Source organism: Mesocricetus auratus, unplaced genomic scaffold (genome assembly GCF_017639785.1).
Source record: "Mesocricetus auratus isolate SY011 unplaced genomic scaffold, BCM_Maur_2.0 Super-Scaffold_100006, whole genome shotgun sequence".
In the NCBI taxonomy this organism is placed as follows: Eukaryota; Metazoa; Chordata; class Mammalia; order Rodentia; family Cricetidae; genus Mesocricetus; species Mesocricetus auratus.
In genome coordinates, this window is record NW_024429190.1 from 10,943,998 (window position 1) to 11,045,175 (window position 101,178).

General features: G+C 49.9%; 3 protein-coding genes across 23 annotated transcripts; 2 read left to right on the plus strand and 1 right to left on the minus strand.

Moving 5' to 3' along the window:
• The first annotated feature begins 11,832 nt into the window (after window positions 1–11,832).
• Window positions 11,833–64,676, plus strand: Emid1 (EMI domain containing 1). 5 transcript variants are annotated; one of them, XR_005877670.1, is made up of 16 exons: window positions 11,833–11,968; window positions 19,777–19,890; window positions 20,648–20,751; window positions 32,557–32,637; window positions 33,623–33,684; window positions 36,429–36,546; window positions 36,913–37,002; window positions 37,722–37,868; window positions 39,028–39,126; window positions 39,264–39,316; window positions 39,685–39,747; window positions 39,851–39,895; window positions 54,425–54,469; window positions 60,068–60,152; window positions 61,256–61,346; window positions 63,997–64,041. XR_005877670.1 is itself a non-coding variant. In XM_040746780.1 (15 exons), exons 1-15 carry the CDS (start codon window positions 11,868–11,870, stop codon window positions 64,122–64,124), a joined length of 1,335 nt encoding a protein of 444 aa, XP_040602714.1. In that variant the 5' UTR covers window positions 11,833–11,867; the 3' UTR covers window positions 64,125–64,676. The 5 variants fall into 5 exon arrangements, 4 of the variants coding, with proteins under 4 accessions (XP_040602714.1, XP_040602713.1, XP_040602715.1 ...); XM_040746780.1 differs by lacking the exon at window positions 61,256–61,346 and having other exon boundaries at window positions 63,997–64,676; XM_040746779.1 differs by lacking the exon at window positions 60,068–60,152 and having other exon boundaries at window positions 63,997–64,676.
• Window positions 64,677–64,875: 199 nt separating this feature from the next.
• Window positions 64,876–71,424, minus strand: Rhbdd3 (rhomboid domain containing 3). 6 transcript variants are annotated; one of them, XM_040746783.1, is made up of 9 exons: window positions 71,407–71,424; window positions 70,490–70,639; window positions 69,841–70,047; window positions 68,114–68,151; window positions 67,616–67,805; window positions 66,544–66,927; window positions 65,650–65,812; window positions 65,278–65,562; window positions 64,876–65,196 (listed from the first exon to the last, which is right to left on the minus strand). In XM_040746783.1, the coding sequence occupies exons 5-9, from the start codon at window positions 67,761–67,763 to the stop codon at window positions 65,019–65,021; spliced, it is 1,158 nt and encodes a 385-aa protein (XP_040602717.1). In that variant the 5' UTR covers window positions 67,764–67,805; window positions 68,114–68,151; window positions 69,841–70,047; window positions 70,490–70,639; window positions 71,407–71,424; the 3' UTR covers window positions 64,876–65,018. The 6 variants fall into 6 exon arrangements, with proteins under 6 accessions (XP_040602717.1, XP_012967942.1, XP_012967944.1 ...); XM_013112488.3 differs by lacking the exon at window positions 71,407–71,424 and adding an exon at window positions 70,899–71,035; XM_013112490.3 differs by lacking the exon at window positions 71,407–71,424 and adding an exon at window positions 70,745–70,846.
• Window positions 71,187–99,862, plus strand: Ewsr1 (EWS RNA binding protein 1). 12 transcript variants are annotated; one of them, XM_040746766.1, is made up of 18 exons: window positions 71,215–71,361; window positions 76,403–76,439; window positions 76,578–76,629; window positions 78,579–78,702; window positions 79,192–79,209; window positions 83,091–83,277; window positions 85,507–85,674; window positions 87,575–87,786; window positions 88,818–88,998; window positions 91,696–91,733; window positions 92,266–92,298; window positions 92,665–92,783; window positions 96,628–96,757; window positions 97,907–98,029; window positions 98,389–98,551; window positions 98,881–98,978; window positions 99,129–99,381; window positions 99,463–99,862. In XM_040746766.1, exons 1-18 carry the CDS (start codon window positions 71,349–71,351, stop codon window positions 99,518–99,520), a joined length of 2,007 nt encoding a protein of 668 aa, XP_040602700.1. In that variant the 5' UTR covers window positions 71,215–71,348; the 3' UTR covers window positions 99,521–99,862. The 12 variants fall into 12 exon arrangements, with proteins under 12 accessions (XP_040602712.1, XP_040602711.1, XP_040602700.1 ...); XM_040746767.1 differs by having other exon boundaries at window positions 91,699–91,733; XM_040746769.1 differs by having other exon boundaries at window positions 79,195–79,209.
• Window positions 99,863–101,178: the final 1,316 nt, after the last annotated feature.

A 101,178-nucleotide genomic window follows, 5' to 3' on the forward strand; every position in this document is an offset into this window, starting at 1 on the left:
CAGACAGTGGCAGGGCCAGGACCAACTGGAAGCCATTGACAGAGGGCTGGCTGTCTCAGGGCATCCTTCCTGAAACCCTGCTCAGAGCTGCTGCCAGGGACAGCAGACAGGCTCCAGATGGCCGCTGGACCTGAACCCCCCAGCCAGCTTCTAAACGAGTCCCAGTGCTGCTCTGGGAACGTCTGGGGCTCCCCGGTGGGGGCGGCAGGGACAAGGGAGGCCCTGGCCACAAAGGCTGGGACAATCATATACGACTGCAGTTGTTGGGGCCAATTCTGGCTTCATCTCTCCTGAGGCCGGGCGTGCTCCTGGGGCCCCAGGGTCTGAACCCCTCACATGAGGCTGTCTATTCCCTCCCACAACACAGATGGGGGCTTAAGAACAGCAACGTCGTAACATTTTTTAAAATTTGTTTTTGGTTATTTTTATTTGGTGTATGAGCCTTTTCTGCATGTTTGTCTGTGCGCACGCAGTGGCCAGAGAGGCCGTCAGATCCTCTAGGACCGGAGTTATCGACGGTTGTGAGCCACCACGTGGATGCTGGGAGTCCAACCCAGGTCCTCTGGAAGAGCAGCCAAGGCTTTTAAAGGCTGAGCCATCTCTCCATCCCCCTTAGATTATCTTTTCATTTGGATGGGTGGGTATTTTTGTTTGTTTAGTTGGTTGGTTGGTTTCTCTGTGTAGGCTTGGCTGTCCTGGAACTCAGGTTGTAAACCAGGCTTGAACTAAGATCCCCTGCCTCTGCCTCCTGAGTGCTGGCATTAAAGGCATGCGCCACCAACGCCCGGCTTACTTCACTCAGCGTGCCGATCCCTGGTCCCACGCGTTTCCTGCGAATGATGCAGCTTTGTTCTTTGTCTATGAGTAGACCTGTGTGCTCTCCCCACTTCACCTACCCACAGACGACTTCCGGCTGCTCAGAATAAGCGTGGACAGACGCAGGTGTGTAGACCCCACCAAGTGTGTAACTGGAGTTGATCTCTGGGTCATAGGACAGCTCCATCTTTAGTTTTCTGAGGACCCTCCACACTGATTTCTGTATTAGGAGTTAGGAGGGGCGAAAGGAGGAGCAGGAGCGCGGGTTCGGGAACCGCACGAGTCATGGAGAGCACATTAACTGTAGTTTATTAAGCAAGACCTGTCCTCTCAAGGGGTCCTTCACACCTGTGTGCAGACTAGTTCTCATGGAACCCTGGGCTGGCCAGAGAACTGCCTGAGTGCGTTCTGCCAGGTAACGGGCAGGCCAGCTGATGCCTGAACCTTCCATTTCCATGCTAGTTCATGTTCCCTCCAGCACTGTGCAGGGGTCCCCAGCCACACCCATGCCCAGCAGCACTTACCGTTCTGGGCCGTTCTCAGTCACAGCTTTGGTGGCTGACTGAAGGATGGGTAGGCTTGCTTCTTGAGTGCCAGAGAGCGACGGGCCTTTTGCCCTCTGGCTTCTGCGGGTCTTGATCATCTTCTCCCCGTCTTCATATCCTATCCAGGCTTGTGTCCCATGTTTACAAACAATCATAAGGGATCAAGGTTCCCTAACACACACACACACACACACACACACACACACACACACACACACACACACACACACACGGAGTTGTCAGTTTAGCCGCATAGGCTCTGGAACGAGCCACTTGCCCAGTCTCACAGCAAATCAATCCAGATGAGTCTGAACTACCCCCACCCAAACCTGTCACCGCCTCTCAGAACACAGTCCCAGGTTTCCTGAAAACCCTGCACACAGGGGCTGACCCTGCAGGGCACTTCCTTTGGTCTCATCAGCTCCACAGCTGACGTGAGCTAAAGGGCAGGCCTGTGGAGTGTGTGTGTGTGTGTGTGTGTGTGTGTGTGTGTGTGTGTGTTGGGGGAGGGCATTCTTACCTTCTCTGCTCCAGCCCACAGTGCCATCTGATAGCTGACCATCATTTAGTATGGTAGCTTACAAGAGCAAGGACAGAGCCAGAGCCAACTTAGTCAGGACTAATCCCAGCACTTGTGAGGGTGAGCAAAGAGGATCAGGAGTTCAAAGTTAGCCTCAGCTATGTAGGAAATTCCAGGCCAATCTGGGCTATGCAAGACGGTGTGTCAGACACAGACAGAGCTGGAAGTCCTGGAGACTGAAGGTGTGAAATCAGACTGCTCTCCCTCTGACTCCTGGTGGGGGGAGGTGTCTTCCATCCTCCAATCCTGACGGCCCCAAGTGTTCCCGCTCTGTGGCTCCATTACTTAAATTCCTGCTTCCCGCCTCCCATGCCCCCCAACTCTCATCTAGGTCCTGCTGTGCACCCCACACGACACAGGAACTCCAGATCCCCCGCCTCAGCCTCCTTCGTGCTGGTTTGCAGATGGGCACCATCAGGTCTGGTTTCTGTGTCTCTATACAACCCTGTCCCAAAACGTGAACCCTTAGTCATATCTGCTAAGACCCTTTTCAGAATAAAATCACTGCACGGCGTCTTGGGAATACCACCTCCCCCGAATCTTAGGGGGCACCACCTCCCCCAGCACATCTCCCCGCCCCAAGCGCCGTCATCTGCTGGGTGGCTGGGTGGGTATCCCTTCCCTGGTCTCCAGCTTCCAACCCTGACAGAGGAAAACTGACCCACATGCCCTGCCACAGTCTCACGGTGGCTCCCAGGACCTCAAGAAGCAGCTCGGACCCCTCCCCAAGTCCTCTTGGCCCAGTCTTTCGTGCCCGGTCTCTTTCACTTCGCGCTTTCGCTACGCGATGTCCGTGTTGTATCCGGTGTCAGCACAATTCCTTTGCGTGGCTGAAGTGTGCGAAAAGCCCTGCTTTGTCTCCTCACACATTTTTGGAGTGTCTGAGCAGTTTCCCTTTTCGTGAGTCTATGTGTTGGACATGCACCTGAAAGTGATAATCTTATTTTCAACTAAAAAGAAAAATCTTTCTTTTTGTATCGATGCAGGGAATCTAATCCCTGGGTTTCTGCATGAAACCACTGATCTACACCCTCAGTATAAACTTAAATTTTAATTACAATGTAGTAATGTCACAAGTAAGAAATTGGAAATAAGAAAACATTGGCACAGACATAATGTCCACAGGGACATCTGGGGTCCCTCCAGGTCAGATGTTCCTTCATTTTAACTGACGGAATGTGGGCAGCCAAGGCAGAGAAATTGCGGCCGCCCCTGCCCTGCGCAGAGGGGTGCACTCCGATTGCACTGTGACTATGAAGGAAGTCATTCAGCACAGATTAGAAGTAGAGTCAGCTTTGACTTCAAAGCACAAACAGAGGCTGGAGAAAGGAAGCTTTCCACTGCTTTGGGCAAAAGTCCTCAAGCCAAGCCCCAGGGCAGTTTCATGGAGGGAAGAATGGATTGTGGGAGATTCACTCTATTGTGTTTGTAAAAACCAATTCAGTGATAGTATGTCTTCCCGCTGGGAGGGTCTAATTAGCCGCTGAAGGGTGACTGCAAAAAAGAATGATTTCGTGAAGGTTGTGGAGCCCAATCAAGAAGGCATCTTACTCCTGAGGACCTCTCAGAGCATGGTATTGGGGTGGGGCATGGGGTGTGGTTAGGGTGGGGGCTGAGCTGATTGGAGCAGGGGCCTCGGTCCTGAGGGGAGGGACAGGAGGGAGCAGAGAGCAACACTCCGAGGGGCAGCCCTGGTCCTAGCATGCAGAGGCCCTGGGCTCAAGCCACAGCACCTCACAGGTGTCTCTCTGACATTGTGCAGGTGTGGCTGGCAGGCGCTGGTCTCAGCTGTCTGGAAGGCCAGGCCTACATAGTGAGTTCCTGGCCAGTTAGGGCTGCATAGTGAAACCCTGTCTTAAAAAAAAAAACAAAAAACAAAAATTAGAATTAAAACCAGCCAAATTGAAAAACCTGGAGTCCTGCACCATTCCTGATTAAGTCTCCTGATGCCTAAACACCCACCAAGCTGTGTTCTCCATTCCCAAAGCAACGCTTTTTTAAAATTTACTTTTATGTACATGGGGCTTTTTCTTTTGCTTTGTTTTTGCCTGCATATGTCTATGCACCACATGCATGCAGTGCCCCCACGGCCAGAAGAGGGCAGCAGATCCCCTGGAACCCGGGTTGGAGGCGGTTGTGCAGCTCCCATGTAAGAGCTGGGAACCAAGTCTTCCTCCCTAGCTGCACTAAACAGCGACTATCCTTCCAACACCGATTCTCAAGCAATGAGAGTTCTGCCCATTCTAGAAAGTCCTATTAGATAGAAAGTCCATCTGTGTATGGGAAGCACTCCTATGTGCTCCCTGGCACGCAGGAGGCCCCATCCCACTCTGCCACCCAGAGCAGACGTTGCCGACTAGTCATAAAGCTTCCGACTTTCTAGAGATTGCTTCTCTTTCTGTTCCCAAAGGCATTTTCTAGGAATGGATCAGGGTTTGAGCAGAGGAGGGGATGGCGGACGATCATTCCCACACAGGAACAAGCCAGCGCTCCACCTAGTGGCTGTGCTTGCTAATTGCAGGCAGAGAGTCTGCTTCCTGGAGTCAGGTTTGCCATGGTGGTTTGTGCCTCTGGTTCACAGCAAAGGAAACACAGGTGCCTTCTCTTTGACCCGGCAGGTCCTGCGCTGTCATCTACACAGGGCTCCTCCTTGGTCACCTTTCTTGGTGGAGTAGTCCAAGGCAGGTCAGCGGAGTCTTGGGAACAGCCCCGGGACTAGCTACAGCAGTTCAGCTAACTGGCAGCTATTTCTCATGGGGGAAATGAACAGATTGCAGGGTCCTGAGGCTAAGTCCAGGCTGAGGCTGGCTCAGCTGTCAGCTAGGCTGTGGTCCACGACTCCCTGGCCTCCCTCTCGAGCGTCAAGTCCTCCTCACAGGGCTGTGATCACGAAGACCAGGTAAGGGCTCCAGCCCGCAACACGGGAAGCAGACCTGGCTGGCCCTGCTTCTGTCCCCCCCCCATTGCGTGCCCCCTTGGTCTTGATGCTGGGGCTCCATCTCTCTCTCTCTCTCCTACGTCCTTCATCTCTGTCCTCTGTCTCTGTCTCTCTCGTCTCTAGCTCCATATCCCATGTGGTCTGTCTCCTGCCCCTCCCCTTCTGCCATGGCCCTCCGCTCCCTCTCTCTCCCTTTCCCTCCCTCCTTGGAGCCGGGGGCACCAGTTCCTGCCACAGCCCCCCACTCTCGGGTGTCTCCGAGGCGCCTCTGCTCAGATGAGCCCTGAGCCCTGGGAGACCTTGTCGAGGCCTGCTGAGGACAGAATCCTGGGAGCTGCTCCTGGGCTCAGGGTCACTCTCGGAGGGACGGAGTCAGCCCAGGGAGGGTGATGCCCTGCCTGCTCCATCTGTCCCAGGTGCCACCCGAGCCCAGGATAGTAACAGGTCATCCTCCTTCCCTCTCCCTCCATGTACATGGCCGCATCACAAGAACAACAACAAAAGAAATAATGAAAAACAAACATGTTGGGTACACTGGTGGGTTGAGAAGAGACAGGGCCAGGGCCGGAAGCCTCCCAGGTCTTGAGTATTTGATGAGAAGGAGCATTCTCCATCATGTTGTTAGGTGGTGTCCCTGTGAGCAGTCAGCCACTCCCCTGCTTACGGAGGCTGCTGCCAACACAAGCCACCTGCCTGTGACAGTAACAGTGTTTTTGTCTGTAGAGCATGTTCGTTCACTAAATGATAAGAACACAGCAGGAGTGATCCGCAGGGAGGCCGTTTGCTCTGCCTCACTGAGGCAGACTCCTGGCAGCCCTAAACCAGGCCCACCAGACAGGTCCCATCATGCCCACTGTGGCATTGCCCTGATGCCATCACAGGGGACAGGAGGTTTCCAGTCCTTTGATCACAAGACCAGTGTCACATGCTCACTTGTGGCTAATCACACGTGTTCGAGTTTGTGTAGCCGTGGGTTTCACATCCTCTGTACCATCCGGCATGGTAAGTGAGAGGCGCTAGAATGGAGGTCTCAGGGGTAACGCTATGTCACGGCCACACAATTCCCAGTGTTTCATCCCCAAAGAGACATCTGGTAGACCTCGCCGGGCCTGCCTCCACGACTGGATGGTTCCTGCCTGTGCCTCGACATCTTCTGCATTCTGCATTCATCCCCTTGTGACCAAATTCTCCCCTCAGCAGTGTGCAAGTTGGCCTGTCCTGTCCTGGGCCATGGTCTCCCAGAGTGCTAGGATTAAAGGCGTGCACCACCACCCATCCTAGAAGCAGCCTCTATGATCTGACTACAGGTTGTACATGAATATTCCATTGTGTTTTCCCGTGCAGTAGTTTATTTGTGACTGAGGATATCTTACATGGTTTGTATGTTTTCTAGAACTCTTAGAAAGACTGCCAGGGGCGCCCAAGATCTCTACCTGTTTGTGACCCCGCAGGGGAAGCAGACAGACAGACAGACAGAAATGCAGGTAGCTTGGGGGGGGTGCTGGGCTGGGGAAGCCAGTGGATGCCTTTGAAGTTTGGGACAGCTTCAGGGGATGGTGTCTGAGCTGAGATGGAAGGGAGAGGTAACCCTTGCAGGCCAGGAGAGGGATGGAAGAGCCTTCTGTCAGCTGGAGAACGCTCAGTAGACTGGGCACTGGGAGACGTTTAGTGGCTTCCATGTGTGGAAACAGAGGGAAAACATATGCTGTTCTGTCCCCTGGGAGAGCAAAGCTCCCCTCACATGGGTCCTCTGCCTTCAGAAGGTACCCAAGACCTGGACGGTCAGAGACACGGTGAGAGGCCATGGAAACCAGGGCCTTGTCCACAGAGGACAATCGAGATAGAACCCAGAGCCGCCCCACAGGCTGCAGGGGGAGAGAGCCTGAAGCAAAGGTCTGGACCCCACCCACCCAGCTGTTCATCTGCCTCAGCGTCCCTGAGCCAAGCCCTGGACTAGGGTCCATGTCTCTGACTTGACTACCTAAGGGGCCCCTTGAGATGACACAGATCATCCCAGGCAGCCAGAGCCACTGCCACTCAGGGGCAGATTCCCACCCCTGGGAGGGGTCAGAGGAGGCCAAAGCCTTCGTGCTGCTGACAGATGGGTGAACGCCCCAGCTCTGGCCCAGGCTCCCATGGGACTGACACCAACAACCTGGGCTCCTCTTTTCCAAGCGCCCCTCTTTCTGCACGCCGTCTCTTCCTGTCCCCGCGTTCCCTTTTCTGCATGCTCCTGGCTCCCTCCATCACCATCTCTGTTTTGTGGCTCTTTTCCTTTTCTTCTTTCTTCCCCAGTGTGTGTATAGGGATTGAGATGGGGTCTCATGTAGTCCAGGCTGGCCTTGAACCCCTGTCCTCTGCCTCCATCTCCCAAGTGCCAGAGATACAGGTGTGTGCCACCCCACGCGGCTGCTCTCTCCTCTGAGTCTCCGCCTCACTTTCTGCTATTTCCACATTCCTCCAAAGCTGCCTCCACTGATGAGAATCATACACACACACACACACACACACACACACACACACACACACACCCCGGAAGGTCAGGTGGAGAAGGCTCTCAGGGCCACCCAGTGCCACCTGGGACAGACATGGCTCGAGCGTTGCCTCTGGCCTGCCCTTCCATACCCGGCTAACTTCCGGGAGCATGAAAACAGCAGGAGCAGTCTTGACCTCTTTAGAGCTGGGACGTGGACACCTTCCCACGCAGCAGAACACATTTCTGGGCCCCTGGTCAGCAAACGGCCTTCTGACCAACCTTATTACTAATGATTTAGAATTTCAGTCAGGTGTGATCTCAGTTAATGACCAGGCTGGCCTCGAACTCACAGAGATCCGCCTGCCTCTGCCTCCCGAGTGCTGGGATTAAAGGCGTGCGCCACCAACGCCTGGCCTCATCCCAACTTTAAATGACATTAAATACATCAGCCACTCATGCTGGGATGTGGGTACCCAAAAAGCTCTTCTCCACTCCTGTATAGGATGCTCCATAATGAGCTCTCATGAGCCCGCAATGCAGAGTGGTTTAAAAAGAGAAGCAGTGTAAGGAACCCCAGAGAGGGCAGAGAGGGTGTGGGGGGTTTGGGCCAGAGGGAAAGACGGAGGGAGAAGGGAAAACAGATGCCGTCCCTCCACAGTTAAATTATTTTATTGCTGTTTTGCTTGCATTTATATCTGTGTGAGAGTCTCGGGTCCCCAGGAGCTAGAGTTACAGACCGTTGTGAGCTGCCATGTGGGTGCTGGGAACTGAACCCAGGTCCTCCGGAAGAGCAGCCAGAGCTCTTAACCGCCGAGTCAGCTCTCCAGTCCCCTCCATAGTTAAAAAGGCACGTTCCAAGTCCTCCTGTTACCCTCGTCTTCCTGGTGGAGAAACTGAGGCCGGAGAGGACACTGTAGATGTCTGGGACCCCTCATTGTGGGTGTGCTGTCCCACCAGGCTTTCTGGTGATTTGTGCTTTCTCTGCCACCCTTAAAGCCCAGGCTTCTCCCCCGGAGGGTTCCAGAAAAGGACAGGAAGCCCCTCAGTTCTAATTTATGATTTCCTGACAGTTTCCTTCCCCTGCCTGCCAGCCCCAGCTGGTTGAGAAGAGCGGCTCACTGAGCACTAGTAACTGCAGAGCCGCGGCAGCCTGTGGCCTGAGTTCACCCAGCCAGCCAGAGTGCCTCCTTTGCCCCACCTGGGACACGGCCAGTCCTCCCTGACCAAAGGTGCGAGCTGCCGTTTTCCCAGCCTGGAAGGATCTAGAGGCCCTGCCTTCTATCTGAGGAGCCTCTGATGGCAGATACATGGGGTCTGAACACCTGGGGCTGTGGGCATGGGTCAGAGCTGCGAGTCCTGCCCTGTTTCAGAGGACAGGACTTCAGGGCACCCTTCGCTGGGAGGCTGTCTCATGGGACAAAACGGGGTCAGGGGCAGTCCCAAGCTGATGGAGTTCCCAGGGGAAAGGGGCCATGGCCAAGGTTTGTTTGGGACAAAAGCATTTCCTGTTTGGACAAGACTGGTGGATGGGGCTCCCCACACCCACGACCAGCTCTAGGTCTATGTTTGTGTCCCCCGTGGCTCCCTCAGTGTGTGGATCCAGGTCTCTGCACATCTACATGTGCTCTTCAGACGGGAGCCCAAGTTTGTGCCACGTTCCCTCACCCCAAAGAAGCCCCCTCCTGCAGGGCTTGGCTGGAGGAGGGAACACGGGTACCACAGGCCCCTACCCCCCCCCCCCCCCACTGTTCAGCAGCCCTGAGATCCACACCTGGGGACAAAGCTTGGGTAGGAGACAGAGCCAGCAAACTGCTTAGCACAGCCTGGCCTGGGGACAGCTGGAGGGACAGGGACAAGGCAGGAGCTGCTGTCACTGCTGGCAATTATAATATGGGATTGGCAGACAAGGGGACCCGGTCCCTGGCGGGAGCATTCAGCCACATGGGCAGGCCCTAAGACTTCAAGCCAGCAGCAACCCCCCCCCCCCCAGGGAACATGGACGCCTCCACTAAACCAAAAGCCCCTCCCTGAAGACACACCCTGCTTTTCTGCACCTCTGGAGAGAGAACCAGAGAGCCCGCTGCTCACCAGACAGCAGCTTCCAAGCCACCTCAGCGAAGTGGGGAAGGGACTTGTCTTGGGTCACATGGCTCTCAGTGGGCACAGTGCAGTCTGGTTGTGTGACAAATCAATATTCCAGCCTACAGGGGCTGGGGAGATGGCCCAGTGGTTAAGAGCACTGACTGTTCTTCCATAGGTCCTGAGTTCAATTCCCCAGCAACCACATGGCAGCGCACAACTGTCTGATGCCTTCTTCTGGTGTGCAGATGTACATGCAGAAAAAGTGCCCATATACATAAAATACATGAATAAATAAATTGTTCAAAGATTCTGTAAAAGAATAAAATTCCAGCCTACGGGGTCCCAGCCTCAGTGTGCCAGGCCCTTCCGTGGTGTGAAGTTCAATAACAGCTCTTAGAAGTCTCCTGCTGGGAAGGGCTTTCTAGAGGTCCAGGGCGGGTCCGAGGATTTGGTGGGTCAGTTAAGGAATTTACAGGAGTGTCTCAGTTGTACTGCTAACAGCCGTTGGGGCCCCCTGGCCTTCTGCCGGGTTGGAAGCTGCAGTGTTCTCCGCAGTGCCCCTGGGGTGATGGCATTCCACCCTGGCCACTTGAACGGCCTCAGACAGACCTGGCCCTGCAGTGGAATCAAGTTGCTAAAGTGCCTGTGGAAACTAAGGTTGGGGATATAGGCAAGGTTATAGGTTCAATTCCCAATACTGTACCAAACAAGACCAGCAAAACCCCCAAGGCCTAGCCAATGAGGCGGAACTGACTGGTTTAGTGTCAGAGGACGGCACGCACCAAGTGCCAATAGCTTCAGTGAAGGAGACAGACGACACCTCTATGGGACCATGGTCACACCCTTGGAGGAAGTTGGGAGGGCACGTGAAGTGGAGACATCATAATCCTGCCCAAAGACCTATAAGGGCCAAATTAGAAACTGAAGTTCAGACATAGCGAGGACTTGTATAAGCCAGCATGGCCAGAACTGTCAAGAGACAGGATCTGAACTCAGTACCTACTATCTGGCTCCTTGGGATGGGGTTCTGTCTTCCTCTACTCGGGACTTGGGTTATGTCTGGGTCCTGACTCCGGCCCAGGACCAGCTCCTGCACACGGGTCCGGGAGAGGCAAGCCCCAGGAACCAGACTGCTTTTGTTTCCCGCAGAGATGGGCAAGCAGTCACAGGAGCACAGTTTTGCACAGCTGACCTGGGCCCCACGCAAGGCTGAGCTGGGCAGGGGTTCCCTGCCCAGGCTGCTCACTCCCCTCGCCCCACCCAGGAGCGGGGTAGACATCAAGTTCCCTTGATGATAACTCTGTTCTCATCAGGTAGCACACACTGCTCTCAAAAATACATACTAAAGTTGGGCATAGCATTGAACAACTTTTAATTCCAGTGCTCAAGCAGGCAGACCTGGTCTACATAATGAGTTCCAGACCAAGCCAGAACTTTATGGAGAGACCCCAATTCAAAAAAACAAAATGAAACAAACAAAATGTACTGCTCATACCCACATACATCATACATGCACATTCGTACACAAACATGACATGCATGCATACGAGCATCCCACATGTACACAGACATACATACACATGCCCATCACACTAACACATACATTGTACATTCAAATATGGTAAGCAACACAAACACGTCGTGCACACACAGATCTGGCACACACATGTCCATAGCACCATGCATGCACACAGCATCATGCATAAACACAAACATCCTATCATGTCTGCACAGGATACTGCTTCCACAAACAGACCCCTGCGACGCCTCATGGAACAGGCTGAGTCCCACCTGGACCCTCCACTCCCAGCCAGTCCTTGCTGTACAGAGCTGAGGCCCTTGCTGTGCTTGTGCTTGAGAGGCTCCAGCTGAGATGCGGTGACCGGGGCTCTGAGACTGACTGACAGTCACCGGCAGAGTGCTCGTTCTGGGCTTTAGGGACAAGAGTGGACACTGCACTTAGGGGCCGCCCAGAGAGTGCCTGGGCCCTGGGGTTCTTATCCGTAACTTGGGCAACTTTGTTGGCCCAGAACAAAGTGATGAAAAGCTTCAGCTAGGGCAGTTTACGCGGAGTGAGATGCCCGGGACAGTGGCACAGCTCAGGAAGCCTTTGTTGGGTCAATGGGCGGATCCTGCATGCTTCAGGAACCCGGTTCCTCAGAGATGTCAGAGGGGTGCCTCCCGGCGTGATCGCTCAGGAGAGGTGGGTTCGGGTCCCGGCAGCGTCAGGGGGCTGCGACCTGGGCCTTAGTTTCCCGGTCCATGGCGCAGGTGGGCACCTGGAGGGCGTCCTGGCGGGGGCGCGGGCGGCTTCCGGGTTGGCGGGGGCGGGGGCGGGGGGCTAGGGGCGGGCGAAGCCGAGCGCCCCCGCCCTGCTCCGCCCGGAACCGGCTCTGCGCCACCGCGGCTGCGGCGGGGACGACAGACAGCATGGGCGGCCCGCGGGCCTGGACGCTGCTCTGCCTCGGACTCTTGCTCCCGGGAGGCGGCGCCGCGTGGAGCGTCCCGGGAGCCCGGTTCTCGGGGAGCAGGTAAGTCTCTCCTAGGTTTGTGCAATTCCGGGACTGGGGCATGGAACCGGACCCCGGCTCCGTACAATCCCGGGACTGGGGCAGGGACCCGACCCCAGCTCTGTGCAACCCCGGGACTGGGACACGGACCCGACCCCCAGCTCCATGCAGTCCCGGGACTGGAACAGAGAACAGGACCCCCAGCTCCGTGCAGTCCCGGGACTGGGACAGGGAACAGGACCCCAGCTCCGTGCAGTCCCGGGACTGGGACAGGGAACAGGACCCCAGCTCCGTGCAGTCCCGGGACTGGGACAGGGACCTGTCTCCCACATCGGTGGCAGTCCAAGACTGGAGCAAGGGTCCCATCTCTCATCTCCATACCATACCGGTGGGGGCAGAGACCTGACCACCCCGTGCTCTGGAGAGCCCGCTCGCCTACCCATGTGTGAAAGGACAGCCACCCCTATTCCTCCGCGAGATCTCAGGGCTCCCAGAAGGTGAGCCCCTGGCATTGTAACAAAGCCCCCCAGGACTAATGCGGGCCTGGATCTAGGACCCTTCCTGCGCGTGTGAAATGCCAGGTTCATCCTTTCAGCAGCCCTTCAGGGATTCCCCTCCCCTTTTCCCTGTTGCTGGCTTTTTTTTTAAGTGCCCCAACTATTTATTTCGCTTGGAGGAAGGATTGGGGTGGAGTCTGCACAGTGGGTCAGTGTCACAGATCCCCCTGGGACCTGGCATTTGGCTGGAACTCCCAACCGCCTGTGACTCTCTGCTGGCCTTTGTGGAGTTTTTCCCAGGACAGGGTCCCGTGGGGCCTTTTCTGACAGTGTCTTTTAGGACTGAAGAATGTAGGAAAACCTGCCCCCATTCAATAGAGGAGCAAACTGAGGTCAGTGACGGCCAAGATTAGTGGAAGAGCTGGCATTCAGGTCTCCCCTCTGGTCTTGATGGCAGAGTGGGAGCCTGCCCTGGCCCCCGCCCCGTCTTCAGGACAGACAATGTGGACGGGCCAGGCCTCAGGCCTTCCAGCCCATTCAGAGGCCTCCGAGGGCCCCCACCCCCTGTGGTCTGGTCCTTTCATTCTTTTCAGAAGTTTCCCTTCTCAGTGGTCAGCGGCCAGCAGGCCCTGGGGAGCTTGCAGAAGCAGGTGACGTGAGCAGGCCCAGAGGCCAGAAGAGCAGTTAGTCGGCTGAGATAGAGACAGCAGGTGTCACAGCACCACCTACAGTGTGCCAACCACGTCTGGCTCCGGCTGACGCTTTTCCAGCATCGGTTGTCTCTAGAGCCTTCCCAGCTGCTGTCCAAGGCTCCCTCTCTCATGGTCTGCTTTATGAGAAACGAAGGTTCAGAGGAGGAGATTACCTGTCCGGGTCCCCAGAGGGAGCCGCCAGAGTCCCAGATGCTGGCATGAGAGGGGTTGGAAATTTGGGCATTTACAGAACGCTGTCACAGCGGTCATCTGTGTCACAGTGCTCTCACTCCCATTTTGTACCACAGGCTCGTGGCCAGGAGCCTCCGTTTCCTCTTTTGCCTGTTTGTGTTTGAAGGTCTGTTCCTAGTGTGGAGACTGGTGCACGCCATGCACATGGACTCCTCCGTGGCCAACTTTAAGTAGGATAGGAACCTCAAACTGGAGTTAACTGTGGCCCTTGGCTGCCAGGACCTCCCCCCATGGCCCTGTCCCAGCATCTTGGAGACAGCATGGGGATGTCGTGCCCCACAGCCCTCCCTCCATCCCCAGCCAGGCGCCCCAGGCACCCCCTTGGCAGCTGAGGAACTGAAGGCAGAAAAGAGGCTTTGTGCCTGAGGAGGGGGTGGCCTGGGAAGGCATCCAAGAGGCCACCCCCAGCCCCAGGAATGTGGTGAGACTTTGAGCCCCCTGCAGCCAGGGTGCCCAGGGGCTGTGCAGAGCCACCTTGGACCTTGTCGTTGCTGACAATCCTCATTCCTAGCAGGATTGCTTCCTGCCTCTGTCCCTCTCAGCCTGAGCCTTGTTTCTCTGGCTGCAGCATCCCATGCCTGCATGGCTAACCCCAGGCAGGTGCCTCCTCTCGGACCCTCAGTTTCCCTCTGTGTAAAGCCTGTGCAACCTTGTAAAGGCAGCATGACGCTGGTGTCCTGCCCCTACGGAAGCCCCTGCTCCCTCCTTCTAGGCTGTCATCAGCCATGGCTGACTGTGACACCTCAGACCAGGAAGAACTGACCCCCGAGGCAGAGCTTGCTGAGCACTTTGCGTGGAAGCGGTTCTGCTCTCCCCATTTGCAGACAGGCACAGCAAGGTCAGAGCCAGTCAGGGCCATGTCCAGGGTCACTGACAACTGTGGGGAATGGCATCGCCGTGCTGCGGCCGTACCCCGGTGACTCTCGGGTCCCGGCTCTTGCCGCCCCACCCCCACTGGCCTGTCTCGGTTCTTCCCTCTCCTTTTCATAAGGGCCCTTGGCCCCTGGCCCGCTTGGCTGCCTCCGGCAATTAGTCCCTATCTCTGTTCCGGATCACAGCCCTGGGCCCTGTGGAGACAAAGTCCCCTGGGCCCCTCGAGGCATCGAGTGGAGGGCTGGTGTGCAGGTCCATGGAGAGGACCACGGGTGCCAGGCTGAGCTGGTCTGGCCTGTTTTTACTCCCCTCCGAGTGGCCTCTGCAGGCTCTGGGGTGCTGAGTAGGCAGAGGTGGGGGACCAGCAAGGGGTGTGTTGTCTCCTCCCAGCCCTGCTTATGACCCAACTCCCAGCCCAGCCTCATCTGGCTGCTGGGCCCCTGCATCACTGGCCATGCCTCAGGGAAGGAAGTCCTCAGGGATGGCAGGAAGTCTGGGTATTGTATCTGTCTCTGAAAACATTGGGTCTTCACTGCTCTGCCCAGGCTGCCGTGTTCCTAGTCATGCAGTCGTTCAACAGGCGCCTCTGAACAGCCTTGAGTTGAATTCTGTACGGACTTGGTCCTTGCCTGTGCCTCATCCGAGCACTCACGGGAATATAGCTCAGGGCTGTTGTGCCTCATCCGAGCACTCACGGGAATATAGCTCAGGGTTGTTGTGCATGGCTCAGGACCCATCAGTCCTGCCTGGACCTTGGGGTTAAGGCTCAAAGGATAAATAGGAATTGCCAGAATAAGGAAACGAGTCTCTGCAAATAAACCTAAGCATCAGAGGTGGGAAAGAGGCAGCATGGCCAGTCAGTGCTCGGTAGGTGTGAGCAGGGCTGGTGGGACAATGGGGAGTCGTGGCAGACTTTGAGTTCCATGGAAAGCAGTGACCATATTTGGTACATGCTTTGCAAAAAGCTTCTTACAGGGAACGCAGAGATTGCTCAGCAGGTAAAGGTGCTTGCCACCAAGCCTGATGACCAGAGTTCAATTCCCAGGACCTACATTAGAAAAAACAGACTGGGGGCTGGAGAGATGGCTCAGAGGTTAAGAGCACTGGCTGCTCTCCCAGAGGTCCTGAGTTCAATTCCCAGCAACCACATGGTAGCTCACAACCATCTCTAATGAGATCTGGTGCCCTCTTCTGGCTTGCAGACATACGTGCAGGCAGAATACTGAATGCATAATAAGTCTTTTTTAAAAAGTTAAAAAAAAAAAAAAAAGAACTCCACCTGGTTTGAATGTCCCTTCCTGTATAAAATGTCTGGTTAGCTACTGGCCCCAAATGCCCTACACGGGGGATTCAGGCAAATAACTGGGAACACATGAGATTGTTAACTAAGGAAGAAGAAAAAGACTCCCTTTAGGGGAAGGGACACCTGATGAGCTCAGCATTTCCAGGACTGCCCCCAGTCCAGAGCTGGGGGCCGGGGGAGGATGTTCCCGTGCATGTGAAGTCTGGCCACGTGTGCCCGTATCACACAAGCTCTAAGGCGTGTGAGCCCTGCTGGGCCTGCCTCTGCCAGTCTGTGTGTGAGTGCTCATGTGTGCGTGCTGAGACTGTATGGCCCTGTGTGTTTGTTGGAAACATGCAGAAGACATGACCTTTGTCTGTCCGCAGGGAGGGTGTGTGGGACACATTTGCATGCCGGGCGGCCTTGTCTTCAGGAACATATAAGAATGTAAAAAATGTTTGTTAAAATAATAAATAAATACAACGAGGCAGCAGCCTTCGTGATCTTGCCCTGTCCCATCTTGCCCCTGCATCTCGTTCCCCGAAGCCTCCCGGGAGCCCCTGGCATGGCCACCACATCCCGGGCCCTTGGGGTTACCCTTGAGCTGCAGGCTCTGTAGAGACGCCACTTCCTGTGTGGGCCCTGATCTTCGTGTACAAGTCCATGTGCTTTGTGGGGCATGTGCTGACCAGTACGTTTCCAAGCATTTGCAGGCACACACGCCTCGAAACTATTTCCGCCTGTGTGCATGAAAACTGTTTCCGCCTGTGTGCACACCACAGACAGTGTTCATCCAGCACTTGGGGTCCCTGCGCCTCAGGCTTCCCCTCTCTACCCAAGGGCTCCTCGTGCCTTTCCTCCACCCGGCCTGAGCGTTGAGAGAGCCTGTACCCCAACTGGACACTAAGTTTTGCACACTTTGGAGGGAGGTGCTTATGTCCCTACCATCCCACACAACCCAGCAGCCTCCAGGGAGAGCAGCTCTGGGGATAGGAGTCTCTACTGGGTGGGGATACTTTTTCTTTTCTTTTTCATTTTTTAAATCTCTAAAATTATTGTGTGTGACTGGGTGTGGTGACTCATACCTCTAATCCTGGCATTTGAAAGGCAGAGTCAGGCAGATCTCTGAGTTCAAGGTCAGACTGATCTACATCTACATATCCAGTTCCCAGGACAGCCAGAGCTACTTAGAGAGATTCTGTCTCAAAAAAACAAATAAATCAGTGTGTGTCTGTTGGTGTGTGTGTGTTGGTATGTCTTGGTATGTGTATCTGTGGGTGTTGGTATGTGTTGATGTGTGTTGGTATGGGTATGTGTTTGTGTGTTGATATGTGTTTATGTGTGTGTTGGTATATGTTGGTGTGTGTTGGTATGTGTTTATGTGTTGGTATGTGTTTATGTGTGTGTTGGTATGTGTTGGTGTGTGTGTTGCTGTGTGTATCTGTGTGTGTTGGTATGTATTGGTGTGTGTCTCTGTGTGTGTTGGTGTGTGTTGGTATGTGTATCTGTGTGTGTTGGTGTGTGTATGTGTTGGTATGTGTATCTGTGTGTGTTGGTATGTGTGGGGTGTGTGTTGGTGTGTGTGTGTTGGTATGTGTATCTGTGTGTGTTGGTATGTGTTGGTGTGTGTGTGTTGGTATGTGTATCTGTGTGTGTTGGTATGTGTTGGTGTGTGTGTGTTGATGTGTGTATTTATGTGTGTTGGTGTGTGTATCTGTGTGTGTTGGTATGTATGTGTTGGGGTGTGTGTGTGTTGGTGTGTGTATCTGTGTGTGTTGGTATGTATGTGTTGGGGTGTGTGTGTGTTGGTGTGTGTATCTGTGTGTGTTGGTATGTATGTGTTGGGGTGTGTGTGTGTTGGTGTGTGTATCTGTGTGTGTTGGTATGTATGTGTTGGGGTGTGTGTGTGTTGGTGTGTGTATCTGTGTGTGTTGGTATGTATGTGTTGGGGTGTGTGTGTGTTGGTGTGTGTATCTGTGTGTGTTGGTATGTGTTGGTGTGTGTGTGTTGATGTGTGTATTTATGTGTGTTGGTATGTGTATCTGTGTGTGTTGGTGTGTGTGTTGGTGTGTGTTGTTATGTGTATCTGTGTGTGTTGGTGTGTGTATGTGTTGGTATGTGTATCTGTGTGTGTTGGTGTGTGTATGTGTTGGTATGTGTATCTGTGTGTGTTGGTATGTGTATCTGTGTGTGTTGGTGTGTGTGTGTTGGTGTGTGCATCTGTGTGTGTTGGTGTGTGTTGGGGTGTGATGTGTCACACACATGTGGAGGTCAGAGGATAACTTTGGGGAATTGGTTTTCTCCTTCCATCCTTCCGTGGGTCCCAAGGACTTAACTTAGGTCATCAAGCATCTGCAGCTGAACCATTTGCCATTCTAGTTTATTCTTCTGAGGTGGGAGTCCTGCTTTGTCACCTGGACCAGGCCAAGCGATCCTCAACCTCAGCCCCACGTCCAGGTCAGGCCACCGCGCCTGACTAGAGCGTCATGAATGGAACAGTCATGTTTCTCCCTTGCTTCCTCTCATTCCCTGACGCCCAGGGCCCGCTGTGGCTAACCCTCCACTTCCTACCCCTTATCATGTAGGACCAGGCTGCTGGTGTGCTCCTTCCCATCTGCGGATGGGTCAGGTACTGCCTCACTCATCCTGATGGGATAACTGGGATGCGGTCTTCTAAGCACAGACGAGTGACCCATCAGGATGCCGCATTGCACACATTGGGCACTTACTGTATGCCAGGGGTATTTAAATGGAAAGAAATTCCTCCATTTTAGAGAGGAAACCGAGTCCCTGGGGAGAGAAGACATGTCACCAAGCTGGGGGCACAGAGCCGGAGTTGAGCCCAAGAATATGCCTGGCCAAGCCTGGCCTCTGACTCTATCCCAGAGGCCTTGTTCTCATGTGTTGGTTGAGACATGGTTCCTGACTCTGTGAGGGCCCCAGTCTGGGAACCTACTGACCTTGGGCTTAAGGCCAGGAAGAGTTGTCTGCAGGGGAAGACAGCCCGGGCTGAGAAAGGCCACCTGACACCATCTCCTCCTTCCTGAGCCCCAACAAATTACCCTGGGTTCCTGACCTCAGGCCAGGCTAAGGGCTGCTGAGCACCTGGAATGTCCCTTTCCCTCCCTGCACCAGTCCAGCAGCCACCACCCTCACCCAGCTGCCCTAGCTCTACCCCACCCGCAAGGCACAGAAAGCCTCCATCTGTGAGGCTGAGGAAGTTCCTCCATCCCTCTGGGCCTTGCTGGAACCCGCCAAGGGGAGGGAAGTCCATGGAAGGGCTAGCTGATGAGCAGACGGTCAAGTTTGGCGGGAACAGGAAAGGTAAATATTGTCACAGTTCTGGGAAGGGTACAAACCTGGGCCTAGCCTGAGCAGCTGCAAGACCTCCGCAGGCTGTCAGACCTGGGAACCGGCTGTCACACGTAGCCCAAAGCCACAGGGTAAGTGCCCTTTCAGAAAGGGCAAGAGCTTGTAAAATGCACATGCCTGCGGCCCCAGAGTCAGGGATTGCTGAGACCAGCCTGAGATACTTCATGAGATCCTGTCTTAAATAAACAAAGAAAAGTAACACGGAGGGAAGAGGGAACGGGCCAAGTCAGGGCTTTGCCCCCACCTGTGTGCAGAGATAAACTGACTTGTTAGACCACCCTCTGGAGCTGAGGACTGTCGCTCTCAGACGCTGATGGGAGCCTGCGTGTGACCCCTGCTGTGCAGGAGCTGTTCCTCCATTTAAGTCCTGGCTCCCTGATGTGCCACTCCCCACGTGGGAAGACTGAGGCTCCGAGTCTCCAGGGTTCTCTGTCGGGGGGGTTGTTGGTCACAGCCTCAGTGCCCGCTGACCCCCAAGCTTGCCTCTTCATCCCTGACTGGAAATGATTTTCCTAAGACTCAATAACTCTGAAAAGGTGGTGTTTCTAAAAGGCTTCAACTGGCGGTGGGGAGTGGGGGGGCAGTAGCTCCCGGTTAGAGACCAGAATCGAGGAGGTGGAGCCCCAGTGATCCCGCCCCGTCCATCTTGCCCCTGCAGCTTATTCCCTGAGGCCTCCTGGGAGTCCCTAGCATGGCCACACCCATCCAGGGCCATTGATGTCACCTGTGAGCTGTAGAGACAGAGAGCCCAGTGGTCTCCCTGCCCGGAGACTGGGGCCTCAGAGAACACATGGTCCCCTTCACCGGTCCTCTTGAGTCCTGGCCTGACACTTGAGCTTCCTCTCTGTGGGTTTGTCTCAGGAACTGGTGCTCCTACGTGGTGACCCGTACCGTCTCTTGCCACGTGCAGAACGGCACCTACCTCCAGCGAGTGCTGCGGAACTGCCCGTGGCCCATGGGCTGCCCTGGGAGCAGGTGAGTGGCACTGTGGCGGGCAAGGAAGTGGCTCTTCGGGTTGGGGCGCAGCAGGAGCCAAGGCCTGGGTGATTATGTGGAGGCCCAGGAAGTCTGGGGGCCTCAGGACAGGTGAGACAAAGGCAGCATTGTGTGTAGGGAGGAAGCACCAGGGCCTCTGCATGGAGGGCTCATACTAGAGCCCTGAGCGGCACCATAGGGGGCAGGCTAGTCCAGCCACGATAGGGGGCAGGCTAGTCCAGCCACGATAGGGGGCAGGCTAGTCCAGCCACGATAGGGGGCAGGCTAGTCCAGCCACGATAGGGGGCAGGCTAGTCCAGCCACGATAGGGGGCAGGCTAGTCCAGCCACGATAGGGGGCAGGCTAGTCCAGCCACGATAGGGGGCAGGCTAGTCCAGCCACGATAGGGGGCAGGCTAGTCCAGCCACGATAGGGGGCAGGCTAGTCCAGCCACGATAGGGGGCAGGCTAGTCCAGCCACGATAGGGGGCAGGCTAGTCCAGCCACGATAGGGGACAGGCTAGTCCAGCCACGATAGGGCGCAGGCTAGTCCAGCCACGATAGGGGGCAGGCTAGTCCAGCCACGATAGGGGACAGGCTAGTCCAGCCGGTGGTTGAAATCCGGACCCCGTGGCCATGGCGGCTAGTAATGAGCTAAACCCAAGAACAGAAGTGAAGACGATGTCACCAGGGCACCCAGGGCAGCGGGACAGCTGGTGGAAGACTGTCTGAGCCAGGACACCTGGCTTTTCTTTCAGCTACAGAACTGTGGTGAGACCCACGTACAGAGTGATGTACAAGACAGTGACCACCCGTGAATGGAGGTGCTGCCCTGGACATTCAGGGGTGACCTGTGAGGAAGGTAGGAAAGCCTGTTACCCGGGACCTGGGACAGTTTGTGAAGTGTTTCCCATTCAAACGATGCCTTCTGTCCCCTTCATGGTGACAGCTTGCCTCTTTTTTTTTTTTAATCTCTCTCTCTCTTTTTAATTTAAATCAGAAACAAGCTTGCTTCACATGTCAATCCCAGCTCCCTCACCCTCCCCTCCTCCCCTGGCCCCCACCAACTCCCCATCCAATCCCCACTCTGCTCCCCAGGGGGGATCTCCAAAGTTTGTCATATCATCCAGGGCAGGACCTAGGCCCTCGCTCATGTGTCCAGGCTGAGAGAGCATCCCTCCATGTGGAATGGGTTCCCAAAGTCCATTTGTGTGCCAGGGATAACTACTAATTTCCTACCCCAGACCCCATAGATTGCCGAGGCCTCCTCACTGACGCCCAAATTTAGGGGGTCTGGATCAGTCCCATGCTGACCTCCCAGCCATCCGTCTGGGGTCCATGAGCTCCCCCTTGCTCAGGTCAGCTGTCTCTGTGGTTTTCACCAGCCTGATCTTGACCCCTTTACTCATCACTCCTCCATCTCTGTCACTGGGTTCCAGGAGTTCAGTTCAGAGTTTAGCTATGGGTGTCTGCCTCACTTCCATCAGCCACTGGATGAAGGCTCTACGATGGCATATAGGGTAGTCCTCAATCTCATTATCCGGGAAGGGCGTTTAAGGTAGCCTCTTCACTATTGCTTAGTTTGCCAGCTGGTGTCAACTTTATAGATCTCTGGAAATCTCACTAGTGCCAGATCTCTCCTCAAACCTATAATGGATCCCTCTATTATGGCATCTCTCATCCTGCTCTCCTCTATTCTTCCCCTGACTCAACCTTCCTGCTCCCCCATGTCCTCCTCTTCTCCCCCTCTCTTTTCCCCAGCTCCCTCTCCCCTCCCCCCATGCTCCCAGTCCACTTAGGAGATCCTGTCACATTCCCTTCTCTGGGGTTCCAAGCATATCTCTCTTAGGGTCCTCCCTGTTTCCCAGATTCTCTAGCAGTGGGATTGTAGGCTGGCACTCCCCTACTTCATGTCTAAAATCCATATATGAGTGAGTACATACCATGTTTGTCTTTTTGTGACTGGGTTACCTCACTCAGGATGGTTTCTTCTAGTGCCATCCATTTGCCTGCAAATTTCAAGATTCCATTGTTTTTCTCTGCTGAGTAGTGTTCCATTGTGTAAATGTACCACATTTTCTCTATCCACTCTTCAGTTGAGGGGCATCTAGGTTGCTTCCAGGTTCTGGCTATTATAAATAATGCAGCTATGAACATAGTGGAACAGGCATCCTTGTTGTGTGAATGGGCATCTTTTGGGTATATGCCTAAGAGTGGAATTGGACAGCTTGCCTCTTCAGGGCCTGGGAAATTTCCATGCCTGTGTGTCATGCTCCTTTTATAAGCCCTTCCATCCCAAGGCTTTTCTTCTAACTCGTGTTAACCAGCTTCACACAATGCATTTACATAGCAAAAGGGTTTATTTGGTTCATGTTTAGAGCTTCTGGTCCAAGACTGGTTGGTGAGCAAGGCAACTCATCATGGCAGGGGTACATCTCATGGCTAATGCAGAAAAGGAGTGGGTGTGGTGGGTTTGGGTACCAGTCCCCGTACGAGCACATTCTAAGTGGCCCCCACCTCCTTTTAAAAATAGAGTTTCTTGTAGCCCAAGTTAGTCCTGAACTTTGTCTGTTTTGCTTTCTGGGACAGGGTTTCTTGTGTAGTTATGGCTGTCGTGGAGTTAGCTCTGCAGACCAGGCTGGCCTGGAACTCAGAAATCCACCTGCCTCTGCCTCCCGAGTACTGTGATTAGAGATGTGGGCCACTTTCTGCGTAGCCAAGGATAACCTCGAACTTCCGTTCCTCCTGTCTCCCCTCTCAAGTTCAGGGACTATAGGCATGTGCCACTATGTCCGGAGCTTCATGTATGTGGGGCAAACATTCTACCAACAGAGCAACATCCCCAGCCCGTAGACCCCGCCTTTCAAAGGGTTCACCAAAAGTGCTCCCTGAGGACCACAGCTACAACATCTCAGCCTGTGGGGATTTTCAGCATCCAAGCTCTACTCTGGGGAAAGCCATCCAGATGTCCCCACAGGATACCAAAGTCCAGGCCATTGAACCAGCTAGGAAAGGGGGACAATGCTCCCCACTCTGCAGCAGAAGACACTAAGACCCCACAAGGCCATGGGTACCCAGAGCTACATGGCAGGGTTGGAACTCAAATGCTGTCTGCCTGCTTCTGTTGTCTTGGGTCTTTGGGGTGCACTCCTCTGTGTACCCCATGTGCAGAATGTGTCCCATCCGGGGACCCTTTCACACACTGCCCATCTACATGTTCAGCTTGGGGTGGCTCAGTACCGGCGCCTGGAGCCCTCCCTGGGCCTTCCTGCCTCTTGTGCTCTGGCCTGCTTCGCTGCCTGGCAAAGGAGCAAGACCCTCATTCCCAGGTGTGGCCCTTTCAGAGATAAGGTGACCCAGAACCAACCCAAGACCTGGCCTTAGAGAAGGCCCCTGCAGCACAAGGTTACGTCCTGATAACAGAAACACGGGCATGAAAGTGGGGCTCTGGGAGTGAGGCACCGAGTGAAGCCCCCCCACCAACTCATGATGGAGAAACTGCGGGCAGTGAGCGGTGAGTCCAGAGTCCACCGCGAGTGGGGTAGGGCTCTGTGATTGAGCGCTTGCCCGGCGTATGCAAGGCTCGGGGTTCCATCGCTAGCATGGAGCTGACACGGAGAACTTTTGCCAGTTCTGAGGAAGGGGTCTGGAGTGGAACTGCAGAGAAATGGAGCAGTCAGACAGCCCTGTTGAGGGAACCCTGTAGTCAGTGTGGGAGGCTAGAACCCTGGACCAGTGCCTTCCCCACCAGTCGAAGAGAGGATGGAAGTCCCCAAGGGAAAGGAAAGCCAGCTGCTGGGGGCAGCTGCCAAGGGGTACTATGGGCGAGTCCCGAGGTGTGGGAGCTCGGGTGAGGCCTTATCAGACAATGGCTGTTGTGTCCCTGGAACTTTGGTGAGCAGGCAAGGGGGGCGGACTGTGGGGGCGGCTGTTGCAGGCTGTGTGCCAGACCACTCCCAATGCCTACCACTCTCTGTGGGGCCTCAAGTCTCAGTCAGGGCACAGGGTACTCAGGGTTTCCTGGCCAGGTCAGCTTCACCACCCACCTTGGAACCTTGAGCTCAGAACCCCCCCCCAGACATTATGCAAGAGCCTGACCTGGAGGACTGCAGTGCAAGCAGTGTGCCTGTTCAGAGTTGGGGGGCAGGGGGACGGGGCATAGTGTGGCATAGCTTTAATCCCAGCACTTGGGAGGCAGAGGCGTTGGGATCTCTGAGTTTGTTTTGGTTTGGTTTTTGGTTTTTCCAGACAGGGTTTCTGTGTGACTTTGGAGGCTGTCCTGGACCAGGCTGGTCTCGAATTCACAGAGATCCGCCTGCCTCTGCCTCCCAAGTGCTGGGATTAAAGGCATGCGCCACCACCGCCCAACAGGATCTCTGAGTTTTAGGCCAGCCTGGGCTACATAGTGAGACCCTATCTCAAAACCAAAAAGGGAGCTGAAGAGATGGCTCAGAGGTTAGGAGCACTGGCTGCTCTTCCAGAGGTCCTGAGTTCAATTCCCAGCAACCACATGGTGGCTTATGACCATCTACAATGAAATCTGGTGCCCTCTTCTGTTGTGCAGGCAGACATGCAGGTAGAACACTGTATACATAATAAATAAATCTTAAAAAAAAACAAAAACAAAAACAGTATGTGTGGGTCTTCAGTAACCTCGGCAGTCTAGGCTCCCCATCTGAACCTCAGGGTCCCCACCCGTGACACTGTTGTCTGAAAAAGGGATCTGCCTAGGGTGAGGTGGTATGTAGGACTTCGCAGTGGCCGATGGGACGGGAGGGCTGCTCCCACCTACAAGGCTAAGGAGAACAGAGGCCTGGTTCAAATATTCTGGAAGCCAGTTCTTGGAATGGGGGTGGGGAGGCATGGGGACTTTGCAGGCCAACCATGGGCTCCGCCCTTCCTCCACAGCTGGATTTAGGCCACACCCCCAGCTGCTTCCCTGTTGTTGGCTGCTCCTGTCGCATAGCTGTGACATGACCCTGGCCCCAAAGCTTCATCCCGGGCAGCAGCACGAACTGGAGCAGCCACAGAGGAAGGGAAACATTGCCATCCCAGAATTTCTTTTTAAAGTCGACAGTTACTCCTGGCATCTTTCAATAAGCCATTCTCCCCCTCTGCAGCCTGTGCTGGGGGTACTGTGGTGGCAGCAGTTACAGGGACCTCAGCCAGCTGCCTAGCAAGTGGTTGTGCTGCTTCTCTCACGAATGGGATGGGGACATTCGTGCTGTGACAATGAGGACAGTCTCAGCCTCACTCACTGTCCATGATCACTAGCGCGGGTCCCATACTGCAGATGGGGGTTGTGAGGCCCAGCGTGGGGGGGGCAGCCTGGGGTCACATAGCCTGTAAGAGCTAGGGTTGAGACTCATCCATCTTTTGGTCCTTCCAGGGTTTGGTAGGAGGCAATACGGCTAACAGTGCCCTCACGCAGGCTCTGCCTGCCCACCTACTTGTGGAAACAACAGATGAGAAAGAACCAAGGCCAAAATGTACTACAGGGGCAGGCAGAGAGCTGGCGCAGTGCCAGGGCCCTGGCTGGAAGGGGACGGAGTATGGCCGTCACCTCTGGGCCAGTGCTGGAACCTGTGCAGAGGGTGGAGCTGCCCCTCCCTGCCCCTTCACCCTGAAGCCCAGCTGCAGGGCTCCCTGCAGACCTACTGTCTGCCAGTCCCCTAGTCCAGATGATAAAAGAGGCTCAGAGAGGGCATGTGCCTTGCACAAGATCACACAGTGTGCAAGTATCGTGACCAGGTTCTCTCTGGTGGCATCCTGTCTCAGCCCCTCCTGCAATGACAATGCCGGGGGGCAGGAAAGCCACCACTGTCCTCTGCGTCATCACAGCGAGGCTCAGAGAGGGGAAAGCTGTGGGCCCGTTCCAGAGCTGTGGGGGTTGAGTTCTGCCGTAGCCCAACTGAAGACATCCCAAGGAGCATGCTCAGTCAGGTAGGGGGTCCTGAGGCTGGCCTTAGCACCCCCAGATGGGAAGATGGTGAAGCTGGGGCTCACCCTCCTCTGTGCCTGGGTTCCCTAGAGACATGTGACCTCTGCTTCTCTTCATTGGCTCACTCCCTTCCAATATGTATCTCTTCCCTACCTGGAACCCCCACAGCCCCTGTCCTCCTCGGTGGGGAACCAGAGATAGACATTGGCTAAGAACCCACAGCTCCAAAGCCTCAAAGAAGATGTGAGGCAGGTCGTGGCCACGCCCTCCCAGGGCCCCTCAGCTTCTCCACACTCCAAGGCTGGGCACATCCCACATATGTCTGTCTGTGCCAGCCAGGTGCCAGCTATAGAGCCAAGTCTCTGCTCTGCTTCCTGGGTGCAGAGTCCTGAGGGCTAAATATTGTGTCATCCCACCCAAGTCTACCCCGCATGGCTCCACTCCTGTCGAGAAAACTCAGCCAACCCCGCCTCCCGGCTAATCCACCGGGGCCCTGCCCTCCTACATTTCCATTAACGCCCAGCTTCACGCGCACCCACGCACCCACCCTTCATACTGCCACACTGGCTTCTCCCTGCACGCTGTGGCTTTGGTGGTGGCTAGCTTGTCTGCATGTGGCCACCTTGGTGCTCCTAGGGGAGGCCAAGGAAGCTGGCCCCACTGCCAACATGGCTGTTTCAGCCCCGGTGCCTGGGGTGGGCCTGGCATCGAGTGAATGTGAAAATTAAATGAAACTTGCCCACCCTGAACAGGCAAGGAACACAGTAGGCCTTCCCAGAGCCCCCTCATTGTGTGGAGGCTTCTTAGAGCCGAGAGAGTCCCAGCTCTGACCCTAAGCCCTGGCTTAGGCCACCGGCTGGTCATCAGCAAATATTTACATTTGCAAAGTAAATTCACACAGGAGACATGTCCCAGCTAGGAAGGCTGTGACCTTGTCTGTGTGGCCACCAAGCCGTGTGGCCCTGGGGGGTCCAATGTAAACAAAGAAGCTTCTCCCCTGGCTCTGCTCTTTAGCAGGGAAAGTCCCCCCTAAATTGTTTCCATCCCAGTTTGGGGGAGGCTCAGAACCCAGCCCACTTCGACCTCCTGTGTGGACGGGGCAGAAATCTCCCTGGGCCTCGGTGCTCTTCTATGCCCTGGTATGTGGAAGGACACTTGGTACAGGAAGGGGAACAGCTTTGGGGGACACAGGGCTAGAACCTGCAGAGCTCACCAGCCTAGTAGGGTCAGCACACTAAGCTTTGGCACTGGTGGGTGACCTAGTATGTTTAGGAGGGCTTCCTAGAGGAGGTGATACAGGAACTGTATCATAGCTGTAGGACTTGGGCACAGACAGTTGGGGACCTCTAGATGGCGGGAAGTACCCCCAGAGACAGTGGAACCCGGGGTTCTGGGGCCAGCCTTCAGGGCCCTTCTAGGATACAATATGGGGCCAGCGGCGTCTCAGGGCAAGAAGGGCCTCAATCGGGAGCCTGCTTTAGGGCCTCTGGGCAATGGGAGACCCTAAATGGGAAGGATGACCAGTGGGAGGGTGGAATATCTTCACCATAGCAGGCCACCCTCACGCCACAGCACCTGTACTCAGCTGTTTACATCAAAGGACCCTCTTTCAGCGGGGCGTGTCCTGTTTGGCAGAGCTTTGCCTGATTCTGTGAATCCTGAGTGAAGGCTCAATGTTTTCTGGTTTTGTTGTTTCCTTAAACTTTTCTTTTCTTCTCTGCATTGTGACTAGGTGTCTTAGTCAGGGTTCCTATTGCTGGGAAGAGACACCATGACCATGGCAACTCTTATAAAGGAAAGCATTTCACTGGGATGTCTGCTTACAGTCTCAGAGGCTCAGTCCATTATCATCATGGCGGCAGCATGGAGCACACAGGCAGACACGGTGCTGGAGAGGAAGCTGAGAGTCCTACGTCTTGTAGGCAACAGGAAGTCGACTGAGACACTGGGTGGTTTCGTGAGAATCGGAAACCTCAACCCACCCCTAGTGACACACCTCCTCCAACAAGGCCATGCTTCCTGCTAGTGCCAATAGTGCTAATAGTATGGAGGCCAATTCCAGTCAAGCTACCCCACGAGGGATGGGACCCAGGGCCTTGCCTGTGCCAGGCCAGTGGTCAGCCACTGAACTAACCACACCCCTAGCCTTACACTCAGAACACTTCATGCTTTTTTTGCCTGTGTGTGTGTGTGTGTGTGTGTGCCCGTGTGTGTGCCCACGCGCACACACCGGCTCTCCTGGTGCTGCAGTTACAGATGTCTGTGAGCCATCGTGTGGGTGCTGAACCAGGGCCTCTTCAAGAACATGTGCTCTTGGCCTCTGAGCCATCTCTCCAGCTCCAAAAAGCTTTTAAAAAACAATTTGTATAATCTCTGCGTGTGTAGGAACATGTGCACATGTGAATGCAAATGTTCAAAGAGACCAGAAGAGGGCACCAGGTCCCCTGGAACTGGAGCTGTAGGTGGTTGGGAGCCAATAGTGTGGATGCTGGGAACCAAACTGGAGTCCTCTTAACCTCTGAGCCAGTCTCTCAAACCCCACCTAAACACAGCCTCTCTGTGCCGACCAGGCTGGCCTCAAACTCCTCTTTCCTCTGCCTCCCGAGTGCTGGGATTGTGGGTGTGCACCACCATGTCCAACTAAACCTCCTTTCCTAATTGAAATTCAAAATCAGTTTGAGCTACAGATATGTGTGTGCATGTGCATATGTGTGTATATATGCATGTATACGCATATATGTGTATACATGCATGTATGTGTATAAGCTTATATGTATATGCATATATGTGTGTATGCATGTATATATATGTGCATATTTCAAGTATTTGTACAAATTGTGTACGTGTGTGGGTATTGTGTACATGTATATAGGTACATGTATACATGTGTGTGTACATGTGTGTGTCCTCCTGTGTGGGCAAGCAATGTGTACACTTATGGAGGCTGGAGCTTGATATTGGATGCCTTCCTCTCTCTCTCTCCTTTTCTTTTAGACAGGGTCTACTACTGACCCTGGAGCTCGACCATTCCGCTAGCCTAGCTGGCCTGTAAGCCTCAGGGATCCTCCCTGCTGTCCCCACCCGCCAGCACTGGGATTAGGCATGTGCTACCACGCACAGCTTTTACACAGGTGCTAAGGATTGGACTCAGGACCTCATGCTTGCAAAGTAAGCACTTTACTGACTGAGCATTCTCCCCAGGCCCTCTGTTCATTTTTCTAGCTCTCTCTAGCTCTTAGTTAATGTCCCAAGCCAAATCACTTGGAAAATGACTTCCAGCTGCATGTCAGTAACTAAGGGACACCTGTGTGCTCGTCCTCAGGGCAGCTGTGTCTGTTGTTCTGCGCTCGTGCTTGCTGGGAGCTTGTTTTTCATAGTCTGAGGTATGAGTGTGTTCACAGACACAAGTTTTATCAAGGCACTTGTAGTCCTGCAGGGGCTTTATTGGCGGGTACAAGATGGACAAGGTCCTTGTCCCAGTGGGCAGGAGCTGAAGTCAAGGGACAGACGAGTGTGGTCATCTGGAGAACAGAGCTGTACACCTCTAATCCCGATGCTAAGGAGGCTGAGGCAGGAGTAAAAGTTTGAGGCCAGCCTGGCTAAAATCAAGAAATGAAGCCAGGCATGGTGGCATCTGGGAGCCAGGCATGGTGGCATCTGGGAGCCAGGCGTGGTGACACCTGGGAGCCAGGCGTGGTGACACCTGGGAGCCAGGCGTGGTGACACTGGGAGCCAGGCATGGTGACACTGGGAGCCAGGCATGGTGACACTGGGAGCCAGGCATGGAGGCACCTGGGAGCCAGGCATGGTGACACCTGGGAGCCAGGCGTGGAGGCACCTGGGAGCCAGGCGTGGAGGCACCTGGGAGCCAGGCGTGGTGACACCTGGGAGCCAGGCGTGGTGACACCTGGGAGCCAGGCGTGGTGTCACCTGGGAGCCAGGCGTGGTGACACCTGGGAGCCAGGCGTGGTGACACCTGGGAGCCAGGCGTGGTGACACCTGGGAGCCAGGCGTGGTGACACCTGGGAGCCAGGCGTGGTGACACCTGGGAGCCAGGCGTGGTGACACCTGGGAGCCAGGCGTGGTGACACCTGGGAGCCAGGCGTGGTGACACCTGGGAGCCAGGCGTGGTGACACCTGGGAGCCAGGCGTGGAGGCACCTGGGAGCCAGGCATGGTGACACCTTGGAGCCAGGCGTGGAGGCACCTGGGAGCCAGGCGTGGTGACACCTTGGAGCCAGGCGTGGAGGCACCTGGGAGCCAGGCATGGAGGCACCTGGGAGCCAGGCATGGAGGCACTTGGGAGCCAGGCGTGGTGACACTGGGAGCCAGGCGTGGTGACACCTGGGAGCCAGGCGTGGTGACACCTGGGAGCCAGGCATGGTGACACCTGGGAGCCAGGCATGGTGACACTGGGAGCCAGGCATGGTGACACCTGGGAGCCAGGCATGGAGGCATACACCTGTAATCATGATATATGGGAGGTAGAGGCAGGAGAATCACAAATTCAAAGTCGTCCTTGACCACATAGTGCGTGCTAGGTTGGCCTGGGCTCTATGAGATGTCACCCCACACACACCCAAAAAGGAAAAAAATAGAAGACAGACTGGTACTGCTTTGGGTCAGTTTTTCCAAAGAATAATCAAGTGGCATTTTGCACTCTCACATGGGACAAAAAAGATAAAGGTCTTCAAGCGCCTTGTCCCCTGCTGGACGCTGACCTTTCCTGCCAGGTGGACCTGGAAACAGTCCCTGCCTGTAGTCAGCCCTGCTTGGGTTTGGTCATGAGCAAAAGAACAGAGAGGACCATGAGTAAGTTACTGCACCCTCTGCCTCAGGTTCTCCAGGAGGAAAGCAGGGAAGGGTCTGTTCGTTCAACCACTTAGCTATTCCTGGAACCAGAGGAGGTTCCAGAGGATGCCTGTCTCGCCTTCTGCTAGGACCGTAGGGTCCCAGTTTACAGTGGTAAAACCAAAACCAGACATATGTGGGAATGCTTGAGATGTGCAGGAATGGTGTGTGTGTGTGTGTGTGTGAATGTATGAGAGAGTGTGTGTGAGAGTGTGTGAGTGTGTGTCTGTGTGAGAGTGTGTGAGTGTGTGTCTGTGTGAGAGTGAGTGTGTGAGTATGCGAGAGTGTGTGAGAGTGAGTGTGTGAGTGAGAGTGAGTGTGTGAGTGAGAGTGAGTGTGTGAGCGTGTGTGAGTGTGAGAGTGGGTGTGTGAGCGTGTGTGAGTGTGAGAGTGAGTGTGTGAGCATATGTGAGTGTGAGAGTGAGTGTGTGTGAGAGTGTGAGCGTGTGAGAGTGAGTGTGTGAGTGTGTGTGTGAATGTATGAGAGAGTGTGTGTGAGAGTGTGTGAGTGTGTGTCTGTGTGAGAGTGAGTGTGTGAGTGTGTGTCTGTGTGAGAGTGAGTGTGTGAGTGAGAGTGAGTGTGTGAGCGTGTGTGAGTGTGAGAGTGGGTGTGTGAGCGTGTGTGAGTGTGAGAGTGAGTGTGTGAGCATATGTGAGTGTGAGAGTGAGTGTGTGTGAGAGTGTGAGCGTGTGAGAGTGAGTGTGTGAGTGTGTGAGCTGCTGTGACTGCCTCTTTTAGAACTGTGCTGAGCCTCACACTGGGCACAAGGCCTGCTCCACAATGGAATCTGCTCTCTTCAGGCACCCCCATCTTTGCCACTGTCCTGGACTGCTCAGCCCCACTCTGTGTCCTGTAGGAGGCTCTTACCCCCTGTAGCTGAGCACGTTGCAGGTCCCTGGGACTTAAGAAAGTTGGCCAGCCCTAGCAAAACTCCCATGTGCACACTGGAACCCGACGCAGAGCAGGCAGCCTCCCTGCCGGGGGCTGGCAGAAAGACTGTCTGGTTTGGATTGCCGGCGCCTCTCTCTCTCCCTGCCTCAACCCACAGCCCATGTCCAAGCAGCCAGGCTGGTGCCTTATTTGGGTCTTGTCTCCCCCCAGGATGACACTTCATGGCCTTAAAAGGCAGGCGCAGGGGGCTGAGGAGGGCAGTTACCACTGTTGGCTGGAGAGACCCTCCAGCTGCGCCTTCCGCCCTCGGCTTGGCCAGCCGGTCCTTCCAGCTGTGTGGAAAACCAGGCCTATGAAAGCAGACCAGCCAGGCTGGAGAACCCTCCTGGGTACGGAGTGGGTAGACTCCTGGAACGGCAGCCAGCCTCTCCCTGGCTTTCATTTAAACATGTTATGTTGGTCTTTTCTTACTAAGGGGAACAAGCATGACAACCACTCAGTCATTTATTAAGCATCTACTGTGTACATGAGCCCGGTGTGTGTACAGTAGACCCTTTGCACACATCACCCTCTCCTGGCCTTGCCAAACAAGAACAGAAGCCTTACTGTTGCGTTTTACAGATGGGAGAGCAGGTCAGGTCAGGTGGGGTGGATCACACAGACCAGTAAGTAGACGCCTTGGGAGCTGAGTTATCTGCTTTCCATCTTAGCTCTGACACTAGCCGGGGTCATTGGGGAAGCCTTCAGCTTCTGTGTGACCCCACAGACGACTTGCCCCTCTGGCCAGCCCATAAAACAGTCACTTTGTTTGGTCCTGCCTCCCTCCTTATTGCTGTGTGACCCAGGAGAGTTACCCCACCTCCCCGTGCTTCTGTCTGCAATGGGGGAGCAGAGATCCCGGCTTCAGCAGCAGCAGGAAGGGTGGTCTCTCTGGGCAAGGCTAGCTCAGGTCAGCAGACTTAGCCCACTATCCCTCCATTGCAGGTTCCCCTGGCTTCCCGGAACCTACGTGGTCAGGCAGCACCACGCGACGGACGGCACTGCCACGGCCCACAGCATTCTCAGGTGAGTCCTGGGGTGGCCTCGTGGGGACCTCTAGGCTGGAGGAGGTCTGGGGTGGACCCAGGGCAGTGGTAATTGTCTCTGGAAGTTATCTGGGTCCAGCAGTAGAGGATCAAGGATAACACTACTTTACCTCATCCCCTGGACAGACAACCTCAAGGCAGAGGACGTTCCTAGAGGGGGTCTGAATTGGGTCAGTCACCCTGAGATCGGTGACCCCTGGATTTTTGCTCTTAAAGCCCAACTCCCCAGTTTCCTCTCTGTCCTGGGGAGCCTGAGACTTCAGCCAGATGCTTTCACAGCGCCCAGAAGACCTTGTTGAGTCTGTTCTCATGAGTGGGAAACTGAGGGTCAAACAGAGCCTTGCCCTGCCCAAGGTGCCATAACCAGGAGTGGGCAGCACTGTGCCTAGGCCCTCTGAGCTGGGTGACCGTGTTGGGCACTCACTGCACCCTGTCACAAACTGAGGTGCCTCCTGTGTGGCATTTGTGTGACAAAGAGCTACAGTGAGGACCAGAGCAGCCAGCTTGTACAGGCTTCATTAAAAAAAAAAAAAAAAAAAAAAGCCGGAGGAGCTGGAGTAAGGAGCTGGAGTGTGATCCTGTGACACAGCCAGACAGCATTACCTGCGAGGCCAGTAGCATCCCAGCTGTAGTCTGTTGGTCCGCAGAGCTGGTATGCCCAGCCCCTCTATCCAGTAGGAAACATCAGGATTTTCTGCCTGTGACTTCTGGAGTTGGGCATTTGGATGCCGAGACCGCCAGAACCTGGGCCCCAGAGCCTGCACCAGGAGAGAGATTCCTCTCCGGAGGCTCTGGAGTAGAAGGAACCCAAGGGCTGCTGCCCAATAGGCTTGCAGTGACTCTGCAGCCCAGCCCCACACTGCTCCCCGTAGATTGGAGTTATTGGGTACCTGTCTCCCCCAAGGGTGCAGGCTCTAAGGTGACCCAGGACCCCAGCCTTAGCCCCAACCTTCCCCTCCCCACAGGTTGTCTCAACTGCAGCAAAGTGTCTGAGCTGACCGAGAGGCTGAAGGTGCTGGAGGCCAAGGTGGGTGAGCAGTCCCCCTTTCCCTGGGCCTTGGAGACCTTGGGCTCCCCCACCCCCCTGCACCCCCATGCCTATCCACTAAGCTTCTACCCTCGGGCAGATTGCTTTCCATGGGCATGGTCCAGCCACTGCCTGATGCCCATCCAGCTCTGTCCTCTGCTCCTGTTGCCTTCCCTGGGAAGCTGCTGCACAGCCCTACAGCCTGGAACACCGCCCTCCAGGTGGCCTGAAAGCCCTCTCCCATGAGGCCCCGTTTCAGGCACATAAGCTGAGACCATCCCCCAGCACCATGGCAGACCCTGCCTGCCTCTCATCTCTGTCCTTCATCCTGCCCCTCCGTCCCATCTTCCACTTTGAAAATGAAAATGCCCCTTACACGTCTCAGGTTATCTCAAGATTTTTTTTTTAAAAAGGGGTTTTAAAGTTATAAAATGAGACAGTAAACAAGATTCTGAAGGTAGAGTCAGGAAAACTCAGAAATCCAGAAAACCATTTGCAGAAACTACCTGTGCCCCAGAGAGAAAACTGGCAGCCTTCAATACGGGATCTCACCGTGCAACCCTGACTGGCCAGGACCTCACTGTATGGACCAGGCTGGCCTCCTACTCAGAGATCCACCTATCTTTTTAAATCATGCGTTTGTTCATTAGTTTGTTTGCTTATTGTATGTGTGTGTGGGTCTCTCCACCCAACATGTGGGTCCCAGGAACCAAACTCATCGAGCTCAGTGGCAGGACCTCGCCAGCCCCCTCTCTTTTTTGAGAGGGTCTCACATAGCCCAGGCTGGCTTCAAGGTGGCTGCAGAGCTAACGGTAACCTCCTGCCTCCTCCTGCTCCGTGCTAGGATTACAGGTGTGCACCGCCATGTCTAGTTTATGTGGTGCTAGGATCCAGCCCAGGGCACACACTTCTCCAGCCTCACCGTCCTCTCCTCTTTTTAAGTGGTACTGTCTCAGTTAGGCTCTCTATTGCTGTGAAGAGACCACGGCCACAGCAGCGCTCATAAAGGAAAGCCTTCAATTGAGGTGGCGGCTCACAGTTTCCAAGGTCCGTTATCATCATGGCAGGGAGCATGGTAGAGCGCAGGCAGAGGTGGAGCTGAGCAGGAGCTGAGAGTCTTACACCTTGACTCCCGGGCAAGAGGAAGTGGTCTAAAACACTGGGCAGTATCTTGAGCACATATGAGAACTCAAAGCCCGCCTCCACAGCAACACACTTCCTCCAATAAGACCACACCTACTCCAATAAGGCCACACTTCCTAACAGTGCCACTCCCTTTGGGGACCATTTTATTTCAAACCTCCATAGGTGTATTGCAGTGTAGTGCAGGCTGGTCTTAAACTCTAGATCCTCCTTACTCTACCTCCTTAGTCACTGAGATTACAGCCATAAACTGCCACCTGTTTTTTGGTTTTGTTTTGTTTTGTTTTTCAAGACAGGGTTTCTCTGTGGCTTTGGAGGTTGTTCTAGAACTCACTCTGTAGACCAGGCTGGTCTCGAACTCACAGAGATCCACCTGCCTCTGCCTCCCGAGTGCTGGGATTAAAGGCGTGTGCCATCAATCCCCAGCTAAACTGCCACCTTTTTTAAAAATTATATTTATTTGTTTGGTGGGCATGTGAGAGTGCCATAGTGTGTGTGTGTGTGTGTGTGTGTGCGCGCGCGCGCGTGTGTGTGCACGTGTGTGCGTGTGTGTATGTGTGTGCGTGTGTGTGTGTGTGTGTGTGTGTGTGTGTATGTGTGTGTGTAGAAGTCAAAGGACAATTTGGGTATGTTCTTTTCTTCTATCATGTGGGTCCCTGGAATTGAACTTTGGTTACTAGAATTGACTGTAGCAACTTTTACCATCTGAGCCATGTCACTGTCCCTAAGATACCACTTTTTTCCTTCTCTTTTTCTTTTTCTTTTTGAGACAGGGTTTGTGTGTGGAGTTCTGACTGTCCTGGAACTCACTCTGTAGACCAGGCTGGCCTCAAACTCACAGAGATCCGCCTGCCTCTGCCTCCCAGTGCTGGATCAAAGGTGTGCACCACCAACGCCCAGCAGCTACCACTTTTTAATCATCTTTTTCTTCCAGGGTTTCTGGACACGCATAGGTACTCACTGTCCTTTTACTCTGCTATTCCCTCCTCTAGGAACTTGTCCTGGTCTGATGTGAGGAAGTTTAATAAAGTGTTAACTGTTAGAGGGGAATCTGGAAGCCAGATACCCGAAGAAGGAGTGGTTACATAACTACGAACTATCCGCTGTGAGGACAGACCACTGTCACGGTCGTCTTTTCTTTTGTTGACTCTTGGTCAGGAGCTTGGCATACTTGCAGAATCTTCTTCTTTGTTCTAGCCCTAATGTGGGAGTGGGTGTTAGACCCTCCAGTTTCCCCTGCAAAATCTCAGTGGTACAGCACTTGTTTGACATTCACACACACACACACACACACACACACACACACACACACACAGTTCCTCCCAACCCCTGTCAAACTTTAACAGAAGCAGCATACAATTGTGGCCAGAAGATCCCATGATCACGGAGCTCAACTTGGGTGGCAGCAGCATTGTGGAATGATTGTTCCACAGTGCGTATTATGAACTATGTCACTTATGAGATTCTGGGCCCCTGTTAGCCCAAGGTCTCCACTCACAGCTGGATTTTGCTGGCTCCTTGAGCCTCCCAACCCCCAAGGCCAAGGCTGGATTGTGTCTAGTGAGTTCCTGGTGCCGCTCCATCCCTGTCTTCTTCCACAGGTGGCTGTTCTGAGTGTCACAGAGCAGACAGTGTCCTCAATCCCAGCTACCCCTGAGGATTCTGCCCTGCCTTGGGCCCCGTCTGCCCAGGACAGCCCTGAAGATGGAGACCGGCAGGGTAAGGGGTTCGTACATAACCCCATGTGATAGTTTAGGGGAAGAAATGCCCCATCTGACCCCTCAGGAGGGTCTTGGTCTTCCCAGCTTTCCAGTGGCCTTGACCAGAAGCACTGAGGACTCCTGAGCACTGGAGTCTAGGAAGCAAAAATTCCAATGGAGGGAGGGGATCTGGGATCTTCCCTCTGAGGCCCAGCAGGGATGCTGACTTCTGTCTGACTGTTCAGCCCAGGGTTTACTAGGAGCTAGTTAGAACAGGAGGGATGCTCAGCAACCTCAAGATAGCAGGGGCTGTCTGAGGGACCAGGATGGGGTGGGGGTCAAATGCAACCCCAGAACCGCCAAGTTCGCATTCTTTGCCCTGCAGATAGAGCTGACCCTTGGGAGCTGCCTGAGCCCACTGGCCCCAAGGGAGACCCTGGCAGCCAGGGCCCAGTGAGGATGAGAGGCCCACCAGGTGAGTGTCCACAGGCTGCCTCCCAGGCCTCTTTTATTATATTGGTTGGTTTGTTGTTATTGTTTGGTTGTTGTGTGAGACAGGGTCTCACTATGCAGTTTTGGCTGACCTGGAGCTTGCCATGTAGACCAGGCTGGACTTGAACTCATAGAGATCCACCTTTCTCAGCTTCCCAAGTGGTAGGATTAAAGGCGTGTGCCCCCAAGGCTGGCTCTGTTCGGCTCCTGCAGCCATCCCTCCGTCTTCTGCGGGCATCCCTCCCGCCAAGGGACTCAGAGGATTCTTTCATTGACATAGTAAGGTGGGCAGGCCCGGCCCCCTGACCCGGCCTCCACTCAGCAGCCCTGCAGTGGTGCCTGCTCGTGCCTTGGCTGTGAAACTGTCTTGGTCCACTTGGCGCATGCACTCCCCTCAGCAGACCCTGAGCTGGGTCCTGGGTGGGACCAGCCCAGGCTTTGCTTTCAGGATGGGGGCTAGCTAGGCAGATGAGAAACATCAGTGACTGAACCCCTCTGACCAGGGTTCTGTGAAGGACACTGGGAGTCTGAGAGCCCTATAGAAGGAAGCCGAGAACTGAGACAGAGAGCCGGATGCTGTTCTTCCTGGGACAGATGGCCCAGGAGGTGTCACAGGCCTGTGCAGGCTCTTTTGAGTCCACTGCCTCAGACTTCCTTGTCTCTGCCACCCAGGTGCCCACCAATCCCTGTTCTTAACTGTAGGTCCACAGGGCCCCCCAGGACGCCCTGGTCAGACCGGCACTGCAGGCATCCCTGGAGAGATGGGCCCTCCAGGTCCGCCAGGCCCTCCTGGGCCCCCAGGACCTCCAGTCCCTGTTGGGCCACCCCATGCCCATATCTCCCTGCATGGTAAGTCCTCCCCTTGCCCAGTTGTCACCTGGTGCTGCCAATCTCTGTTCACAAAGGAAGGACACTGAGAGGAAGGTCACGACGTGCCACATCCACACTGGGGAGAGGGGGAGCGGTTTCAGACCCACATGCTCAGAACCACCAGCACTGGGCACTCCTCATGCCTCAGAGATGGCTGCAGTCCAGTCCTCAGAGTGCTGGGAAGCTCCAGGCTTAGCTCAAGTTGTGAGCTCTGAGCTCCCAAGGTCACAGCCCTGGGCCTGTTGCTCAGGGTGGTTCCAGCCCCTCCCCTAGCTGAGCAGCAGCATCTCCTGCAGGCAGCATGGCCTGAGGTTGGAGTAGTCGGAGTGCCCAGTGGCAATTTCAACCCCATCTGCATCTTTTTTTTTTTTTTTTTAGTTTTTCCAAACAAGGTTCCTCTGTGTAGCCCTGAGTGTCCTGGAACTCACTTGTAGACCATGCTGGCCTTGAATTCACAGAGATCCATCTGTTTCTGCCTCCCAAGTGCTAGGATTAAGTGGGCCACCACTACCTGGCTCCATCTTGGTGAATGACTAGGTACCATTCTTTAGTCATTCTCTTCATTTTTTTCATCTTGGTGAATGACTAGGTACCACTCCTTATTCATTCTCTTCATTTTTTTCATCTTGGTGAATGACTAGGTACCATTCCTTAGTCATTCTCTTCATTTTTTTTTGTTGTTGTCATTGTTTTGTTTTTGTTCCTAACCTCAGTGTCCTTATTTCTGTTGTGCAGATGGCAACAGTGCCAATCTCCTGGGGCATAGAAGCCCGAAGCAGGGCAGACAGTTGGTCCTGAGGCATAGGAGCCTGAAGCAGGGCAGACAGTTGGTCCTGAGGCATAGGAGCCTGAAGCAGGGCAGACAGTTGGTCCTGAGGCAGGGCAGACAGCTCTCACTCTTATTCTCATTTAGCAAGTGACAGTGAAGGAGAGAGCCAGTCTGGGTGTCACTAGCTGGACTGTGGCAGGGTTAGAACCCAAGTTCCCTTCCTCTCTATATCTGGCTCAGGTCCTGGTGGCCCTGTCTGTGCTGCCGGCTGTCCTACAGGGCAGTCAGAGCCACTATGGCAGAGGGGATAGCCGATGACTGACTGCCCCCTCCCCTAACTCTGCTCCCTTGCTGTCTTTCCTCTGCCAGGAGATCCATTACTGTCTAACACCTTCACTGAGACCAGCAGCCACTGGCCCCAAGGACCCACTGGGCCCCCAGGCCCTCCAGGCCCCCCAGGGCCCATGGGTAAGTTGAGTCCAGGTCTGGGGAAGGGTAGGACTTGGTAGGAAGCAGCAGGACTGGCTGTGGCTAGGAGACCGTTGATGGGGAACTTCTTAGCCGTGTGGTCCGTTCTATTCCTGAAGACATTCCGTTTTATTCAGGTCCCCCTGGACTTCCTGGCCCCACGGGTGCCCCTGGGAGTCCTGGACACATGGTAAGTCATTATCCAAGTTCTACCATCCATGCATAACTCCATTCACCCATCTGTTCATCCATCCATTCAGTAAGTACTTTGATATGCAAAGTGCTTTCCATAAATCTTCTTAACTCAATTCACCCAACAAGCAGCATTATTATCCCTCGAGGCGGAGAAAGGGGGATTCTTCGGGTTGCAGCCAGCACATGGGGTGGGGACGTCTGACTCCAGATCTCTTTAACAGTCTGACCTGCCTGCTGTATGCCGGGCATATAATGAAGCCTGGGCCAAGCTGGGGCTCCCTCACCATTTCCTCTATCCCCATCTCCTGTCTACCCTGTCCTACCTGCCCCGGCACAAGGCTGAGGCTGTGTCTCATTGTTCAGGGAACTCCAGGCCCTTCTGGACCCAAAGGCACCTCTGGCCACCCAGGAGAGAAGGGAGAGAGAGTGAGTACACCGATGACTACACGCGGGGAATTCTGGGGAGTTCTGGGGTCCCAGATGATAGCTCTCATCGGTAAACATAATTTTGTTCCCTCTTCTTATACAGGGATTGCCTGGGGAACCTGGCCCCCAAGGGTTAATGGGGTTGCCGGTAAGTGCTGCAGTGTCCCCTAAACCCACCCTCCAGGATCCCCTCAGCCCAGGCTCCTGAACCTGGAGTACCCGACCCCTCTGTGTGATTCCAGAGTGGCTCCTCCTGCCAATTGCTGGGACCCATCATCCATCCTTTTCAATCTGTGTGTGGTTTTATAGCTGTTGCTTTCTCCACATGCCTCTGTCTCTGTCTCTGTCTCTCTGTCTCTCTCTGTCTCTGACTCTCTCTGTCTCTGTCTCCCTCTGTCTCTCTGTCTCTGTCTCTCTCTTTCTCTCTCTCTTTTTTGAGACAGGGTTTTTTTGTATAGCTTTCAATACTGTCGTGGAACTCACTTTGTAGACCAGGCTAGCCTCACTCACAGAAATCCTCCTGCCTCTGCCTCCCAAGTGCACCACAGCCTGGCTTATATTTCTCTCTTTCATTCTCCATCTCTCAATGCATATTTGTCCGTTTCTCTCTTTAATGTAGCCATTTTTTTCTTTAAGTGCTTTGACTATTTGTTATTAAGCAGACACATGTCTAGGATTTCAGCACTGCCTTTGCCTTTGTGGAATTAATACCTATATCTCTAGAATACTCAGATTCCGTTTTTTCTGGTTTTAGAGTAACCATACAAATGCTGTAATGCTTGCTGTCTGTGTAGGTTTGTGCCGATGTATTTAAAGTCCAATTCTTGTGAATAGCATTTTTCAGATAGTCTGCCATTTGGTTCACTGATATTTTCATCATCTGCGTTAATTATCAACAGGGTTCTGTTTAAGCCGGCCATCTGCTTTGGTGTCTGCCTATCTGCTCCTTTTCCCATGCCTTTTCTTGTCTTCTTCTGCAGCTAGTCACTGCTCTGCTTCTTAGCTGCACACTCACTCGCCTTCTTCAGGACGGAGTACTTTGGGGTCTGTTGCACCCACTAATAGCTTTTTTAAAAAGAAATCCTATTATGTTGGCTTTTTTCACAGTTGCTAAGAACAATATTGTTCTTCCTTCATGTTCCACATGAATTAACATAGTGCTTCCTGTAGTATACCATTGTGAGTATGTGCCACACCCTTATGATGTGAGTGTATTATACCACTGTGTGTGCCACACCCTTATGATGTGAGTGTATTATACCACTGTGAGTGTCTCACCCTTATGATGTGGGTGTAGTATACCACTGTGTGTGCCACACCCTTATGATGTGGGTGTAGTATACCATTGTGAGTGTGTCACACCCTTATGATGTAGGTGTAGTATACCATTGTGAGTGTGTCTCACCCTTATGATGTGGGTGTATTATACCATTGTGAGTGTGTGCCACACCCTTATGATGTGGGTGTAGTATACCACTGTGAGTGTCTCACCCTTATGATGTGGGTGTATTATACCATTGTGAGTGTGTCTCACCCTTATGATGTGGGTGTAGTATACCACTGTGAGTGTCTCACCCTTATGATGTGGGTGTAGTATACCATTGTGAGTGTGTGCCACACCTTTATGATGCGAGTGTGTTATACCACTGTGTGTGCCACACCCTTATGATGCGAGTGTATTATACCACTGTGTGTGCCACACCCTTATGCAGATGTGGGAAGTGTGTGCTGTCTTCCATCCTCTTCTTGTGCCATCACTGCTCAGTATCCTTCTTCTGCATTTGTTTTAAGTCCCAGAACACTTTTTTTTTTTTTTGGTTTTTTCGAGACAGGGTTTCTCTGTACTGTTTTGGAGGCTGTCCTGGAACTCGCTCTGTAGACCAGGCTGGCCTCAAACTCACTGAGGTCGACTTCCTCTGCCTCCCAAGTACTGGGATTAAAGGCGTGTGCCACCAACCCCGGGGCACCCCAGAACACTTTTTTGAGAATGCTGAGAATTGGCCCCCCGGGCATTGGGCAGCTTCATTAGCAAGTAATCTGTCATTAAGCTACATCCTCAGGGCCCATAGCATCCTCATCCTCATCATTTTAAAGTCAGTTGTCAAAAAAATAAGATGGCCAGGCAGTGGTAGTGGCATATGCCTTTAATCCCAGTACTTGGGATTACACAGAGAAGTCCTGTCTCTTGGGGTGTGTGTGTGTGTGTGTGTACAAATGTAAACATTGCACATTCTATAGCTATGGTTTGAAAATTATGGTTTAAAAATATTACTGAAAAAAAAAACCAAAACCCTGAACCCATATTGACCATGTACAGATTTTTAAAGCCATTTTTTTTCTGGTTACTGGGGATCAAACCCAGAGCCTTGTACATGCTAAGCAAGCACTCCTATTACTGAGCCACATCCCTAGCCATCTTTTTACTAATATTTATTTTTATGTTGTGTATATAGTGTGGGGGGGATCCTTGGAGGCCAGAAGAGGGTGTCATATGTCCTGGATGGAGGTACGGACAGCTGTGAGCCACCCAGCATGGGTACGAAACCTGAACCTGGGTCCTCTGGAAGAGTAGCAAGTGCTCTTAGCCACTGAGCCATCTCTCCAGCCCCTCCTCTACCCCCATTCTGAGACAGGTCCAGGTCCCAAAGCGTGTGATCTTCCTGCGTCAGCCCCTTGAGTAGCAGGGACTCCACACCTGTGCCATTAGCTCAGTTCTCATTAGTTCTTAGACTAGAGGCAGATGAGCTCCTCTATACACCCGCAGGTTACATGCAGAGACTAAGCCTTTTATTTGAATGCCTGTGGATTTTGGTACCCACAGGAGAATGAATTCCACGTGAATACAGAGGGATGGCTGTAGTCTTTTAAATTTACTGATTATGTGCCATTTTGAATATTACACTTTTCTGTAGATCCAGACTTCTGTCTCCCAGTTAGCTTTCTGTTGCTGCAATGCACATCCTAACCAGAAGCAGCCCGGGGTTCATTTGACTTACAGGTTCCGTCACTGCGGGAAGCTGGGGTGCTTAGGACAGGAACTAAAGCGGAGCGCATGGAGGACACTACTACTGACTTGGTCTCACTGGGATATGCACAATCAACTTTTTGTTTTGGTTTTGGTTTATCGAGACAGGGTTTCTCTGTAGCTTTGGAGGCTGTTCTGGGATTCACTCTGTAAACCAGGCTGGCCTTGAACTATGGAGATCCACCTGCCTCTGCCTCCTGAGTGCTGGGATTAAAGGCGTGTGCCACCAATGCCCGGCCTCAAGTCAACTTTCTTATATAACCCAGGACACCTGCTTTGGGGTGGCACCGCCCACAGTGGGCTTCTATATCAATTAGCAATCAGTATGCCCTACAGACCCATTGGCCAGTCTGATGGAGGCGGTTCCTCAACTGAGGCTGTCTACCCAGGTGCTAGTTTGTTTCACCTTGACAATAAAAACTAACCAATACACTATTGGTAGTGTTTCTTCTTAGCCTAATGAGCACCCTCTAGCTTTTCTTAGAGTTGTAGTCTCACAATGATTCATCTAAACTATTTTAGGGATGGGTGTGGTGCTCAGTGTTAGAGCTCTTGTCTAACATCTGTGAGTCCCTGGGTTCGATCCATAGCACTGAGAAAAATGAATAACTAAATAAATAATAAAGTAATAAATAGGCAAGCTAGGTGTACTGGCACACCTGTGTTCCTAACACATGGGAAGTTGAAGCCAGAGGTCCAAGAGTTTGAGACCAGCTTGGACTGTATAAGTTCTAGACCAGCCTAGGCTACAAACCCCATCTTAAAAAACAAACGGGGCCTGGGGAGATGACTCAGCAGTTAAGAGCACTGACTGATCTTCCAGAGAGCCCAGGTTCAATTCCCAGCACACACAATGCAGCTCACACCAGTCTGTAGCTCCAGTTCCAGGCCTTCTGACGCCTCACACAGACAGACATGCAGACAAAACACCAATAAACATAAAGATAAAGATAAAATTAAGAGCGAGCAAGCTAAGAACCAAGACTGGGAAGACGGCTCAGCAGTTAAGAGCACCTGCTGTTTGATCTTGCATGGGATCTGGACTTAGTTACACATGGTGGCTCAGTCATCCAGTGCCCTCTTCTGGCCTCGTTGGACACTGCATGGGAATGGCGCACAGACAGACATGCAGACAAAACATTCATTAACAAGAACTTTTTAAAAAACTAATCAATCGATACTAAGATGCTTTTCAGGGTCTCACTACGTCTCTCTCTGCTCTGGAACTCATTATATAGATAAGGCTGGCTTTGAACTCACAGAGATCCACCTGCCTCTGCCTCCTGAGTGCTGAGATCAAAGGTGTGCACTACTATGCCTAGTTAGGTTATTGTAGCTTAGATTTTAAAAGATATTTTTGCTGGATATAAAATTATATGTTGGCAACTTTATCATCTTGTACCATTTTAAATGTATTAATTGCCCTATGACCTTCTAGCTTATATAGTTTCTCATGATAAATTGGTTGCTGCTATTCCTCCCCCCTCCGTTTGTGTGTGTGTGTGTGTGTGTGTGTGTGTGTGCGCGCGCGAGCACGTGTGTTACCCGTTGGCTTTTAATATTTTTTTCTTTAGCCTTAGTTTTCAATAGATACAGCAGTGACGTGGCTAGGTATGGTATTCTTTGTGTCTCACCTGTTTTGGGTTCATTAAGAGTCCTGCATCTGTGAAGTTTATTTCTATTCATCATTTCTACTCAAATAAGCACAGTAACAATGTATATGGGGAATTGCATGGGTGTCTCTGCAGTCTGCACTGGCAGGAGAGTGACAAGCCCAGGAGGCAAGAAGGCAGTTCGGTGCAATAGTAGCCAGTGTTGGTTCAAACGCTGGGAGTCTTCTGACCCCCAAGCAGTTTATTTTAGGTGTATTTAAACAGAGCACAACCTGGGGAAAACTATTCTGCTGTCAGGTATCAGTGGCTCACACCTCTAATCCCAGCATTCGGGAGGCAGAGACAGGCAGATATCTGTGGGTTCAAGACCAGCCTGGTCTACAGAGCTAGTTTTAGGACAACCAAAGCTGTTACACAAGAAAGCCTGTCTCGAAAAGCAAACAAACAAAACACACACACACACATATTGATGTTGTTTTGAACATTGAGTTGATGATGAACTCAATCCCATGTCTACAACAGAGCATACAAAGGAAGCTAAATATAGACGTGACTACATAGACATTCTTTGTAAAGTACGCATGACATCTTCCATAAAGATGGACACCTTCCATAAAAATAGGTTCTATAGACTGAGTAAGAAAACCAAGTTTATGAAAATGGATTTGGAACGGGGTCTGGTGCCAGAAGGTCTTCGACCACACAGATTTCACAAAGTTCTTCAGGCTAGACAGCAGGTCTGCTCCAGCTTTCTGGGTGGAAAATAGGTTTTGTGCTCTTTCCTTTGAAGGGACAACCCTGTGAGCTTAACATTCCAGATTCCCCTAGTGCACGCTTGTGAACACAAAGACCTCTGTGTTTCCTACAGGACTTGGGGAGTTAATTAAAAAATTAATGCAAATGTTGTAGAACAGCTTTAGGTCCAATGGAAAGTGTAGAGAGCACCCTAACCCACACATGCACACCCTCTCCCGCTCTCCCGCTCTCCCCCCCCCTCCCGCTCTCCCGCTCTGGACTGGCACTAACCCACACCCTCTCCTGCTCTCCCACTCTCGACAACCCCAGGGGTTCCCTTCATACTTGGTGACTGGCACTAACAGAGATTAGGTTCTTTCTTGATTTATCCATCCTGAGGGTTTGAAAGATGTAAGAGATGTAACAGCCATGTGCTGCCATCCAGTACAATGAAGTTTTATTGCTCTGGAAATCCTCTGTGCATTGTCTGTTCTTCCTCCCTCCTAACTGCCAGCAGCCTCTGACCTGTTTACTCTGTCGATAGTTCTGCCTTTTCTGGAATGTCCTGTTATTAGAACCTTACAGTCTATAGCCCTTTTCATACAGCCTTCTTTCACTTAATAATACATATTTAATATATTTCATCTTTCTGTGACTTCTTAGTGTTGAATAAAACTGTTGTCTGGGTGTATAAATTTGTTTATCCATTTGTATACTGAAGGATTCCTAGGTTGTCTCCATGGTTTGGAAATTGTGAATAAAGCTGTATGAACTCTCATAGGCAGGTTTTGTGGGGACATAAAAGTTTTCAGTTCTTTTGGGTAAAGACCAATGAGCATAATTGCCGGATCATAGATAAGATTACTTTTAACAAACTGCCAAGGTGGCTCTTGGGATGTAGCTCAGTTGATAGAATGCTTGCCCAAAAGAAACAAAGCTCTATGGTTCAGTCATCACACCACATAAATTAGGCATGGTAGTGCACACCCGAAATCCCTGCACTCAGGAGGTGGAGGCAGGAGGATCAAAAGTTCAAGATCATCCACAGACTCAGATTTCAAGGCCAACATGGGATACACAAGACCCTGCCAAAAAGGTCAGAAAAACTGCCAACATGTCTTGCAAAGCAGCTGTACCATACTGCCTTCTGTCTTATTTACCCTCTGTTGCTGTGAGGAGTCCATAACTAGAAAATTTAAAAGAAAAGCATTTAATTAAGGACTTGGTTACAGTTTCAGAGGTCAGTCCATGACCATCAGTGGTGGGTAGCAGACAGCTGAAAGCGTTACATCCTGATCCGCAGGCAGCAGGCAGAGAGAGAGAGAGACTTGGCCTGGTGTGGGCTTTTGAAACCTCAAAGCCCACCCCAGAGAGTTGCCTCCTCCAACAAGACCACATCTAGTCCAAAAAAGGCCACACCTCCCAATCCTTCCCAAACAGTCCCACTAACTAGCCGATGGGCCACTCCCACTCCAGTCACACCTTCCTCATGGCGATGAGTGAGATCTGCACCTAACCCACACCCTCACTCCTCTTGGTATTGTCGTTGTTGAATATTTTGACCATGCGAATAGGTGTGCAGTAGTAGTTCATTGGGAAGGTGTTTTGTTGTTGTTTTGGTTTGGCCCAGGGTGTCCTCAAACTCTGATTCTCCTGCCTCAGCTCCCTGAGCCCTGTGGCCACAGGGCTGTCCTGTCACCTAGGGGGTTTGCTGTTGCCTTATCTCACTTTAATTTACAGCTCCCTGGCTGTGTTTCATGTGTTCATGTGTTCCTTTAGCCTTTGTCCACTGTGGTTGTTGCAGTGACTGCTGAGGTCTTCTGATCATCCTGTTGTTGCTGCTTTCATTGTTGGTGCCGCCGCCGCCGCCACGGTTAGCAGTGTGAACCCATGTGCAATCATCTGCACTAATTCGACTGTTTCTTTTCTCTTCCTTACTGTAGACCCCATCTGCTCTCTCTCTGACTTCCCGTGATGAAAATAAAAAACTTTGGTTATTTATTCTAATCTCTCTTCTGATACATACATTCGCTGTTCTGGTTTCCCCATGAGCACTGTTTCTGCTGTACTGCACAAATTCTGATAAGTTCTATTTCCATTCAGTTCAAAATAGTTTTGTATTTCTCTTGCCACTCCTTTGATCTGTGTAATACTTGAAGTATATTAGTTAATCTCCTGATGTCTTAGACGTTTCCAAGTATCTTTCTGGAATGATTTCTTTGTTAGTTCTATAAAGTTTCTCGTATGATTTTTATTGTTAAGGTATGTGTTTTACGGCCCTGCCAGCTGCTGAATGTGACCGTTTTTGATGGAGGCAAACCACAAACTTAGGATCTCATGCCTTGGGCTCCCAAGTAGCTGGGATTACAGCCCTGCACCACCAAGGTTTTGTTGTTGTTGTTGTTGTTTTTTAATTAATCTGTTTTGTGTGCACGAATGTTTCTCCTGAATGCATGTCTGTGCACCTTGTGCCTGTGGATTCTGAGAATTGAATCTGGGTTCTCCACAAAGCAGTCAGCTCTCCTAACTGCTGGGCCATCTCTCCAGCTCCAGCCCCTTAGTTTTTTATCTTCTAATTTTTAATTCTAATTTTGATCTTTTAATTTTTAATAATGTGTACACATGTATGGAGGCCAGAGGTCACTATCAGGTGCCTTCTATTAGTTTCCATTTCATTCATTCATTCACTCGTTCAGTCATTTGTGAAACAAAGTCACTCAGTGAACCCAAGTTTACCTATTCCACAGACCTCGTTGTCCCTGTCTCTGCCGCAGACCTCAGGGTGTCCCTGTCCCTGCCGCACCTCTAGGGTTACAGGTGCAAGTCACTATGCCCAGTTTTTTTTGTTGTTGTTGTTGTTTCTTGTTTTTTGTTTTGTTTTGGTTTGGTTTTGGTTTTTCGAGACAGGGTTTCTCTGTGGCTTTGGAGGCTGTCACTAGCTCGTGTAGACCAGGATGGTCTCAAACTCACGGAGATCCACTTGCCTCTACCTCCCGAGTGCTGGGATCAAAGGCGTGCACCACCAACGCCCGGCCCAATACCCAACTTTTTATATGGTGCTGAAGTCTGAACTCAGCAAGCACTTCATTGGATCCTTCAAAAAGTTTTATTTTAGATTTACTTATTTTATTTTATGTGTGTGAGTGATTTTCTGCATATCTGTATGTGCACCATACCTGGTTCCTTTGGAGGTCAGAGGGGTCACTGAATCCCCAGCAACTGGAGTTAGGGATGGTGGTGAGCCTCCCTATGGGTGCTAGGAATACAATTCAAGATTCCTCTAGAAGAGCGACAAGTGGTCTTAACTGCTGAGCTAACTCTCCAGCCCCTATCTGGCCTCTTAAGCTTTATTTTCATCATGTCTTTCTATTTAGCATCTGCTTGAGTCTTTAGTTTGTAAGGTTCGTTGGGTTTTATTTTGTTTTTGAGACAAGCTTTCTCTGTATAACAGCCCTAACTGTCCTGGAACTTACTCTGTAGACCAGGCTGGCCTCAAACTCACAGAGATCCTCCTGCCTCTGCCTCCCAAGTGCTGGGATTTAAGGTATGTGCCACCACCCAGCTATAAATGTTTGCTTGTTTGTTATAGTACCCAGAACCACTAGCCCAAGACTAACACTGCCCATGGTGAGCAGATGTGAGCCCTTCAACATCAATCACTAATTAAGAATATACCCTGCAGACTTGCCTACAGGCTGATCTGGTAAGGACATTTTCTCAGTTGAGGTTCTCTGTTCCCTAGTGACTCTAGCCTGTGTCAAGTTGACATAAAAACTGGCCAGCACGTACACCATGATGCTTCGAGGGATGACTAATAGTGTTCGGTTATGTCTGCCCTATTTGTTTTCTACTTGGTCACCCTATTTCTACTCTCGTCTTGCATATTCTCCTTTTTTTTGGTTTTTTGAGACAGGGTTTCTCTGTATTGTTTTTGAGACTGTCCTGGAACTCACTCTGTAGACCAGGCTGGCCTCGAATTGACAGAGATCCGCTTGCCTCTGCCTCCCGAGTGCTTGGATTAAAGGCGTGTACCACCAATGCCAGGCTTGCATATTCTTCTACCGTGTGTGTGTGTGTGTGTGTGTGTGTGTGTGTGTGTGTGTGTGTGTGTGTGCGCGCGCGCGCGCGCGCAGATGTACATGTGTACGTGGAGGCCCAGGTTGACACCAAGTGTCTTCCTCAGTCACTCTCTACCTGTGAGACAGGTTCTCTCACAGAACCTGAAGCTCATCAGCTCAGCTAGCCTGGGTGGCCATGGAGCTCCCAGGCATCGTCTTCCCCAGTGCTGGGATCACAGGAGCCCACTCCTGTGTACCTAGCTTCGCACACGCCTGCTTTGTACCTAGGTCCTGGGCATCCACACGCGGCCCCATGCTTGTGTGGAGACACGTCTCCGACTGAGCTGCCCACAGCTCCATCTCTGCCTTGACACCCTCCGCCGTGCTTCACATTCACTTGCCTTTACATTATGCTGAGATCGTTCCCATCCCTTAAGTTTGTTTCTTCAGCTTCTTCCGGGACATTTTTCTTCAGGACAATCTCCCTTCTTGCTGAGGAACTGTGCCTTCCTCTTCAGTGGGATCACCTGTCTCAGTGTGGTAGGGTGGGGTGGGAAGGTGGGGTGGGTTGGAGGGCTGGGGACTAGCTAGTCCCGCCATGAGCAAGTAGTTGGTACACTGTTCACCTGAATGTGTTCTCTGATCCTTCAATTCAGCATGCCTACATTTCTTAAGCATGTATAACTAAAATGTAACACTCTTTCCAAAGCTAGTGACCCAGTGTCCAGCCTTACCATTTGTCCTGGCTCATCCAGCATTGTCTGATACCCCTGGAATGGTCCACACTATTCTATAAAGTGACATCTTCCAGATACATGGAGACCATTGGTTATGTGTATGGACTGGGTAGTCTCACAGTGTCCTTAAGATGAACATAAAGATTGGATGGCTCTTGATTAGCATGGCTTTATGGAATTTCTGGATAAAGAGAGTAGGGGACCATTTTCCTGGGTCATCTCAGGCCACTTAGAGAAAGAGGAGGCCCTTCATGCATGTGAGGCAAGCCCTCTTTGTGGTTTAAACTGAGTACTTTATATGACTAGCGGTTGTTTGGTTTAGAGAAAGGGTCTCATGTAGCCCTGGCTGGCCTGTAACTCGCTAATTGGGCCAGGCTGGCTCTAAACTCAAACAGATCCACCTGCCTCTGCCTCCCCAGTGCTGGAACGAAGGGCTTGTTCCATCATCATCCCTGGCACTTTCAATGACTTAAATAACAGGTTGGTCTTGAACTCAGTATGTAGCTGAGAGTATTATTAATCAGTGTTTTCTAGAGTAACAATTTATAGAATGCATCTCCCTGTATATAGAAAGGGATTTAGAATGACTTACAGACTGTGGCCCGACTAGTCCAACAGTGACAGTCTGTGTCCAAAAATCCAGTAGTTGTTCAGTCCATGAGGTTGAATGTCTCAGCCAGTCTTCAATATATTCTGGAATCCTGAAGAAGTAGGCTCTAATGACAGTGAAGGGCAGACTTGCCAGTGAGAGCAAGAGCAAACAGGCGGACTTCCTTCTTCCTTGTCCTCAGGCAGGCCACCAGCAGCAGGTGTGGCCCAGATTAGAGGTGGTCTTCCCTCCTCAAAGGATCTGATTAAAGGTGTGTTCCTTCCTCGAAGATCTGGGTCAGAAGTGCAACTTCCCACTTCAGGTGATGGAATTAAGTAAAAATGCCTCACAGGTGTGCCCAGCCAGTTTTGGGGTTTTAGCTAATTCCAGATGTAGTCAAGTCGACAACCAAAATAGGCATCATGCTGAGGGGGACCTTGAACTCCTGCTATTCCTGTCTCCATCCCCTGACTACCAGGCTTACAGGTGTGTGCTGCCACACCCCTCAGCATCAATAGATTTTACAGGAATCCCACCATTTCTGCCATATTTGACGCTATTCCAATGTCTGTTCAGTGTCTTCACACTGTGTTTTCAGTATCGATTCTTGAGGGGAAGCCCACAGAGCACTCTGGTTGGGACCCACTGAGCCCCTGCGGCTTCCCTGTTACAGTTGGGTCCCCTCGGCCCTGGTTCCTGTGGGTTTCTGTTCTTGTCCTTGGTGAGCCCTGTTATTTGCCTGCTTTCTTTCCAGGGCTGTGGGCAGTCTGCCTGTGTGCTCGTGTGCTCACCTTCCTGACAGGCATGACGAAGTCACTGTTGGGAGGTGGCACATACCCATAATCCCTGCTCTTAGGAAGCAGGAGCAGGAGGCTCACAAACTCAAGGCCAGCCTGCGCTACACAATGGAGATTTGCTTCAAAACAAACAAACAAAAAAATAGATAAAAATTACTGATTCGGGCCGGGCGTTGGTGGCGCATGCCTTTAATCCCAACACTGAGGAGGCAGAGGCAGGAGGATCTCCATGAGTTCGAGGCCAGCCAGGTCTACAGCTTGAGTCCCAGGACAGCCTCCAAAACAATACAGAGAAACCCTGTCTCGAAAAAAAAAAAAATTACTGATTCGGGCCAGCTGCTCCTGCACACCTTTTTTGTTTTATTTTGTTATCTTTTGTTTGGTTGGTTGGTTTGGTTTTGGTTTTAGTTTTTAAAGTTATTAGGATGGCACAGTCATTCCTAAGATCTGTGTCACACCTGGAACGTAGAAGTGTGTTTTGTTTTGAAATCAGATTTGAAGGAAAACATGGGTCGGGGGGAAAATGTTCTTTGCTGCTGTCTTCTTTGCCTGGAACTGCAGTTACACACAGTGCTAGCCTGGAGCCGGGCTAGCTCCTTATGGAGCCCAGCCCAGTTTTTTTTTTTTGTTTTTTTGTTTTTTTTTTTGTTTTTTTTTTTGTTTTTTTTGGTTTTTCGAGACAGGGTTTCTCTGTGGCTTTGGAGGCTGTCCTGGAACTAGCTCTTGTAGACCAGGCTGGCCTCGAACTCACAGAGATCTGCCTGCCTCTGTCTCCCAAGTGCTGGGATTAAAGGCGTGCGCCACCAACGCCCGGCTTCAGCCCAGTTTTTAAAAACATCCTTTTCTCTCTGTGCTTCAGTTTAAGTGGATTTTTCTTCAAATTAATTGCTTAGTTTTTTGTACTGTCTTTTGCTAGTCCTGTCAGATGAATTTTGAAATTTTTACCACATTTTATTTGTTTTGTACGTGTGTACACAGGCACACATGTACAAGTGTAGGTCAGAGCACAACTTGAAATAGTTGATTCTCAGGGCTGGAGAGACGGCTCAGAGGTTAAGAGCACTGACTGCTCTTTCAGAGGTCCTGAGTTCAATTCCCAGAAACCACATGGTGGCTCACAACCATCCATAATGAGATCTGGTGCCCTCTTCTGGTGTGCAGGCAGGAACAATGTATACACAATAAATAAATAAAATTAAAACCGGCGGGCAGTGGTGGCGCACACCTTTAATCCCAGCACTCGGGAGGCAGAGGCAGGTGGATCTCTGTGAGTTCGAGACCAAGCCTGGTCTACCAAACGAGTTCCAGGACAGCCTCCAAAACAATACAGAGAAACCCTATCTCGAAAAACCAAAATAAATAAATTAATTAATTTAATTAAATTAAAAAAAAAGAAAGAAAAGTCCCCAGTTTTAGGGTCTTAAAAAAAGAAATAGTTATTCTCTCCTTCTATTATGTGGGTCCAAAGGGTTGGACTCAAGTATTTGTGGTTGGTGCCTTTACCTGCCGAACCATCTCACCGGCCCCAGGCCTAATGAAATTTTATTCTCAGCATTTCCATTTGATTTTTGAAAAAACACTTTATGGGACTGAGAGATAGCTCCACAGTTAAGAGCACTGGCTGCTCTTCCAAAAGACCGGGGTTCAATTCCCGGCACCCACATGGCAACTCACACCTGTCTGTAACTCCAGTCCCAGGGCTTCTGACACCTTCACACCAATGCACATAAAGTGAAGTTAAAATAAATTTTAAAATTTCATGTCTCCTCACACTCTCCATCCTGCCACATAGCATATCAGTCCCAGCTGACTCCTTGTTCTGTTTTTATTTTTCTCTTCAGACAGGATCGCACTGTGTCATAGGCCTGGCATTCAGGGTCTAGCTCAGGCTGGCCTTAAACTCCTGCCAAGCAACCCTTGTGCCTTGCTTCCTAAAGCTGGTATTAAAGACGTGTACCACCATGTCTAGCTCAGATTTTTTAAAATTGATTCCTTTAAAACACTTTTTTAGGAACTGAAGAGATTGCTCAGTGGTTAAGTGTGTATAACTGTTCTTCCTGAGGATCCAGGTTCGGTTCCCGGCACCCTGTCAGGTGACTCACACCTGCCTGCAACTCCAGCTCCAGGAGATCCAACCCCGTCTACTGGTGTATCCACTCATGTGCAAATACTCTTCTAAAAATGTTTTTAATCTTTAACATTTTGTACTTTATTTACTATTGCTATGCGTGTGTTTGATGGGGGACATGTTTGGAGGAAAGGACGGATTTCAGGGTCATCTCTGTCCTTCACTGTGGGGTCCAGGAACTGAACCACTAAGGCTCTCTGGCTTGCTCAGGTTTGCTGAATCACAGACATTGTATTATTTTTTTATATTTATTTCCTGAGTGTTTGCCTGCATGCATGTCTGTGCACCACACGCTTGCCTGCAGAGGTCAGAAGAGGTGTTGGTGGTTTTGATCCACCCTGTGGATGCTGAGAATTGAACCCAGGTCCTCCGTAGGAGCAACAAGTACTCTTAACCACTGGGCCACCTCTCTACCCGTCATGGGTGTTTTAAATACTCTCTTCTACTTACTTCTACCTAGTTAGCTGTGGGTCTCCTCTGCTGACTGCTTTTTCTCTTGAATGCGCATCATGTTTCCTTTTTCTCATCTAGTAGTGACTTCCATACGCTCTATTGGACGAGCAAGCGAGGTAATGTCTGAGAAACTCTGTCTGCTATTTTCTTGAGAAGTGCTGAGTGTCCCGAGATGGACAGATTTCAGGCGTCACTTCATTCTTTCAGAAATTTAGTTTTGTCACAGAAAATCCATTTTGGTTTTGTTCTTGGTTCCCTATCCCTGGCATGTGTTCTTTAGTTTAGGCCTGGATTTTCTGCAATTTCACGAGGAAGCATTGGGCATTTCCAAACTCTGCTGCTAGGTGACAGAGGTTGTGAAAATCTGTGCTCAGTTCCACCGGCCTGGGGTCGTTGCAAGCCTCCCTCCCCAGGGATCGAACCCAGTGCCTCATTTATGCCGGGCAACCGCTCTGCCGCTGTCATCATCTTGAGTTTTTATGGGTTTTCTCTTTGCCACGATGCCCGCCCCTTACTTCTGTCTTCTCTGACTCTTCTTTCAGGGAGACCCTGGCCCCAAAGGAGACCCTGGTGAGAAGAGCCACTGGGTAAGCTGCAGCCCTGCCCTGACTCTTCCTGCCTTCCCCTGACTCTCCCTGCTCTCCCCTACCTTCTCCTACCCTCCCCTACCTCTCCCTGTCCTGCCCTGACTCTCCCTGCCCTGCCCTGACTCTCTCTGTCCTGCCCTGACTCTCCCTGTTCTCCCCTACCTCCTCCTGCCCTCCCCACCCCTTCTGCCCTCCCCTATCTCTCCCTGCCCTCCCCTACCTTCTCCTACCCTCCCCTTCCTCTCCCTGCCCTCCCCACCTCTCCCTGCCCTCCCATGCCCTGGGTGCTCAGGAAAACATTCTCTCACCTGTAGATGCTGGGATTGAGGGTGTCCTAGTCACATACTCACAAGAGCCCTGCTCCCTCACCCCTCCTGGCATTCCCCACCAGGCAGGGCTAGCCTTCCAAGCAGACCATGCTCTCTGCCTGTGTCTCTGCCTCTGTCTCTACCCACTTAGCCTCTGTAGCCTTTCCAAGCCAAGGAGGCTCTGCCTGTTCCTGCTGGGCAGTTCAGATGATGCAGACTGCGTCTCCACTTCCAGGGTCCTTCCTGGCAAAGTCCTATTGTCTACAGAAGAAAGAGAACTATGAAGACAGGATCCACCCAAAACAGAAAAGGAGCCTTAGAAAAGTCGGGAAACAAAAAAAGGGATGCACAGGGGAACCCTGATATAAAGGACTGGGGACCTAGAAACCAACATACACACAGAGACTCCAGGAGACCTACTCTGTTATACCCAAAAGATCTGTACTATCACATACTTCAAGTGATCCACAAAGGAAGCCTAGAAACTGTCATATGCACAGAGAACCATGGAGAAAGAGACAAGGAGGTCTAGAGACTACCAGTTACAAAGCAAACTGTGAGCAGTGGAAAGGGAGGCCTAGAAACAGCCGCGTGCATAGCGGACTTGGAGTAAATGGGAAGAGAGACCTAGAAACCACATACTCAGAAATCTCAAGATGTGTGTGAGGTCTTGGAAGCCTTCAAGATCAATGGAGATAACTAGTGAACAGATTTGGGGCACAGGAGACATTTGGAAAATAGGTGAGGTGCGAGTAAACATTCCTGCAGGAAAGACAGCCTGAGTACTCTTTAGACGGTGATGCCACGCCTTCCTGTCATTCCTGAGAGCCAGCACCAGCCATGAACCATGTCTTCTCTGTCTGTGGTCATGGAGCCGGTGATGGATACAGCCGTGGTAGCCCTCCCCCTGCATGAGTGCACCTCCGTGAGTCCCGTGACTTCCAGGGGCCCTGCTGCCTCTCCTTGATGCTTGCCTCCCCATCCTCTCTTCCACTTCCTGTGGTTCCTGGCCTTCGGTAGTGGGGATGTGGACCCAGTAGGGAGACCCATGTGAGCAACCCTTTGCCTCCCCTCACTCTCCCAGAGACCCTGGGTGAGAAAATGGGTTTTATTTCACCCATCCCAGGAGGTATGGGAAAAACCAGGTCACAACAGAGCAGTCCCTATCCTTGCATGGGAGCCTTGGGCCATCCCAGGTGAGACCTTGAACCCAGGACCACCTATGGGAGGTGCCCCAAGAGGTAGCAGGACCCCTACCTGCCCACCTTCCTCCTCCTGCCACCTGCACTTCTGCCCCTGCTTCGCTCAGCTGGAGATGCATGAGGCTTCTGGGCTGAGGGACCAGCTCTGTTGGAGGTACATAGGGATCCTGGTACAGTGGAAGCATCATGTACTTCATCTACCAGCGCCCCCTAGCGGTAGTACAGCTTTCAGAGCAGCTTGCCAGGCTTAACTGTGGCTCAGCAGTGTCACCAGGTGGCCACAGTCATGTACTGCAGGAGCTGAGTGACTTGACCTGAGTTACTCTACCTAATTAAGAGGGAAACCCTTATTCAGACAGGGAAACTGAGGCCCAACTCCTCAGAGCAAACTGGTGGCAAAGTGGGCCCCGAAGTGAAGCAGGCTAAAATATCCAAATCCCCAGAGGGCTAGAGAACCCGCTACTGTTCCATGAGCTTTGCAGATTCGGTCCCCAGGAGAAGTGAGCACGAGCTGGGGTGAAACACCATGGTCAGCAGCCACAAGACAAAAGGAATTTAGCTGTGTGGGGCTGTAGTGCATCAGCGATGAAAGGAACATAACCAGTCACAGAGAAGTAAGGGTCTGGGGTCAGAGTGAGCCTGGGGTATTTGAGGGTTGCAGGTACTTGGAGTGGCGGTTGACAGGCAAGAAGCGAGACAGAGGCTAGAGGCTCTCAGAAACTAGGAGATCACATTAAAGAACCTGAACTTGGGTGAGCAACTGGGGCAGCCAGGCATGGTGGCTCACACTTGTAATCCCAGCATTCAGAGGGCTGAGGCAGGAGGATGACCAGCCACAAGTTCAAGGCAAACCTAGACTACAGAGTGAGATACTCAAGGATCTCAAAAAAACAGGATTTGTTTTCAAAAACTAAAGAATGAGAGGGAGTGGTAGGGTCAGGTGTTTGTTTGCAAAGTATGTCTCTGAATGCCAATATGGAGAATGGATTGGAAACAGAAAAGGACTCTAGAAGGCCGTGGACATCCTTATCAAAGACCAGGGGCTGTACATTGGAGCATGGACAGGCAGCATGGCAGACTGTGTGTGTGTGTGTGTGTGTGTGTGTGTGTGTGTGTGTGTGTGCATACAAGAGTGTGATTGTGTGTGCCCATGTATCATTTTCGGCTCTATTCCCTGGGAGCTCACTATTTCAGCTAAGCTAACAGCCAGCAAACAACCCCCACCCTTTCTCTGTACCTGCCCAGCGCTGGGGTTATGGGCATTGGGTGGCATTTTACAGGAATCCTAGGGTGCCGAATTCAGGTCCTCGTTCTTTCTTGGTACGTGCTCTTACCACTGAACCATCTCCCCTGCCCCAGGACCACCCATTTTCACACCCTGCTCCATGATACCCGAAGAGGGATTACCCTGGCTTGTGACCTATAGTGACCCCAGATCTCCAGGCTGAAAGGCAGTTCAGTGACCCATGAATAGCTCAATCTTTATGGTATCAACAGGACAGCTGGAGCATAAGGAATAGCCCCAGGGAATGAACACACTCATGGTAGACATGCTGGAAGGAAGTCTAGTTAAATTTTTTTTTTCCGAGACAGGGTTTCTCTGTGGCTTTGGAGGCTGTCCTGGAACTAGCTCTTGTAGACCAGGCTGGTCTCGAACTCACAGAGATCCACCTGACTCTACCTCCCGAGTGCTGGGATTAAAAGCACGTGCCACCAATGCCCGGCTGCTTAGATGTTCTTATGGGGAACCGCTTCTAATGGTGAGCTAGGAGTAGGGGCTCATGTCTGGAGTCCCAGCTCATGGGAGTTTAAAGAAGAACTGTTAGTCTGAGGTTAACCTGGGCTACAGAGTGACATATGTCAAAGAGAACAGAGAGGGAAGAGGGAGAAGGTACTGGAGACATAGCTAGCACAAGGACCCACATAAGTGCTGGGTGGGCTTGGAAGGCAGAAATAGTATCACCAGAACAAACTCTGGGTCCAATTGAGAGGTTCTGCCTCAATAAATAGGTGAAGAAAATACCCTGATGTCAACCTCTGGCCTCCAGACACATGCACGTGCATGCATGCACACAGATGTGAACACCAGTATACAAATGCATACACACACATATCACCTAAAAAGGGGGTGAGGGCTGGAGGGATGGCTCAGTGGTTAACAGCACTGGCAGCTCTTTCAGAAGTCATGAGTTCAATTCCCAACAACCATATGGTGGCTCACATCCATCTGTAATGAGATTTGGTGCCCTCTCCTGGCATGCAGGAGGATACACAGGCAGAACACGGTATACATAATTAATTAATTAATTAATCTTTTTAAAGGGGGGGCAGATGGCTCAGTGGAAAAGAGTACTTACTGCACCAATATGAAGACCTGAGTCCCGATCCCTAGCACCTACACAGAAGTCAGGCATGGCACATGTGCCTGTAACCCTAGCACGGTGAACAGGAAACAGGGGGCTCGATGGCCAGCCAGACTAGCTGAAACAGCACACATTGGGTTTACCTTAACACCCTGTCTCACCAGGCAGTGGTGCATGCCTTTGATCCCAGCACTCGGGAGGCAGAGGCAGGCGGATCTCTGTGAGTTTGAGGCCAGCCTGTCTACAGAGTGAGTTCCAGGACAGCCAGGGCTACACAGAGAAACTCTGTCTCAGAAGAGGGGACGAAAAAGGACCCTGTCTCAAAAAGTAAGGTAGAAGACAGTGTAATATGGAGGGGCCTGCAAGGAGGCACTACCAGTGAAGGAGCCTGCCATGAGATAAAGGCTGAGTTTAGTCTCCAGGACTCGCAGGATGGGGAGAAAACGGATAAATTTTATTTTTTCTATGATGTCCACACACATGCTGTGATGGCCACAAGTTGGCCTATGACCTCAACGTGCACACTGTGGCATGATCACCCCACACACACACACACACAAATGTAATGAAAATCTTAAATACAATGGAGAGCAAAGAGGAAGACATTCTCCTCTGGCCTCTGTATACGTCCACGTGGGCATACATACACACACATGTGCATATACCACACACACACACACACACACACAGATATGTGCATGCTATGCATCTCTTCACACCCCCCCCATACTAAATGCTGAGAGACTCTTCTAGATGACTGTCAGGCTTGGGATAGCTCCTGTCACCGTCCGATGCTCTGTCGGAAAACACATTCTAGAAGTTGTTTAGGGAGGGGGCACGAGCGTTTGGGTAAGACCATGGACCCTGTGCTAGGGAAGGAGAGAACAAACTGGAAGTCAAGAGGGCTCTCTAAATGAGCCTCTGCTTTGGGGGAGTGGAGAGCCGTGGGCCTGGGGGCCTTTCAGAAGGAACTTGGGGAGCTCTCTCCACACCCGTGGGGAACACAGATGCCTTCAGCTGCTGCTGGGAGGGGCTGGGCTGAGGGCTGTCCTCAAGGTGTACCAGAGTGTGGGATGGGTTCTGGGGAGCGGTGAGCAGTCTCCTGAAGGGACCGAGCTGGAGCCCCAGGCCAGCCTCCTTCAAGCAGCAATGAATGCCATTGGAGGTTTTGATCTTCACCTGCTACAGTCTCCAGCTTGCTCTCACTGATCAGTTAGTTAGCGTCAGGGTAACAAGACGGCTTAAAGCAGAGTCAATCTGAAGCATATGAGTAGAGAGAAAGATTTTTTAAAAATGTAAGAATTTAAACGAGGAGAGAGAGGAAAAGAGACAGAGCTCCCAGACAGACTACAGGTGGCCCAGGGATGTCATAGGAACTGTGCAGAGGATGTCAGGATGTGGGTGAGAGGACAAGCTGGCCCCATGGGGCCTTGGGAACAAATGGACAGCAGGCTGTGGGCCAGCAGAGGAGCGCCCCCAGACCGGCATGGCTTCAGCCAGTTGGGATCAAATGGGATTTCTGAGGGGGTCTTCAGGGTTGCTTCCTCCTGCCTTGCATCCTGTACATCTCCGTCTTGTTTGGCTGTCCGTGGGTCTTGGGCTGTGGTGGGTGATACAGGGCTACAGGCGCTTGTCCCGGGTGGGGTAGGGGCCACTGGCAGTGGCAGGCTTTGCAGGGTCCCCTCCCGATCCCCATCACGGCTGCATCTGTCTCTTTCTCCACAGGGGGAGGGGTTGCACCAACTACGCGAGGCTTTGAAGATTTTAGCTGAGAGGGTTTTAATCTTGGAAACAATGATTGGGCTCTATGGTGAGTAGAGACAGACAGACCAAACCAGCCCTGCCTTCCAGCCTCCCCCAAAGCTTCCTGGGGTGCAACTGGCCTAGTTCTGAGGGTGAAGCAGCTTAGGCTGCAGAGGCTTCCCCACCTTCCCCTCTGTACAGGGGAAAGTCCTGCTCCTACACGCACCCTCGTGCCTCTCTCTAGGCAGTGTGGGTGTTGAGGGTTACAGGACTTCAGGAGCTTGGAGACAAGAGTGTGAGATCTGCAATAAGTCATGGGTAATGAAACCAGACTCCTAAGTCAAGTGTGGAGGCATGGGCTTTTGATCCCAGCACTTGAGAGTCAGAGGCAGGAGGAGCTCTGTGAATTCAAGGCCAGCCTGGTCTACAAAGTGAGTTCCAGGATATCCAGGGCTACATAGAGAAACCTTGTCTCAAGAAGGAAGGAAGGAAGGAAGGAAGGAAGGAAGGAAGGAAGGAAGGGAGGGAGGGAGGGAGGGAGGGAGGGAGGGAGGGAGGGAGGGAGGAAGGGAGGGAGGAAGGAAGGAAAGAGAAAGAAACCAGACTACCGATCAGTGAGGGATTGTGGGTAACAGCTAGACTGTAGCCATACTGGGGTCATGGGTCATACAGTCAGAGCCTAAGCCCACAGAATTATAAATAAAAGATGTTGACAACTTGGGTTTCAACTCTAGATAAATCTAGAGCAACGTAACTGGATTCCAAAAGTGTAGGGAACTGTGGGTGACAGAGGCAGACTCAGGACCCGGAGAACACTGGGTCATAGACCACTTGCCGGTTCTGATCAGCTTCCCATAAACTTCTGGACACACTGGCAGGACCCGCCTTCCTGGTCCAGGTATCCCTCCCTTAGTTGCCGCTGTATTCCTAGTGTGTCCTGAAGTTCCCTCTCAGGGCTCAAGGGAGCGAGATCTAAGTTCCCATCCATCTGGCTACCTGGGGAGCTAGGTGCACCCTCTCCCTACCTTCTGGGGGGACCCTGAGGTCTGGTGGACACGGCCCAGATTGCTGCCCTGAAGCCCATCGGCGTCTCTCTCCCTCCACCCCTTGATCCCGGCCCAGCCCTCAGAGTCCAGACTCGCACGTCTGCTCTTCTCAATCTCCCATCAGGCTCCTAGTTTACAGAGCTTCCTGCAGCAGCAGGCCCAGCTGGAGCTCCTGGCCAGACGGGTCACCCTGCTGGAAGCCATCATCTGGCCAGGTAATGGCAGGGTGGGCAGGCAGGGGCAAACCCTCCCAGGAAGGGCCTGAGACAGGCTTGGGCATGAAGAAGATGCCTCCCAGTGCTTGGTCTGGGCCAGAAGACACTGGATGCTTCCACTCATCAAGGAAGCAGAGCCTGGCACAGAGAACTAGCTTTCCTGTTCTGGCAGTCACCTGTCGGCGCAGGCTCCAACATAGCCAGTAGACGTAGCCCTGCCCTTGTGCAGCCTAGGGTTGGGGTAGGGTGCTGACACTGGTAGCAAAAGCCAAGAAGAGATAAGTGACGGAGCAGCGAGCATAGATATGCCTCTGGCCTGCTGGGGACACGGCTGCTCACCTATAGAAGTCCTTGGGTTCTGTTGTCACCATGAGGGAGGGCTTCATGGAGGTGATACCTCACTGAAGACCAGAAGGACAAGGATCACAGGCCAGTGAACTAGCAGAGGAAGATCAGAGATCAAGATGTCTACAGGGTTTTCCCTCAACGTTTCTGAGAGGAGAAGACTAACACTGAGCAGAGCTGGGCTGGGAAGGTTCTAGAAGGCCAGTTCAAGCAGCATGAGAGGAGATCAGGCTTCTGGCTGGAGGCGGGGGCAGTCGGTTCCCCTGCACCTGGCTGCAAGGGCGAAGCTAAGGCGCTATAGCTGGTGTGGGGAGGTGGGGCTGGCGGGTCACAGGAAGGGGCTGCTTCTCATTCGCCCACTGAGAGTCCCCGCCCACTGGCTTCCCTTTGCCCCTCTCAGCCACTGCCCTGTCTCACAGCCCATGTGCACATCAGTACCCAGAGGCGTCCATAGTGTGTCCAGCCTCCCCCCTTATAAAACTAAAGACTGAGGCCTTGCGCTTGAAGGAGGGTCGGGGTTAAAGCAGTTCTTAGTTTGGCAAAACCAGGAAGCACCCACTGAGCGCTAGGCTCCGATGGCCAGTAGGCCCTGCAAAGTAGCTGGGCTCTGGGGAGCTGTCCAGTCAGTCACTTTAGAGACTTAAATGGAGTACCTAAGGATTGGGCCCTTCTTGATAGACATTGGCGACTTCTTGGAAGAGGGGACCGTGTGTGGGGTCATAGAAGATACATGGTTGTGCCTGGTGGAGGTGACAGGAAAGCTCATATGAGATAAGATCTGGAGGTTGGAGTGTGGGTTGTCCAAGCCAAGAATGGTTAGGATCTACATGCCTAAGATCCCAGCACTGGAAGGCTGAGACAGGAGGATAGCAAATTTGAGGCCAGCCTGGGCTACTGAGCAAAACTTTGCCTCCCCCCCAAGTGCACAGTCTGTTTCTAACTCCCCATTAGCCATGTGGCATCTTTAAACTCTAAAAACATCAGGGACTATCTGGCAGACATCCTCTGCCTGGCCAGCCTTGTCCTTGCCTTAGGAGGGGAGACTGGAGTCTCCCCTTGATGGAGATATAGCAAGTCCCTGGCCTGAAGCCTCTTGGCACCTGTCTCATCTCCCATTGCCTCCAAATGACCTGAGGGACCACTGGGAACAAAGGACCACATTCCATATTCGCAGCTGCCCCCTCCTCTCAGTGCAACAGGAGAAGGGACTGCTAGGTAGCATGGAAGAGCTGCATAGGCCACTGTGACCTGTCTTTAGCTGGCCGTGCTTCTGACAGCCCCTGAAGGGTGTACAAGGAACCTGGGAAGGGTCAGGCCCCACTAGAGGCCCATCCCTAAGCAGTGCCTTCCGTGGGAAGCGGTCCTCATCAAGCTTCCAACTTTCTGTCCTAAACAGGGGAAGGCTTGGCCAAGCACCTATCATGAGGCTCTCCCTCACTAGAAAAATAGCCTACCCTGACCTCCTCCCAGGCTTTAGGGGCTACCAAAGGATACTGTGGGTTTCCTGGACAAGAGAGCTCCTTCTTGGATTTTGAAAGCTGTTAGTTTTCCTGGGGAGTGGGGAACACAAGCATGCTGGTTTTTTTTTTTTTGGTTTTTCGAGACAGGGTTTCTCTGTGGCTTTGGAGGCTGTCCTGGAACTCGCTCTTGTAGACCAGGCTGGCCTTGAACTCACAGAGATCCACCTGCCTCTGCCTCCCGAGTGCTGGGATTAAAGGCGTGCGCCACCAACGTCCGGCTGCATGCTATGTTTTATGCTTGGGGTTCGGCTTATATGCAGATCAGGGCAGATCTCACCACAACTCCTTTGGTAACTGATTTCAGTCTTTGTTGATGCCGCATAGGGCCTCAGAGTCTATCTGAAAATGTCCCTGATTTTAGAAGTCAGACAACTGGGGTCGGACTCTACTGAGCCCTTTCCTCCAAATGGTGCTGTAACCCAAGGAAAAAGGAAGTTTCTTCCCTAACAGTTTACTTGCTGTGAAGTTTGGATGATGCAGAATTTACCTTCACTCCAAATGAAGCCTCAAACAATTGATTACTTAGGGAGTGTTATCCGTATGCCAAACGTTAATGTGGTGAGCCTGGCCACCCCATCAGACAAATCGGGTGTCGGATGGCCAGGAGTTCTCTCTGGGCTGCGGGCTCAGAGGTTGTGGGGAGGTACTAATCAGCCTTCAGTACCCTTATTTCCCACAGCTCTGTCTCTAGGATGCCAGGGTACCCAGCTACCTCCCAGGGCTAAGAGTGGGTTCCCCATGTGAATGCCCCCCTAACATAGCTTCTCTCCTATTCCCTCCGGCAGAACCAGAGCTGGGATCGGGGGTAGGACCCGATGGCACAGGTACCCCCAGCCTCCTTCGAGGCAAGAGGGGAGGACCCCCAACCAGCTACCAGATTGTGACCCCCAGGAGACGCAACGAGAGGAGCTGAGGATGGTGGTGACTCTTCAGGGTTCCACACCAGACTTCCTCCCCTAGCCTGGACTTGGCCAGCTGCCTCCAGAGATTGCCAGTTCCTATTTATGAATATCCTCAGGGACCCCTGTGCCATCTTGGCCTTAGCAGTAGGCAGGCAGGTCTCAGTGACGACAGCCTGTATGTACAGACTAAGCAGGGACTGGGGAAGCCTGCTCGACAAGTCAGACAAGGTCTTAAGCAGGCAGGTGGAGGTCTTCCAGCCTTCTAACATAGGGACCTGGGACTCTGCCTGGCCCTGCAGACATGCAAGGATGGAGGCAGAAGTCTCAGTTCCCCTCATTCAAACCTTGGAGAGTCCTGTTTTCTGGTGCTGAGTTCTAATCTGAGTGCAGACTGCTTAATCCCTGACTGAATGCTTGGTACTCCTTCTGTCAGTTCTACCCAAACCCCACTCCCCGGTGTCCCATGTGGGGATGGATGTGTACAAGGGACCCCCATTCCAAGTACCTGCTGCGGATGCCATGCATGGATTGCTGTGTATTGGACAATAAACATTCCTGCCTGACCCTGCCAGTTTGGTCTGTGTGTGCTGCGGCCAGAAGGGTCCACCTAGGCTGAGGGTACTGGGGCAGGAGCCCTGTGGTCCTAGACACCAGGAGTCACCCTCTTGCCACCAGCCGCTCATTCGCTGCTTGTTCACTCACTCCCTATCCTCCCTGATGCCAACACGGAGGAGCCAGACAGGACAACTGCCACTCAGAAGGCCAGGTTGAAAACTTTTATTCTTATAAAGTAGCAGAGCATTCTGGGGCCTACTCCTGCCCCCAGGGATGTCTTCAAGCTCCCAAGCCCACAGTAGACTGGGCAAGGACTCAGGCCAAGCCTAAGTCCTTACTCTCTTCTCGGACTATGAGGGCCCAGTGCCCTTGCAGTGGGCGGGACCACTCCTCCCCTCGGTCACTAGGGCCTCGGTATCCACCAGCCCTTCAACCAGGAGAGAGACTGCGCCCTCCACACGCCCTGTAGCTGCCAAGGCTACTGCGGCCTGCTCAGTGGGGAATCCCATGTGCTCCAGCTGCTGCAGCCTGTGATGTGGGGACAAGGAAGAAATGTCAGGCAGCGTAACTCCCACATCAGGAGCCGCACCCCTGCCCACCCTGTCTTACCGGAGAGAAGACACAGAGGACTTGGGCAACCACACCGGGTTCTGGGGACCCTGAACTGAGGCATCAAGAAGTGAAGCCTGGATCCCTTCCTGTAGCATTTGCTCGTCTAGGGCTGCCCACATCGGGGTTCCTGGGGCAAAGGTGGATGCAGCCCAGGCCAAGCCCCTCTCTGAGTCCTTCCATGGGAGCTGCACAGGCCCCAGGCCTGGTGGAAGCTGGGCAGAGCCATCACTGTGAGACCAGGAGTTTGGGGAAACAAGGTAAGGAGATCCAGGGGTGGCAGGCCTGTAGGGAGAGAGGTGGGTGGCCTGCGCAGCCAGCCACTGTCGCAACTTCCACCCTCCAATGCTGAACCCCGGGCATCACCCTTACCTTACTCCAGCAGGATAAGTGACAGGCAGGTCAGCCAGACTGCCTGGGGTGGGGAGGAGCCTTAGTGGCCAGCACCGGGCCAGAGCCCTGCAAAGGACACTGTTCTGTAACACCTGCAGTCTCCGCTCTGAGAGCTCCAGCCACCGGAAGGCCCCCGCAGCATCTGCCTGCCCAGGGCAGGGCGGCAGGTCAAGGAAAACCAAACTGAACTGGGGGGAAGGGAATGTGCTGAACATTCTCATGTGTCTCCCCTTGCTACATCCCCCAGGACCACATGAGCAGCTGAAGCTGAAAACAAAAGGAAACTGCCTACCTGAAAGTACTCAGCCAGAGAACAGTGTGCCTTCCCCAAACCCCACTTTCCTGGCCATTACATAACCCTGTGTGCCTGAAGACAGGACCTCCTACTGTCAGCCAGACTCAAGCAGCTGGAGTCTGCATTCTGAAACGGTCCCCTGCGAGTGCCTGAAGGGTTGTATGGTCAGCCTATTCTCTTTGGTGGCTATTTCCCCATATCTTGGGAGCAAAGTTTACATTTAAAGATACCTGGACCATGGGCCCCACGTTGGCCCTCAGTTCCCAAAAGCCCAGGCTCACTCCCGCTCTGAGCCTTCCTCTCCGCTGCCACCTTCACACAGGATCCAGGTTAATGACTTCTAGGGTCCCTTCAGCTCTCCCAAGCATCCCGTGGGGTCCTCTGATTATAAGGACACCTCCTTGTGGCCATGAACCCTGTCGTCAGCCCAGAGCATGGCTTAGAGAAAGACGTGCCAGGAGCAGGTTTTAGGACACCTGACGTTGCTTGGGCAGGGTCTCCTTACTCCGTTTCTTTCCGAGGTACCCCGGAGGCCCAGCCGCAGGTCCACATGGTTCCTGGGCTCAGGCAAAGGATACAGGCTAGTCCAGCAAGAAGGCCACAAACGAGCTGTAGGAAGGGCGGCTCAGAGCTGAGCAGCAAGGTCAGGGCCAGCAGCAGCCATGGGAGCAGCCATGGTGGCAGGGTCCCCTGGGGCCATCCAGGGTAGTAGCTCTGCCCTGCCAGCATGGCCAGATGGACAGGCATGTATCCACAGCCTCCAGCTGCATTGGACATCCCAAGGCCTGCCAATAGCACAGCCAGCAGCCCAGTGGCCAGGGCAAGCAGGGCGGAGCTGTGTAGGAAGCGTAGAGTGCCCAGATGGCACTCCTGCCACCAGCCCAGCGTGCACAGGAGCAGCAGGCTCAGGAGCAGGCCCGGCAGAGCCGTGTGGCCCACAGCATGGGTCAGGAGCCGGTGCACTGGGAACAAGAAGGGCGCCGGGTTAGAGGGATGGGTTAGCCTTTACGAGGGCCACCTGGTAGCCAGCCTCCCCTGCCCGGGAGCCAGTATGTCAAGTGTCACTACCTAATCACTGGTAGAGGGGATCAAAGGCTTCTTTCTCGACACCACAGATACTCTCTAGTTACAGTGATGGGAACCAACACACAGTCTTCTCACTAGCAACCAGATACCAAGTGGTACTACGGCCCAAGTACAATGACGCTATTGTCACTTTTTTGCACTGGTTAATAGCACAAGTTCTAATGGGACTGCCTGCTAGAACCTCTTCACTCCCACAGAGCTGCGTGACCTTAGAAAAATTGCTTAACCTCTCTGAACATCATTTGGGTTCCTCAAATGTAAACTGGAGGTTTTGTGGGAAGTACATGTTTGGCAGAAAATTTTAGTTCTTATTTCTAGGGAAAGCTGTCAGAAAGGGATGTTGTCAGAACTCCTGCCCACAGCTTCCAATCACACCTTCTGTACCTTCTACAGGACTCTGCCCTCCTTGACTGTGGACAAGCTGGGCATGTCTGCAGGCTAACCTGCCTGGGACAGAGTCCTATCCTTGTGACCACCACAAGCTGCACACTAATTCCACTAACTGATCTCAGACCCCAGAGTAAATCTCTAGCATCCTTCAAGGACCATGCAGCTGGTCCTCACCCTGCCAGGGGTCCAGCAGCTGCTCTGGAGCCAATGTGAGGCTGGGGCCAGCCCCTAATAACCACAGGCAGCTCATCAGGAGCATCAGGACTGAGGAAGCAAGGGGCAGTGCCCGGGACACTGAGCCAGGAGAGTCCCAGGCATGCATAGTTTGGCTGATGGAAGTCAACAGCGGTCCTGGGGCTGTATACTGGAATAAACAAACAAACAAAGAGTAACAAGTTATTCTTGCTGCTTTTATCTCACTCCCTCTCAACTAGTTTACCAATGGTCCCATTTTACAGAGGCAGAAAACTGAGCCAGCAGAGGCAGGTCCAGTAGTGTGGCCATGGTGGGCTCAAGCCCCAACCTATGTGCTTATTAGCCACCTTCCTATCCTGCCTGCCCACGTGTCTGGGGTGGTCAGGGGCCATGCACAATGTCCCAACCAGGCCAGTGTGGTAGTGCACTCGAGAATACAAGGTCATTAGAGATGCAGACCAGTGGGAGAGTGCTTACCTAGCATACATGGGCACCTGGATCTGCTCCCCAATGCTCTAAACAGAATAAAAGAAAAATTTAGGTCTTGGCTACATACTGAGTTCAAAAACCAGTCAGTTTCAAAAAAACAAAAGAGTCTGGTGGGCACTGAAGAGGAAGATAAGGGCCAGCAAAGCTGAACTGTGGCCCTCCAGTGCCAAAAAGATGGCACGCCCCCCCTCCCTCTTTTCTGTGCCCGGCCGCAGGGAGTCCAGATGGCCTCAGGTGCCCTTGACCAAGAGTCCTCATGAGGCCCACCAATGGGACAAGCAGCTTAGGGTTGGAATGGGCTACAGGAGTCCCTATTCCAAGCCTTACAAAGTGGTTCAGAGCTGGGGCACTATTTCTTCCCTGCCCTGGCCCTGGTGTTTGCTCCAGCCCTCTGTTGTGTGTTCGAGGACAAGTTTCCCAGTCTGTGAAATGGTGATTAAGGCACATTTTGCTTCCAGGATCATAAGAGAAAGGAAAAGACTGGAGGCCCACAGCTTTCTCTTTTTTTTTTTTTTAAGTTTTGCTTGTTTTAAACAAAGTCAAAGTCAACACAGAAACCAATCTAGCCTGCAATGTGAGATTATCTTGTGTCTGCCTAGGCTTTGAGTACTGGGTCACAAATCTACACCATCGCACCTGGTTTGGCCCCCAGCTCTTTCTCAATAAACCCAAAGGACCACCTCATTACTTATGGGAGGCACAGATAGCTTACACGTGAAGGCCCAGCTGGTCCAGTCATTCCCTGCCCATGCAGCAAGTTTTTTTCCAGTTAGATTTCAAACCTAACTGATATGTTAAATAGGCTGAGCTGCCTATTTAACATATCAGGTTCCACCCTGCAATCCCTCTGTCCCTGCCGGGCCCTGCTGGCTAGCATGCTCCACCCCCTCCCCGAACTCCTCCAGCCCAGGGAATGGCTGTTCCCTATATAACCCAACCATTTTGGTTACCAGCTCTCTTTGTTCTGGCGGCTGCACCTGGTTTTCATCTCTTCCCCTCTTCCTTCCCCTCCCCCTCCCCCTCCCCACATGGCCCAACTCAGGGTCTCCTTACACTCTGGGAGCAGACATTGTTTCCTTTCTTTTTTTTTTTCAGGCCGTGCAATCACTCCCCAGCAATCCTCTCAAGCCTCCTACGGGGATGACTCAGGGTAGGAAGGAAGACTGATTACCTAGCTAGCCTCCTTGCCAAGGCCTTCCCCTGCGCACGCCAGTTTCCTACAGGAAAATGTGGGGATCTCTGCCTGCAGTGCCCTTTTCTCAAATGCCCCCTTCCCACATCGTGAATCTTACCCTAATGAGCAAAGTCTGACTTTTCTCCCAAGAGGTTTGAAATAAAGGAGGATGAGCCGGGCGTTGGTGGCACATGCCTTTAATCCCAGCACTTGGGAGTCAGAGGCAGGCAGATCTCTGAGTTTGAGGCCAGCCTGTTCTACAAGAACTAGTTCCAGGACAGCCTCCAAAGCCACAGAGAAACCCTGTCTCGAAAAATAAAAAAATAATAATAAAATAAAAATAAAGGAGGATGGAGGCTCCCTCTCCAGGTTCGTCAGGCTACTACTCTTTGCACATATTCAAGGGATTATGTGTTCATTGAAAGACATATTAGCTTGGCCCCCGGTCCTGCTGGGGTGAACTCTGGAATTTGGGGTGAACTTGTCCTTGACCTGAGGTACTGGGTTTAGAAAAGCAGGCAGATGTCAATTTCACTCTTACCTTGGAGACAGGGTCACCTATATTGAAGCTTCCTCTTGCACCTTCTCACAATCATTCCATCCCTGGGCACTAAGGGACTGGTCCATAGACGCAAAGAACTGGGCGCCCAGTCCCCGGGGCCAGTCTCTTCTGGTTGTTGGAAATGGAAACCAGGGCCCCACACATCTTAGGCAAGCAGTATCATTGAGCCGCTATCTCCAACCGTATCTTTAATTAATAACATAAAACTTGTAAGAATCGAGTCATGAACTCAGCTGCTGCTCCTAGCACACGACACAAGCAGCAGCAGCAGCAGCAGCTTTTCACGGTAAGTCCCTAGTCAACAGACTGCGGGTGCCCGGACCTCCCACCTGAGGAAGTGAGTTTACACCGGCGGCGGCCACGCAGCCAGCTCCCCACTCCCTTCCCCGCCTCTCGCCAGGGAATCCGAAGGAAACCACTCCCATCCTTAGAAAGGTGTGACACGCCTACTTCTCCCACATGGGCCCCGATTTCTTCGGAATCCACGTCAGCCATGCTACTGTTCGTCTTAGTCTGTCCACGGTGTAACTCTTAAAAAAAGACCTTCACACGCAAGCAATCCGCTTCAGAGTCCCTCCGCAGCCCTCGTCAGAGCCCTCTTAGATATGCACCATCACACCCTGCCTACCTGATCGGAAGCCAGGAGGGCAGGATGGGAATTCAAGAACAGGGAAGATGCTTCCGGGTGGTGCACGGAGGGGGAGTCCCGGGGTCTGGGTCGAATTCAGCTTTGTAACTTTGGGGAAAGTGCTCGATTTCTTGGGCCAGGTTTCCTTTTCTGTTAAAACAGGGTACTGGTTGAAGGACGAGTACAGGGCTTCTCAGCCCGACGGTTACTGGGGCCGGCCGCCGCATTCCCGGCCTCCCTCGCCAGCCGACCGACCTCCGGCCCCTCCCCCGCCCTCTCGGGCCACGCGCCCAAGGTCCCCAGAAGCAGGTTCCCCCGTCCCCTGGAAGGCCGTGTGCGGGGCCCGCCTGGGGAGTCAGGCCGCCAGCTCCTGGCCGAGAGCTAGGTGCCCCAAACCCACTGCGCGCACCCCGGGCGCGTGATCCCGCCTGCCGATTAGTCAGCAGTTGTTCCAGGCCGGGATCCCTTCCCCCAGCCCTCCCGCCAGCCTCCGTCTCCCTCCAGGACAGGCTCTTTAGAGACGGTCCCTAGAGCCGGCGGGCGTAACCATTCCAAACCACCAAGCCTCGTGCCGAGGATCCCTCGGGTTTGTTGGTGACACTCGCTCACTAGCGCGCTGGCACCCGAGGTGTTTTCTTTTTTAACCCGCGCGTCACGTCCGGCTCTTTAGAGAGGATTGGGCCAACGGTTTCGGGAGCGAAGACCCGGACTATCACTGCCTCAAACCTCCTCGCCCACCCCCGTGGCCTGGGCCTATGGTAGCGTCCGGGGTTGCGGGTTTCGCGCCTGCGCAGTGCGGCGCCTAGGGGGAACGCGAGAGGGAGACGGACGTTGAGAGAACGAGGAGGAAGGAGAGAAAATGGCGTCCACGGGTGAGTGGAGTGGCTGCGCGGTCGCGCTGGCGACGGCTGGCTCACTCAAACTGAGGGGCGCTCGTCTCTGGGGATGGCAGAGACGACTGGGTGGAGCTGCCGAAAAGGGTTGGGGTTCGTGCCGCGACCCGACGAGCGCGGGGCGGGGGGGTCCGCGTTTCCCCTCCCCCACCAGGCGGGCTGGTTCTGGAACCTTCCGGCGCCCGCGTTGCGCGCGAAGGCCGCGCGGTAGCCGGGGCGTGCGGGGCTCGCCTTGGCCTCCTTTGTGTGGCGGTTGTCGGTGTGGGTGCTCCGGGGCTCCCGCCACGTGGGCGGGGCCTACGGCCTCCGAAGCCCAAAGGGGACCGCGCCTGGGCCTCGAGCCCGTCACCCCGAGGGCGCGTGAGGCGAGGGGTCGGATGGCGGCTGCCGGAGCCGCGTTCGGTGGCCCCTGTAGCCTCCAGGCCGTTGCTAGCCTGAGGGCAAGTGTTTCTTGTGTAGAGAGTGAGGTTTAAAAACAAACACAAAGGCGTCGCGAACGTGTGAGCCGAGGGGCGCCGGCACGGGAGTAGGAGCCCCATTATCCTCCAGGCCAGCCTCGGCGCTGCCGGGCTGCACCCTGGAGGGCTCCCAGCCCCGAGCCCAGCGTGGGCCCCAAAATCTACATCCTCCCCACTCGGAGGCTTGGATTTTATCATGTGTTAACTCCACCGCCGTCCTTATCCAAAAACGCAGTGGCTTTACGGCGCGGGCATCGGTTGTGTAACAAGGCCGCCTGGATCCCGAGAGCAGAATCTTAACCAGGAATTTCTAGCGTTTTTGATCCAGGAGAAGCAGAAAGCCTCACCCCCACGCGTTTCTGTAGACCTGCTCATTAAGCTAGCAGGCTCGTTCCTTGGCCCTATCGAGGCCAGGGAAAAGAGACCGGTAGCCGACTTTAAAAAGTCTGCCGTGGGAACTTAGGATGTGATGGATGTTGTGGTCCTTAATGAGCGAATGAGTGTAGCCTAGCACCAGCAAGTTTGCTACACGGTTATCTGGCGCGGTGGCGATTTGTTTGCCTCTGGAGGAATTAGGGATTTGATATGTGGCCTTTGGAGGCAGTAGGAGAAGTCGAGGGGGGGGGACAGGAAAAGCTCTGGGTCCTTAATTTGTGCTTGGGAAAGGTTCCAGCATAACAATTTGTTGACTCCAACGATGTAGTCAGTAAACAGGTAAATGCTGGCTTTTGATACCAGGCTACCAAAAGTGTCCCTAAGAGAGACTGAGAGAAACTACAGCCCAGTGCATCCTGATGGGAAATGGCTTCTTCGATGGGCATTCTAGCTTTCTCTTACCCACTAAAGCCAAACAAGGCAATTGCAGATTTTTGCTTGATAGATAATTGCTACTTTTTAGTCATCGTTAAAATCCTGTTTGCTGATAACCAACCACCATGAACTATATTCGAGTTAAAAGCTTACGCTGCTTTTTCAGCCCTGTCCCAGCTGAGGGAACCTTATTTAGGACTTAATGTCCTTTCCTAGAAAATAGCCTTTTGCAAAGTTTTCTTGACACCGGGTGGTGTTGGCCGCGGGGGGCGCCTTTAGTCCCGGAGAGGCAGCTGGATGGATCTCTTGTTCGAGGCCACCCTGGTCTTACAGAGTGAGTTCCAGGACAGCCAGGGCTACACAGAGAAACCCTGGGGGTGGGGGTGCAGGTGGCTCTTGAGCTCTTCAGCCCTTAAAACATTTTGGTCCCAAGGAATTTACTCTTGTTGGCTCTAATACATTATGTAGCCTAAACCTCCACATCTCTGCAGCTTGGCTAGTGACTTTGCTGAGTAAGGCACTGCCTTAGGAAATATGGTGTGGGGGGGGGGCATGCCTACAGAGTATGTCCAATAAAGCAGAATTATAGTACCCAAATAACCATCAGAACATGAAGTAAACATTACCAGCATTCTTGCCCTCCCCACCCATCATAGCCCGTTTGCCTGCTTCTTTAACTATTTTGGGCATTTTTCAATTGTTAAATGATCTGACCATTGTTTCAGCGCCATGTTTGACACAATAGGAGGCTTGTGTACTGTATGCGTTAGGGTGGTGGTTGCTGCCCCTAGCCCACCAAATCCTCCTGTTTCACACACTGATCTGAGATGGTTAGCTGTTCTGTATCAGCTTTGCCAATTTTATGTAACTGCTCTTGTATAAGTCTTTTGTAAACATTGAGCTTAATGCCAGTGACTCAAAAATCGTTTTTTTACACAGAAACCTCAGCAAAATGAAGGTTTCAATGTTTGGGTTTAGATGCTTTGTTGGTATATTTTATAAATGCTACATGGAAGGAATATTTAAAAATATTTTATATAAAGAATGTAGCCAGTCACAGTTTAATCCTAGAGCTTGGGGAGCAGAGGCAGTTTGAGGCCAGCCTCATCTACATAGTTCCAGGATAGCTGGAGCTACGTAGTGAGACCCTGACTCAAAAAGCAAAGGAGCAAAAGGTAACAGTAGGCAAGGTGGCACACACCTGTGAGTCAGTGTTTAGTTGTAGAGAGAGCACGGTATGGGGTCTGCAGCAAGCTTGAGGCTAGCTGGTTCTACATAACTGGTTAGGGCCAGCCAGATAAGTAGTCAGACCTTGTCTCAAAAAAAAAAAAAAACAGTGGAGCATTATTGAAAATGCTTCAGGATTTTGTTGAGCATTTATTTGTTGTTGTTGTTGTAGATCTCTCTTGGGCAGTTTATTGATGACATTGATAATTGGGCTCTGGAATTAACGTTCTAGAAGAAGGAAAATAGATGAATAAGGTGCAAAAAGGTAGAAAGAGAAGACATGAGACTTTTAAGAGATAAGTTCAGGAAAGTGCTTTTGCCCAGGATACTGTGAAGCAGGCTTTGGATTGCTCGGATTGGGGAAGATCCCCTTCTTTTTGTTTTGTTTTTCGAGACAGGGTTTCTCCGTGTTGTTTTGGAGGCTGTCCTGGAACTAGCTCTGTAGACGAGGCTGGTCTCTGAACTCGCAGAGATGCACCTGCCTCTGCCTCCCGAGTGCTGGGATTAAAGGCCTACACCACCAAAGCCTGAAAGATCCCTTTCTTGAAGAAAGCTGTCAACTGTTGCTTTTGAATTATGGACTGACTGCTTTCTGATTGGAAAAGAAAGGACCCTTTGTTCTGTCTTAATGGGAGTACTGTCTTTGAACACCAAAGAAGATATGTATTCTTGTAGAGGAGAGATAATTAGGTGTTTTTGGTTTTATGAGACAGGGTTTCTCTGTATTGTTTTGGAGGCTGTCAGTCCAGCCTGGCCTGGAAGTCACAGAGATCCGCCTGCCTCTGCCTCCCGAGTGCTGGGATTAAAGGCATGCATCGCCACCCCCCCCCCCCCCACTTCCCAACCCCCCGCTTAGGTAGTTATTTTTAAAAATAATCGCTCAGTACGCAGTATTGGAGCACACCTTTAATCCCAGCACCTGGGAGGCAGAGGCAGATGGATCTGACTTTGAGTCCACCCTGATCTACGTTACAGGACAGCCAGAACTGTTACATAGAGAAAGCCTATATTGAAAAACAAAACAAACAAAAGAAAATTGCTCTGCCTTACCAAAAAAATGCCCCAAAACTTAGATAACTTTAATTAAGTGATGCTTTGAAGATTTAGGTATTTTTAAGTAATGGTGGCATATGCCTTTAATCCCAGCACTCGGGAGGCAGAGGCAACTTGGTCTACAAAGTAAGTTCCAGTCAGGACTGTTACACAAAGAAAACTGTCTCGAAAAAGACTAGAAAAAAATAAAATTTAGGCATTAATTTTCATTACTTGATACCCAAATAGATTAGACTTAGTCCCTTTTTGTTTGTTTTTGAGACAGGGTCTTTTATATATATATATATATAGCCCTGGCTGTCTGGAATGCACTATGTAGACCAAGATGGCCTAAAACAGACACCCACCTGCCTCTGCTTCCTGAGTGATGGGTTGAAAGGTGTGTGCTACCTCACGGGGCTAATTCCTTTTGATGTAGTATAAATTTCATATGAGAAAGAAAATGACAGCCGAACTTATTTACAGAGAAGAAAATTTGTGGCTTTCTAAAGTTGAAAACATTTTTGTTTAAGGTTTAGGAAATGAAAATAGTGAACCTAGATTTTTTTTCTCGGCCTTTTAAGTGCTTTCTCATCTTTGCCAGTTTTTGGCTTTTGTTAGCTTGGCTTCAGTTATGTGTACATGCTGCTGGAGTTGGAACCCAGGGTGTCCACAAATGCCAGGTTATAGTCGTGGGAATATGCATGTGTTCCAACCGCTGATGTACTCCCATCCTTTGCCTTGGCTTCCCTGGGGTTTCTAGCTTTTTGTGTTACTCTGACAGCAGGCCCTTTTTAGATTTAATAACTGTTATCGTGGGTTTTGTCATTCTATTGTTACTTTTATAGGGAATTGTGGTTATTCTTGCTAAAGTGAAAAGGGCTGATAGTAGCTGACTCCTGTAATCTCAGCACTGGGAAGGCAGAGGCAGATGGATCTCTTGGGTTTGAGGTTATGTAGAGAGACCCTGTCTCAAAAACAAACAAAAACGCTGGGCATGGTGGGAGGGGACAGCAGAGACAAATGAATCCCTGCATTTGAGGCCACCATGCAGAGCAGAGTGAGTTCCAGGATCACTAGAACAACATACACAGAGAAACCCTGTCTGATTCCAATACTTTGCATAGTTCCTTTTTATATGACTGTAAAGTTAATGTTGTTTTGTGGTCTTAGTTTCTGTTAGCCTTAAGGTAATGATAATGTGTTTGAACTGATAGCTGGTGGTTGAGATGGGTTTATGGTCGTGGGAATATGCAGGATATGCAAGGTATCCCTGCCAACTCAACTGATCTACACCTCATTAGCTAGCGCCATATTCAGACTTTATACATTTAACTGGCTTAACTTGGTTTGGTGTTGAGAGATGATATGTGCACATAGGTTCACTCTAAACAATTTAAATAATTCTTGCTGCCTGAATTCTATCTCTGTCTCAACCCCCTTCCTTGTGTGTGCTAATAATTGAGCTTTTTTTGTTTGTTTGTTTCTTCTAGATTACAGTACCTACAGCCAAGCTGCAGCCCAGCAGGGGTAAGTCAGCCTTCTGCAATAATTAATACTTGTCCACCATTAATGTTTTAGATTATGAGGCCTTTTGTAATTGTAAAGGATATAGTAGCACAATCGGAATGTTCTATATTCATTTCTCATGTTTAATTCTTTTTGCAGCTACAGTGCTTACACCGCCCAGCCAACTCAAGGATATGCACAGACCACCCAGGTAATCCCAAAGATAGGATGTGTGGTTATGTTTTCAGTGAAAATGTTTCAGTTTAGCCAGGCAGTGGGGGTGCACATCTTTAATCCCAATACTTGAAAGGCCAAAGATTTTTAAAAAATTATACAAGTTACTAGTAGTGGTGTTGTCTAATCTTAAAAAAAATAAAAAGCAAACTTTGTAATTTTAATCTTTTACAATGAGGGTTTCTTGTAAATGAAACCTAAAGCTGGAAATAGGCCTTTCTTTCTTTCTTTCTTTCTTTCTTTCTTTCTACTTCCTAGGCTCAAAGTATCTCATTGCAGTCTTGGTCTTTCTACATATTTTATTATGCTTAATTTAGTCATCGTAATTCTTCAAAGGAAGATCATATTAGGACCTTTTGCCAATGAGAAAATTACATTGTGTAGCTGTTATGTAACCTGATAGTGTTTGCACATTGACAAGTGGAGTCAGCTACTTTTCCTCAGCTTTTGCCAGTATGTAAGTCTGTGTAAAAAGATAGACCAGGGGCAAGAGATAACTCCTTGGAAAACAGTGCTTGCCACCTAGCCCGACAACCTGTTTCCCCCGAGTCCCACTTACAAGGGAAAGAACCAACTCCTGAGTTGTTCTCTGACCACCACATATACACCATGCATGGTACGTACACATGCACCCTTCCAGTCAAGTGATTACTTAAAAATCTGGAGCTGGGGTTCGGTGGTAGATTGCAGAAATATTTGAGTGGGGGGGGGATTAGCCAGGAGTTGGGAGCCAGGTTCATTGGTAGAATGTGTAATAACACTGCTCCCGCTGCCAATATTTCAAAAAGCCCAGGGTAACTGATTCTAGAAAGTATATACTGTATGTATGTGTGTCTGTGTATATATATATATATATAATCAAGAATTAATTAATTAAAGGTAACATAAGCCTTTAATCCTAACACGGAGAGGCAGAGGCAAGTGGATCTCTGACTTTGAGGCCAGCCTGGTTTACATAGCAAGTTCCAGGCCAGAACTACATAGTAAAAAATTTTTTTGGTTTTTTTGGTTTTACGAGGCAGGGTTTCTCTGTTTTGGAGGCTGTCGGTCCAGCCTGGCCTGGAACTCACAGAGATCCGCCTGCCTCTGCCTCCCGAGTGCTGGGATTAAAGGCATGCACCACCAACGCCTGGCTCGTAATAATTTTTTTTTAAGACCTCTAATTCTGAAATGATCATGCCAAGAAGTTGATATTAACCACTATGGAAACATTGGAAGTCATATTCTACATTTAATTTGCCTTTCAAATAAGTCTACAATGTGAACATGTAAATATCTGAAAGAACAACTCATTCCTTATCTGATTTTAGGTATTAAATTGATGTCCAAGTTTAAAAGCAGTAATTTTGATATACTAACTAACAATCATAAGAACGTGAACTGTTCTGGTTCACTTTCTTGAACTAGAGTTAATAGCATGTATTTTTGTATCAAGTTGAAAATCTGGTTCTCAAATCTGGCAAGGTGCTGTCTGAATCTTCATTATCTTTCTCGGTATTCATTTTGTTCTGTTCGTTTGTTACATACCTGTGTCCATGTTGCTCTTGAGAGCATTTTGCTAAGCTTGGTTAACTAAGAATTTGCCTAGTTACTTTTTAAGAACTTCTTTGTGTCTAGGTTTAACAAAACATGAATGGGTTTGTTTAAGCAGTTATTTATTATTTTTGATTTTACGGGACGGTTTCTCTGTGTAACAACTCTGGCTGTCCTAGAACTGGATTTGTAGATCAGGCTGGCCTTGAACACACAGACTGCCTGCCTCTGGACATTCATGATTTTTAAGATTATTTGTCTTATTTTTATAATTTCTCTTTAAACCAGTATTTTCTGCTCAATTCTCCAGTTTATGAATTAATAAATCAGTTTGTTATTTTTCTAAAATACAAAATTCTCTTATGAAGTACTGCATGCATTTCTTTGGAGCAGGCATATGGGCAACAAAGCTATGGAACCTATGGACAGCCTACTGATGTCAGCTATACCCAGGCTCAGACCACTGCCACCTATGGGCAGACAGCATATGCAACTTCTTATGGACAGCCTCCAACTGGTAAGGCCAGCCTTCAAGAGACTTGGTGATAGTTAGGTGTATGTTCTGGTTTGTATACTGACATCTGGGGATCTTTTATTTTAGAAAATATTTTTCCCTTCCCCTTAAATTCTCCTTTAGGGGCTATCCGTTAGAGTGTGGGTGGAATAAGTTCCAAAAGAAACAACTTTTATACACTATGTATAATATACAACAATTTTGGGCTAATATAAAAGATTGTGCTGATGCTAAGAATGAGCCTTCTTAAACTGAACTGTTTAAATTTTGAAATGGTTTCAGTGTGGTGGTACACGCCTTTAATCCCAGCACTTGGGAGGCAGAGGCAGGTGGAGGCCAGCCTGGTCTACAGCGCGAGTTCCAGGACAGCCTCCAAAGCAATACAGAGAAACCCTGTATCAAAAAAAAGAAAGAAAGAAAAGAAATGGTTTTCACATCTGTTTGCTTCATCTGATAGTGTACCCTCTACTTTTTGTTTTGTGCTTTCCACAGTAGAAGGGACCAGTACAGGTTTGACTATCCTGCTCATTCTTGCATGGGAAATGCTTTCCATCTTGTCTAACCCTGTAATGTTAACCCTTAGGTGTTCTCATGTGTTTAAACCCCAGAATTTCTAACAACACACACAGAGGTGCTCATGTGAAGAGCTGCTTCAGGTGCATTTGCAGACCCATGGGGGAAGGTTTGGCTATTGAACTTGACTTTAGTCAAGCCTTTGTTAGCATTATTTATTTGCCTTCCCAGGGTATCAGGCCAACTGATTTTCCCTGTTCCCTAAAGGCTAGATTGCATGATTAGATTTATTTAAAGGAACAGACTGCCACCCTGCATGTGTGTGTTTGTCTGTTGTATAGTACAGGCACATTTTATTTCTGTTTAAGTGTTATAAGTTATTTTAATCCATTTTCTGTTTTAAGTGTTAATGAATTATTTTAAGACAGTGTTAAAATAGCACTCCAAGACACTAAAAAGGAAAGCTGGTCTAAGAATACATTATATAGAGTATGTGAAAATTGTGACCATTTATTTTGCTGTAGGGTACTGTGTGATATAAGTGTTGGAAATGTAAAGACTTTTATCTTCCAACTATCTGAACAATATTAGTTACAGGAAAAAATAATTGGCATTTATTTCTTTGTCATGTATTTCATGGGAAGAATTTGCATGGATGGAAGTTTTATCTAACCTAGTGCAGGTGTGGTGAGAACTGAAACAAACTCTTTAGCAAGGTCATAACAGTGATTTTTTAAGTGGACCAGAAAGCTCAGTCCTGATAGTGAGCCCCACGAGTATAGAGCTCCATAAGCAGGAAACGGTGCCTTTGGTGAGCCAGACTATCTATGTTGCATGGTAATAGGAGTTTGTGCACACTGTGTGATTCTAATTTGCCTCTCATTTCTCACTTCTGTCAACTGCTTTTCGGCTTTAGGAACCAAAATTAACCCTTATAGCTTAAGTAGGAGCCAGTAGGTAGGGAGCTGGATCCAGGCACATTTTTCTGAACCTCATACTGCCTTTACACATAAATGTCAGTGGATAATTATCAAAGGGGGGGAGGGTGCACAGAAATACACTGTTCTCTTCTGGTATTCTAAATGAAGCTTCTCACTTATTTGCGTCAAGCAATTCTTAGGCTGTGATTTCTACTGTTCACTGTAAACAAAATTTCTTTGTAGTGTTTCTTACCACCTTTTTCCTTGAAGAAGACACTTAGATGTGCTGTTAGTCTCATCATTTTGTTGATTTTTGTTCATTTTGCTTGGGTGCTTATGTGGGTACTACAGATTAGACAGTCTTATTTTACATGCCAATCCTAGATCCTTTCTCCCTCTTGTCCTCCCGCTCCCCCCTTCTCCTCACCACCCCCATCCATTCCTCACAGAGGGTGAGGGTTCCCATGGGGAATCAACAGTTTGTCACATCACTTGAGGCAGGACCAAGAACACCTCCCCCCCCAATGAGTACTATATATGTTATAACTATATAACTTTAAAACTTTGCAAAGACCTTTTAACTATATAGGACTGTACTTGCATTTTCTTTGGACTGCCGGCTCCCAAATGGCACTTAGCCTTAGTTTAGGCTTATTCCCAACTCTTAAAACTTAAATTAGCCAGATTATATTATTCTACATTCTACCACATAGCTCATTATCTCGGCTCAGTACACTTCCTGTTTCTGGCTGGCAAATCACACCTCTCTACTTCCCAGAGTTCCTGTCTCTTCCTGCAAGTCCCGCCTATCCTCTCCTGCCTAGTGATTGGCTGTTGGGCTCCTTATTAAACCAATCAGAAGGTACCTAGGCAGGCAAGGTAAAACAGCAACGCTTAGTGGTGTACAAAAAAGATTATCTCACAACATAGGGCTCAATGTTAGAGTGCTTTCCTAGCATGTATGTGAAGCTCTAGGTTCTATCCCCATCACTACAGAATAAAACAAAAACATCCCATTTCAGCCAGGTGGTGGTGGAGCACACCTTTAATCCCAGCACTTGGAAGGAGGCATAGGCAGACAGATCTCTGTGAGTTTCAGGCCAGTCTGTACTACAAAGCGAATTCCAGGACAACCTCCAAAGCAATACCAAAAAACAAAACAAAAAAACAGTTTCATCTGAACAACAGGCCAACTCAAAGTGTTTAGGGCCCTTTTGTGAAATATATTTTTATTGGTTTTCACCAGTTTAGACAGGAGCTACTGTTTTGTATATAATTTTAGAGTTTCTTTGGAATGTTTGAGAAGAAGGGATTATGTGCTACAAATAGATTCAAAAAGAACTTGAGCTAGGTACCACAGGCCTTTAATACCAGTACTTGGGAGATAGAGGCAGGCTCCTATCTGAGTTGAAGGCCAGCCTGGACTATATAGTGAAACCCTACTTCAACAAAAACAAGTTGAAGCTTGTCTTGGTGGTATATGACTAATCCAAAATCTGGCAGTTGAGGTAGAAAAAAAGGGATTGCAGTAATCAAGCCTGAGCAATCTAATGATATTGTCTCAGTTTTAGTAGGGGTGTTTTGTTTTGTTTTTTGGATACTCAGCTAAATATAAAACTAAATTAAGTAGTCTTAGTTCAAAACTTGTTTTAAATGGTAAAGTTCCTTTTTTTGGGTGTGTGTGTGTGTAGTGTTTTGTTGTTTTTTGTTTTTAAAGCAAGGTTCTCCTGTATAGCCCATAGCCCAGGTTGTTGTGGTATTTGTGATCCTGGAATGTTGGTATCACAGATATACACCCATGATCAGAAATAATTTTTGACTTTAGTAAGAATTGGGTGGTTCTTTGGATGTGAACCCTGGCATTTGGTCTTAGCTTTTACATCATTTACTTGAGCCTGTTGATTATGAGGAAGGCAAAAATGTAATAACAGGAAAGGTTGTGGTGATAATTCATGTAATGTACTGTTGTCAAGATGGCAGATTTTAGTGCTTAACCCAGTACCTTTTACCTCTCATTCTGGAACACTTTATTTATTTCCCGTTTTGAGGGGGTTTGTGAATTAGTTGAGAAATTTGATTAGGAAAATCTGCTAGCAAACAACAAAAAACAGCACTGTCTCCTGTCTAGTTCATTTACACGGGGGCAGAAAGAAGCCCTGTTCTCCATGGCAATAGTTTTTTTATAGAATATTGTGTCTTGAGGTAGGGAATGTAGCTTGGTTGGTAGAGTGCTTGCCTAGCATTCATTAGCCCTGAATTCCCCGGCACCAGTAATCCAGGTATGATGTGGTGCCTGTAATCCCAAAGTGGAGACGGATGGGGAGAATCAGAAGAAGGGTATCTTTTGCTTTTAAGTAGCCCAAGATCAACCTAGGTTGCATGAGTCCCTGAGTCAAAACAACAAAAAAGTACGATTCACCTCTTACAGATTTAATTTAAAAACATGCATAGTTTGAGGTCATACGTTACTAAAAATGGGCTGGAGAAATGGCTTAGCACCCACATGGTAGCTCACAACTGTCTATAGCTCCTCTTCCAGGGTATCCGACACCCTCCCACAAACATGCAGACATGCATGCGAGCAAAACACATGCATGAATGGATGAGTTATTTAAAACAGTACTTAAGATTTTAAAACTTTAGGGTCAGTGAAATGCTCAGGAGATAAGGGCACTGGCCACCAAACCTGATAACCAGAACCCATGGAGTAGAAGGAGAGAGTCAGTTCTCCAAACTTGTCCTGTGCTTCCATGAAAGTGCACACACTTATGAAATAGCATAACAAATATATAAAAACAGTTTAAACACTCCTTTGTTACTACTCTTCCTGCGAGGAGAATATAGGGATTCAATTTTGTGATGCTTTAAAGTGAGCAGTTTACAAGTTGTTTTTGTAATACCATGGTAGTGCTCTGGCGAAGAAGGCCTGGAGTCTGACCCAGCTCTCCTTTGTTGTAGGTTACACCACTCCAGCTGCCCCCCAGGCATACAGCCAGCCTGTCCAAGGGTATGGCACTGGTGCTTATGACACCACCACTGCTACAGTCACCACAACCCAGGCCTCTTATGCAGCTCAGTCTGCATATGGCACTCAACCTGCCTACCCAGCCTATGGCCAGCAGCCAGCAGCCAGTGCACCTACAAGGTAAGGCCACAGTTGCCTATTCCTCTGATGTGTCTGTCAGCTTTGAATATGAAGGAAAGTGTAACTGTACACTTAACTATCTGTGACTTAGTCCCCTTTGCTGGCTTTTTACTGTTCTCACAGTCTCTACAGCAGCCAGAGTGCTCGAGCACAGCATGCAGGTATTCTAATGATGAAATGGTGCTATTTGAGGGCCAAAACCAAGGAATGTCAGTTGCTTGGCTTCATTCAGAACCTACTTTGGGGAAAGAGAAGACTGTTTTGCTTTGCTAAACACAGGAAAATTGAGTGTGTGTTTTCCCACATTGTAACTATTAATAGAATAATACTTAATCTTGGTTTATTGACCCTGTAAAATGGTAAGTGCTTTCCCTTAGGAAATATGCAGTAGTTGATAGTACAGGGTGGGTGGGTTACCCATGAGTCAAGAAGTAGTGTGTGACCCAGTTATCAGTAAAGGATATTTCCGTATATGGAAAGAATTACTACCTCAGTCGAAGTAGTTGATATGATTTACTCTATATGATGTAGTGGTAACCAAAAGTCATAGACAAATTGATAACTGGGTACCCGGCTATGTGGTAAATATTAAAAATCCAATAAAGTTCATGCTCCATGGCTGGTTGGTAGATAAGTGGTATATATTATTACTTAACAGAAGATTTCAGGTCTTTGCTTTAGACAATGTACTTAGGTGGCTTCTGCATACAGTCTTGAAGGAACACTGAATTCTGATTTGAATGAAGACTTTTTAGGGAATAAACAAGAGATCAACTTGTACCCTAGACTTTTTATCTGCTGTAGAGGTAAGAAATTAGCTCTGGCAAACACTCGTGAAATTACTTCTAAAATGCACAGTGAGTAATCAGAGCCACTTGTAGTTATAGCCAGTAGACAGCCTGTACAGTAGTTGCATTTAACTGGCTGGTTCCTAGAAGGCTCCATTACAGTTGACTCAGGTATTGCAGAATTTTATTGGGTGCACAAAGTCCCACGGTCCCACGTGATGTTCTCATGCAGTAGTAAATCCGAATCACATGGTGGGGAGGTTGTATATCAATTGGGTGCTTTGTTTTTTTTGTTTGTTTGTTTGTTATGTTTTTTGTTTTCAAGACAGGGTTTCTCTGTATTGTTTTGGAGCCTGTCCTGGAACTTGCACAGTAGACCAGGCTTGGTCTCGAACTCACAGAGATCCACCTGCCTCTGCCTCCCGAGTGCTGGGATTAAAGGCATTTGCCACCACTGCTCAGCTTCAATTGGGTTTTGATAAGTCATTTTGTTGTGCTTTCCCTCCCCGCCCCAAGCTTAGTTTTCTGAGCTGGCCACCTTTAAATATAGCTAGCTGTCTCTTGATCAACAGGGGTCACTCCTTTCTCACTGGAAAGAGAACATTTATAACTTTATAGCCATCTCAGTGATGAAACCAGTACTTAATGCCTCCTTGCTGATCCATCTGCTGAAGGGGACTTTGCTTGAGATAGCCCTAACTTAACTCTGCTTCTGCCTTGGTGCAAACTGTTGGGCACACAAGGAATTGGGGGTTCCTGAATTAGTTAGTCTTAACATCTGATGGGAGGTGCATATACACCCCTGTCTTGTGGAGATTGGTATGGCAAGGTTAAGTTAATTTACAGAAGGCCAAGCTAGGAAATGTCCTTTCTACTCTGTTTCTAGTAAATGAGTAGCATAAACCCATAGATACTCAAAATGTCTAATGCTGAGACCTTACAAATTAAAAACAGGTTACATTGTTCAAATTTCTTGTCTTCAAAAGTTCACCCAAGCTGGGCGTTGGTGGTGCACATCGTTAATCCCAGCATGTAGGAGGCAGAGGCAGGCGGATCTCTGAGTTCAAGACCAGCCTGTCTACAAAAGCTAGTTCCAGGACAGTCTCCAAAGCCACAGAGAAACCCTGTCTCAAAAAAACAAAACAAAACAAAAGTTTCTTTAAAAAGTGTTTTCTTTCATCTCCCCTCATTCATTACTTATATTGGCAACATAACATGATGCAAATCTCTTAGTAGCTATTAATACAAAACAAATGAAGTGCACTCTTAATTTCCCTTAGTGTTCTCTTCCAGCAAATACTGATGGACTGACACTGGGTTTATTTTCTTTATGTTCAAGCTTGGTCTTAACGTTTCCTATTGCTCACAGAACTGTGTGGTTCTTAACTAGGGACTTGGGGGTTGTTGAAACTAAGTCTTACTATTTTGTTTCTCCTTTTAGACCACAGGATGGTAACAAGCCCGCTGAGACTAGTCAACCTCAATCTAGCACAGGGGGTTATAACCAACCCAGCCTAGGATATGGACAGAGTAACTACAGTTATCCCCAGGTACCTGGGAGCTACCCCATGCAGCCAGTCACCGCGCCTCCATCCTACCCTCCTACCAGGTCAGTCTCTCCTTTGTGGTCAGGGAGTAATGTAACAAGACAGGTGTTTCAATGTTAGGTTGTTGACCAGCTAGCATTGGCTTCCTTGGGTAAGATTTGTTTGTTTTCTCACTCTCCCATAACTATTCTTGACCTATATATAGTTACTATTCAGACCTCAGTCTTGGGTTCCTGTAGTAGTGTCTGGGATCTATCTAATAACTAGTCTCTAAATCCTGACCAAAAACTTATTTTTGCTCCTGTAATTAGAAGTATGAGGAACAGGAGTGTTTGGCACCATCTTCACAGAACTATAGAAACTGTCTTCTCAAATGCAATCTCCATGGGTAAAGTAGGGACAAGACTTCCCTCCCTACCACCCTTGCAGTGCCTGGGGGAGGAAAATCCAGGGTTTGTTTGTTCATTGCTAGGCAGATCCTCAACGACTCCAGCTCAAGCTGTTGTCCTTCATATTCTGTCTTAACTTAGCTATCATGGCTACAGTGTCCAATTTTGGTTTCTTTAAAATAAGGATATTACAAATTTTCTCATTTGAAGTAAGTACCCGTTGACAGAATTGTATCTTTAAAGGTTCGTTTAATTTGCTAAAATAGTTCCTGATAGTTTATTTCATATGTTAACACATTGCGTGCAACTAGGAACAGAAGTGGTCAGGGTTTATAACTGTTCTTGGAGAGCAGGCCCATACCTGTTGGGTTTTAACAGCTGTGGAGAGGTATAACAAATAGTTTAGTTGCACATATTTATGGTTCATTGAGAGCCTTTTTTTTTTTTTTTTTTTTGGTTTTTCGAGACAGGGTTTCTCTGTGGCTTTGGAGGCTGTCCTGGAACTCACTCTGTAGACCAGGCTGGTCTTGAACTCACAGAGATCCACCTACCTCTGCCTCCCGAGTGCTGGGATTAAAGGCGTGCGCCACCTACGCCCGGCTTCATTGAGAGCCTTTTTATTTTGGGTTTTGTTTTTGTTTTTTCCTAGACAGAGTTTCTCTGTGTAGCCCTGGCTCTTCTGGAATTTGCTCTGTAGATAAAACTGACCTTGAACTCAGAGATCTGCCTGCCTCTGCCTCCTGAGTGCTGGAATTAAAACACCCAGCTGTTTTATTTTTGGAAGTGTATGTATAAACTTAGATTACCTGCTGGATAGTTTCACAGAAACCTAGCGTCTTTTATATAGCGTCCTTAGATTTCTTCCTTTATTCCTAGATTTCCAAGGATATTTGAAAGTTTGAAACAATAGCAAAACCATTTTGAGTCTGAAAGAAAAACTAAAATTTGGGGGGGTTAAATACATGTTCACACTGTATTACCAATAGCCATGCCTCAGAAAATCAATCATCACTCAACTTACCAGATGACTGGAGTAGAACACTTACTAGTGTGTGAAGGTCTAGTTTTTGGAGCCTTGGCGCTACAAAAATAAAGGAAAACATTCTTGGAAGTAAACACCTCACTTGACTCTTTGTCCTTTCAATGTCATTTTTCACTGCATTAGTTGTCTGTAAGTGCACATGTGTATGTTCTGCCCACCTGACTTCCTGGATTTGCCTTACACGTAGTTGAAAATAAACATTGTTTTGAATGGGAGCTCTAAACTGTAGCTCAGAGTATACATGTTTCTCTCTCTTCCATTTAAAACTTTGCTATTATAAGTACAAAAATGGTGCCTTGGCCAGATATAGTGATGCATGCCTATAGCCTAGTACTCAGGAAGCTAGGGCAAGGGAATTGTGTGCAGATGAAAGAGCAGCCTGGGCTACAAAAGTGAGACCCCTCACAATGATAGAAAAAAGAGAGTGACTATTAGGGTTATCCGTAAATGTCTTGTATTTGGGTGTCTTGGGTAAAATGACGTGCTTTTTTTTACTTCTGAAAACGTGCTTTTTCTTTTTTTCCTTTTCAGCTACTCCTCTTCACAGCCGACTAGTTATGATCAGAGCAGTTATTCTCAGCAGAACACCTATGGGCAGCCGAGCAGCTATGGACAGCAGAGTAGCTATGGTCAACAAAGCAGCTATGGACAGCAGCCTCCCACTAGTTACCCCCCTCAGACTGGATCCTACAACCAGGCTCCAAGTCAATATAGTCAACAGAGCAGCAGCTACGGGCAGCAGAGTGAGTTGCTAAGAGAGATAACCAAGTATGAGTGATTGTGCTCAGAGATTCTTAAAATGGGGAGGGCTTGTTTACCACTGTTTGCTTCTTGAGTCCAGGATACAAGTGTGAGGCATAACATCCTGGATAACAGTCTAAATGCCCCAATAGGATTCAGTTAACAGGGTGATAGCCAAGTCAAAAACTGTGTGCTTTGATTGTGTGTGAATCCATAAAGCAGAGGGAGTGAGTTGTTACAGACTACTGTAGTTTGGAGGAGGAAGGATTTTTAAGACTTGTAGGGTTGATTGAGGGTGGAACTAATTTTTGTTTTCTGCTGGGGTTTGAGCCCAGGGTCTTAACACAACTTCTGCCATGGAGTCCCAGTGCTTACATTTACATATAAGTAAATTGGAGAAGTAACTAAAACCCCCAAAGTATATTATTTCTGCCTCATTTTTTTGTTTGTTTGTTTTTTGGTTTTGGGGGCAGGATTTCTCTTTGTAACCCTGGCTTTTTGTTTGTTTGTTTTTGTTTTTTCAAGACAGGGTTTCTCTGTGGCTTTGGAGGCTGTCCTGGAACTAGCTCTTGTAGACCAGGCTGGTCTCGAACTCACAGAGATCCGCCTGCCTCTGCCTCCCGAGTGCTGGGATTAAAGGCATGCGCCACCAACGCCCGGCCTTTTTTTTTTGTACTGGAATGACTAAGGCTCCTTGGCGTGTCTCAGCCCTTAGCATGTCAGAGCCTAGAAAACCTGGCTCTACTTTTGTTTCTGGAAGGTAGGGCAAAGAAACTGCTTTTGGAGACATTCTGAACACACAAACTTGTGAATGTATTTTTTCCAGGGCACCTTTTACCTTTGGAAGTAGTTTATTATAGTCTGGCTGTACAAGGCTGTGTTAGCATTGATGGACCAATAGTTCCTTAAGGGAACCTTCAGCATAGTACATGTACAGTTACTTACAGTTGAGAGCTTCATGATTCCAAGAGAAAGGATGTCAGGCAGGGGTGTAAATGTGGGCCATGGCTTACAGATGTGACTCTTTCCTCAGGTTCATTCCGACAGGACCACCCCAGTAGCATGGGTGTTTATGGGCAGGAGTCTGGAGGATTTTCCGGACCAGGAGAGAACCGGAGCATGAGTGGCCCTGATAACCGGGGCAGGGGAAGAGGGGGATTTGATCGTGGAGGCATGAGCAGAGGTGGGCGGGGAGGAGGACGCGGTGGAATGGGGTAAGAGCAAACCTTTTCTCCTTTTACCTAATTTTGCTTCATCCATAGGATTTTCAATGGGAAGAAGGGACTGAAAGACATAAGAAATTTATCCCACATTTCCATGGACAATCTGTTGAGGTCAAGCTATCTTGTAAAACATGGAAATGTCATATAAGTGGCAGTTTGCTTTTTTTCCCTGCCAGTAGCCTTTGTTGGGTTGGGGTGAGCAAAGAATGGCTTTGAAACCAGAGCTTTCAGTCCCCTTCATGGTGTTGAGAGGTGAGAGCCTCTTTGGGTGATAGACTTGGGATGGAACACACACAGTCTTCTAACAACCCTAGGTTTTAACTAATGAACTCTGAACGGTTGTCATAAAATACCTGGTGTATGTACTGCAGAAAAAGGATGCAGCTGTTTCCAGTATTTGTACCCAGAATTGTTGAACATGATGAAGACTGGCCCTATAACCCTTAAACCATGGCCTGAGTTGGAGCACAGAACAATCTAATAACTTTTTTACAGAATAATGTGTATGAGTATAGCATCAGTCCCTATTGGAGATTTTAAGTCTAAATTGGTTTGACCATTGTGATTGGTGGCACGATCTGGTTTTAGAATACTGTTTAGATCAATAACGTGACCCTGCTGCCTCTGCCTACCCTTCCCTCCTTCCCTCCCTCCCTCCCTCCCATCCCTCTTCCCTTTCTGGTGTCTAGACTTTGATGAAGGTGAGGTATGATGTTGGTGGTTAACATAATCCAGATTTAGTTACGTGTGTGTTCTGTCCCTATATAAACTAGTAAAAAAGTTATGCAGAATGTTGTAGTGATTATAAATTTGGTTAGGGTAACTGTTCAAAAAGCTAGTAGTTCTTTATAGAAACAAACTTCAAAATGATTAAGTTGACCTACTCACATACTAGTAAATTTCTGTACTACTGAAAGATGATTAATGTTTTGTTTATTCTGCATAACTTTAATAAAGTCTTCAGTGAAATCTTTATTGGGGAAAAAGTCATTTTATAACATGCAAATTTTAATGAATAATTTGACAAAGTAAAAATTGGTCTTCTGATTTGGAGAATATCATTCCAGTATAAAGGTTTCACGTCTTTATGGATGTTTTTAAAATAGACATAGACACTTGAAATTACTATCATCACGTCTCAAATCACCTAGAATTCTTAGTATTTTTCAATTGCAAAAGCAATTTGAAGTTTATTCATCTTAATACTCCACAAGTAATGATTCTACTGACTTTGTTAGACTGCTATTAGAGGGCCAATCTTTGTGAATGAGAAATCTCTCCTGGAGCCATAGAAGAGACCATGGCCTACCCCATAGGTTTTCAACAGACTGAGGCAGTCTGTTGGATCCTGTGGGGGACAGGACACGGGCAGTTCCCCTTCCCCTTTTTTATTGTGGTGTGGTGATGGTTTTCAGTGTCTGCTCCAGGTAAGGCGCTCAATGTTGTTAACATGCCCTTTTTCATTGCCTCAGTATTTTGATATTTTCATTGGCTGTTAAACGTGGAAACTTTTTAACATGCTTTGTCGCATTTATATGCTACAGGTTACAAAGTGAGAGCCTTGTATACACTTCAATACTTAAAAAGTACCCGTACTCAGTACTCAGCCGGCAGCATAATGAAAAGTGGGACTAGACACGGTGTCCATATGGAGAGGAAAAATATACATAGAATATTTTAAACAAAATGTATTCATTGTATAAATGGAATCCTTCTGTAACTTTGGTAACTGCATACTTGTTGTTTGGTAATGAACCAGAGGAGGTATAATACTCTAGAATTGTGTAACATTAAAGTGTAAACTTTGTGTTTAAAGAGAAAGAACATTTTATGGTGTGTACTTTTAAAAGAGAAGCAAAGCTGCATGCAACAGCTTGAAATTGTATATTTAGGTATTAAAGGTGCAATACTGGTTAAGAAAATGCCAGGTCTTCCCATTGGGGAGCTAACTTTATTTAATCCTAGAAAATACTGCCCCCCCCCCCCAAGCCACAACTCACATTCCCTCCCCCCCCCTCTGTATAGTGTGTATATTGCCATAGTCTTAACTGGTATGTCTATAAAGTTGCACCCCCAGTCCGCTCAGCCTTGGTATTTGTTGTAAATTTTCCTTTCACAGTAACTGTTAAATCCATTAGGGCCCTGGACTGTATGGCTTTATGCTGAAGATTGGCTGGATGCGTCCTCTGATGTGTGTTGTAGACATTTAATGTGCTTGTCTCCTGCTCTATTATACTGTGACTTGTTAGGAAGCCTGGGACCTCATTTGGCTCTCCCTGTGGAGAGGTTGAGGGTGCACCTTTATGAACTTGGAAAGGTTCATCACTGCAATTGTCTCTGCCTTCACATTTCTACACCAAGCTCCCTGGTGTTTCAGCTGATGGGGTGGGTGTTTGGGTCTAGGGGTTTTTTTTCCTTCCTTAATTTGCCAAGTATTGCACTATTAATACCAGCCCCTGACATGAAAGAAACCAGCCACACTGGTGTGTCCAATCAGACAAGCAAGGTTGTATATTAAGGAAATTTGAGCAAGCTGCCCTGAAGAAAGGCATAGTGACAAGATGAGAGAGATGCATTGTTTGGAGATGTGTTTAGCCAGTGCCCTTCTTCCCCACGAGCCCCCGCAAGGCTCAGAGCGGTACTGGCTTTTAAAGGGAAAGGCCTTCATTTCTTCGTTTATCCCCCCAGCAGCGCTGGAGAGCGAGGTGGCTTCAATAAGCCTGGTGGTAAGTTTTTGAGTATTACCATGGATAGTGTTTAAAAAAAAAAATACAGTCAGTTTTTAGAAAACTATAATTTTTACTAGTTTCATAAGTGGTTTAAAAATGATCTATACAAAAGACACTAATGGGTACTGCCGGCATTGTCTTAGGGGTAATAAGGTTAACCTATGGTTATAAAACAAAGGGTAACTTGAAGTATTGAGCAACTGCTTCTATAATGTGGGGGAGAGTACAGCTTTAATTTGGTTTATGTGGAGGAAAGGTTTTGACTTTAATTTAACACTAATTTGGCACATAAGCATTGAAAGTGTATTTGGTTAATGGTTTAGAAACAAACGAGCAAAGGAAAAAGAAAACCCTAGCAAACTTCACAAACGCTAAAGGGGCACTGCTCCATTTTAGCAGTGCGGGTCATTTTGAATTAATGAGTCCCCCATCAAATGGTGGTGTAGTAGATAGCTGTGTGTGTTTGTAAGATTTGTAGCTTGCAAGGCTTGCACTAATAATATCTTATATGATCTTTCCTGGTTGGCAGGACCCATGGATGAAGGACCAGATCTTGACCTAGGTAACCTCAAATTCTTGAACTTTGCCTTGTTTCGTTTTGAGTAAATGCCATATTTAACAGCTTAGCAGACTGATCCATTCTTGGCAAAGATAGCTCAGGACTTCCTTTGCAGTTGTTTTAAAGTAACCAAAAATTTCCATGTTACTATCCATATGATAATAGTTCTCTTGCCTTAGTTGTAACTATTGTTTGATAATGTCCAATTGGTTAAGCCCCTACTATTAGCTCCTGGTGGGACATGCCTGAGAGGTTGAAAAAGGAGAATAGGAGTTTGAGGTCAGCCTATCTCTTTAAAAAAAAAAAAAAGCAGCAGCAGGCAGCCACTATTAATGCAGGGCAGTAATTCTGTTTTATTTTCTTTGGAAGGCCTTCCTATAGATCCTGATGAAGACTCTGACAACAGTGCAATTTATGTGCAAGGTTTAAATGACAATGTGACTTTGGATGATCTGGCAGACTTCTTTAAGCAGTGTGGGGTTGTCAAGGTGAGTGGATAGCCCAGTGATGGAGCTTTTGCCTGGGATGCATAATGCACTAGGATCTTAGGACCACCAAAATTAGTAACTTCTCCTGTTAGCTGAGTTTCTGTTGTTGCTTTGAGGCAAGCTCTCCTATATTCCAGGATGGTCTGATCTTCTGCCTCTATCTTCCAAGTGCCAGACTGAGTTTAGCCAGGTTTTGTAGATGAAAGCAGCTGGTGATTTTGTTACTCAGTCAGCTGAGTTTTTTGGTTCTTTTTTTTTTTTTTTTTTTTTTTTTTTTTTTGGTTTTTCGAGACAGGGTTTCTCTGTGGCTTTTGGAGGCTGTCCTGGAACTAGCTCTTGTAGACCAGGCTGGCCTCGAACTCACAGAGATCCATCCGCCTGCCTCTGCCTCCCGAGTGCTGGGATTAAAGGCGTGTGCCACCAACGCCCGGCTTTATTGTGACATCTTATTGAAATGAAAGATTTATCCATGCGTAACTTGACTGATTGGTACAGTTGATGATTTGTCCTACAACTTTGTTCTGAGTCTTCTTAGCTAGAAAGTCAGGCTCTTCTGCTTTTTCTTTCTTTCCAGTTATTTTAAGATCCATTTGTTTGTGTAAATGTGGACGGATACATACACAATCCACAGAATATCTCTGGAGGTCTGAGGTCAAATTATGATAATCAGGTCTCTCCTGCTATATGAGATCAGGAATTGATATACATGGCAGGTATCTGGCCAGCCGTCTTTGCATAGCTGCTGTCCACTCTGCAGTACATTTTAAGCTCCATCTATAACTGAGTTGTATGTATGTGTCTTTGAGTGTATGTCTCTGCATCACGTGCATGTAGGTGCCGGAAGGAGGCAAACAAGGATGTCAGATCTGTCATGGGACTGGAGCTGTAGGCAGTTGCAAAGTCTGGCCTCAGTGCTGTAAATTGGACATAGGTCCTTTGCAAGAATACTAAATGTTCTACAGATTCTTCTATTTGTGCATGCATACACATTCACCACGTGCTGTTAAGATTTTCTGTTGTTCGGGCTGGAAAGATGGCTCAGGTTAAGAGCACCAACTGCTCTTCTAGATGTCCTGAGTTCTATTCCCAGCAACCACATGGTGGCACAACCATCCATAATGAGATCTGGCGCCCTCTTCTGGCCTGCAGACATACATGGAGGCAGGGTGTTGCATTCATAATAAAAAAATCTTTTTAAAAAAAAAGATTTTCTGTTGTCCTACCCTGGGCAAAAGTGAAATCCCAAATTTCCTGTGCTCGTATTTTATGTTTGCTATGTTGATTTTTATCCAGGTGTGGTGGCATAAGCTTCTAATCCCAGCATTCTGGAGGCATAAGCAGGCTGCATGTCCTGTGATCTCTGTGTTGAGGCCAGCCTGGTCTACGAAGCAAGTTCCAGAACACCCAGGGCTACACAGGGAAATCCTTTCAGGGGCTGGAGGGAGGCTGTTGATCATTTCTTTTTAGTTTTTTACATTTAGAATTTGTTTCGGTGTGTATATGGAGGTTAAAGAACAATTTGCAAATCAGTGGGTTCTACACCATGTTGGAGATCTAGCTCAGGTTGTGGACTTGGCAGCATTCTCCTTGACCTGCTGAGCCAGCTTGTCAGTCTGTGTTTTAGCAAGGCCTTTTATCCTAGGCTAACTTGAAACTTGCTCTATTCCCACACTAGCCCTGAACTAAAAGTAACCCTCCTACTTCAACATCCCAAGTGTTTATGTCTGGGCCACCATGTCCAGCACTTTTTGTTTTGTTTTTATTTTTGCTTGTTTGATTGACTTAGTTGAGTTGTTGGTTGGTTTTTCAAGATATGGTTTCTCTGTAGTTTCCTCCATCCTGGAACTCGCTCTATAGACCAAGCTGGCCTCAAACTCACCTGTCTCTGCCTCCCAGGTGCTGGGATTAAAGGCATGTGCCGCCACCATCCATAGGGAGGTGGGGGGGGGATGTAGAGAGAGATAAACTGACATGTACATACATGTGTGTGTGCGCACATATAGTTGTGGTATCAATTGGGATTTACTTTGGTTATGTCAGTAATTTGCCATCAGTTTTTATGATTTTGTGGGGCTGGAGAAAATTGTTTTTCCAGGAGACCTGGGTTCAGTTCTCAGCACCCACGTGACAGCTCACAATTGTAACTCCAGTCCCAAGGTTCCAACACACAGATGATATACTGACACTCATATAAATAAAATGCTCATTCATTTGAGGCTGGATAAATGACTCAGAGCACTTGCTATCCTTCCCAAGTACCCAGTTCCCAATGCTCACAACCTTGCTGCAGTTCCAAGGGATCTGGTGCCCTCTTCTGGCTTCTGTGGTTACTACACACAGGTACACATACATACATGCAGGCATTCGTGACCATAAAATAAATTTTTAATGACATTTTTCTCTTTTGTGTGGCTATTTTGCTGTATGTCTTTTTATATATATATAATGGTATTATACTTGGGTGGTGGTGGTGCACACCTTTAATTCCAGTACTTAGTAGGCAGAGGCAAGCATATCTCTGAGTTCTAGGACAGCCAGGGCTACACAGTGAAACCCTGTCTTAAAAAACTGAGGTGGGAGAGCAGGAGGGAGGTATTGATTGATGCATGTATATATAGTTTTAGGATTTTTGAGGCCTATGTCCCGCTCCCTTAGGAACCAGAGATGATCCTTGTGTGACACCATTCTGAGTGCTGGGATTACAGGCATGAGCAACTGTGCACATCTTGCACCAATACAATAGGCCTGGAGAAGTGACTAATCGAGCACTGGCTGCTCTTTCAGTTCCAGCACCCCATGGTGTGCCACGGCAACCAGGACTCAAGTTCCAGGGAGCCTGATAGTCAGTCAGTCTCAGTCTCTCTCTCTCTCTCTCTGCCTACAAAGGCTCACATACATGCATAGTATTAAGTCTTAATACTGTGAAAGATGACTCGGTATGATAGCAATGCTTCCCATCAAGCCTACAGCATTATTATTTTATGTATGTGAGTATTTGACTCCATTTCTTTCCAGTGTGTTTATTTGGGTTTTTCGAGACTGTGTATAATCCTCCAGAAACCACGCTGTCCTTGAACTCAGATCCGCCTGCCTCTGCCTCCCAAGTGCTGGGATTAAAAGCTTGCACCACCACCACCCAGCTGGGTTTTTGTTTTTATTTTTTAATGTTTTCTTATTTTTGAGCCCATAAAGATGTCTCAACTATTGCTAGATGTGTGCGCAGGCCTGTATAGATCAGGCATTGTTCATATGCCTGATGGTTGTAGAGTGTAGTGTCTGAATTCAAGCTGAAGAACAAGCCGTCTTTCCAACCCTGGAGGAAATAAAAAGTTCATGCATATTCCCAGCCTTGTGGTTGTCATTAAGGAAGTTTTTCCCTCTGTTTATCAAACTCTGGTCTTGTCCATGCTAGAGAAGGGCTCTTCCAATGAGCTGCTTCCCTGGCCCTGTGACTGATTTTCTTTATAACCGTTACATGACTTGTGAAGCCTTGCCTTGGCTTGGGTGTCTCTTCAGGCACATAATGTGGGGTTGCTGCACAGGAATCAAGATGGTTGGGGCAGGCGTGGGACTCATTACTTGCTTTTGGTTCTGTACTGAACACATCTAAGATGGTAGCTTTTGCTATTTTAGTAGGCTTATAACTGCCTGTTGAGTTTTTTGGGGTCTCACTGTGTTGGCCTTGGCTGGCCTAGAAATAGATCTGTCTTTGTCTCCTGAACACTGGGGTTAAAGGTGCAAAACACCACACACTGTGTGGCTGCCTTTTGACAATGGGGGGTACTTAGGAATTACTGTGGATGTCTTTAGCTCATGTTATAGTCACATCCTATTTTAACTGTAGATGAACAAGAGAACTGGGCAACCCATGATCCACATCTACCTGGATAAGGAGACAGGAAAGCCTAAAGGTGACGCCACAGTGTCCTATGAAGATCCGCCAACTGCCAAGGCTGCAGTGGAATGGTTTGATGGTAGGATATCCTTCCTGTTACTCTGAATTCTGCTGTGCAGGAACATTTAAGAACTTAGAACAGGGGCTGGAGAGATGGCTCAGAGGTTAAGAGCACTGACTGCTCTTCCAGGGGTCCTGAGTTCAATTCCCAGCAACCACATGGTGGCTCACAACCATCTCTTCTAATTCAATCTGCCCTCTTCTGGCGTGCAGGTAGAATACTGCATGTGATAAATAAATTAATCTTTTAAAAAAAATAAAAACTTAGAACAGTTGTGTGTCACCTGAGAATGTGTTATATTGGGTACTGTTAAAACACCATTCTCTGGAGTGTTGAAACTGAAGGAATGTACTTAACCTTTTTCTGGACAACAATAAGGGAGGAGGAAGGAATTTGAGAGCTGAAACAATAAGATGACCCACTCTAAAAGGAAGTTACTCACTGTGTTCCCCTTTACTGTTAAAGGACACAGACACTGGTCCTGGGTCAGGATATCCTTTCATTGTATGTTTTATTGCAAAGCTACCTTGTTCAAGCTGCAAGTACTCACCTAACGTGTATAGACCCTGGGTTCACTTCCTAGCACCATGAAAGAGACGAAGATGTCTTTGCCAGTGTGCATCTGATTGTTTCAAGGCCCACAGCCATCACCAAATACTGACAGTTAGACTAAGGTAGCTGCATACTAGGCAAGTGCTCTACCCCTGAGTTTTATTCCTAGACCTTTGGTGTCTTTTAGGTGACATTTTCATTACGGGGGCAGGCTGGTCTTGAACCTGGCTATCACTCTGCCATTGTTTGTTTTGTTTTGAGACAGTATCATAGTCCAGGCTAGCCTCGCACCTCATATGCATCTATTAATGACTTTGAGCCTGCTGATCCTCGGGTCCTACATCTACTTCCAAATGTAGAGATTATAGGCGTTGGCTACTGACTACCATGCTCAGTTTTATTCTGTGCTGGGGATTGAACCCAAGTCTTGTACATGTTAAATAATCTGTACCAACTGTGATACATCATCTCCAGTTATACCATGAAAGATTGTGAGGTTTTAATGCTTTGGGGGGTGGACATGTTCAGTAGAGTGGAAACTGTTGAAAAGTAGCTGCTTGGAGAGCAGAGAGTTGAAATGTAAGGATTACTGATGGTCTGTTATTCTTTTTCTAGGAAAAGATTTTCAAGGAAGCAAACTTAAAGTTTCTCTTGCCCGAAAGAAGCCTCCTATGAACAGTATGCGGGGTGGCATGCCACCTCGAGAGGGCAGAGGGATGCCACCACCACTTCGTGGAGGTACTCATTGGGCACTCTCTCTTAGCTACTTTTGTGTAACTTTAAACAGGTTTGGTTTGGGGTTTCGTTGATAATTTTTGCCCTTGAGAAACTTAGTAAAATAAGAAAAGGGTGTGTAAAATTGATACTGGACCATTGAGCCAGCATTGCATGCTTGTACAATATGGGTTAACTGGTTAGAGGGGGTGGAGCTCCAGGGAACCTCTGACTGGATGTCTGTTTCATTATATGAAAATGCCATAGTTGGAGGCTACATGAAATTACACAGAAAGAATAACATTCATAGATAGCACTCTGGGCCTGTGAAAGAGTTTCCTATAGCAAAGTTGCCATGAAGAGGTGATTGTTTATTATTGCAGGTCCTGGTGGCCCAGGAGGTCCTGGAGGACCCATGGGTCGCATGGGAGGCCGTGGAGGAGACAGAGGAGGCTTCCCCCCACGGGGACCCCGAGGCTCCCGAGGGAACCCCTCTGGAGGAGGAAATGTCCAGCACCGAGCTGGAGACTGGCAGTGTCCCAACCCGTATGTACTTCTCCCTGCAGATTGATTGCCTGCTAGTGGTGTCACCCCCTTCCCACTCTGGGACAGGATTGTTGTGGGTAGGGGATTACTTGAGTACTCAGGTTGCTTCTGGGAGTGCATTGCTGCCTCCCATGATTGTGCATAGAATGTGGTGTGAATCTCTCCACCTCCCTCTGTTCTTTTAGTGATTTCTGTTGTGAACTTTGTTGTGGGTAGGTTGCTTCTGGGAGTGCATTGCTGCCTCCCATGATTGTGCATAGAATGTGGTGTGAATCTCTCCACCTCCCTCTGTTCTTTTGGTGATTTCTGTTGTGGTGGACTTTGTGCAGGGGCTGTGGAAACCAGAACTTCGCCTGGAGAACAGAATGCAACCAGTGTAAGGCCCCTAAGCCCGAGGGCTTCCTCCCGCCACCCTTCCCACCTCCGGGTATGTATAGGTTTCTTGGAGCACCTCAGCTTCCTGTTGATTGAGTAGTGTCTGCTTTAGGAGAAGGATTAGCAGATCCACCACAGTGTGTCCTCAGAGCCTCAGCCTCTACTCCTCTGACTCACCTGCCACTCTTCCTTCCTGCCTTAGGTGGTGATCGCGGCCGAGGAGGCCCTGGTGGCATGCGGGGAGGAAGAGGTGGACTTATGGACCGTGGTGGTCCTGGAGGAATGTTCCGAGGAGGCCGAGGTGGAGACAGAGGTGGCTTCCGAGGTGGCCGTGGAATGGACCGAGGTGGCTTTGGTGGAGGAAGACGAGGTGGTCCTGGGGGCCCTCCTGGACCATTGATGGAACAGATGGGAGGAAGAAGAGGCGGACGTGGGGGACCCGGGAAAATGGATAAGTACGTGGTGGGAGAACACTGCCCCTTCCCAGCCTCTGCTGGAGCACCGGGGACTCTGTCCCTTCCTTGTCCTAACCAAAGTGTCCCTTTGACTTGCAGAGGCGAGCACCGTCAGGAACGTAGAGACCGGCCCTATTAGACCCGCAGAGCTGCATTGACGACCAGATTTATTTTTTAAACCAGAAAATGTTTTAAATTTATAATTCCATATTTATAATGTTGGCCACAACATTATGATTATTCCTTGTCTGTACTTTAGTATTTTCACCATTTGTGAAGAAACATTAAAACAAGTTAAATGGTAGTGTGCTGAGTTTTTTTTTTTCCTTTTAAAGATGGTTGTTTTAAGACTTTAACAATGGGAACCCCTTGTGAGCATGCTGGGTATCATTGTGGAGAACCAAGAGGGCCTCTAATTGTAACAATGTTCATGGTTGTGATTTTTTTTTTAAATAAAGTTCCAAATGTTTATAAACTGTCATCTTTCTCGGCCTCTGTTCTGCAGTCTGGGTGGCGCAGGGGCTTTGGGGTGTGCTTGAAGAGGTAAGCCACTCGCTCCTCCAGGGGAAGCCGGGAATGTTAGGCTTTGCTGCCTAACATTTGCTCCCCTACGTCTGGAAGACTCAGCCAGCCATCAGGCTTGAGTCGTTCCAACTACACCTGTCTAAACACCTGTCTAAACCCACAGGATCATCCTGTGTCTTCACTGCGACAATTTGCCCTGTCCCCTGCAGCGCCAACAGGTCATTCTTAGTTCCTTTGCTGCCCAGCTGGCCTCCCGCTGTGTTTCCTCTTGGATTTTTTGAGGTCCTGGAACTCGCCCTGTAGACCAGGCTGTCCTCTAACTCAAGAGAGCCGCCCCCCTGCCTGTGTCTTCTAAGTGCTAAGACTAAAGGTGTGCACCACCATGCCAGGTCCTCACCCTGTGCTCTTACTCAGTTGGCACCCTTCTTCCAAGAGCTGCCTCTGCTTGTCACAGCAAACAACCATTAATACTCCATGGCGGCCTCCATCTGTCCACCTAGACATCACAAACTATGGCCATCCTCACCTTTCCTCAGAGGCCAGAGCAGCTTAGGGTGGTTTCCCACCATGCTTGGGGCAAATCCACCCTCCCAAGACCTCTGTGCTCTTGGCTGTTCCCTCACTACACAACCACCACACACCGTTCTTGATCACTGCAGTCAAGCTCTACAGGCCGGTGCCCTCGACACAAAATCGTGAGTGAGGCCTAAAGCCATGGTGTGTGGGGTTTTGGTTTGTTTTGTTTTTTTCGAGACAGGGTTTCTCTGTGGCTTTGGAGGCTGTCCTGGAACTCACTCTGTAGACCAGGCTGGCCTCGATGAGCCACCATGTGGCTGCTGGGACTTGAACTCAGGACCTCTGGAAGAGCAGCCAGTGCTCTAAACCTGAGCCATCTCCAGCCCCGCTTAAAGCCATTGTTACTGTCCTAACATGTTAATGCCTGATTGGAGGAGGGGTCAAAGGACTTGACATTCAGTCAAGGGTGCACACTTGACTGCCAGCACTCTGGAGGCTGCAATATAATCATGAATTGAGGTCTCAGTGGGACTCCCAAATACCGAGGACTGGAGCTAGGGCTCTGGATGGAGATGTACCTGAGCACCCGGCAGTGTAGATTCTGAGTCCATCAGAAGACTCGGATGCCTCAGGAGGGAGCAAAGGCAGGACAGACAGCAAAATTTTCAGGATAGCCTTGTGGTCCCTCTAAGCCACACAGTACAGGTCTTGACAAAAGTGGTGGGGTCATGTGGGGAGCGGCTCAGAGGGAGTGCC

What these genes read in the sequence shown, in the direction of transcription:
- Rhbdd3 (XM_040746783.1), bottom strand. Translation starts at nt 67,763, where the DNA reads ATGCATGCCTGGGACTCTCCTGGCTCAGTGTCCCGGGCACTGCCCCTT. An exon ending in CCTTCTTGCTGGACTAGCCT is followed by an intron (nt 65,813 to 66,543) that starts GTATCCTTTGCC and finishes CTGGGCAGGCAG; the next exon opens with ATGCTGCGGGGGCCTTCCGG. An exon ending in TCCTCTGTGTCTTCTCTCCG is followed by an intron (nt 65,197 to 65,277) that starts GTAAGACAGGGT and finishes CCCACATCACAG; the next exon opens with GCTGCAGCAGCTGGAGCACA.
- Ewsr1 (XM_040746766.1), top strand. An exon ending in TGGCTTCAATAAGCCTGGTG is followed by an intron (nt 91,734 to 92,265) that starts GTAAGTTTTTGA and finishes CCTGGTTGGCAG; the next exon opens with GACCCATGGATGAAGGACCA. An exon ending in GGACCCGGGAAAATGGATAA is followed by an intron (nt 99,382 to 99,462) that starts GTACGTGGTGGG and finishes TCCTAACCAAAG; the next exon opens with TGTCCCTTTGACTTGCAGAG.
- Emid1 (XM_040746779.1), top strand. Translation starts at nt 11,868, where the DNA reads ATGGGCGGCCCGCGGGCCTGGACGCTGCTCTGCCTCGGACTCTTGCTC. An exon ending in ATGGGCTGCCCTGGGAGCAG is followed by an intron (nt 19,891 to 20,647) that starts GTGAGTGGCACT and finishes CTTTTCTTTCAG; the next exon opens with CTACAGAACTGTGGTGAGAC. An exon ending in AGGCCCCCCAGGGCCCATGG is followed by an intron (nt 39,127 to 39,263) that starts GTAAGTTGAGTC and finishes CGTTTTATTCAG; the next exon opens with GTCCCCCTGGACTTCCTGGC.